Here is a 144,179-nt window from a genome sequence, read left to right on the forward strand (position 1 = left end):
GAAGGCTTATAATAATTTTAATGATCCCTGAATATGTTCTAGGGACAAAACAGTAGAAATCTCTTAACTGAAGGAAAGTGTTTGGAAATCTTTAGTACCAAAAATAACTGTGAAGACTGCTGTATATGATGAGGGAAATAAAATCTTCAATAATGCTTTTGAAACTTAGCTCACTAATCATTTTTAAAATTTTATGCTTTTCCAGAAAGCGATGGTAGGAAAAAAACAACAGGCACAATTTTCATAATACCTTTACAGGCTGATTAGCATGGTATAGGATATTTTCAAAGACTGAAGAAATGAATGAAAATATAAAATGATATACTTATTATAATTGCCATAAAATCATATGTACGTGGCAAAATATATAATTACCCTAGCTCTGACAGTATACTTTTTACACATACAGGCAAACACTGAAAGGGTTGAATCTTAGTAACAAAATGCTTTTTGATGCAAAATATAGAAAAAAATGCAAGAATTATGAATACCTCATTTAGACATAAACTCTTTTACTCAAATAGGCATATTCCATTCACTCTAGGGTCAATATGTCTAGAAATTAGTTATAATAAAAATTGAATCATGAGACTAACATCTACAGAGTTCTCCCTCTATTAGGTATTCTGAATTATAAGCAGGTACAACTGTTCAAGTTCATATAGAAACATGATAGTGGTTTTTCTTGAGTAGCAGTTGTGTTCAAATTGTAATATGGTGCCATTTTTCTCGTTCTTTTTTTGCAGCACTTTTGAAAAACTAGAAAATGATGCAAACTTTCATTGGTGCACTCTGTAGTTCTGCATCTAGCTAAATTTGTTTGTGGTCCCCCAAAAGAGCACATCTTTCCCTCAACGTTGAACATCTTTCAGTTTTCTTATCCAATTGTCCCAAACCCCTTTGCAGTTTTGCATTTCCCAGGTCTGCTCTCACTGTGGCAGGCTCCAGATGCTTGCCTCCTCTAAATTGAAAGTTTAACTATCACGTTGGAAAGTAAATCCCCCAACACTTAACTGAGTAATAATAGCTCAATAGGTGATCTCTGAGGTGTTTACATTAAAAAAAGAAAGAAAGAAAAAAGAAAATAAAGGACACTTTAGGTACAAAGCCTTCATTCAAAGGTAATGAAGTTCTTTCTATGTGTAGAATTTCAGGCAGTGTCAGGTAGGATAGACTTTCTGGTGGATGTTGGACTTCTTTAGTGCCCCTTAACTCAAATGCATTTAGTCCACTCCCTTTCTCTTGTCAAGATAATAAAATAAATATTTTTGTAGGATGGTACATTCGCTAGCTTTAAAAAATGTTTTAAAAGCTGTTCATCACAATTTCCTTCTCATAAGGCATTTAGATCAATCTAACGATAGCTTATTTACTCTTAGTATATTTTTTATTGAAGGTGGCAGAACATTGTGTCGAAAAATTAATGAATATAATACAAAGATTAACACATTGAAAGAAATTAAGGCCAGAAATAATCAAAGCAGTATGAATCCTCTTGGCTAGAACGCCTCATGCCAGTCAGTTACATAAGTCCTTTATTCGTTCACTTTTGGAACCAAGTCTAATACATTTGACTAGAGGGAGTAGTCTTGGAAGAAGTAGCCGGGAAGAAATTGATCAGGAAAAAACAAAAAGATGGAAAAGTAGAATATTTCCAAGAAGGGGTGGGATTTAGGGTGGAGGCCTGGAAAAAATGCGAGCGTTCCTTCATTCACTGAACAAGCATTTATCTTTTGCCTCCCTCATGCCAGGGCCTATTTTGCGTCTTCTCCGGATGGGTGCTGCTAGTCAACAAATTCCGGATTCCGATTATCTCAGGAACTTGAGTTGCCCTCACTTCCGACCTCCCCTCTCAAAAACTGTCTTCAGGCAGGGGGGTAGGGATGGGATAGGGAGGATGGGAGAGGCGATGCCCGCCTCGTGGAGCACAACATCTGCTGTGTTCAGCGACAAGCGTCTGTCAAGCGGTGGGAGGAAAAAGAGCTTGGAGCCTCCAGCCCACTCTTAGACGAAAGTCGCCTGAAACGCTCCCCTCCCCCCCCCACCCCCCGGACTTCTGCTGATTTCTTTAGGCAGGTGGTGCAGAAAGGCAACTTTTGGGAACTTGTAGAAGGGTGTGGGGCGAAGCGGGACGAGCGTGGAAATGCGACTCCACTTGATCTCAGCTTAGGACTCCCACACTGGGATCAAGCGCAGCGGGCGCGGGGGGCCGGGACTGGGGCGGGAGCCCAGTCCGAAGCGGCAGCGGCAGCGGCGAGGCCGGGCGGGGCGGGCGACGACCCCCAGGGCGCAGTTCCCCGTCCGGCCTCGCGGGGGCGCCGGCGCGGCCGATCAGGTGACCGAGCGCTAGTCCTGGGCTGCGGGAAGCGGCCTCGTTCTCAGCCGCCGGAGACGCCGCCGCCGCCGCCACACCTAGTGGAGGAGCCGGGGAAGGCGGCTCGGTGGGGGCTGGGGCGGAGAGCGCCGGGGGTGGGGACGGAAGGGCGGCGGGCGGAAGGCAGGAGGCTGCCGGGACGCGGGCTCCTGCGGGGGAAGGGACCCCCGAGGCGTCTGCCGCGGCTCGCTCAGTCACCGGCGCGGGATTGGGGCGCAAGGGTCATGGGCGCTCTCCCCTGAGACGGAGGTCGCGGGCGGTGGGGGAGGAGGCCCGACAGAGGTTGCGGCGGAGGCCGCGGGCCGGTGACTGGGTGCGAGGCGGCCGGCGGCGGCACCACCACCAGCACCACCATGTCGCGCTCCGTGCTGCAGCCCAGTCAGCAGAAGCTGGCGGAGAAGCTCACCATCCTCAACGACCGGGGCGTCGGTATGCTGACTCGCCTCTACAACATCAAAAAGGTGCGCACGGGCCGGCGAGACCGCGGCGGGGGCAGCGGGCGGGCAGAGGAAGGACGCGCGGCCGGGGAAAACCGGGGGTGGGGGCAGCGGGCGGCGCCCGAGGCAAAAATCACGGCAGTGCCGCGTCAGGCCGGGCCCGGGGTCGCCGAGAAGCGCCGCGGCCTATTGCGGAGTCCCGGCGCCTCCCCCGGTGGCGGGCGGGCCGGCCGGAGGCAGAGAGAAGCCATTTCCCAGCTCCCAGCGGCGGGATCCGGCCGGGCCGGCGCGGGGCCCGGGGCGCCGCTGCCGCCCCCTCCTCGGCGCCCCCGCCCCCGGAGCGGGGTCTACAGGAAAGGGAGGGCAGAGGGTGGGCGAGATTGGGGGAGGGGGGAGGAGATAGGAAAACTTGGGTGTTCATAACTGAGGTTGAATGGTAGGAATCTGTCGGAGGTGGTAGCAATTTTGTCTCAGTTTTTTGGTGTGTAAGTGTGTGGATGTGGGAAGGGAATGGCTAATCGGGATGAACCCCGCATCTCCTCCACTTGCCACTTTATTTTGGATTGCTAAATAACAGTCGTTTGAGAGCATGTTGACAATTTGGAATTATTTCATTTTGAAGGTAGAGAGGAGGGGAAAGTGAGGGTGGAACCAATTTTCTTCTGAAATACTTCTGGGCTGTGAGTCACGAGAACAGGAATAACAACCTTCTCTCCCATCCCTCTTTACTCCTCCTCTTAGTTTTTGCAACCATGTCTATCTAATAGCACCGAAACACCATTTCTTAAAGTTCGGTGTCGGTACAATTAGAACTGTAAATATGTTGCTATTACTGCTGGTTTATAACATGTAAGGAAAATTTGTGTAGTTGTAACTCAAAGGCCCATCGAAAGTCTTTAAATGGCCTCAGTAGAATAAGAAATGGAAGGCTGAGTTGGAGTTAAGAGAAATAGATGTAAAGATAGGACAAATATTGTATTAATTTATCTTGAGAGAAAACAGACCAAAATCGTTTTCCTTTTAAGGCAAGGTTAGTAAGTTTCAAAGAACGTGGTGAAGAGCAAATTAAAGAGATTTTTGGGCACGCTCTACCATTTTTTGAGTTTGCAGTGTGTATTTGATGTCATGTTTTCATAATTATTTTTGTTGGCATTTTAACTATATCATGAACATTCCTAGTAGCTTGACCATAGCAATATAATTATAATGTGTGTAAATTAGGGCTGCTGAAGAAATATTTTTTTGAAATCCATATCATGGAGTTCAAGTTTTAAAGCTGACTTATTCCAACAATTTGATATAGATGTTGTAATTCTAAAGGAGAAGACTATGCTAGCTTAATAGTGATAAATTTTTTATAAGGATGGCTTGTGTTCCTGTTGCTCACCTGAATGCAAGGATTGATTTGCCTCTAAACTCAGTAAAATCTGGAGAGGGCAACTGCAACATGTCTATTCAGTTTGTTACATCTTCTGTGGCAGGAGCTCAGCGTCATCACAAAGAAGCCCTCTGCATTTACCAAAGAGCTTTGGTTATACATTTATGGTAGATGGAAACAACTTAATTTTAGATAGTACTACTTACAGGTTGTATTGACTTGAACTTTTCTTGTGATATTATGCTCCTTAACAAACTTTCAAATTAGTTCCTATGTGAACTTTGTCTTAAAAAACAAGCAAGGCAAACGGTACTAAAAATTACTAGACCTGTGGTATTGTGGTTAAAGGAAATGGTTACGATGGTTTTCAGAAAAGGAAGTGAGAGTAACATCAAAAGTGATTTGGGTATTTGGGCAAAATACCTTTTTAAGCATGCATTTAGACATTTTTATGGTATAAACACAACCAAACTTTACCTATTCTACCTTCATAAATTGCACAAAATTAAAACAAACTTGAAGCGTTTGAACTCCTGTTATTTCAGTTCACTGCCTTAAAAGCTTGTTTTTTTCACTTCCTGTTTTGAGAAGCTTCAGGTTCTTATATTACTGAGCTATTGAAATTTAAAATGATTTGAACGTGATTATTCCATCCAATTGTCAAATATTTGAGTTATTGTTATATTTCAGCACTTACATATTTAGAGTTTATTGAGAAATATTTTGTCTATCTTGCCTTACGTTCCCTCTGGGCACGGACAGTGTTAACTCATTTTTGAATTACTGGTACTTGGGGCCTTACCTGGTCCAGAGTTTTCCATTAAGTCTTGTTGAAATGGATGAATAATACATATATATATGTGCATATATATTGGTGCACATATGTACAATGTATATATTTAACATATATGGCATGTTAAAAAATATATATACGCATTTAACATATATGACATATATAACATATGAGTGTGTGTATAATCTTGCTCTAGTTTTAATAATAGCTTTTGGTTTGCTCTCCTTGTGCAATTTTGCATACAAATGCATCAGATAGCTTTTGCATCTTTTAGCCTATAGAGTTGTCTATAAGACTGGCATATCTTCCTGGCTGGCTAGGGATTGAAACATTTGTTCAAAAATCTTGCCAAAAAAAGTGAGTAAGATTGGTTCACCATGTGTTTATAAGGTTCATGCTGTCTGCATTTTTATGACTGTATAAGCTACATCTTTTTAATCCCAATCTCTTACAGTTCTCAAAAAAACCTTCCACTGCATAATACATGTCTACCAATCAATTATCACATTTTTATTAATGCGTACATGCATTAGATTGTCTATCAGATCTGATTCCTGTTTCAGTTGGAAGTCTACATGGAAATATTTTAGTGAGCATACACAGTGAAAATAGTTAAAGTGACCTGAGTAAAATAACTTCATAAGTTACTGTAATAAAAAATAATATACTGGGGTGCCTGGGTGGGTCAGTTGATGAAGCATCTGACTCTTGATCTCAGCTCAGTCTTGATCTCAGGTTCCTGAGTTCAGGCCTTGCATTGGGCTCCATGCTGGGCATGAAGCCTACTTAAAAAAATCTATTATCGGGGCGCCTGGGTGGCGCAGTCGGTTAAGCGTCTGACTTCAGCCAGGTCACGATCTCGCGGTCCGTGAGTTCGAGCCCCGCGTCGGGCTCTGGGCTGATGGCTCAGAGCCTGGAGCCTGTTTCCGACTCTGTGTCTCCCTCTCTCTCTGCCCCTCCCCCGTTCATGCTCTGTCTCTCTCTGTCCCAAAAATAAATAAACGTTGAAAAAAAAAAATTAAAAAAAAATCTAATATCTATATTTATATATGTATATACATGTATATATATATGTATATATAGTATATATATACACACACTTTAATGCTTATTACAGGAATATAATGTGGTTATTGAAGATGCCTTTTTATTTATTTATTATTATTTATTATTTTTATTTATTAGAGAGAACGCGAGTGGGGGAGAGGGGCAGAGGGAGAGAGAGAATCCCAAGCAGGCTCCATGACCAGCGTGGAGCACGACATGGGGCTTGATCCCAAGACCTTGGGATCATCACCTGAGCCCAAGTCAAGTGTTGGATCCTCAGCCAACTGATCCACCCATTGGTGCCCGTTTTACTTTTTTTTAAGAGAAAATCGATCAGTTGAAAAAATTTTGAGATCTTAATATGTACAGGTTATGGAAATTTTAAGGAACTTGTAGACTAATCACATCCTTACGTGAGGACAGAAGGAGTCGCCGCCTGGGTAGCTGAGTCGGTTAAGTGTCTGACTCTAAATTTCCACTCAGGCCATGATCTCATGGTTTTGAGTTCAAGCCCAGCTTTGGGCTCTGTGCTGGCAGTACGAGGCTGCTTGCTTGGGTTTTTTTCTTGCCGTCTCTGTGCCCCTACCCTGCTTGAGGGCGTGCATTGTCTCAAAATAAACATTTAAAAAAAAAAAAAAAAAGGAAAGAACAGGTGAAGGAGGAGTTTAGGAAAAGACATGAAGGTGGTAGGTAGTTTTATGTTTACATTTATTTGTCTTAATTACTTAAAAATTCTGTTTTTTGTTGAAAAATATGTCTTTTTCCAGACCTGGTAATGCTACTTACCTACGTGTTGATTTTTAACATTTTCCAGTCTACTTTTATATCTGACTGTGGTGTGGTACTCGAAGTACAGTAGTGGGCCAGGGCTTAGGAGACCTGCATTCCAGTCTTCAATCTGTCACTGAGCGTTTTGTAACATCGGAGATGTCTTGACTTCCCTGAGCTTTATTTTTTCTCATCTGTAAAACAGAGGAAAATTAACTGTAAAAGGAATGTTAAAGTCCATTCTAGCTCTCATTATCTTATCTTTATAATGTTTACAGTGGCCCATTTTAAATAGTAACTGAGCTCAGTTTAGTTTCCATAATGCAGAGATAATGCCTGCTCTGCCTACTTCACAGGATTGTTTGTGAAGATAAAAGATAATAACAGTGTTAAAATAGTTTAAAACTTTCATGAATGTAAGTGTTTATTTAGGAGTCTCAGCAACTTTTTGGGGGGCAATGTTTGTTTTTTTCTGAAATTTTGCTGCTGTTAGCAAACACATTCCCAAAAACCAGAACATTTTTGCTGAGTTGAGCAAATATTTCTATTTTGTTTTTTCAAAGTCTCCTTTTTTTTTTTCCTACCTATCACTAATATGAACGATAACTCTTTACTAGAAAGGTCTCAGTTAATATTTGCGTGATTTTTCTAGTTGCCTTAATCATTGCCTTAATTCTAAACGACGGAAAAGAAGAAAAGACCCACCCAACTATTGCAGACTTTTTTTTTGAATGGTGTGTGTTTGCAGATTTCAATGTATTTTCACTTGTTTAAAAAAAATTTTTTTTATTAGAGGCTCTCTTTTTTTTTTCATAGTCTTCTCCCCATGATTTTGGATACATTTATTTTATGAGGAAAAAATGAATAGGAGTATAAAAAAATTGAAAGTCCTTAGCTGGTACCTGCTTATTTAATGGAGAAAAAAAAAAGATGCATGTGAAGGAGGGGTGTAGCGCAAGGTAAAGGGAGGGGAACCAGCTTTAGTTTTCTCTTTCAGTGTTCTCTTTCTCTTCATTTAGGGTATTATTTTCTCCATTCATCAATCAGGAGCAGAAACATGCTCCAAAGATTGGTTTGTGGCAAGTTCTGGAGTAGTTAAGTGTTGTTAGTATGAGATTCCCCCCCCCCCCACCCCCCAGGGAGGTTTCATGAGAGCCTTAAGTATGTTAAGAAGGAAACATCTCTCCATAAACCTGAATTAAATAATATATATTATTTATTTAAACAGATCCTATTATGTCTATTTGTAAGTTTATTTTTTAATGAATGCTGCTTGTAAAAATGAGGATTTGATAATTTTTTTCTTGTTATATTGGATGGTAGGCTGAGGAAATAAAGATCACTGAAAAATACTTACGAAAAATTATTTTTATTTTTTAATTTAATTTTGTTTTTTTATATTTTATTTATTTTGTGAGAGACAGCACGAGCTAGGTAGGGGCAGAGAGAGAGGGGGACATAGGAGCCAAATCCAGCTCCGTGCCCATAGCAGTGAGCCTGATGTGGGGGCTCAGACTTATGAACTGTGAGATCATGACCTGAGCGAAGTCGGATGCTCAACCAACTGAGCGACGCAGGGACCCCATTTTTATTTTTTTTAAGTAGCAATGATAGAGTATCCTTTGTGGACTTGTTAAGTAACTTAAATATTAAGGATTTTTTAATGATTACAAAAGGAATACATTTATTGTATTCCAGTTTATTGTTAGAAATTCAAACATAACAGAATTGTGTCACTTCAGAAATTTCTCTGCTTACCCATTTCCTACTTTTAAAAATAAACCTTGTATACTTACATGCTTTTCTGTGCAAATGCTAACATATGTGCATGCATATTTTATTACCTTTTGATTAAATTAGATTCTTTACAAAAATAAAAATGAATATCATGGATGCAGTTTACATATAAATGAAATTAGGGTCCTTAATCTATTGCTTGTATACTTTGTAAGAAAAATTTAAAGGAATGAACATAGCTACTAGCTAGCTATGTCCAATATGTTAAAAATGAGGAGGCTCAGGTGAAAAACTGTCAGTGTCAGAAGTAATTGTCCTTCTTGACTAGGATGATTGAAAATCTAATCCATGTTATTGTTTGATAATATCCTAGGAATGTTCACATCAGTTAAATTCCAACAGTAATTTTGGGTCAGCTCCAGTAGTTATACACTTTATTTGTTACTAGAATTAAATAGTTTCATCTCTTTATTGTCAAAAAAAAAAGTGTGTAATGAAATTAATGCTAGCTGCCATTGTATGCTGTTTATATTTTTTTTTCTTTGTCTTTAGTTCTGTGATGTACATACTTATTTCTGGATAAAGGAGTTGAATTTGGAGAGGTTAAGTAATCTGTCCAATTTTTTTTTTAGTTTATTAATTTTTTTTTTCAACGTTTTATTTATTTTTGGGACAGAGAGAGACAGAGCATGAACGGGGGAGGGGCAGAGAGAGAGGGAGACACAGAATCGGAAACAGGCTCCAGGCTCTGAGCCATCAGCCCAGAGCCCGACGCGGGGCTCGAACTCACGGACCGCGAGATCGTGACCTGGCTGAAGTCGGACACTTAACCGACTGCGCCACCCAGGCGCCCCTATTAATTTTTTTTTAATAATCTCTATACCCAATGTGGGACTCGAACTCATGACCCCCAGATCAAGAGTTGCATGTTCTTCTGACTGAGCCAGCTGGAATTCAGATTGACACCTTTTTTATTGACCACTAAGTATGGGCTCTTCATTTAATTATTTTGCCATTAGGTTTACAGTCATTGATATATTTTTGGTAGATAGAATTAGATTTTGAACACAGTAACCTTAAAGAAATATGTAATTCTGTTATAGTTTTTGTCTTTACTGTAGATTGCATTTGTATGAACTTTGTATGGATTTGTATGAAAATTGAGATCATACTATCAGTGTACCAGAGTGATTATTATTGGAGACTTCCGTTTAGCTTTGTCATGTGCTAAAATGAGCAGTGGTTTAGAACTAGGAAATTTATTTATGTATGTAAGTATGTATGTATATTTTTGAGAAAGTAAGAGACAGCCTGTTGAGCACAAGAGGGACAGAGAGAGAGGGAGACACAGAATTTGAAGCAGGCTCTAGGCTCTGAGCTGTCAACACAGAGCCCAATGTGGCACTTGAAGTCATGAACCACGAGGTTGTGACTTGAGCTGAAGTCAGAAGCTTAACTGACTGAGCCACCCACGTGCCCCTAGAATTAGGAACTTTAAAATTCAATTCAAATTTTTTTGGGAAACATATTTTGTATTTACTTTTCATGTTCTGTGCAGTTTTTCTTTGTGATTATTTCTAAAATTTAGTCCCTGACCTATTAAAATATACAAACTGAAAGAACTAATCATATAAACAATACTAAAGAAACAGGAACTTGCTTAAATTGGGGGAAGAGTATTTATAAAGCAGAAAGGAAAGTGTAAACTAAAAGATACAATGAAGTAGCATTTATCTTTCCTAATTTTAAGGACACATGGAATCATTTCCTAACTCGATACTCTGTTCCAAATTAAATGGAATTTTAAATGTACTTTTTTCATTTTACATGAAGTCAAATGGTAACATTTTCACATTGAAAGTTCCATAACATGAAATATAAGAAGTGCAGTAAAGAAAGCCCCACCAGCAGGTACCAGGGTGGCTCAGTCAGTTAAGTGTCTGATTTTTATTTCAGCTCAGGTCATGATCTCATGGTTTGTGAGTTCGAGCCCCGTATTGGGCTCTGTGCTGACAGTGCAGAGCCTGCTTGGGATTTTCTCTGTCTCTTCTCTCTCTGCCCCTCCAACATGCACATGTGTTCTCTCTCTCTCTCTCTCTCTCTCTCTCTCTCTCAAAATAAATAAACTTAAAAAAAAAAAGTCTAACCAATAAGTTTGTTTCTGTCTTGGGCAAAAATTAGTAATTAGTAAACTAGTAGTACTCTTCTGTGTTTTGTTGTTGTTGTTGTTGTTTTTACTGTTGCCTTTATCAGTAAATGTAGTAAAATCTTTTTAGTTTTAATGCTGTAGGAATTTGCAGTACCATAATTAGACTTTGGTAAATTTTTTACTTTTGGTAAATTGTGATGAGACAACCTCCTAGTTAATTATTTCTTCAAATAGTGTTACAGTGTAGTGTTTTAGTTAAGTAAGTTAACAGACTTCATAAGTTCTTGAATTGCTAATTTGTAAGTAGGGTTGTACGTGTGCCAATTTTAAAGGTATCTCCTGTTTTAAGTAAAAGCCTATATTGGAAAATACTTTTTTATTGCATAGATACTTGATAGTATCTAAAACTACATTTTAAAAAGTATTTTATATGGGGTGCCTGGGTGGCTCGGTTGGTTGAGCGTCCGAATTCAGCTCAGGTCATGATCTTGCGGTCCGTGAGTTCGAGCCCCGCGTCAGGCTCTGGGCTGATGGCTCAGAGCCTGGAGCCTGTTTCAGATTCTGTGTCTTCCTCTCTCTCTGCCCCTCCCCCATTCATGCTCTGTCTCTCTCTGTCTCAAAAATAAATAAATTAAAAAAAATTCTTTTAAGGTATTTTATAAATCTTACGAACTATTGTTTTAGTCCCAAATTTTGAGGGTTTCCATTTGTTTACTCTTCATTTGTTGAATGTCTTCCTTCATAGACACTGGTAAATTGATATACAGTCTCCAATGTCAAGAAGTTCATATTTTAGTAGGTATGAGAGATTTACAGAGATCTAACTGAAATGTATTATGTAAGTGTGATTATGGGAATCTTCAGAAGAGCGTTGAAGATTCCATTCCGAGGAAGAAGAGATAATGACTTTTGTGCTTGGTTTTGAAGTAGGAATAGAAGCTTCAGGTAGGCAATGTCAAGGAATAGTCAGTCATTATTTAAGGTTCCAAAACTTTTGTTCAGGAGAATATATAAAGATATAAAACATATAAGGTTATAAAATACCTTAGTAATGTCTAATGTCCTTCTTGCTGGCATACAGCTTCTAAACTTGTCTATCATTTTCCACAGTTGTAGTATATTCTGTAGCTTGAGAGAACTAGATTCTAGATAAAGCTCTGGTACTATTTTTTTTTTTTAATTTTTTAATGTTTATTTATTTGTGAGAGAGACAGAGACAGAGTGAGACTGGGGGACAGGCAGAGAGAGAGGGAGACACAATCTGAAGCAGGCTCCAGGCTCTGGGCTGTCAGCACAGAGCCTGATGTGGGTATCGAACCCACAAACCGTGAGATCATGACCTGAGCTGAAGTTGGACGCTTACCTGACTCAGCCACCCAGGTGCCCTTCTATTTTGTTTTTTAAACTTTGGACAAGTTATTTAACCTTTCTGGGTTATAATAGTTTCTTTATTTATAAGCTTCGAAGACTAGTGGTTCTTAGCCAGGGATACATAATATAATCATTTTAAAGGGTTTTTAAAAATACATGTGTATCTTGACACAAACTACTGAGAAGAAAAAGCCCCTGAAGTGATTCTGATGTTAAGAGCCACTAAGATAAGTAAAATAAGTTTTTAATACCTCTGATTTCTTTCTCAGGAAGTTGTTCACTGTAGTGATTTAATTTTGTTTTCTGTGGTATAACTAAATTTCTGGAATGCTAGTAGACTGCATGTAGACTTTCTACCAGCAAAATCATCTACTGAGTATTTGTTCTCAGCTTCTGTTATGCTTCAAGGTACACTTTTTATTTTCTATGCCATGTTAAATCTTCTTTTTTTTTTTCTTTTTTCAATGTTTATTTATTTTTGGGACAGAGAGAGACAGAGCATGAACGGGGGGGGGGGGGGCAGAGAGAGAGGGAGACACAGAATCGGAAACAGGCTCCAGGCTCTGAGCCATCAGCCCAGAGCCCGACGCGGGGCTCGAACTCACGGACCGCGAGATCGTGACCTGGCTGAAGTCGGACGCTTAACCGACTGCGCCACCCAGGCGCCCCAATCTTCTTGATTCTAACTCTTGAAATCTTAAATAGATATGCCGTTTCTCCTACATCTGTGGAATACTCTTTTTATTTTTTATTTTTAAGTAATCTCTGCAACCACCGTGGGGCTTGAACTCACAACTCTGAGATCAAGATTTGCATGCTTCACCAACTGCGCCAGCCAGGCACCCCTGTGGAATACTCTTTAATTAACCTTATAAGGTTGAGAATTCAATGAGTTAATTAATATTAAGTGCTAGTGCAGTGCCTGGCACAAGAGTAAGAAATAAATAAGTTTTGGCTATTGTTATCAAACCTATTCCTGGGCCTTGAAACAAAGTGGACCTTTAATAAGTGTCTATTTTTTTCCCCTGTTAAATCCACCTCAAGACAACTTTGGAAATATTTCTTAATTATCCTTTTTAACTACCTGACATTATAGTTTGATATCTACTTACTGCTAATACAGAGTAAGTATTTATATGTATTTCAGAAATGTGTGCTTCAGTAGTCCTTTAAAGAGTAGCTTCTTTAAAACAGTAAAAATATGATCATATATAATGCTTTTAAAAAAACTATGGAACACCTTTGTTTTATAAATGGAGATGTTTTTCTGTATTGCAAGCTGAAAAATGTTTAATAGCAACAGTGACATAGACATCTTCTTTTGAATTGAGTAGTAATTAGTAATGCATTCGAATCGTTAAAATTTTTTAAATGTTTCTTTTTGAGAGAGAGAGAGAGAGAGAGAGAGAGAGTGAGCAAGTGGGAGAGGGGTAGAGAGAAAGGGAGACAGAAGTTCTGAAGCAAGCTCCATGCTGACAGCAGAGAGCCTCATGTGGGGCTCAAACCCAGAAACCATGAGATCATTACCTCGAGCCAATGTTGGACAGTTAACTGTGCCACCCAACTGCCCCTATATCATTAAAATTTTTAATTAATTTTGAATTATATAAGACATTGAAATATTTCTTAAGTTTGTGATTTTTCCCAGAACTAGTGCTTAGAAAACAATAAGCATAATTTATATACCTTTAAGGTGGATGTTATTAGCTGTAAAAACAGGTAGTTATTGATAAATTTACATTAATTAAAAAAATTATTTTTTTATTAAAATTTTTTTTTTACGTTTATTTATTTTTGAGACAGAGAGAGACAGAGTGCGAGCTGGGGAGGGGCAGAGAGAGAGGGAGACACAGAATCCGAAACAGGCCCTAGGCTCCGAGCTGTCAGCACAGCGCCTGACATGTGGCTCGAACTCATGGACTGCGAGATGATGACCTGAGCTGAAGTCGGATGCTCAACCGACTGAGCCACCCAGGCACCCCTAAAAAACTTTTTTTAATGTTTGTTTATTTTTGAGAGACAGAGCATGAGTTGGGGGGGAGGCGCACATAGAGACAGGGTGACACAGGATCCGAAGCAGTCTCTAGGCCCTGCTGCCAGCAGGATGCTGCTGGATGCGGGGCTCAAACTCACAAATCGTGAGATCATGACCTGAACTGAAGTTGGATGCTCAATCGACTTGAGTCACTCAGGTGCCCCAATTTATATTAATATTAAAGAAAGCATTTCTAATAATTCCAGTTAACTTTCCTGTGAAGCTTCTTAATCTAAATTTTAGCAGTGAATTGCTTTTTTTTTTTTTTTTTTCACCTGCCCAAGCTCAAGGGGAAGTTCAGAGCAGTTTGGTTTGCCAAAATGTAGGTGATATGGACAAGAAAACAAAATAATTGGAAAATTAACCACTAATATGAGAATTTAAGGCTTGTTTTGCTTCTGACAGATTTTCCAGTACTTATTGAAAAATTTCATTGTATTATTTTCATTATTTCTAAAATAAATAAAAGAAGGCTAGGTAAGTTGCTTTACTAGTCCATGATTTTAGGTGATGTTCATTCTTCCTCTAGGCTTTAATGTCAGTTAATTTCCTTGGAGACTCGGGAGAATCTTGGTCCTGTTATGCTTTTAATTGTGCAAAACCTTTAAAAACTCTGACTTTTTTTTATTGAGAAAAAATTAAATTCCTGTTTCTATATAAATTGGTAACATTTTGCATTTTTCTATTCTTCCCTTACATATTCAGATGGGGCTGGTTTCTTTCCTGTACTCTCACAAATAGTACTCTCACTCTGATCTCTGGGATTTTATTCATTTTATTTATTTTTAAGATTTTTTTTTAATGTTTTATTTTTGAGAGAAAGCATGAGTGGGGGAGGGGCAGAGAATCTGAAGCAGCTCTAGGCTGTGAGCTGTCAGCACAGAGCTCGACATGGGGCTTAAACCCACAGACCATGAGATCATGACCTGAGCTGAAGTCAGATGCTTAACCAACTGAGCCACCCAGGCACCCCTGTTCATGTTTTTTAATAAAATTATTGAATTTATTTTATTTTTTTAAAAAGTTCATTTATTTTGAGAGAGAGAGTGGCAGAGGGGCAGAGAGGGAGAGAGAGAATCCTAAGCAGGCTCAGCACTGTCAGCACAGAGCCCCACTCCTCGCTCCATCTCTCATGATTCTGGCTCAGGTCTTGATTTCATGGTTTGTGAAATTGAGCAAGGGGCTCTGGGTGGATAGCAAGAAGCCGGCTTGGGATTCTCTTTCTCTCTGCTCCTCCCTGACTTGTACTTTCCCTGTCTCTCCTAAAATTAATAAACGTTAAGAGTCGGACACTTAACCAGGTGAGCCAGCCAGGTGCCTGTAAGTTACTATATTTAAAAAATTGGTTTGTTCTATAGTTTTTTGGCAAAGGAATGTGTTTTACTGCTGACTTAGATAGACTAGGACTTAAAAAATAAAACTGATCGAACTAAGCAGGTTTTTCCTTTGATAGTAATTACTCCAATGAAAGTTTTGAGCAGCTGAGGTAGTGAAAGAATGGAGCATGTTTTTTTACTTTTTGTGTTTTTAAAAATTTTTTTTAATTAAGCATTTTTAGTGCTTTGGAATCTTTGGGTCCTCAACAGCTAATAGTTGTAAAACCTTAATTTTTCTGAAGCTCCTTTCCTCTCCGTTGAGTGATGGGTTAGCACTTTCTAAAGCATAGATGTTTTACACACAACAGGTGCCCAGTAAATGTTCTCTTTATTCCCTACCCTTGTTGTTGTTTTCTTTTTTCTTTTAAAAATTTTTTTTAATGTTTATTTATATTTGAGAGAAAGACAGAGTGTGAGTGGGGGAGGGGGCAGAGAGAGAGAGAGGGAGACATAGAATTTGAAGCAGGCTTCAGGCTTTGAGCTGTTAGCCCGGAGCCGGACGTGGGGCTTGAACTCACAAATTGCAAGAACACGACCTGAGCCAAAGTCATATGCTTAACTGACTGAGCCACCCAGGCGCCCCTGTTTTCTGCTTTCTTGTCACATAATCTCTTATGAATAGAGGACTATTTCTATCTATATTTGATTTTTTTAACATGATAAGTTCTTGATAAAACATGTAGCACTAATCACGTAAAATTAATCTGTGTTATGTAATCTTATGTTGTGACAGCCTAAGGAAGGGACTTGGAAGGGGTTTTGGTGGTAGATTGGCAGAAATATTTGTTTTAAGGTTTACTTTAAAATCACATAAAGTTTGGTCTTGAGGTTTCCAGTGAAGGATGTTTACTTTTTGGCATGAGTAAAATATTATGTGGTTTTCTAAAACATCTTTGTTCTTTATTTTTGGTGATAAATATTATATTTGTATTTTGTGAAAAAAATGAACTTGGAGATGTCGATTGAAATACTGACCTAGAATTGGTTACATAGAAAATCTTAACTTTGATAATTGGGAACTCACTATAGATATTGATGTGTTTTGGGAAGTTTTATTTTAAAAAATAGAAGATGATTATTTAGAACTTAATTATTAAGTGCTTATGTACCAGGCACTGGAATAAGCACTTTATTTGCATTTTGTCTTTTAAAAATCTGTACAATCTACCCTGTTAAGTAGGTAATATTAGTACCCTTCATTTGTGGATTATAGAACCGAAGTTCAGAGATTAAACAACTTGCCAGGAAGTCATATGGGCTGTGCTCTTTGACTCAGAGACAGATTTCTTAGTTATTATATTTAAGTATTCCCTTTAACACTAGTGCAATTTTATCTGTCACATTATATAGTAATAACTTAAATAAAATATAAAAAAAAAATTCAAAACACCTAAGGGGCACCTGGGTGACTCAGTCGGTTGAGCGTCCGACTTCGGCTCAGGTCATCATCTCGCAATTTGTGAGTTCGAGCCCCGCATCGGGCTCTGTGCTGACAGCTCGGAGCCTGGAGCTCCCTTTGGATTCTGTGTCTCCTTCTCTCTCTGCCCCTCCCCCACTTGTGCTCTGTCTCTATCAAAAATAAATATTTAAAAAAATTTATATAGTCATAACCTTGTTGAATTTAAAGATAAGTAGAATATTCATAGAAAATAAAATTTCAATTGTGAGAACTGGAAGTTTAAGTATATAAATATTTAAATTTGCTTTAGATCTTCTGGAATTTTAAATTACAGTATTTTATGCATTATGAAAGCATGGTAAGTCAAGATAAACAAGATTTTGGAGTGGGTTTTTTTTTTTTTTTTAAATCTGTGGTTCAGATATAGTGTCCTTTTTCTCTAGTGAAGTAGCTCTTTTAGCCAATTAAGCAAAAAAAAAAAAATTTTTTTTTTTCAGTAGGGCTGTAAGTTCAGTTATTTAGATGCAATTTTGCCCTGTACTCACCTTTTCCTTCTTTCTTTTTTCTTTTTTGGTGTGTGTGGCATGGTAGAAGTATTCAAAAGTTTTATTTAATTTAATTGGTAATTTGTTAAATCTTTTGATTCAGTCTTTATGGTAAGCCTTTTTGATATGTATTACTGTAAAATGTGTTAATAACTAAATACAGTAGTATATGTCATTTTCTTAAATGTGCCACTTCAAAGGATGATACTTTTGAGAGTGAAAGATTAATTTTGTGTAATATTGTAGTTGTAGGATGAGGTAGAGTTTCATAGGTACCAACTGCAGACAGTGTTTTTGAAATACAGGTTGTTATTTTATGATATCTTTGTCCTCCATATCCTGAAAATGAAATGTGCTGAGTTAGGGTGGGGAAGAAGAAGATTAATTTTTATAAACTGAGACAGCTGGTTACTTGGAATTTTGCTATACTGTTTTGGTATAGTAGGAAATCCCCCCCCCCTTTTTTTTTAATGTTTATTTATTTTGAGAAAGAGCAGGCAAGCAGGGAGGAGCAGAGAGAGAATCCCAAGCAGGCTTCATGCTGTCAGCACAGAGCCTGATGTGGGACTTGAACCTTAGGAATCACGAGATCATGACTTCAGAAGTACGTCGCTTAACCAACTGAGCCATCCAGGCGCCCAAGTAGGAAATCCTTTTTTAAAAAATCTTCATTTTTGAGAGAGAGAGAGAGTGTGAATGGGGGAGGGAGACAGAGGATCTGAAGCAGGCTCCGTGCTGACAGCAGAGAGCCCAATGCAGGGCTCAAACTTATGAACCGTGAGATCATGACCTGAGCCAAAGTCAGATGCTTAACTGACTGAGCCATCTAGGCACCCCAGTAGGAAATCCTTTTTAACTATTATTAAGTACGGCTTTTTGTTAGATGTATTTATTTACTTAGATGTTAGCTTTTAGTCAGGTCATTGTTTTTTTCTTGTACTTTTTTTTTCTTTGCTTGAGTTTTCCTTACACAGTGTCTCTGTTGGTATTTGAGTAAATCAAGCAGGTTGATTTCAGAAAAAATAAAATAAGGTCTAGTACTTTTGTATAGTACCTATGAACCCTGTATTTTTTATTGGCATTTCTGAGTGCTCGTGGTATGCTAACTATCTGTAAATTGCATGCATGCACACACACATACACACACAGATATTCATGTAATGGGGCTAAAGACTTTATAGGGTAAATTGCATTTATTATCAACCTATGTAACAGATGGAAAAACTGAGGCATAGAGGAGTAAAATCACTTGCTTATGGTTATGCAGCTAGGAAGTGATGGAGCTAGGATTTGAATATCTTGGAAATCATGTTCTTAACTATTAGGTTAAACTGTAAAAGTACAACAAATTTGGTATTTAGACATAGGGCAAATGAAGGAAATATGTGATTAGAAGAGGGAATTGTAGTCATTATTTCTAGTTCCATATACTATGATAAATACGGTTTTGCAATTACTATTCATGAGACTTTTACTTGAGTAATTATAATTATTGTAGCTGTTATTGACAACAATGAGCATTTTTAGAGCATTTTAGAGCACTTATGTGTCAGTCCTTCAGCTAAATATTGTACACAGTTTATCTCTTTTATAATCCTCATAATGAATGTATGAGGTAAGTACTAACTTCCTCATTTAAACATGAAGAAACTGAGACTAGGAGATATTTTGTAATATATTCAAGTCCTATGGATTGTAAGTGGTGAAGATTAAAACCCATTAAGTTTTAGAGTCTGTGTTCTGTCTCCTGCTATTGTATGTTTAGCTATGGCTCATTGAGCAGGGTGGAAAAAGGTAAATCAATTCCAAGGAAAGATTATACAACCATTTATTTGTCCACTGAAATGAAATTCCATTCTTTTAGTTTTTAGAGGGAGAAGGAAGAGTTCCTCTTATATATACATGCTCACCTGAGCACGTATACATGTGAGCATACATATATGTTAGTTTTCAGATACTTGATTAAATTCTTATACAGTAGAATTTGTGCTCATGGGAAATGGGTATAGTAGTCTATCGTATTTTTGTTATTAGATAGTCACTAATATTGTTAGAATGGATAGTTAAATTTTTAAATATTAGAATATGGAGGATAAAACATTTCATTGAAAAACTGAATGTAATAAAAAAATAAACAGTGTAATTTGGAATCACTTTAGGATTCTGCGCCACCTCAGGCAATATTTAGAAAACTTGATTTTCATTGTATCATTGGTGTAAGGAAATGCTAATCTAGGTATTTCTGTTTGGACAGAATTTTAGTATGTGGTTCTTAGTTATTATTATATAGCATAATATTTTTGGGGAGGTGGACTAATTAGCAAATTAGTTTATGTGCAATAAATGATGGTCTACTCTGAAGAAAAGTCAGATATATTTTAGTATTTATGATGTTAAAATAGAATTTGCATAGTTGCCTTGTGTCAATCTCATGAAGGATTATGAAGTTCTAAATTTCTTAAATTAATTTTGCTTTATCTACTTATGTTTGAGAATTAAGAGCATTCTTAATGCATTCCTATTTCCATTTGGAAAATACAGGAATGTTTGCATTGATTTTTATACTTTGACTTGGAAGGGAGTTAGGTGATTTTTGAAAAATAGTTTCAATTTGGGCTGAAGTGCAAAAGTCATCCAATAACAATTTACTTTTATTCTTGGCTACCGTTTCTTTTTAAGGTATGTAAAATTTCACTGACGGTTTTGCTCCTGTTTTTATAGTTGCATGTAGTCTTCATTTTTCCTTCTAGTATTATTTTAAGTTGATTTAGAAACAGCACCAAGAAACTGACATGGTTGTACACTTACACAGTAGTATTTAAATATATATGAATAGTGTAAACTCTATAAAATCTATTGTATACTAAACTCGCTACTTAGAATACCTTTAAAATTGTAGCACCATATAGTTCTAATCTTGTTTTGTTATTCATAGTCTGCGGTGCATAAGTTCTCTACTGAAACGTATGTCATAGTTTGACAATCATTGTTTACACGTAATTTTCTCTCTTTTTATTACAATGCTTCCCCAGCAAGGACAAGTTTGGAAGGTTTGCAAAGCTTTTCACCTTCCCTTTGCCCGCTTGCCCGCTTTCAGATCAGTTTCATGTTTCATAACTTCTCTTTCTGCAATTCACAACATAGCCATAGTAAAGGATGAAAAAAAAACATTAAATTGCAATATATTTCCTCACACATAGTAGAGAGACAAAACTTTTCAAAGGACACATTAAAAAAAATGCAATGAGAAGTTAAATAGCAATGTTATAGTTTAATTCCCTAAGAAATAACATCTCACTAGCAAGCAGTTAGTTAAATGTCGCATAACGAACCACTGAATAGTACTGATTATATTCTGTATTGCTAATAGTTCAGATAAAAAGTTCTTTCTAATGCTTACATTTGTATAATGCTTTACAGTTTACTACAGAGAATGCTATATGGCTGATGTGGTCAAAATGTAAACATTCCCATTTATTCTGTGCTTACGAGATCTAGAACAGATACAGATTCATTGTTTGACGTGCTGCCGGTATGATGGAAAAATACTGTTGTGACTCAGGTGTTCAGAGGAACAGGTTACACACTTGAGTACTATAAAGACAATTTTAGCAGCTTCCAGTTCTTTTGAACTAGGGCTCTTGTATTAAAATGTTTAAAATGAATGAGGAAAACATTTTGGAAAAGACATTTAAACATAAGCTTTTATTTTATAACACTTAGAAAGAAACATTTCCAGTACTCTTCTGAATATTTAATTTTGTAATAATTTATTAGCTTCAGATGAATACAATTCTACCTCAAACCAAGACTTTTTTTTTTCTTTTTCTTTTTTTCTTTAGGTTTGAGCTTTTTTCTTCACTGCTGTTCTGCGCTAACTGCTTTGAAACTTTCCATGCATTTTTTTCAGTAGAAGAACATCTCTGTACTGTCTCCCATTGCATATTTCAGCTGTGACAATCCCTGCACTTTGCCTATTCATTTTATCACCTGCTCACCAAAAACAATAAATATCTCTAATTTCTGATTACAGATTTGCTATTAGTTAGTTGGTTTTAGAACAAGGATGCATTTCACTTTTTTATTACTGTTGTTTTATAGGCATGTGGAGATCCCAAGGCAAAACCATCCTACCTTATTGACAAAAATCTGGAATCTGCTGTGAAATTCATAGTCAGAAAGTTCCCTGCTGTAGAAACTCGCAACAACAATGTAAGTCATAGAAATTTTTGTGCTACTTGATTTTAACCATCAGTAGGGAAAGTAATGGTTAGATTAATACTTGAAATAGTTCTTATTTGTCTAACTCTTTATATTTTGGTATACCAATTATGTACATTGATGAATGACTTTCAGAGACACAGACACTATTCTTATCTTTAAAACTGGGAAAAATGACTGAAATATGTCACCGTTTTATCATACAAAACATAAGATGTTAATTTCTTACACACTTCTTCACTTTCAAGTTGCAACAGAAAGTAAGGTAATAGATATGTTTATGTTCCAGATATTTGCATGACTAGTTGGGGAGTTTTTCCTAATAATCATACACTATTTTGAAATTAGTAAATGTCATAGAGCTTGTATTGTTTTTAGTAATTAGCTATGTTTAGTTATAAAATATATGTTTCTTTAATATTTTTACATTTGAGAAAACTGTTTCTGAAAAATAATATAACGAGGTGATGTTGTAGGATCTTTATTTTTCCATATTTCTTCAGATGGGGTAGTTTTTCTTAGTATATCAAAATATAATCATATTCAGAGTTTACATAATCCTGATATGTTTACATAATCCTTTGGTAGTTCTTTATAATAATTTCTATAAAAACTAATTTTAGAAAATTAGAGCTAATTTTTATTTTACCATGTTCTTTCCATATAAATTTTGTTGACTTGGAATCTTTCTACATGTCTTCTCTTTTTAAATATTTTTCTTTGGTAGTCTTGTGTTATAATCTTTGCTCTCTTTTTCTTTATGAACAAACTTTGTATGGAAATTTCCTCTTACATATGGTCTTCCTACTTTTGAGAAACTGTTTAAAAAACTTTGTCATCTTTTAGTTTCCTTAAATCCTATATTTTTATTGAAGATTCATATTTAACTTACTGATATCACCTTTACTTAAAAATATTTTAATGTAGAGGGAAAATACCAGTCAGAAGTAATAAAGTCTGGTTAAAGTCTCTGTTTCTTGTGAGTACAGGTTAATAGAGGTCTTTCTTTGTTTCATAGAATATGTTTTGTAATTGGTATATTAAGGTATCACAACTAGTTGCTGATTACAAATGGGTGATTCAAAGTACACACTTTTTAAGAACAGTATTATTTGTGTGGAGACTCTTTTTAGTTATTGACATTAATTAGCTGACTTATCTGAGAAATAATATACTCAGAATGAGAGAGGGTTTATGAGAATCGTTTTACATTTAGTTTCATATACACTTCTGTTTCTCCTGGCTTATAAAATCTCTGTGATATGAGCTCTTGAGAGAATCATTTAAGTTTAATTTGTGTGTGTGTGTGTAAATGTCCATGTGAGAATAAGCATAGTTCCTAAATATGAGGTCTTTTCTTAGAAAATTAGCAAGATCTGATTAAATACAGTTTTCATAACAGTAACATATTTTGTTAAAGAGTAAATTAAGAGTCTTTGCTCCTTGATTTGTGGGGTAAACTTTATAATAATGCTGCTGTTTCTTGTTTTTTCTAATATTTGTACTTCCCTTCTCAACTTTTGCAGCACAAAGTTGTTTTTTTTTAAGTAATAGCTTTATTAAGGTACAATTCACATATATACAGTTTACTCATTTAAAGTATACAATTCAGTGAGTTTTTAGTACATCCACAGAGTTGTGTGTCTAGTTCCACAATTTTAGAACATTTTCATCACCCCAAAAAGAAACCCCAGACCCATTAGCATTCACACCTGCTAATCCCCCATCCCTATGCGAACACTAATCTACTTTCTGTATGCCTGTTTTGGAGATTTCATATAAATAGAATCCTATAACATGGTCTTTTGTGACTGGCTTTTCTTTTAGCATAATGTTTTCAAGGTTTATCCAAGTTGTAGCATGTATCAGTACTTCATTTCTTTTTATTGCCAAAAAAATTCCGTTTTGTGGCTATAACATTTTATTTATCCATCCATCAATTGATAGATGATTGGATTGTTTCTACTTTTCTTACTATTATGAATAATGCTGCAATGAACATTTGTGTAAAAGTTTTTGTGTGAACTTATGTATACTTTGAAGTAGAATTACTGGGTCATGTGGTAATTTTTTGTTTAACCTATAAAGTCAGTTGGATATTGTTGGATATTACGCTGCTTGTAGAATTTACTTTGGTTGTTTTGTGCAAAGTCTCAGTTTTGTGATACGGCCTTTACAACTATCTCATGTAATGCTATTGTATTGTTTTTTGCCTACTGAAGTATTATATACTGGGTATTTATGAGGTTTTATGATCTCAGTTTTGATAAATCCTGGTGAGAAGTTCCTAGCCAACTTGGGTTAGGAAATAACAAATGAGTGCCACTTTGTTATTATTTTTTAATTTCATGGAAGTAGTTAATGGAGGTGTCAGGACTGGGAATGGCAGTAGCATCTGGGAATGATGGAAACTTGCAGATTTCTGGGTGCTAAGTAAACTGAAAAAAATATGTTGATACCGTGGTTGGTTTTTTTTTTCCTTCTTATTCCTGGTCTTTGGGTCCCTATATAAATATGTATCACAGAGCATGCTTACTTTATCTCAGAAATCAGGGAGAATTCCTGGTAAGCACTAACTTGTCCCCAGTTTTAGAAAAGGCAGACAAAAATATTGTTTTGGTGAAAAATTAAGCACAAATTTTATTTTGAAGTTTCTGAGAGTAGATTCCTACAAAAAGGCTACCTGTGTGCTGATATATGGTTATCTGGTATTCTAACAAAGGGAGGACACTGCTAACAGATACAGCCAGATTGGTTCCTAACATAGCCTCAGCAATGATGATGTTGGGTTCTGTTGAGTCAGTTTTGCTGTCTTGCTTGGGCCCTTTTGTGACCAGTTAGAAACTTTTGTACTCTTCCAGTTCTGGATTTAAGGAAAGGCTGGGCCAAAGGATGTCTTGTCTTGTCTTGTTTTGTTTTGTTTTGTTTTGTTTTGTTTTGTTTCCCTGAGTCATGATGTTGAACTAAATGGGCCCGTAGGCTTCAAAGTAGGTGATTAAGTAAAATTCAAATGAATAAAAGTTTTGTAACTATAGTAGCACTAAGTGTCTAATATGTGCCAGGCTATTTTAATAGAGTTAATAGATTTTTAAATTTATTTTTAGGTTAAGGAAAGCATTTCTGAGCAGAGAGATTGTCTAATTTATAATATGATAATCTTCTAGTATTTTGAAAGGGTGACTGCAAGTGAATGTAAAATTGGTTTCCCAGAAGTTTCTTCTGAGTATATAGAGGGAAATTTGTTATTTTCCTGGGTAAAGAAAATAGTAGAAATTCCATATTTTAACAGGTAGAAATTGTTTTGTCCAAGAAATTCTAAGGAGCATTTTAAGGAAATGATCATGTTTATGTATGTGAAGACACTTCTTATGAAATGTTTCCTAAAATATTTCAAACTTTATTTACCCCTTTTGTTCTTGTGTTGTATTTCCATCTAAAAGCTAGTTTGTTTTTTAAAACAGTTTAAATATCTGACACAACAATGTCATTATAGGATTTGCCTACTTACCTACATTTTAGTATAAAATTTTGGATTTGATTCCCAAATTAATGACAAAATGATATGTGTATGTTGAATTAAGTCTTAATTCCCTAAGAGTGAAGACCTTGCTAGTGAGGAGAGTGCCACAAGAATAATATAAGGGGTTCTAGACTGAGAAACAGGCCATTATTGAAATAATTTGAAAATTAAGTTTTCAAACTTAGAGGAATATTTTGTGTTATGTGTTAACTTTTTTCTTAAGGAACACAGTATTACAGGATATTATGGAATAAATTAAATATTTTAAGTAGCTTGCAAGGTTACTCAAGTAAAGACAAAATAAAGCAACTCTAATGTTAGTTGTGAGACAGCATTAGAATCTGTTTTTAAATAACTTTTTATCCCTAGTGCTTGGTACATAAGAGACAGTAAATAAATGTTTGAATGAGTGAATAAAATTTATTTTATTCAATCATTATTTAAAATTTATGTCAGAACTCAAACTTACCAATAAATTTTTAACTTCATTATGTTGTTAGCTAAAAATTTACTATCCTTTTTAGTGGAGCTACACAGATACATCTCATTAATGATACTACTGAGAGTAAACTGGAATAAGATGAGTCCCAGCTTCTTAAAAACATAAATGTGTTTTGGGAGTGGGCTGGTGGACTTGAGGACAGATGTAGGGAAACCCTGACACATGCAGTGTGATTTAGTTAGTAGAAGGAAGAGGTGAGGAAATTTACTTGTTTCTAGCTTGTCTTGTCTTGGCTTCCATTATGATGTGGTAGTATACTGGTTACGAGGATGGACTTTAGAGTCAGTGAAACAGAATTTGAGTTCTGGTCTTTCCACTTATTAGCTGAATGATTTGGGGTAAGGTATTTCACATCTTAAAGCCTCTTTGTTATTCTCTCTAAAATGATGATAATACCAATCTCAAGAAGCAGTTTAATATCTCCTACAGTACTTCACAGATTTGTGTGACAAATTGCTTTTGAAAAATGGAAGCTGTTATTTATATTACCCCTCTGACTTTTTGGTCTGCTTCACTGCCTTTTCTTCTAGCTGCCCTTTAAATGTGGGTAATTCTAAATGACTCCTTCCCACCCCACCCCCAGCAGTATATATGTATGAAAACTTTCTCTTCCATTGCTTCAACTAAGTAATCTACTCTCTTCTGTTTTCTGGGTTCTGAAATTCTAGGTCTGATTCCAGCTACCCTTTGGACAGCTGCACAAGTTAAATAATAGCAAACTTTGTATCCAGTATTGAACACATGATTATTCCCCATTTTGTTTCTCTTCTATGTTTTCTGCCTGGAGCCATCATCTTCCACTTGGTTATCTAAACTAGAATTTTTAGATTCCCCTTTGGCTTTTATAAAATGTCAAGTTGGTGATTTAGAGCTCGTCATTTTTAATACTTGTCAGTTTCAATAATGTCTTGAATTTATCCCCTTCAGGTCTGAGTCTCCTGCTGGGACAAATGCTGTGATAATCCAAACACTGCTTTTCTTGCTGTTCCAGTCTCTCCTCCTATTGCCACTCCCCATTCCCCACACTAGAGAGGCCAAACAGAACACTAATCTATTTCTTTGTGGTAACTCCCATCTCTGTTTTCCTGCCCTAAGCACTCATCATTGAATTCTGTTGACTAGGATGTAGTAGGCCAGCAAGAAATACTTTGGTTTTAAAAGGAATTATTATATAATAAGATAATATAACAAGATTTGGAGGATATATTTTGTCATTAGTCAATATGTCTCTCTGTATATCTGTATAAATACCCTAATGTAAACTTAAATATTTGGTTTTGACCAAGTAAACTGTGCCAAAATTGAAAGAATTTTAATACAATGAGAACTAACTAAAGTGTCTATTCTTTTAAAAAGGTATCATCAATATTCATTTAATATCTCTTCTACATGTAATAGTCTTTAATTCTAACTTGAGTAAACAGAATAAATAGAAGAATGAACCCCTCATTAAAGATACAAGTAAGCCATGCTTTGATATATTTGAAAAGTATTTGAAATAGGTTAAGTGCTGGCAGGGAATTGCATTAGCACTAATGACCTACCTAAACTGGTTTAAATTTCCTTTTAGTTTATACCTAAATAACATAAATTCATGGTAATGAGCCAAATAGTTCAGAAGAATTTAAGATGAAAAGTGGGTGTATCTCCTACCCACTATTTCCCACCCTAGTCATATTTCTCAGAAGGAACGTCTTCTAAGGAATATGCTTGTTCTTTTATAAATTCATTTGCCAGTGTTAGTGCCTATTATAAATTCTCTTCTACAGAAGATGATAATTGAGCTCATTCGATTTCTTGCTCCTTACTTACTCTCCCTTCTTCTTGATATTTGATAGTTTTGTTGTTAATATTTTTGGATCATTGGTTACTTCCTGTTTGAACTTCACATAGTACAGTTCTCTGTTTTTATGCCCTCACCCTTGGTCATTTATACTTTAATGCTGTCAAAATTGTTAGTGCTTTCTTTTGTTTATGAAACCATAAAATGTTCTGAGACTGATTTCTGTGCTGATTCCAAAAATTAACTAGTAAAGACCTGAGTGCTTAGTTTGTATTCTTCATTCCATTGTCACATTGGACTTAAAATAATTTATTTATGTTTATATCTATAATATATTTAGCATTAAAGTAAAATGGATTCTTTCATCCAGAATTATTTTGTAGTTAAATTTGTTTCATAGGTATATCATGATTTCTGGACTTACAGTTATGTGCCTTGATAGAATTCTTTTTTTTTTAAATTTTTTTTTTTTTCAACGTTTATTTATTTTTGGGACAGAGAGAGACAGAGCATGAACGGGGGAGGGGCAGAGAGAGAGGGAGACACAGAATCGGAAACAGGCTCCAGGCTCTGAGCCATCAGCCCAGAGCCCGACGCGGGGCTCGAACTCACGGACTGCGAGATCGTGACCTGGCTGAAGTCGGACGCTTAACCGACTGCGCCACCCAGGCGCCCCTTTTTTTTTTTTTTAATTTTTTTTTTTTTTTTTTGTGCCTTGATAGAATTCTTAAAATTTATCCATCCTAATAATCGTATCACCTATGTAAGCTTTCCTTTTTGTATGGAGCCCACTCTTCTATAACCTGCTGTCTTCTAACTCCTCTGTGGACAGTTTGCTTATGTCTGCTGCAAAGCTTTCATCTTGGGACATCTTCTCTTTGTTGTCCCAAGTATAATGGTTTTTACCTGGGCTTTTATATGAAGTTTTCACAGAATTTGGGAATCCCCTGATACTGTGTACAGAATTTGAATGTGAGTGTATTTTTTGGCTTTCATTGTATTCTCAGGGTTGATTCCTATGATCCCAAAACACATGTGCTTTGAAATCACTTTATTTTGTGAATTTTGTGTACTGTATATTCTAATTATACTAAACTCTAATCATAACCTCTTCAGCTCATTGATGCTCTCTGTTTTCCTGCAAATGAGACTGCTAATGAGCATTATACTGGGGTTTTCCCCATGGAGATGCATTCCTGGCATTTGCAATCATCTTTCTATTTTCCTCAAATTTCTTAGTTATATCTTGCCCTTAGTGATAGTTTTTTAGCTATCTTCCAAACTGTCCCTTTGGCTGCAATGTTGGTTATGATGCCCTTCCTAGTAACAAAGGATATTACCAATATGTAATCACTTGTTGATCTTTAATTTTTATTTTCTTGGTTATTTGTTTGAAGGGAGCTTTAGCTACTTTTAGCCTGGTACCCTTTGAGCACCGTTAGTATGGTTTCTTTCTGTTTATCATGGCTGCCTTGGTCTTACCTTTTGTCAGATCAAAACATTTTTGCTAAAATGCAGAGTAAAAGGTGACAAAAGATATAGTGGAGTAAATAAGAGATGTTGCAAAAACACTTACTCTTCTTTATTCTTCTTCCTAGCAGTCATCTTGGGCTAAAAATGTTTTAAATATGTATACTAATGGTCTTTAGCCAAAAATAAATAGGATAGTATACGATGTTAGTCCTCTGTGTAGTGTTAGATAGAATGCAGAACATAGGAAAATATATTTAAGTGCTTTTTAAAATATGTTTATTATTTTAAACAACATTTTTTTAATGTTTGTTTATTTTTGAGACAGAGAATGAGACAGAGTGTGAGTGGGGGAGGGCCAGAGAAAGGGAGACACAGAATCGGAAGCAGGCTCCAGGCTCTGAGCTTTCAGCACAGAGCCTGACGTGGGGCTCAAACCATGAACCATGAGAATATGACCTGAGCCGAAATCGGATGCCCAACCGACTGAGCCACCCAGGCGCCCCAATGTTTATTTTTGAGAGAGAGAGAAAGAGAGAGAGACACCGACTGAGTGCGAGCAGGGAAGGGGCAGACAGAGAGGGAGACACAGAATCTGAAGCAGGCTGCAGGCTCTGAGCTGTCAGCACAGAGCCCAACGTGGGGCTCGAACTCATGGACCGTGGGATCATGACCTGAGCCAAAGTCAGACACTTAACTGACTGAGCCACCCAGACGCCCCTAAGTGCTTATTTTTTAAGGAGTATTTTATTTTGGGAGAGTATGTGTATACTTTCATGGCACAAATTGGCCACGCTTTCCTTAGCCTTGAGGTCTTTGTTTATGCTGTTTTCACTATATGGAAAAATACTTGCCTCCCATATTCTTTCATTAGGCTAACTTCTACTTGTCTTTTGGGTTTATCCTCAGATGTCACCATTTCAGAGAAACTTTCTTTAACCCTTTCAAGTTAGGTTAAGTGCTGCATGTATAGTTCCCTCCATTTATCATTCATTCACTTATTTAAAACATTTGTTGAGAGCTATCTGCATAGTCCTGTTATGGGAGAGGGGATCCAGCAGTGAATAACTAAATCAAATTACAGTTCTTGTAGAGCTTATGTTCTATTGGATAAAGATAGACAAAAAAAGAATATGAATGTAATATCAGGTAGAGATGAGTTTTAAAAAGAACAAAACAGAGTGATAGTGGGGAGATACTTACTTAAGGTGACCAGGGAATGCCATACTGAGGAGAAGGATATTTGCAGTCATTGAGATTAGAGCTAATAGTGGCTTGGGCCAGAATGGTAGAGGTGAGAAATGTTCAGATTCTGAATTACTTTGAAGACAGCCATGAAATGTTCAGATTCTGAAAATGTATTTTGAAGATAGACTCTTCAGTAATTTGCTGATCCATTGGTATGGGGTACATGAGACTATGAGAGATGACCCCAAGATTTTGGCTTGAACAGATCTCAAGATTTACTTGGGTAAGGACCCAAGATGAACAGGTTTGGGGTGGGCACGGGCATACAAGGGGATAGTACTCAACAACTCAATATTAGATATGTTCAATATGTCTAAATATTAGAAATCTGAGTGGAGATTTTGAGTAGCCAAGTATACGTATTAAGTCTAGAGCACAGGCTAACATGAAACAGAAGTTGAAATGGAATTATTGAGTGTTTTAAGAGAGAGGGGGAATGGCATAATCATTGAGAATGAGAGAATGAATTGACAGTAAAAATTGGCAGTGAAAATGGTGTCGTGTTGCTACTCAGTTATGGTTTATGGTCATGAATTCAGGTTGAGATCAAGTCAGCATATGTATATGCTTTCTCTTATTGTGGGTTTTATCAGGCAGTCATGGTGGAGAAAGAGATAAGGGAGTAATCCAGTGATGGGCCACTCAGTCTTAAAATGGTTAAAAAAGGTATTATGGCATAAGAAGGCAAGTGACAGGAAAAAAATGGTAGGGTAAATGGATCAGAGGTGCTTCTGAGTTCCAACAATTGATGAGGATGTAAGGTATTAGGAGGGTATTACAGGTCTTAAGTGGGAGTTATTCATAGATGCCAGTTAACCTTGTTTCCAAATCTCCCAAGAACAACATATAAACAAAAAGGTCAGGAAGAAGCCAAGAGAGTTTAAGCATAAACTTTATTCCTCTTTACAGGCCTGCAAATTGAGGAAATTTAACATGAGCCACCACACTGTCAATATGTAAGAAAAATAATCCCTGGGAGCCCTCTTTATTTTAGGGTATCCTTTAACTTTCCCCATCTTCCTCACCATCCTCACTACCTTTAGAAGCTCTGACCATTCTTGTGGTCTTTCTCAAACTGGGAAGGGGGAGGAATGTGTGTGTGTGCTTTAAACTTCTTTCATGTTATTACTAGTTGGTGAGGATCTTTGTCTTGTATTATAAGCATTATAGTGTTTCACCATTTTTGAACCTTGCACCTAGAAGTTAATTGTGGTGTAACCAGCTTTTAAAACTGGATATTTACCTTAAAAAAAAAAAGGTGAGAGTTACCTGCATACTGACATGTACATCCTTCAGTAGTCTATATATACTCTTTTAGAGGCAAGGTCATCATTTTATTCACAGTTTTATCCCCAGCTCCTCTCATGATGCCTGATAATATAATAGGTTGGGATGTTTGTTGACTAAATGAATAATATATTTATGAATAAGTAAGTAAAATGTGGTATATCCATTTAATGGGATACTATTCAACAATTAAAAGGAACACACTACTGATAGATGTTGTAGTGTTGATGAACTCCAAAACATTGGGCTAAGTGAAAGAAGTCAGATGCAAAAAGCTACATATTGTGTGGTTCTATTTTATAGGAAGTGTCTAGAAAAAGCAAATTTGTTGAGACAGAAAGTAGATCAGTAGTTGCTTGGTTCTGGGGGTAATGGGGTAAGAGTGAAGTTAACTGTAAATAGTATATCTTGGGATAATGGAAATGTTCTAAAACGATAGAGTTGGTGGTTGCACAACTCTAAATTTATGCAAATTATTTAATTGCTCATTTATCATGGATGAGTTTTATGTTATGTAAGCTACCTTTTTTAAGTGATTTATATTTTTATTTTTTAAATGTTTATTTTTGAGAGAGAGAGAGCATGCCACCCAGGCACCCCATAAACTGTATCTTAATAAAGCTATGGAAAACAATTTTCAACAGCCAGAAGGGGTATTTTATTTTTTATTTTTTATTTTTTTTAAGTTTATTTATTTATTTTGAGAGCACGCTTGCGTGAGCTTGAGTGAGAAAGGGGTAGAGAGACGGGGAGAGAAAGAATCCCAAGCAGGCTCTGTGTTGTCAACATGGATCCCCATGTGTGGCTTGAAATCACTAACCACAAGATCATGGCCTTAGCCAAAGTCAGATGCTGAGCCACCCAGGTGGTCCTGGAAGTATTTCAGAAAAAATGAAATGTATTCAGAAACTGTGAGATCATGACCTTAGCTGAAGTTGGGTGATTAACTGACTGAGCCACCCAGGCATCCAGAGAAATAAAAACTTTAAAAAGTAAAAAAAGTATAACCATCAAGGACAGTTTAATGTTGACTTACTACCTTGATATGTCAGTAGCACCTGAGGCCATCTTGACATAAATAGTTCGGCATAATTATTGATTATAATGTTGACATCTAATCTGTAAGAAAAGCTTGATTTTTTTTCAGTGCCCAGGTTATGAAAGCAAGGTAATCACATATTAGAAAAATAAAAATTATTAAAAATGAATGTGAGGAACTAGCTTCATTTATATTGGAAAATGGTGCCATTATACAAAAATTACATTATCATTAACACAGTATACTACCTTTTATATAAATATGTTACACCAACCTCTCTTTACTCTAGGACCTATAATTAGTGATTTTTCTAGTACTAATGATAAAATTACAGTAGTTCACGAGTTTGTATTAATTTGACCATCCTGTAACCAGAAATCTTAAACTTTCAGGATCTTTTCAGGTGCAACTTAGGTGCACAGGTGGTGAAATAGAGATTGTTTTAATTTGTGTTACTTATTAGTCTTTGTTTCAGTTACTTAGTACTGTATAACAGATGACCCCAAATATTAGCTTAAAACAACAACTTATTTCTTATTCTGTGGGTTCACTGGGCAGTTCTTGTGTTTGTCTCACCAGCCTTATGTCACAACTACATGTAGCTGGTGGGTTGGCTGGGGGGTGGGCCTAACTGAGATAGCAAGATACTGAGACTTTTCTTTCCTCATGATATATCTGAGGCCTCTTCACACATGGCACTCAAGGGCAGTGTTCCAAAAAGAGCAAAATCAGAAGCTGCAAGGCCTCACATTAAGAGTGTCGTTGTTTCTGCTTTCTGTTGGTCAAAGCAAGTCACAAGGCCAGCTGAGATTGTAAGGGTGGGAAAAGAGAATGCTATTGATGGGAGGAGCAATAAAGTCCTATTACAAAAGTGGTATGCATAAACCTTTAATTTCTTTGCCTTTCTGTTCTTTAAAATATACAACTCTGTTCTTTGGAATTAATTTAAACAATGACTAGCAATACAAAATTGAAAAAATTTAATATATAAAATGAGGCGGTTGAATTAGAGGAGTTCTTGGAAGCTATAGTCTGATGAGGCTACAAATAAATACAAGTATTTTCTGAAAAGAAAATAGTTATAGCTTGGCTTGTTCCTATACTACTTTTGTATCATTGTATGGACACTTGAATGTTGAAGTATATCGAAGAGGTGTTTTAAACTTTGATGTCTCATTGACTTCATTTGGCATTTTGCCTTCTTTATGGTCTGTTTCTGTATCTGGAAAGTGAGGATAAAAATATACCTGGATTGGGAAGATAAAAGTTCTGGGGGGGGGGGGCGCCTTGGTGGCTCAGTTGGTTAAGCATTGGACTTGACCTCAGCTCAGGTCTTGATCTCAGGGTGGTGAGTTCAGGCCCCACACTGGGCTCTGCTGAGCGTGAAGCCTGCTTAAAAAAATAAGATGTTCTGGACACAGATGGGAGTGATAGTTGTACAACAATGTTTGTATATTTTTAAGTGTGAACTACACATTTCAAAATGGCTGAAATTGTTAAAGTAGATTCTGTGTTATGTATATTTTATTGCTGTAAAAAACATGTACCTTGAAGGGTATTTATGAGGATTAGATTCAGTAACAAATTTTAAATACTCAGTCATGCTTAATTACTAGGCAGGTGTTAAAGATACTTCCCTGAAATTTATTTACTACCCTTTGCTCAGAAAAATGCATTTATGAAATACTGACTACCAGTAGAATCATTTTGTATATGATAGAAGGAGAATCCTACGAAATGTTATGAACCTTTTTTTTTTAAATGAGTACTCTTGGGGCACCTGGCCGGCTCAGTTGGTGGAACCCGCAACTCTTGATCTTGGCATTGTAGGTTTGAGTCCCATGCTGGGTGTAGAGGTTACTTAAAAATAAAATCTTTAAAAAAGTAAAATGAGTACTCTTTGTGCTGATTTGGATTTTCAGGTAATCTTAGATTCGCTTATATTGGATCTAATATGCCATTCTTTTTAGACGCTTCTTGTTTCCTTGTTTTATGCTTTTCTATCCTGGAAGGACATAATAAAATATTTTGCCCAACTTTGGGGATTTATTCCAGGGATTAAATCACCAGTCTGTGTTAGGATACATAAACTCATTTGAGACATGAGTTGATACCTGATATTGCATTCATTTATAATCAGCAATGCAATTTAAAAATTGACTATGATTTTTACATTGAGAATCTTGATGATTGGAAATTAATTGATAGATTAATTGTACATGCTACTATGTGCTGGTATTCTTTCAACGTTTATTTATTTTTGGGACAGAGAGAGACAGACGGGGGAGGGGCAGAGAGAGAGGGAGACACAGAATCGGATACAGGCTCCAGGCTCTGAGCCATCAGCCCAGAGCCTGACGAGGGGCTCGAACTCACGGACCGCGAGATCGTGACCTGGCTGAAGTCGGACGCTTAACCGACTGCGCCACCCAGGCGCCCCTGTGCTGGTATTCTTGATGTTGGAGATATAGCAGAGAGTGTTACAAACCTTCTTGCTCCGTGGATTTAAATTCAAGTTGGGTTTTTAGATAACAAACAGTTAATGGAAATAAACACATACTTTGATTTGGTGATAAGTGGTAGGAAGAAATAAAAAGCAGGATAAGCAGTTAAAGAGCAAGGAGGAAAGGAGACTATTTTATTTTATTTTTATGCTTATTTAAAAAAAATTTTTAAGCTTATTTAGAGAGAGAAAGAACACGAGTGGGGTAGGGACAGAGAGAGAGACAGAGACAGAGAGAGAATTCCAAGCAGGCTCCACGCTGTCAGTGCAGAGCCCAATGTGGGACTCCACTCACGAACTGCGAGATCATGACCTGAGTCAAGATCAAGAGTCAGATGCTTAACCAACTGAGCCACTCATTAGCCCCAAAAGGAGACTTTTTTTTTTTTTTTTTTTTAACCAAAAGGTCTCACATGTTTATTACTGAACCAACCTACAGGTGCAGAAGCATCGTAACAGAAAAGTCAATTTCCTGATAAGACAGATCTACTGGTCAGGCAGTAGGGAGGGATGGAATAGAAACACCTGACTTTCAGGCAGCATAAACGTGTGCCATCTCATGTTCGATCCCTTACAGACCCAGCTTCATTCTTCTCCAATTCTGCCTCTTGGAGTTGTATCTGATTTTATTACCAGTTTTCATCCGAACCCACGGGGCAATGGGACGATTCTGCTTTTGTTTCTTGGCAAGGAATCGCTTGATCCTGAAAGTCTTGTGAGAAGACATGGCGAGAAGTGGCCAGCGGCACACACAAGGATGGCGTAGAAGAGGGAAAAAAAGCAAAAGGAGACTATTTAGATAAGAGTGCTTAACAGTGGCTTCTCTGAAGAGAAGTGAGGGAGTGAGCTATGCAAACAAGTGGCAAAAACATCCCAGACTTGAGAAAGGAAGTGCAGAGGCTCTGAGGTGGGACCAACCTTGATGAATTTGATGAACAGAGGAGAAAGACCTGTATGACAGCTACTGAGTGAGGCTAAAGAAGTCAAAGATGAAGTTTGGAGAGCAGTTTGGAGCCTAGTGTAGTGGTCTAGATGAGAGTTAATGACAAAGGGTGGTAGCTGACAGTTCCTTTCATAAGAGGTTTACCCAAATACCTTCTCAGGACTCATATTTTTAAAAGTGTGGTTTAGAATATCATATTAAGAAACTGAACAAAGCTTTTTCTGAGACCAAACTTCTATACTTGGTTGTTACTGTTTTGTTTTTGAATTTTCATTTTTATTTTTTAAATTTGATTTAAATCCAAGTTAACATATAGTGTAAGAATGATTTCAGGAGTAGAATTCAGTGATTCATCACTTACATATAACACCCAGTGCTCATCCCAACAAGTGCCCTCCTTAATGCCCATCATGCATTTAGCCCATCCCCCACCCAGCACCCCTCCAGCAACCCTGTTCTGTTAAGAGTCTATTATGGTTTGCCTTTCTCTCTCTTTTTATCTTATTTTTCCTTTCCTTCCCCTATGTTCATCTGTTTTATTTCTTAAATTCTACATTTGAGTGAAATATATTTGTCTTTCTCGGACTGACTTATTTCACTTAGCATAATACGCTCTAGTTCCATTCACGCTGTTGCAAATGGCAAGATTTCATTCTTTTTGATCACTAATATTCCATTTGTGTGTGTGTGTGTGTGTGTGCGCGCGCGTGTGCGTGTGTGTGTGTTTATGTGTACACATCTTCTTTATCCATTCATCAGTTGATGGATATTTGGGCTCTTTTCATACTTTGGCTTTTGTTGATAGTGCTGCTATAAACATTGGGATGCATGTGCCCCTATGAATCAGCATTTTTGTATCCTTTGGTAAATACCTAATAGAGCAATTGCTGGGTTGTACAGTAATTGTTTTTAAATTTTTGAGGAACATCCATACTGTTTCCAGAGTGGCTGTCCCAGTTTGCATTTCAACCAGCAATGCAAAAGGGTCCCCTTTCTCCTCATCCTTGTGAATATCTGTTGTTTCCTGTTTTGTCAGTTTTAGCCATTCTGACAGATGTGAGGTGGTATCTCATTGTAGTTTTGATTTGTATTTCCCTGATGATGAGTGATGTTGGGCATCTTTTCACATGTCTGTTAGCCATCTGAATGTATTCTTTGGAAAAGTGCCTGTTCATGTCTTTTGCTCATGTCTTCACTGGATTATTTGTTTTTTGGGTGTTGAGTTTGATAAGTTCTTTATAGATTTTGGATACTAACCCTTTATCTGACATTTTCTCCCATTCCATTCGTTGCCTTTTAGTTTTGTTGATTGTTTCTTTTGCTGTGCAGCAGCTTTTTATCTTGAGGTCCCAATAGTTCATGTTTGCTTTTGTTTCCCTTGCCTCTGGAGATAGGTTGAGTAAGAAGTTGCTGCAGCTGAGGTCAAAGAGGTTGCTGCCTGTTTTCTCCTCTAGGATTTTCATGGTTTCCTGTCTTACATTTAGGTCTTTCATCCATTTTGAGTATACATTTCTGTATGGTATAAGGAAGTTGTCCAGGTTCATTCTTTTGCATTGTTTTCCCACCACCATTTGCTGAAGAGACTTGTCTTTTTTCCATTGGATATTCTTTCCTGCTTTGTCAAAGATTAGTTAACTATATAGTTGTGTGTCCATTTCTTGGTTCTCTATTCTGTTCCATTGATCTATGTTTCTGTTTTTGTGCCAGTACCATACTGTCTTGATGATTGCACCTTTGTAATACAGCTTGAAGTCCGGACTTGTGATGCCTCCAGCTTTGGTTTTCTTTTTCAGGATTGCTTTGGCTATTTGGGTTCCACACTGTACTTGGTTTTTAAAAGGAACAAAATACTAGCATAATTTAGATCAAGAAAAATAGTTTATTATGCATAAGCAGTTTTGACAATGAAAGAACATAATACTTGAAATAGGTGAATAAAGAACTATAGCCACATTTCTTTGAAAATCAGTGAGTTGCCATCTTAGGCATTGGTTCTTTATTGTAATTTGCCAGTAATTTTTGTTTGAAAGAGTAAAAACTAGTAAATACTACATTTCAGTGAATTTTTTAGATACTTACTTTGTGTGTAAAATGCTTCTTTATTTGACAAAGATTGATAACCAACATTTTTCAGTGCAAAGATACGATGTTTTTACGATCTGTGTTGCTAATGTTTTTCCTGTTTGTTTTTGGTTTTTACATATTTTTTACTTTGAATTTTAAGAATAAGGATCCATGGTTTGAAATTTAGTGAAAGCATTGTACAAATATTTTGCTAATGTATATAGTTAATCTAAGTATCCAAAATAATGCTTTTAAAGTATTAATGAATAGAATCAGTTCTCAGAATTACACTTTTCTAATTCTGTTCTGTTACATCAAACAATTTATTATTGATCTGTTGTTTAGCTGTTTTCTGCTTTTTGTTTACTATAAAACAATGAGATGATGAACCTAAAATTAAATACATTTAGTAGTATCTACTCTCTTTCACTTTAAGAACTAAAAGGTACCATTCTTTTTTTGTGGTTGAAGTCTTAAAGTTGTAGACACTTTTGTTCTTTGTTGTTATAATTGATCTCTTTCATACATAACTTTATGGAATTTATTGTCATTAAATAGGAAATATAATTGGGACGACTGAGTGAGATACTTGTAGAGTATTTGGAACAATGCCTGGCAAGGAGTGTGTGCTCATATAATACCAGCTCTTACTAGAAGTACTATGAGTAGTACTACATTATTTAAAATAGCTTTTCTTTTGTTTTGAAGAAATGGTTTGTTTAGCCTCCTTTGCCATTTATCTAATATTGAATGAATAGCTTCTGGGTGCCAGGAACTGTCAGATGTTCTCATGTACATTATTTTGGCTAATGATGAGAGTATTAGGCTCTAATGGTTAAGTCAGTTAGTCTTGGTTGTTCAATAAGAGGTAGGCTTTCTAGCAAAATTTGTCATCTATCATTGACATAAAAACCTTTTAAATTTGTCATAATCTCTCCTCTGATAGATGTTTATGTTGGATACTTTTTTATGTTCAGAGCAATGTGATATAGGCTGTGGAGACTGAAAAAAATGAGTTTGGTACACTGTCTTATAGTGCTGGAGAAAGCTGTGATACAGGGTAGAAAATGATACTGTTAGAAATTATACACATTTAGAAGAGAGCTAATACTTGCATTCAAGGAAGAAGTTTAATCAGGCATGGTTTTTGAAAATAGGTTAACATTTAAACTGAATAGTTTGGGGATAGTAGGATTTGGACATCTCAGTAGAGGAAACAAATATGAGATGTGTATAGAAAATAGGGAATAGTTTGATTTAGGTACTGTGTATGAATGAATGTAGGGGAAATTTTAGATTGGGAAGGTAAATTTTATTTAGAACCAAGTTGTGTAAGGCCTTGAAAACTTGACTGTTTTGAATTCAGACATTTGTTAGTGGAGTGAATGTTTTTAGTCACTTTGAGGCTAGTTACCTATGGTTTGGGGGAAATAAAGTTGAATGAGAAATTTAGACCATAATGAGATTTTATTACTAAAAAGGGAGGTGGTGACCATACAGAATGGTAGAAAGGACAGTTCTTTTACATTCTGTGGGCATTAGGTTCTTAATATGTAAAATAAAATGTGTGTAAAAGATCATTAAGGCCATAATGAGATGGTGACTCTGTCTTTTTTTTTTTTTTTTTTGGTCCAAACTAGGATGCTGAAATTGAAAGGAGGTACTATTAATAATTAAGCCCAGTAGCAACTGAGTTATACTGTTGCTTCTTATGAGTGTACTTTACCTATTACATTTCAAAACTCAAATTTAAAGTACTGAAAAGCAAAAAAAAAAAAGACTAAGTCATCAATCATAAAGGTTTATTGTTGAACTTAAAGGTAAAGGTAATATAATCTGAGGAAATAGAATCTTTTAAAATTTATTAATTTAGTTTTAGTTGAAGTATAGTTGACACAGTGTTACATTAGTTTCAGGTGTGTAACAGTAATTCCACAAGTTTATATGTTAATACTACGTTCACCACAAGTGTAGCTACCACCTGTCACCATACAATGCTGTTGTAACACCACTGACAATATTCCCTATGCTATACTTTTTATTCCCCTAACTTACTCATTCCATAACTGGAAGCCTGTGTCTCCCACTCCCCTTCACCCATTTTGTCCACTTGACACCCCCAGAAAATAGTCATTTTTGTATAAGTATCTGCTTGATGAGTGGTAATGATTAAAAATGTGCATATAAACATGGAAGTGTTTTGAAACAGATACATTGTTGAAAATAAAGTCAGTTACTCATAGATAAAGCTAAAACCAGTTACACATCACTGTAAGTATACACTTTAATATGTCTGGCATTATGAGGAAGTAATGAGGTACTTCATTTACACATTTTCTAGACATAATTCTTTAAATGTCTTCAGGGACTGCAGTCTTTAGGGTAGTTTACCCTATATTAGATGGGTCTACTAGACTGCTATACTTGCTATTTTAAACTGTCTTGTCAGAATTTTTTTTGAATTTTCCCTTGATGTTGCACTCTCTGCTGTAAATTTTCTGGCTTATCATAATGGTTCAGTACAATTATGTAGAGAGGCACCTCTTCCCCCAACTCTCCTGTATAAGTAAGAACCGTATGAGGGCCTCAAAATTATGTGGACTATGACAGCAATTTTGTTACTTCAAACCACTTTTCCGTATTCTAGTTTTCTCACATTCTAGACAAGTGATTCTCAGACATTTAGTGTGCATTCAGATCACCTGGGTATTTTGTTAAAAGGCAAATTCTCATTCAGTAGATCTTCCTTGGGCCTGAGATTCTGCTTTTCTAATCAGCTCCTAAATGATGTGGAGTTGCTCTTCTGTGGACTACACTGAGAATATCAAGGTTCTAGAAGGTTTATTGGAATTCTGTCAGTCTTATGATACAGGATGTTAAATGTGGCTGGATTCTTCCAGAACTTACAGTTTTGAAAAGAAAACCTAGGGCTTTTTAAATTTAATAATGCAGTTGATTGGATAATATTTATCTTTTATATTCACGTTTCCCTCTTTCATGTTTACCAGTGTCTTAACTCTAGTTTTGCTTCTTTCTCATTTCTTTTTTTGTTGTTGTGGTTTTTTGCTTTTGTTTAACGTATTATTGTGTTTTGTGGATCTGGTCAGGGAACCGTTACTGTATTTTATGTTTGTATCTACATTTTATTTTGCATGCTTAACGTGGCTTTGCCTGGATGTTCTTTTTGGTAAGTTCCAAATTTATAAAGCATATTGTTTTTTTGTAGTGTAAGTCACAGTGTTTATCATCCTTTTTTTTCCTCTCACTTCTGGTAATGTGATCATGCTCTCATGAGTTGTTTTTAATTTTTTTTTAAAGAGTTCATTTGATACCTTTCCCTAACATTTTCCAGTTTTCCTTAATAGTAGTGCAGTTTGGTACTAATCTGCTTTGATTGGTTTTATAGCCTCACACTGTCAGTTGCTGATCACTATTAGCAGTTGCTATGTCAAGTATTTTGGTTTTTTTTAAAAAGCCTTAATCATCTAGAGATACTGTTCTAAGAGCTTGTGCTTCCATATAGCAATCATAAAAGAAGATAGTTTGTAGTAAAATTAAATATTTTTGTTCTGAATGAAAAATGCATTCTAATTTTGTTTTTTTACAGCAACAGCTTGCACAGCTACAGAAAGAAAAATCAGAGATTCTGAAAAATCTGGCATTATACTACTTTACATTTGTAGATGTTATGGAATTTAAGGTATGTATTTTAATATATAAAGTTTAATATTTCAGAAGTAGATTGATGTTTATTAATTGTATAAATTGCTTTGTCACTTGTAGATAATAAAATAAATTCTTTTGCAACTACAATTTAAAATATATTTTATTTTTGTGTTTTCTAAATTTAGTATTATTTACCTAGGTAGAAAATTAACATAAGCTTTTATTTTCAGGACCATGTTTGTGAATTGCTGAACACTATTGATGTTTGCCAAGTCTTCTTTGATATCGTAAGTATTATTTTCAGAAAAACTCCTGATTCTCTCCTGGTAGTTTCTTTTTTTTTTTTCTTTTAACGTTTTTATTCATTTTTGAGAGACACAGAGAGACTGGGCATGAGTGGGGGAGGGGCAGAGAGAGAGGGAGATACAGAATCTGAAGCAGGCTCCAGGCTCTGAGCTGTCAGCATGGAGCCTGACGCAGGGCTGGAACCCATGAACTGTGAGGTCATCACCTGAGCCAAAGTTGGACGCTGAACTGAAGGAGCCACCCAGGTGCTCCTCTGTTAGTTTCTAATATAACTAAGGTGACTAAATGTTTTTCTTTAGAGAAAATTTACATGACTAGTATGTCGAGTTTTAGCATTGTTAATTTGATGTATTTTGTAGCACTTTTTAAAGGTAAGGAGTTACGTATTTTCTATTTTTACTTATTTCATTGTCACTGAGTATAAATCTTGAGTGTATTGGAAAATAGTTGTTAATTTTAGTATTTTATTTTAGTAATTGCAATTTAAAAAAGTTAAGTGAATAATACTTTTCTCTGTAAAAGGCATACTTGATAGAATCTTAGGTACGACAATTTCTAGATACAGGAAGTCAGAGTGAAAAATGCCTCCATTGACAATTTACTACTAAATGACTTCCGTTACTTTTTTATTTAGTACTCCTTTTTCTTGCTTAGTGAGATTGGCTCCATATTTCTTCTTATTCTGGTTTTATTTATCCTTTTAAACTATTTACCCGTTAAATAAAGCAATAACAAGCTTTTTGTCATCCATAAAATTGTGTCACCAACATGAAACTGTTACCTGTAACTTCTAAATTTTAGGTATGTTTTTGGTGAAAGGAATTAGAATTTTAGAAGTAGGCATAAAATAAATAACTAAAGAAAATTATTGACTTTTAGTAGCTGCCATGAAGATTGTGTGTGTGCGTGTGTGTGTCTTAAAGTTTACAAAATAAGAGGTTAAACTTGATTTTTGTTTTCTAGACTGTAAACTTTGATTTAACAAAGAACTACTTAGATTTGATTATAACCTATACAACACTAATGATACTACTGTCTCGAATTGAAGAAAGGAAGGCAATCATTGGATTATACAACTATGCTCATGAAATGACCCATGGAGCCAGGTAGACCTGCATTATACAGATCTTTGTGAAATTCTCAGTTTGATGGCTAACAACTCACTGAAATTTGATATGTCTATTTTAAGTGACCGAGAATACCCGCGCCTTGGTCAGATGATTGTGGATTATGAAAACCCTTTAAAAAAAATGATGGAAGAATTTGTACCCCATAGCAAGGTAGGACCTGGTTTTTAGATTGCTTTTAATAGGCAAATGAAATAGTATAAGGGTGGATAGTTAGATAAACTTCTTTATGAAAAACATAATGGGATGCGAATAATAGCTGTGTATGGTATTATCTAATTGTGAACCAGAGAACTCATTAGTTAGATTCCAAATAGTACATGGAAACTCAGGAATATATTGATCCAGTATAATTTTTATTTTTATTATTATTTTTTAGTTTATTTTTATTTGTTTTGAGAGACAGAGAGCAAGCAGGGTAGGGGCAGAAAGAGAGGGGGACAGAATCCCAAACAGGCTCTGCGATGTCAGTACAGAGCCTGACATGGGGCTCAGATTCACAAATCGTGAAATCATGACCTGAGCTGAAATCGGGAGTCGGATGCTTAACTGAGCCACCCAGTCACCTCCATTATAGATTTTAGATTCAGTATAGGGTATAGAGGTAGTGAAGTTTAGTATTTGGGAATGTCTGCTCTGATACCAGACTACCTGGGTTCTAATCCCAACTCTGCCAATTACTGAGTGTGTAATATTGGGCACATTCCTTAACCATCTTCCCTGTATCCATTTTCTTATCTGTAAAAATAGAGAAATAATATCTCCCTCATATGGTTGTTATGAGGATTAAATGAATTACTTCATAAAAAGTATTTAGATACATAGTGTTTGATAAATTTTAACTAGGTTATTAATAAATCTTAAGAAAAACTATAAGAGCTTTGTGAAAATAATTTTGAATGTCTTTTACAATATATAAAAAAGTAGTTTTAGTGAAACAATTTTGGTTCAAGGGAGTCTTGCCATTATGGTTTCTTTGCAGTAGGGCTGATTCAAAGAACCATAGTTCATATGCACATCAAGGAAATTTAGAGGTATCTCATACATCCTATTACAGATAAAAATTGAGAACTGGAGAAGTGACACAATAAGTCATTTAGCAGCAATTGGTGCAAAACCAGAGCTAAATCCCAAGATTTTAGAATCTTGGTTCATTCTCTTTGAGTCATGAGAGTTAAACATTTTTTTTTCAACGTTTTTTTATTTTTGGGACAGAGAGAGACAGAGCATGAACGGGGGAGGGGCAGAGAGAGAGGGAGACACAGAATCGGAAACAGGCTCCAGGCTCTGAGCCATCAGCCCAGAGCCTGACGCGGGGCTCGAACTCACGGACCGCGAGATCGTGACCGGGCTGAAGTCGGACGCTTAACCGACTGCGCCACCCAGGTGCCCCAGAGAGTTAAACATTTTAATAATACACTATTTTCTCTAAATCTGTGCTTTTTTTTTTGACCCACAGTTAACACCAAGAATTTTCCTTCCATTTTTTTACTCCAGTAAAAATTCTGAAGATGTGTTTACAGAAGATGTGTTTGTAGTTTAATTTCTTTGTTTAGCTGTATTATACCCACAAATTTATATAGGTTATTGTTTTGAAGTTAGTTGGATCATTAGTTTGAAAGAGGCCAGTGGATGGCATCAGTTTTGAAGTAAAAATCAGCATTGCAGATGGAGATGTCAGGATTCCTCGGAGTGCTGAGCATACCACAGTCATTTGTCTCTGATTTGGGTATTGCTTTTTCCTCACCTGGAACTGTCTTCCCTACTCCTCTCTGTTTTCTCTATACATTCATTTCTGACTTTTTGCCAATCACATACGGCCAAGTTTTTATTTACCCAATTCAGATTTGGTTCTTTTCCCACTTAAGTGATGCAAATTTCCTTAAGACTCTTGCATGTCTTTTTAAGTTCTCCATAGTCATTTGCATATACTAGACTATTAATAATTGCTTCAAGAGAATTATCCATTTGGATTAGACCCTTTATTTCCTAATCACAATTTTTCTGATGTTCCATGATATCTCAGGTTTAGATACAAAGTCTATCCTGTATTTGCTAGGATTTGTTAAAATTAATTTTAAAAACATTCATAATCACTTGGTAGAGTATAATAAAAATACAGATTCCTGGGGTCTACTCCCAGAGGTTCTGGTTTACTAAGTTTCAGGTAGAACTCTGGATTCTGATTTTTGAACAAATTCCATGGTAATTCATGTGCACTCAGATGTTCACTCTTACACAGAGATTCTAGGAAGCAAAGATGAATAGCAAAGGACAGTTAAAAGCAAGTAAGAAGCAGATGAGAAGAAACATTAAATACCTTGATGATAAAGCTATAATTAACAGACCAAATGACAAATAGAAGTTAAGTAATTTGTTAAGATAGAGCACATTTTTTTTTTGTAAAGAAATCTTTGGAGAAATATGAAATATGTTGAGCTCTATTAACAGTCCTATAACCCTAATGTGTTTTTTCAAAGAACTATTAGAGTAGAAAATGATGCACAAAAGAATGTGCCTACTACCCCTTTTGAAATAAAGATCCCAAGATTTCCAAACATTGTAACTTTTAAGGAACTAACATGATTTCCTGAGCTGAGCTCTTGCCCAGGAATACAGAATCTATGTAGTTTTTATGAAATTTAAAAAAAATTCTAGAGGTGGTAGCCAGACCCACCTTAGATACTATTATGGAGCATAGTTGTAATTAGGCTTTGTTGTTTTAGGATGGTACAGTTAGAAACACACAGCACTTGTAGCTGAAATTTAAATGGAAAAATAAAAAAAAGTCTTTGTTCCTCAACTTCCTTTTTTCCTATTTTAATTAGTCTCTTTCAGATGCACTAATTTCTCTTCAGATGGTGTATCCTCGAAGGAATCTTTCAGCTGACCAGTGGAGAAATGCCCAACTATTGAGTCTCATCAGTGCACCCAGTACAATGCTTAATCCTGCACAGTCTGACACCGTATGGTCCTGTTTTTCCCTTTTTGAATAAAAATAGTAAAGTTGATTTTTAAAAAAATATCAGCAATGCAGTACTGTTGTGATTTTTCTTCTGATTGATGTTAGCCTGTCAGTGAAGTTTATTGTAAAATGTCCAGTAATTAAGTTGTACTATTGAGTTTTTTTATTTCTAAAATCTGATGCTAAGTTAATACAATTAGTAATGTAAGTATTTTCTCTTAAAATTTAAATGTCTGTTTTGTTCTGTTATAGTAGAAAATTTGGAAAATGCAGAAAATTGTAAAGAAGGAAATACAAATCATCTTAAATCCTCACCAAAATCATTATATTGTTTTATATAGTTGACCCTTAAACAACATTGGTTTGAACTGTGTGAGTTCACTTACACGTGTATTTTTTGATAAATACGTATTGTACTGTAAATGTATTTTCTCTTAAGATTTTCTTAATATTTTCTCTAGCTTTATTGTAAGAATACATTATATAATATGTGTAACTTACAAAATATATATTAATTGACTTTGTCATTGGTAAGGCTTCTGGTCAACAGTAAGCTATTAGTATTTAAATTTTTGGAAGTCAGGAGTGTTAGGCAAATTTTCAGCTGCATGGGGAGCAGGGTGTTGGCATTCCTAATCCTCCTGTTGTTCAAGGGTCAACTGTGTTTTCAATCTGTTCTCTGTATGTATAAAAATATATGTTATGCAGATGGAGAATACACACACAAAATTACTGATTGGGGTGAGATAGTAAGTACCCATGTACCTAAATCTTTTTTAAATTGATTAAATATTATCTCTTGGAATACTACAAGCTCTGAAATAGACTTGGGAAATTTGAAGTTGTCCTTTATCAGATTGAAGACAATTTAGCAACAGTATTATTTTAAGGGAGGTTTCAGGGAGTGTAAATGTGAAAGGGGCACAGCTCTTACTGTCCTTTATGGACTGCAAGTTTAAATCATAAGTTATAAAACTTTTATCCAGCCTTTTAAATACGTCATGGTGGTATTTGAGCCAAGAATTGAGCAGTAAGAGTTTTTAGGAGGAAGAGAAAGAGAGTGACTTAGCATAGGATTTGTTTTTTTAGAATTTCTTCTAATCACAGGTATATATTTTCTCTTTTTAAGATGCCTTGTGAATATCTCTCTTTGGATGCAATGGAAAAATGGATTATCTGTAAGTAAAATCAATTAGTTTTGTAACTATCTCTCAGGTTTTAAGTTTTAGAGAAAAATAACAGGTAATATGGATTACTTCTGTGCCAAGCACTGTCCTAAGCCATTTCTGTGTATTACCTCATTCAGTTCTCGTACTGACCCTGTCAAGATAGTCTGTTTTATAGTCGAGGAATCTAAAGCTTAGTCTATGTAGCTAATAAGTGACAAAGACAAAATGAGAACCTAGGCTAATGCCAAGGCTCATGGTACATTATATTGCCTCTCAGTATGACTGTCAAAACTACATTTTTATTTTGTTTTTAATGATTTTTTAAAATGTCATGTTTATTCAGCTAAGGTTTTTGGTTTTAGTTTACTTCTGTACATATAATAATGACTCATCGTTGGCAGTTAAATGCATTGGAAGATGAAATTACTAGTTGTGCCCCTGGGACTTTCACAAACCATAGGGGAAATAGACACAGTAACATACAGATACAATATAGAATGAGAGTTACTATAATTACTTCTACCGCCCCCAGGTCCAGTAGCATATGGGAATAATTTTGAGCAGTTTTTGTTTCTTAGTTCTTATAGGTCTTGTTTCTTGGTTTATTAACCTTTAAGATTTATTTATTGTTTTTTTTTTATTATAGTATATCTCAAACTATAGTGAAGGACCAGTTTTTAAAAATTTTTTTTTTGCATTGATACTTCTGTAAAATTCAAAAAAATTGAATTATTAGAATTACCAGAAATTAATACAGATGCAAAAGCCCACATTTTAAATTATTAAATTCAGTTTAATCTAACATTGTTTTTAGCTTTCTACTCATAAATCAATGTCAGATTTTTATGAGAGTTTCTAAATACTGTTAGTTTCTTTACTCAATCTCATTATGCCCTGGCACTTTGAATAGCACTGTTACTAGTATGAAAGAGGAGGAATTTAGCACATAACTCCCTGTCCCTGGCCATTTTTATTAATTATATATTTTACATTGATCATTTTTGTGATACTCTATTTTCTTCTGTAACGATAGTTAAGATTTTCATCCTTTAGTCTCTTACTTGATCAAAACACAGTTTTCAAAGTATTAATTTTGCTTAAATGTATCGTGATCCTTGGTTGTTCATGTTTATGGAAGTTTGGCTGTAGAACAGAGGTGATTAGTAGAGTTAGGTAGCATGATGACCTAGAGTTAATAGCACTAGTGCCCCTAGTCTTTAGGAATGCTGATTACAGGGCCCTGTATGATGAGAGGGAGGTAGGTCAGAAGGCAGGCTACCCTAAGAAGGAATGTAGGGACATAGAGGCAGATTTGGGATAATCACAGTTGCCCAAGTAAGGAAGGTTTACTCTGAAGTTTGCTGCCTTCATGTGTTTGAGCCTTGAGTAGAGTTAATATAGAAGTTAAGAATTACCTTAAACTCTGCACTTGTCATTTTAACCCTAAAACTCATAGTAGGACTTTTCTGTAGACTGTGGTCTACTTTCTTTAGTGCTTTGCTCTAGATTAGTTTCAAGTGTGGTCCCTGGATCAGCAGCATCACCTAGGAACTTATTAGATATGTAGAATCTTGATCTTCACCCTAGACCTACTCAATTGGAAACAGTGAATGGATCCTAGCAATCTGATTTAATAAGTCTTCCTAGTAGCTCTGATGCAAGCTAAAGTTGGAGAATCATTGGTCTAGATTATAGCCTGGGGCCGAGAGTTGAGAGTCTGGAATGTTGAAGACCCAGCTATTTGGAATGCAATTATAAAATAACTTATCCTGATGTTCTTTTCAGGGTCTATTCTTGCTCTGTTGGTTGGACTCAGAGGACTCCTTGGGAAAGATCTCTTTTCATCTCTGGAGTTTTGGATTACTAATTCCTGACTCTCTTTAAATTGATAGTCGAGTTCTGTCTACTTTCGATCTTAAAAGATTTTTCCCAACTTTCTTGTCTAGTATTGGTATTTATTTATTTATTTATTTATTTATTTATTTATTTATTTATTAACATCCACATTAGTTAGCATATAGTGCAATAATGGTTTCAGGAGTAGAGTCCCATGATTCATCCCCTACATATAACACCCAGCGTTCATCCCAACAAGTGTCCTCCTTAATGCCTCTTGCCCATTTAGCCCATCTCCCCACCCAGAACCCCTCCAGCAACCCTCAGTTTGTTCTCTGTATTTAAGAGTCTCTTATGTTTTATCCCCCTCCATGTTTTTGTATTATTTTTGCTTCTCTTCCCTTATGTTCATCTGTTTTGTATCTTAAATTCCACATCAGTAAAGTCACATGATATTTGTCTTCCTCTAATTTCCCTTAGCATAATACACTCTAGTTCCATCCACATAGTTGCAGATGGCAAGATTGCATTCTTAGTATTGGTCTTCTTTCTTGTTTTCTAACATTTTTGTGGCTTAAAATAACTAAATTTTTTTTATGTCCTTTTATTGGAACCTTGGTGGGTAAAGGAAATTAATATGTGATTTAATTAATAAATCATCCTAATCTTGGGCAGTCTATTTTAAATTAATTTGCCTTTTTTGATTCTGTCATAAACAAATGAAGATATTTTAATTCATAAGGTAATCCATATCTTAAAAAAATAAAATATATGGTAACCCATAATAACTGCTAACATCTTTAGAGAAACCTTTTATTATCTGCAGCAATTTTGTGACTCTAAGTATTCAACGAGGTATAAAACACTAAGCGAAATCACTTTTTACTCAGAGGTTTAGGGTAAAAAAACATTATATAGGACAAGAATCTTTTACAAACAGTTTCTCATGAGGACTTAAGTTTCCATGCGTATATTCTGTTTCTTTGGTTGTGTACCAGACCATGTAATTGGCTGTGTTTAGGGGTCCTGTTGCATGAAAAACTTTTTTATGTTTCAGGGTATTTAAAGAAGTTTAATATGCTTCTGTATATGATTCCACAGTATATGCCTACTTACCTTAAAAAGTTAACTTGCTTGCATAGTGTCCTGTTAAAGGAAGGTTGAGCTAAGAATAAAAAGATGAATGACAAGTTATATGTTAATGATTCAGGAGTTTAAAGCGGGGAGTGACCACTGAGAATCCTAGGGAAATCTCACAGAAAAAGGATTGGTTAGTAACTGACCCAGTAACTTGTGTATAGCAGGTACTGAGTAAATGTTGAATGACTGACAGATGAGATTTTGTGGCGTAGTGGAGAGGGCTACAGAGGGCATCAACAAACATACATAGGATTTTAAATTTGTATAGGATTTCCAAAGTAGATAACAAAAGATGAAAGAGATATATGAATTCATGTAAGAAAGCAGCATAATATATTGAAAGAATCTTAGACTTTAAGGGTAAATACTTGAGGCTAAATATAGCTCTAATAGTTAATAGTATAACTTTAGGCAAGTCATTGAACCTTCATTTCTTCAACTATAAAAGAGAAGGATACCATCTATTTTATCTACTCCAGAGAATCATGTGAGATAATATAAGTGAAAGCTTATTTAGTAATCTATATATTGCTGTGAAAATGTGAGATGCATTTCTTCTGGTGATTTAAAAAAGTAGATTAGCCTTATTTTTCAGTTACTGTAATAGTTATGATTACTGTATTTGTTGGTTAGTTTAACTTCTGATATCTAGGTTAAAATATTTTATAAAGATTTTGAAAATGTCTTTTACTCATTTATTAAAATGACTTTTTTCACGGGCCAGAAGCAACATTTTTTCTCATCAGTGTGGGTTCAAAGGACTGATTTTGCAGAATACAGAAAATTATTGACAATTGTTGCCATCTTGTGTGTATGAGTTATTACCTGTCACTTAAAAAGCCTCAATAAAAAGCCTCAATTTTGTGTTTCTGAAATTTTTGGAAGCTACTTTGTAATGGAAAGAATTTAATTTTGGAATACTTTTATATTCGTATTTACTTTTTTTTTTTAAGTTGGCTTCATTTTGTGCCATGGGATTCTAAATACTGATGCGACAGCCCTGAACCTTTGGAAGCTAGCTCTTCAAAGTAGCTCTTGCCTCTCTCTCTTTCGGGATGAAGTTTTCCACATTCACAAAGCTGCAGAAGACTTATTTGTAAACATACGAGGGTATGGCATTTTCATTTATCTTGTCTTTTTTTTTGGAGAAGGGTAGTGAGTGAATGATTTTTGTTGAAGTCTGGGGATAGAGAAGGGTCCTGTATGCAAGAAGATGTCACCTGTACCCTCTTACTGGTCACAGTAAGTTTTTTTCTTAACAGTCACCCTGATACGGTATTTTCATATATTTTATAGGTAACTTCACAGACTGAAGTATCTAGTGTTTCTCCCCTTTTAAAACTTGTATTCTATGATAAAGAAGATGTGCTCTCTTTTGCAAATTATGATATGGGTTTAGACGTAAATATTGCTAAAAGCACCATATACATTTTAGAGTTTTGAAATTTGTAGAAGTGCTATTGAGAAGTATGTGGGTCAGTCAGAAGAACTTCATTAAATTATAACAATTATACAAGTCAGACTGCTGCACGTAAGAAATCATGTTTCCTTTTAATAAGGTGTTCCAAGTGACTCATTTATATTCATTCCCTGGAAAGCAAATAGTTCTTACAAATTTGTTTCTTTGAAATTTTTAGTGCCTGCGTTTCTTTCTATATGAGGTTCTGTAGGCAGTATACAGTAAACAGGTTGGCCTCAGACTTGGTAGTAGTTTTGAAGTCTTTTGAAATTAGGAGCATCTAAAATATTCTAAAATACCTGAAAGTGTCAAATAGTTATGTTCAGCTTGTTAGTTTCAGATACAAATGAAGTTTACCAACATTTGATTCATATCCAATTTAGAAATGTCTTCATGCAGGGTGCCTGGGTGGCTCAGTTGGTTAAGTGTCCTAACTATTGATCTCAGCTCAGGTCTTGATCTCAGGGTTGTGAGTTCAAGTCCCATGCTGGACTCCATACTGGGCATGAAACCTACTTAAAAAACAAACAGACAAACAAAAAAAACAATGTCTTGAAGAAATTGAGATAAAGCATCTGTTAGTTATTAAAAAGTAAATATACCAACTAAGCCTCAAATTTTAGTGTGCATAAAAATTACTCTGGGATGCATATTAATCCAGATTACTGGGCATGATCCCTAATTTGTATTTCCTATATCTGTATCTTGGAGAGTTAAAAGAATCTGCTCTTTTTCTCCCTAGTAATTTTTGAAGTAGAATTTACAGACAGAAGAATGCATAAATTTTACATGTATGTCTCAATAACTTTATATATGAATACTCTAGGTGACCACCTAGATCAAGATATAGAACATTTCCATTATCCCCAGAAAATTGTCTTGTGTCTCTTTTTTGGTCAGTACTGCCACCCTTGGTCTCCCACCTTTCAGTTCCCTTCTCTGGTGACCACTGTTCTGGTTTCTGTCACCATGGATGGTTCTGACATTCTCATGTTGGTAGATTCTCAGGTATAATATGAGAACTAGTGCCCTATGTACTTTCCAGCTCTTGGCTTTTATTTTAGATGCTGGAGTACTTGGAAATATCCTATGTCAGATGGGATACTTCCTAATTTATTTTCATTTTCTAATTGGTTCAGATTGAAAATTAAGAAACTTGTATTATGTCTTAGCATATTGATAGCTTCTCTGTGGAATCATATTTAAATATATGTAAGCATTTAGAACCAGGTAGTCTATATATTGAGCGAGCTTATGTTATATATGGTACACATAAGTTGAATGACACCATGAGACCAGTTATCTTTAAAAAAAATTTTTTTAATGTGTATTTATTTTTGAGAGAGAGACAGATTGTTGGTGGGGTAGGAGCAGAGAGTGAGGGAGATGCTGAATCTGAAGCAGGCTTCAGGCTCTGAGCTGTCAGCAAAGAGCCTGACGTGGGCTTGAACCCACGAACTGCAAGATCATGCCCTGAGCTGAAGTCAGATGCTTAACTGACTGAGCCACCCAGGCACCCCACCAATTGTCTTTTTGTTACGCTTTTTTTTCTTTATGTTAATACTTTCCTAACAATGAATTTACCATTTAAGAATCTTCATGATTAAAGTTGTAAAGTTTTAATTTATTAAGTCATGAGTGATCACTTGAAAATATGATTTACAGTACTTACAGGTTAGATTGTAAGTATAAAAGCTTATTAATTATGAAAGAGAATGATTACAGATTTAGTATATTTTAGACATTTGCTCAAAGATCACATAAATCTTAGAGTACTTAATTTAGAAGCTGGGACTTCTTGGTTTAAGTGGTCTTAGCCAGGTTGTCAAGAAGATAATTTTTCTTTAACATTTTAGGAATTTTGAGTTTTTGCATGTAGTATTAATGAAAATAACATTTATTAGCTCTTTTTTTCACATGTTACCTTTAAATTTTTTTATGTTGGTTCCTATTTTTTGTTTTTGTTTTTGAAATTTTTTTAATGTTTATTTATTTTGTGAGAGAGAGAGAGGAGGGGGCAGAGAGAGGGAGACAGAGGCTTCAGAGCGGGCTCCATACTGACATCAAAGAGCCTGATGGGAATCAAACTCATGAACCATGAGATTATGACCTGAGCTGAAGTTGGATGCTTATCTGACTGACCTACCCAGGCACCTGGTGTCCTATTTCTTTTAATTTAGTCTTAGGCTTTCCTGCCCCAGTTTTTTCTACCATAAAACCCCTATCTCCAGACATTCAGTAGTGTTACTCCCTAGTATATATCCTTTCAGAATTTTTTTTAATCAGATAGCATAAAATGAGAAGTAGTAGCTTTGTTATTACTTTAGATTTTGGAGACCACTGTTAATTACATTGGAGGTACAATTTTAGTGTCTCTGTGGGTTCTTTACGAGGTGTATATAATCAAAGATCTACATTGTGAGCTTCAATTTTATTGTTAGATTTAATATAATATGAGATCTGTTTTTCTAAGAAGACTTGACCGGGTACTTAGGAAAGGAGGTAGGTGGACTTGTTCCATGCATTTCTAGTTTGAGCACCATTTTTTTCTTATTGCTAATAGTCGTTTTTAATTGACTTTTAGTATTTGGCTAACTCGTTTTGACTGTTACTGATGAAATTAGGATTAACAAGGATCTAATTTTTTTTTTTTTTTTTTGCACATAGCTATAATAAGCGTATTAATGACATAAGAGAATGCAAAGAGGCAGCTGTGTCACATGCGTAAGTAGTTCTGTTTTCTCTGTGGAACTTGTAATCAACAAGAATTTCTGTCTTAAAGCATAATTTTGTTCACATACTGCAGATTAATGGTGTGCAATATGGGATAGAAGTGGGGCAATCAATGAGAAGTATATATCCTCAGTATTTAGTAAGCTTCAGGTTAGTACAGACAGATCTGGAATATTTTTGAAGTGTTGATAAAAATGCTCTAAGCAAGTACCATACAAAGGTCTTTTATTTTAGGTATCATTCAGATCTTTTGCCATCACTATGCTTTCATATCAATACTTTTCAAGGTGTGATGATTTTTGTACCACTTCATGAACATAGATATATCTTTATACTCTCCCAAATAGTATTTACTTTTCAAAGTATGTTATCGTCATGCCCTTACCTAATTGTAGTAAATATTTTATATTAGTAAGTATATAGAATAACTTAAAAATTATCATATTTAAGATCTTTGAACAACTTTTTGATTTTCTCATGAAATAATTATAAATAATTTGATAATTCAGTGTTACATATATACTTCTATAAAATATTTTCTCCACTGAGCCTAGGTAATGTTATCTGATCCATCCGTATTTCTGTAAAGCAGAGTATAAAGCACCACTGCCATCAATGAAACTATAAAAACCACAAGAAGTTTCAGAATTTAGGTTTCGGCTATACGATGGATTTTGGGAATTTAAACCATCTTTTATTCATTGCTGTCAGTGACCTATTTCCTCATGCATATTTTTTCACTTGAATGAAATGCTTATATTTAAAAAGTTATTTTCTAGTACTAATATATTTTGGAGTGTGTTAGCATTCCTTTCTTGACATACAGAAATACAAATGATTATCACTTCTTCATGGGATAGACTCTATTGTAGGCACATATATGATTCTTAGCTATCTTTTATGAAACTCTTTTAAAGGTAAGGCATTTTCCCCCTTTATTATATAAAGTAGTTGTAGGTAGTAAGCAGTAAGAATTCCTCATAGGAATTCCTCATTACCTTGTGCCAAGCATGGTACTTTATAGACATTTTCTCTCAGTATTAATAACACCACAGACTCCTTGCCACAACTCGGTGTAATAAAAAAGTCAAAATAACATTGCCTCTTTTCTTAGAAATTGTATTGGATGACTTTATTATTGTAAGATAAAAAAGAGCTTGTCATTGGAATTAGCCTAATGTAATAATACTATGTATCAGACATCATGAAAGATGTATCTTTTCAGGGAGGTGTCATCATCCCTGTTTTATAGATGACAGGGTGAAACTAGGAGGGGTGTGTGTGTGTGTGTGTGTGTGTGTGTGTGTGTGTGAGGGGGTGGGCAGAGGGTGCTGTTTTTTGCACCTATCAAAATCTTAAAACTTTGTTGGGACAGTGTGTATTTTGCATAGTGTGAGGAGTTGGAATACTTAGAACATTCTGTGATATTTTTTTCCACATTAATATGTAAGAGTAATTCTTTTAAATTTGCATTTTATTTTAAAAATACCTAGTAGTGAATATTTATGATTATCTTTTCCTTTCCTCATCTTTCTGTTTTTGAAGATTACCAAATGATCTCATCCTAATATCTTTATTATATATAGCTCTTGTTTATTAGTCTTACCTATTTAATAAGAATATACTTAATAAAGTAGGATATAATCAGATATTTAATAAGTTGTGTTCATTGATTTTCTTTGTGGGGGTGACAGAAAATGTATGTAGTAGAACATTGCTTGTTTTCAAGGATTTCACAGTCCACTTTTATAAAGTGCTAGGCTAAGTGGTATTAAAGTTGCAGACATTATTCAAAAATGGGCATCTGGATATTGGGAAATGCTTCTTGAAGGGTTGGTCTTGAAGTTTGGGTAGGATTTTGATAGGTGGAGAGTAACAGAATAAACATGGTTATAAAAACACTGCAAGGAAGGCAAGGATAAACATAAGTTTGGAAAGTCATTTAATGATATGACATACATATAGAAGATATTTGTAGGAGCTTGTGCTTCCTAAAAAATGTTTGTAAATTGACCTGAAATGGTAAGTTATTTAATTGCCAATAATGATTTTAGTAGAAACAGATAAGTTATATTGATGTCTTTCCCTATAGTGGTTCAATGCACAGAGAAAGACGCAAATTTTTAAGATCTGCATTGAAAGAATTGGCTACTGTCCTCTCTGATCAACCTGGCTTGCTAGGTCCAAAGGTAATTGATTTAATTCTTATTTCAACTACAGGTGTACCGTATTAAAATGAAAAAAATTCGGGGCGCTTGGGTGGCTCAGTCAGTTAAGCGGCCGACTTCGGCTCAGGTCGTGATCTCACGGTCCGTGAGTTTGAGCCCCGTGTCGGGCTCTGTGCTGACAGCTCAGAGCCTGGAGACTGTTTGAGATTCTGTGTCTCCCTCTCTCTGCCCCTCCCCCGTTCATGCTCTGTCTCTCTCTGTCTCAAAAATAAATGTTAAAAAAAAATTATAAATAAAATGAAAAAAATTCTATGAAATTTTACTAAAATTTGAATTCTTATTTAACTGTAGGTGTGCCAATTAAAATTTTTAAAAAATTCTCTATGGAAAACTACTAAAATTTATATTTAACTGAGAATGAATTTGCTTACTTGACATTCATACATCACACCTTCCTGCATTTTTCTCACTTCATGTTTGAATGTGTACTCCCCTTGATACCTGTCTCTAGGTTTTCTTCTGTGTTCTCATTTTTGTCTTTGAACTTCATATTATCAGTTCTTGCCAGTGGCTCTCACTTAGACAAAGATTATGAATAGGTTTTGTTAATAATCTTGGCATGAGAATAAGCAAATGTTCTTTTTTTTTTTTTTTTTTTATTAGGCACTTTTTGTTTTTATGGCATTATCCTTTGCCCGTGATGAAATTATCTGGCTACTTCGTCATGCAGATAACATGCCAAAGAAGAGTGCAGATGACTTTATAGATAAGTAAGTTAGCAACATTTAAAGAGTTATTTTTTGAATGTTTTGATGCATGGATGTGGAATTTGGGGACATTGAAGTTAAATTATTTTGAAAACCTTTTTTAGAGCTTTTCACATTTCATAATAAAGGGATATTTGTAATACACCATTAGATGATATGAATTAAAATGCAGAGTCAGTGTTAGCTTAATATTAGGGCTTGTAATGTTTCCTAAACCTAGATGGTCATAAAGTTCTTATTTTCTTGCTATAACCAGTCATATTTTCTTTGGAATTCATTTTTTAAATGATTCACTACACAAAAATTTAAATAAGAACCTTAATGAACCAAGTGTGTTATTTGAAATGTCTTTATCATTTTAGTACACGGTCCTTCAATAGGAATTAGATAAATGAAACAGAAATAAGAGCTTACAGAAAAATCTTAATTCTTCTAATCCTCTAATCCTCTTCCGTTTGTGATTTTTTTTTAATGATGTAATTTATGAGATACTCTAATTTTATTTTCATTTTGGGTTTTCCTTTATCAACTTTTTAGTCATAGCTCTTTTTTAATTTTTGCTTTCCATCATGGAAATGTCTTTAGGAAGGAATTGACATAAAATTATATTTAATAATGCTTTTTCTAAGAAAAAAACTCTTGTAGTAATATCAGATACATTTTATATTTTCCTTAATGATGAATTTATTTTTTGAAATACTTTTCTTGGATTTTTTAAAAAGGCACATTGCTGAATTAATATTTTACATGGAAGAGCTTAGAGCACATGTAAGGAAATATGGACCTGTAATGCAGAGGTATTATGTGCAGTACCTCTCTGGCTTTGATGCTGTTGTTCTCAATGAACTTGTGCAGGTAAAAACTGTCTCATGTTACTCTCCCTGTTGTTCCTTCCTTCCCTCCTTTCTAGTAACTGATTTGTTTGCTCAGTATAATCTAGTGCCAAGTGATAGATACAAATGTAAACAAGTCATTGTCCTATCTTGTTAAGGGGGATCATCACCTAGAGGGGAGAAAACATTTAGTTGTAGTCAAGTGTTGTAGCATAGTGTTACGCTTAAGTGTGTACAAAGCTCAGACTGAGCACAATTCAGGGAATTATTCTTTACCCGGCAGGTGGAGGTTGGTATACAGTGACCAAATTATAGAGGGCCTTTCAGTAGAGGAGGTTAGTCATAAATCTGATTTATTACTTAGATTACTGTGGCTCAGTATGGATGATGGATTGCTGGGGGCCAAGGGAGGAAACAGAGAGATTAGAAGAGAGCTGATGAGAGCCTGAACTTGGACATTGGCTCTGGCAATAAAGAAGAGATGATGGAGACTTTATAATTGATAACCAAGTATTAGATAAAACACAGAAGATAAATCTTTTAGCATAGTATATTAGAAATGACCAGACTTTTAAAACAAAATTCATCTAGATGTCCTAATAAGATTAAATGTCCTGATTTTATTTTCAATTTGAATTTTCCTCTATTGATTTTTAGTCTTTTTTTTTTGCTTTCCATAATTTAGTCTTTTTCATCTTAATATAGATTTATTTTTATTCCAAATAAGCTAACTGTAAGGAAAATTGTGTTTTTTTTTTTTACTTCATTTATAAAATCAAGATGTCTAAAAAAGTTCTGTAAGCTAATATACAGTATAAAGGAAGAACAACACAAATTCTCTTCGTATTAAGATTATTCTAGGGGTGCCTGAGTGGCTCAGTCAGTTAAGCATCTGAGACTCTTTACTTCGGCTCAGGTCATGATCTCGTATTCATGAGTTGGAGCCCCACATAGGACTCTGTGCTGACGGAGTGGAGCCTGCTTGGAATTCTGTCTCCTTCCCTCTCTCTCAAAATAAATAAAAATAAACTTTAAAAAAAAAAAAAGAAGACTATTCTAAAGCTACTGGTTTTCCAGAGAAATAACCATACTTTGAAATCCTGATTTTTCTTTTTCAAATCTACCTAAAAAATGTAAATGAGAAAAGAAAATGTCTTTCATGTCATTGTTTACCTTGAATTAAATAACTCCTTATAGGTTACTATCCTGAATTGGTGTATTTTTTCCTTTATCCGCTAGGTGGAGCTCAGATGCTTCCTGTTTACAATGTCCATTAAAAAAGGTCTAGAAAAGCTGATTTTATCTCTAGAATGTTATTGCTTTGCTGTACTTCTATTTTAATAGTTACTACTTAACAGATAAACCAGAGGCTTTTGTGCTATCAGAATGTAAACCAGTCTCCTGGTTTCATGTCAGTTTGAAACTTGCTGTGGCTGGTTGGATATTTTATTAATTTTATAGGTTTATGTTAGAGCATTAAAAAATTTTAAAGTCATTCCGTATCTTTTGGTGTCTTTTTCATCAACTGTATTTTAACAACACTAGGGAGATTAATGTCTTTTTTTCCTAGAATTATAGTACTATAAGTAGCAGTAATACTAATATTAATAATTGTCAGATTTATTGATATTTTATTACATCTATACAACAATCCTCTGAGGATAGGTATGGTTATCATTATTTGTTGAAGAAAATAGACTTTGTGTAACTTGCTCCGTATCACACAGTTCATAAGTAGTAGAGCCAGTATTTGAATTTAGGCTTTAATTACAATGCATGAGCTTTTTATACCCTCTTCTGTTGTGAAGTACCTGCATAGTGTTTCTAACCATTTGGTAGGATTTAAATTTAGAACTAAGATTAACCTGTTAATATAGTTGATGAAATAGCTGTCAAATTTGTTTTTTGTGGTAAAATATACATTTTCTGCGTTCACTATTTTTAAGTGTACAGTTCAGTGAAATTATGTATGTTCACATTGTGCACGTTTTGAAAATTATGCTGTTAGTGAGCTAAGCACTTATTAAAAAATGTATTATTTATTTTCAACTTCAGATGTACTTTATATGCTATTCATTTTTTTAGCTGGCTTGAAAGGGATGTTTTTGGTCCTAATCTTACTGAAGTATAATACACACAAAGTCACCTATTTTCAGTGTATAGTTTGAATTTTAGCAACTGTCTGTGTTCGTTCACATTACAGCCACTACAGTCAAGACATAGAAAGTTTCCAACACTTAAAAGTTTTCTTGTGTATCTTTTTCTTGTGTACTGATGCTCTCTCTAAATCCCCGCCAACCATTCATCTCCTTTTGGTCACTTTTGCCTTTTTTTAACAAAAAATTTTGTATAAATGGAATCATATACTATATAATCTTTGTTTTTTATTTCTTTCGGTTAGTATGTTTTTGAGATTCATCCATGTTAATGTATGTATCAACATTTCATTCCTGTTTAAGGCTGAAAAATATTCCTTAGTATGGATATACCATCTTGTGTATCCGCCCACCACTTAGTGGACCTATGAATTGTTTCCCCTGTTATATGTTCTTAACATTATTTTTTGTTTCTTCTTTTAGAATCTTTCTGTTTGCCCTGAAGATGAATCAATCATCATGTCCTCTTTTGTTAACACTATGACTTCCCTGAGTGTAAAACAAGGTAAGTCTTTTAAATAAAAGCATATTTTCTTCTAATTAGGTTTTCAAATTTGATTTTCAAGGAGAGGATTTCACAGTTAATTTTTATAGACTCACTTATTTTTGGACCAATTTAATCTGTTCTCTTTTGTCTTAGCTTTGTTCTCTGTGAAACAAAAGTTTCCAAAATGGGTGTGTGACATTTATAAAAATAATGAGAATTATAGCTTGAAATATTTTATTATTCAGCAGGTGAAAAAAGGCATTTTGTAATTAAAAAAAAACAACGACAACAAAGAAACATAATGAAGTGTATATGTGGTCCAAGCATCACCTGTGACAATAGTATGTACCGTTGATAAAACATTTTAAAAATTGCCAGGCACTTATATTATCCTATTTAATCCACATCAATTTTAAAAAGTTCCTTATGCTTTTATTTGGTAGGTTTGGAAACTTAAGGTTTGAGAGTTAACCTCTCCATTATTTAACATGATTTTCCCAAGCTCTAACAGGTATTAAGTGCTACTATAGGAATTTTAAGTTCCGGTCTGTCAATCCCAAAAGTTAATGTCATATACTAGATTGCTTCTTCATTATTTGAAAACTTCATTCCAACAGATTGGTGTTATATTTTAGTTTTGTAACCTTTTAAGTAAAAGGTATCCAAATCCTTGAAAATTTGAGTAATAAATACATTTTAGTTTAATCAATATCACACTTAAGTAGTGAAACTGTTGTAAAGTTGGTTGGTGATAATTTGGTTTGTAAAGAGTTATTTTGAAGAACTTCACTATGCTGTCCAAAGCTTTTGTTTACAGAATTCCTCAAGCTCTAGTCTAGCTTCTTCAAAATTGACATGTAAGCACACTTAGGAACAGTTTAGGAGAGAAGTCTGTACTTAACACTTCTCTTAGCATAACTCCCTCCTTCTATCAACATTTTATAGGATTTGAGAATTACTGCCTTGTCTTAGCTATTAAATTATTTTTGTTTTTTTTAAGTGTACAGTTTAATAGGGTTAAGTGTATTCACATAATTGCTCAACCAATCTCCAGAATGTTTTCATCTTGAAAACTGAATCTCCATAGCTATTAAATATCAACTTCTCAATTTCCCTCGCCCCTGATATCCGCCATTCTACTTTCTGTTTCTATGAGTTTGATTACTCTAGGTACCTCATAAGTGGAATCATGCAGTATTTTTCTTTTTGTCACTGACTTATTTCACAACATATGTCCTCAAGATTCAGCCACACTATAGCATGTGTCAGAATTTCCTTCCTTTTCAAGGCTGAATAATGTACCACATTTTGTTCATCTATTCCACTGTTGGTGGACATTTGGGTTGCTTCTGTCTTTTAGCTATTATGAATAATGCTGCTATTGTGAATAACGTTGAACATGGGTTTACAACGATCTCTTTAAGACCCTGCTTTTAATTCTTTTGTGTATATGGCCATAGTTGAATTATCTTGATCTTAAATTTAAAACTGTGATTATATATTTGTTGAAACATTAATTTGCTTTGTAATCTTTTTTCTACTGTTGTAGTTGAAGATGGGGAAGTATTTGATTTCAGAGGAATGAGATTAGATTGGTTTAGGTTACAGGTAAGAATAACTTAATTTTCATTGGCTTTCTGTTTGGATATTGACTATTTTAGCTAATATGGAAACATTACTTAGAAAAAAGTTCATTGTTGTATACCTGTTGAAAAAAGTAACCATAGCCTTGTATAACTGACCATAGTCTTTACCTCAGAAGAAACAGTTTTTTCATTAAGATGTAATTGACATAGAACATTATACTAGTTTCAGGTTTGCAACATCATTGCATTAGTACTTATTGCAAAATGGTCGCCATAATGTATGTAATTAACATCCATCACTGCACATAGTTAGAAATTTGTTTTTTTATGGTGAGAACTTTTTTTTTTAATTTAATTTTTTATTTTATAAAATTTACATCCAAATTAGTTAGCATATAGTGAAACAATGATTTTAGGAGTAGATTCCTCAGTGCCCCTTACCCATTTAGCCCATCCCCCTCCCACAACCCCTCCAGTAACCCTCAGTTTGTTCTCCATATTTGTGAGTCTCTTCTGTTTTGTCCCCCTCCCTGTTTTTATATTATTTTTGTTTCCCTTCCCTTATGTTCATCTGTTCTGTCTCTTAAAGTCCTCATATGAGTGAAGTCATATGATTTTTGTCTTTCTCTGACTAATTTCACTTAGCATAACACCCTCCAGTTCCATCCACATAGTGGCAAATGGCAAGATTTCATTTTGTTTGATTGCTGAGTAATACTCCATTGTGTGTGTGTGTGTGTGTGTGTGTGTGTGTGTGTGTGTGTATACATACACCACATTTTCTTTATCCATTCATCCATCAATGGACATTTGGGCTCTTTCCATACTTTGGCTATTGTTGATGGTGCTGCTATAAACATGGGGTTGCATGTGTCCTTTTGAAACAGCACATCTGTATCATGTGGATAAATGCCTAGTAGTGTAATTGCTGGGTCATAGGGTAGTTCTATTTTTAGTTTTTTGAGGAACCTCCGTACTGTTTTCCAGAGTGGCTGCACCAGCTTGCATTCCCTACAACAATGCAAAAGAGATCCTCTTTCTCCGTATCCTCGCCAACATCTGTTGTTGCCTGAGTTGTTAATGTTAGCCATTCTGACAGGTGTGAGGTGGTATCTCATTGTGGTTTTGATTTGTATTTCCCTAATGATGAGTGATGTTGAGCATTTTTTCATGTGTCGGTTGGCCATCTGGATGTCTTCTTTGGAGAAACATCTATTCATGTCTTTTGCCCATTTCTTCACTGGATGATTTGTTTTTTGGGTGTTGAGTTTGATAAGTTCTTTATAGATTTTGTATACTAACCCTTTATCTGATATGTTATTTGCAAATATCTTCTCCCATTCTGTCAGTTGCCTTTTAGTTTTGCTGATTGTTTCCTTCGCTGTGCAGAAGCTTTTCATTTTGATGAGGTCCCAGTCTTTCATTTTTGCTTTTGTTTCCCTTGCCTCCAGAGACGTGTTGAGTAAAAAGTTGCTGCAGCCAAGATCCAAGAGGTTTTTGCCTGCTTTCTCCTCGAGGATTTTGATGGCTTCCTGTCTTACATTTAGGTCTTTCATCCATTTTGAGTTTATTTTTGTGTATGGTGTAAGAAAGTGGTCCAGGTTCATTCTTCTGCATGTCGCTGTCCAGTTTTCCCAGCACCACTTGCTGAAGAGACTGTCTTTATTCCATTGGATATTCTTTCCTGCTTTGTTAAAGATTAGTTGGCCATACGTTTGTGGGTCCATTTCTGGGTTCTCTATTCTGTTCCATTGATCTGAGTGTCTGTTCTTGTGCCAAGATGAGAACTTTTAAGATGTATTTTATTAGCAACTTTTAAATATGCAATACAGTATTGCTGATACAGTCATCATCCTTTACATGACATCTCCAGGACTTATTTGTTTTATAACTGGAAGTTTGTACCTTTTGGTTACTTTCACCCATATTCCCCAACTCCAGCTCCCCATCTCTGGCAGCCAGCAGTCCATTGTCTACATCTATGAGTTCAGTTTTAAGGGGTTATTTTGTTGTTGTTATTTTTTCAAATTCCATATATAAGTGAGTTCATTGGGTCTTTGCCTTTCTCTGGCTTACGTCACTTAGCACATTGCCTTTGGGGTCCGTGCATGTTGTTGCAAGTGGCAAGATTGACCCCATTTTTTTGGCTGACTAATATTCTTGTATACACACACACACGACACACACACACGCACACATTTTTTTTTTCACCACAATTTATTTATCCATCAGTTGCCACTTAGGCTATTTCCATGTCTTGGCTGTTGCAGGTAGTGCTGCAGTGAACAAGCGTTTGTAGATATCTTTTTGAGTTAGTGTTTTCATTTACTTCAGATAAATACCTAGAAATGGAATTAATTGGATCCTATGGTAGTTCGTTATATTTCTAATTTTTTGAGGAATTTCCATACTGTTTTCCAGAGTGACCGCACCCGTTTGCCTTCTCACCAAGAGTGCATGCAGGTTCCCGCTTTTTCCACATTTTTGCCTTGTTACCTCTTGTGTTTTTGATAATAACTTTTCTAACAGGTGTGAGGTGATATCTCATTGTGGTTTTTATTTGCATTTCCCTGATGAGTAATGAGGTTTGAGCACCTCTTCATGTGCTTGTTAACTATCTGGATTTCTTCTTTGGCAAAGAATAACAAGCAGCCACCTCACAGGCCATAGTTTACCATCCCCTGATGTAGTGCCAAAAGCTGTATTTCTGAAATGCAGAAATAAATGGTATTAGACTTTAAAATTTTTCATTTAATATATAACTCACTTAAATAGTTTTTAAGGGCTTTAAAATTCAAGCTTAAAGTCTTTGTATATACTGTAAATTTAATGATGGCATTTAATTGCCCCTTAAATACTTCCAGTAATTATGTGGAAACTGTGGCTCAGTTTTTTTAATAACTGCATATCTTAAAAATACGTATATTTTAAAGTAATACTAATGTGTTCTCATTATAAAATGTCAGAAAACCCAGAGGTAAAGTAGTAGAAAATGAAAGTTTGTACTTTTCCCAGTGTTATGCCCTAGAAATACTAACTTCTAATAAGTGGTTTATATCTTTTTAGGTGTTAAAACAGTAAATGGGATTATACTATATATACATATGGTTCAGCACCACAGATTAATTTTTCATTTAATTAAAAAATGAAAATATAAGCAATATATGTTTGTGGAAGAAATTTTTAGATCAACTCAGTCTGGCGAAGGACTCCAAGAGCATAATTTTCTGGCAGTCTTCTTTATTTCCTGTGGTACTTTTGCTCTTAGGTTCTTTCCTTTCAACCTCAAAATACATAGGCACTTTTCTTGCTCTTGTTCTTTGTTCTATGATCACATATTTTTAGAGATGATTTTATAAATGAGACCACAGGTATTAAGTAACTTGCCTGAGATTGCAGAGTTAGGTAATGGTAGATCCGGAAAGAAGACTTGAAATAGCACCATCGCAAATATTAAATGTGCATATATAATACGTTGTTTTCTTCCTATTAAAAATGAAGTTTAGAGATTAACATTTCTTTGTTTTAACTAAAGTTGTGAAAAGTACAGAAGTAGAGCATATGAGGTAAAAATAGAAGTGAAAATTGCTCTGCTAAAGGATATACACATTTAAAATTTTGAAAGTCACTCATTTTCAAAAAATTGAACTATTTAGTATTAAGTCTCTTGCTGTCCGTTTGTGAGAGTACCTAAACCAACATTTGGGTTCAGAAAATCTTAAGAGATTTAGGTACATTTCAAATTTACTCCTTATTAAATACTTTCAGGATTATTAAGCTTACTCATCTGAAGGATTCACTTGAGAATTTAGCTTGGTTTGGTCATATGGCAGAGTATAAAGCATTTGTTGTAAGCATTAAGAATGTAGAATTGATACATCCCTGTGTGATTTTTTTTTTTTTAATTTTTATGAGATAATTATAAGAATATCACCTGCTGGGGCACCTGGGTGACTCAGTTGGTTAAGCGTTCAACTTCGGCTCAGGTCATGATCTCACGGTTTGTGGGTTCAAGCTCTGTGTCAGGCTCTGTGCTGACAGCTCAGAACATGGAGCCTGCTTCGGATTCTGTATCTCCCTCTCTGTCTGCCCCTCTCATGCTCATGCTCTCTGTCTCTCAATAATAAATAAACGTTAAGGAAAATTAAAAAAAAAAAAAAGAATACCACCTGCTATTTGATTCTTTCACGCATTGTAGTCTTGCTTTTATCAGTTTGCTAGGGCTGCCGTAACGGAGTCCCAAAGTTGGGTGGCTTAAACAACAGGAATTTATTGTTTTATAGTTTTGGAGGCTAGAAATCCAAAATTAAGGTGTTAGCTGGATTGACTCTGACAGCAGTGAGGGAAAATCTGTTTCGTTCTTTTTCCCCAGCTTCTGGTGACTTGCTAGCAATCTTTGATGTTTCTTGGCTTGTAGATGAGTCACTCTAATGGCATTTGCTGTGTCTCTTTTCATATAATCTGTGCATATTTCTGGGTCCAAATTTTTCCTTTCTACAAGGACACCAGTCATATTGGATTATGACCCACTCTAATGACCTCATTTTTAAAAACTTGATTATCTCTGTGAAGGCCCTATTTCCAAATCAGGTCACCTTCTGAGGTACTGGGGACTATGACTTCAATATATGTATTTTGTGGACACAATTCAGCCCATAGTGTTTCTCATAATCATGACTAGGACATGAGTCATTTTCTACTGTATAACTCTTACGTTTTAGGGACAGTAGGTAGGGCAGAGCATACCAAGGAAGGAAACTGGTATATACAACTTAGCCAGCGAAGTCTTCTCCATGGAAAGAGGGCAAAAGTGCAAGTTGGGAGGCAGTGGCCAGAATCCAGAAGTTTTGCATAGACGATGAAGAACAGGTTAACAGCGAAGGTTCCACTCCTTCATACTCGACCATACGATACAGGAGATAAAATATTGAGCAGTATTATATAATCTGTAGAGGAGTACAGATCCTCTTTTGATGATGTTATTAATCTGGCTGTGGAGACAGGCATAACAGATACGGAAAAATTAAATAGTAGTTGAAAATCTAAAAGATTAACTTAAAAGAAGCTGCCGATAGGGTATGATTATTATTAAGTACAGTTTTCTTAAAAGGGAGAAAGCGTTTTCCAAGTGGGAATTGGTAGTAATGACTTCATAGAGAAAGCATCATTTTGTCCAGACATTGAAAGATGGGTAGAAATTGAATAGGACAATAGTTTACACAGGAAAAGGGCAACCAGTGAGGAAAGGGCAAGTAAAGAGACTTCTTAGTGTTAAGTATTACTACAAGAAGGAACAGATCTTCACAAGAGATCTGAATGATCTGACTGATCAATGATCAGGTAGAAGGATAAGGGTTAACTATAAGCATATGACCAGAGAGGTGTAGCATTCTGTAGATATCAGTAATTTTTTTTTTTAATGTTTATTTTTGAGAGACAGAGCATGAGTCGGGGCAGGGCAGAGAGAGGGAGACAGAATCTGAAGCAGGTGTGGGGGCTCGAACTCACGGGCTGCGAGATCATGACCTGAGCCGAAGTCAGACCTTGACCAACTGAGCTACCCAGGCGCCCCAATATCAGTAATTGTTGAGTAGAGCAGGGCCTGAAGGATAAGCAGTTGGGAGAATTTTATAGTTTTATGCCTTCACTGGAGTCCTATGCAATTTTGATTCTAAGGTCATTGGTCTCTTACAGGTCATTTTGATTTCTCTTTTTTTCTAATCTTTAAAGAAGAGTACTTTCCCTCTCCATGTATTCTTTGTCATTTTTTTCCTGTTTCCTAAGGCAAAATCTTGTTCCCCTGTGTATTCAGTAGTCTCTTAAAGCATCTTCAGTTATTTTCTCATTTGTCTTCTTCCCTCTGTCTTCAAATTTACTTGGGTTGTTCATATCTTATTTAAGCCTTTTTTTTTTTTAATAACCTTCTCCTTTCGTTGTTGGCAAGTATTTCATTTTTTTTTAATATGTGAAATTTATTGTCAAATTGGTTTCCATACAACACCCAGTGTTCATCCCAAAAGATGCCCTCTTCAATACCCATCACCGACCCTCCCCTCCCTCCTACCCCCCCCCCCCCATCAACCCTCAGTCCTCAAGAGTCTCTTATGCTTTGGCTCTCTCCCACTCTAACCTCTTTTTTTTTTTTTTTTTTCCTTCCCCTCCCACCATGGGTTTCTGTTAAGTTTCTCAGGATCCACATAAGAGTGAAAACATATGGTATCTGTCTTTCTCTGTATGGCTTATTTCACTTAGCATCACACTCTCCAGTTCCATCCACATTGCTACAAAGGGCCATATTTCGTTCTTTCTCATTGCCACATAGTACTCCATTGTGTATATAAACCACAATTTCTTTATCCATTCATCAGTTGATGGACATTTAGGCTCTTTCCACAATTTGGCTATTGTTGAGAGTGCTGCTATAAACATTGGGGTACAAGTGCCCCTATGCATCAGTACTCCTGTATCCCTTGTTGGCAAGTATTTCAAATGAGTCTTTTTTTTTTTTAATTTTTTTTTCAAATGTCTTTTAAATTATCATTTTGTCACCATCCATTTCCTCTGAAATTATTTTCACAGTGATGCTTTAGTTCAGAATTTTTAAATGAGTGTCAATTAATGGAAGTCTTTAGTGACCTCATGGCCACAACAGTGGTTCCTCTTTTTACTCTAAAGCTGATTAAAGGTAATTAAACTTCATTTAAACTTAGTTTATAATAAATATCTGAGTATACTTTGCCATCAGAATATTGCTCTTATTATTCTTTATCCATTCAAAAATGACAAAATATAAAACTGCTTTCTTAGTGAACGGTAACCATCCTTGATGGACCCCTTGCCGTTGTAGGGGCTGAGATTTGATTTTTATCTGATTTACAAGGAAAAGAATTATTTAGTCTCTTAATGTTTCATGGAAACATTAAGACATGGGTCCCCTGGGTCAGAGACAAAGGACTTAGCTATTCATTGCACAGGAAGCACCATGAGCATCAACAAATATATATCATTTTTCTCACTTGCTTTCATGACCCACGCTGGGGGGACCAGACTAACACAGATGAATACTATGTATACAGTATGTTTGTGTTACAGTTAAGGAACACTGAGTTTGATGAACCCTCCATTTTATTAACAGTAAGCATACTTACTCTTTGATTCAGAGGGAGATATTACCATTCCTCAAATTTGGCAGCTGCAGATACAGTCTTGAGAAATGGCCTGAGTAATGAGTGCTCTGGGTCTTTCATTCTTGGCATATCCAACATGTGTAGGTACATATGAGATCCTTGAAGGAGTATCTCCCCAAAGCAAGCACCCTGGCCATCATTCATAATTTTTCTGTTGCCCACATCTAGTCATTTCCCAGACTTAACTCTTTTAAATTGCCACCATTGTGGATCAGAGCATCATAATCCTGTCTGGATTATTGTACCACTGCCTCCTGATAGATCTCTGCCTCCTCTCCTGGTCCTTTTCTGTCCACCTCTCCCCCAGTTCTTCTCTCGACTCCCCCACTACATAGAGCAATCTTTCTGAAATAGTAATTGACCACCACACAGAACCTTTGGTTCACCAAAAGGTTTAAATTCTTTAACATGGTATACAGGGGTCTGCAAGATATGATTGAATCTCTTCTGACACCATTTTCTTTTTCCTCTTTTCATTTTAACTGTAGCCATAGTGAACAGTGTTTATTCTGTAGACACCCCTTCTATTCTTGTCCTATGCCTTTCTGGAATGCCCACTATCCACTGACAGGATTTTGTTCTTTGATTTGGTACCTTTATAGTCGAGTTTCTTTCCCTATAAACCTATACTGATGGATTTGGTTAAGTTATATCACCTTATTAGCCAACCTACACTAATTTTTACTATCTTCAGTTTTTTTCTAGAATCCATCAATTAGTACAATGTCTTATCTGGTTTTTAATGATTCAGTATAGTCTAAAACCTCAATGAATCAACATGTACCATACTTATTTTCATCTGAATGTTTCCCATGTATGCTTTCTTTCAAGCTGGACTGAAAATACCTTTTGGTAGGGTTAACTTGACAATTCACTGTTTTATACTTTTGATATTATAATTGCAGTTCCTTTGGGGTTCAAGATGAATGACGCATATATTAGGTTTTGTTTTATTGGCAGTAGTATTTGAGTTTATCTGAAGAAATTTTTAATAGGGATTTCAAGTGTGAGTCACTGTTGACAATTTTAAAAAAGTGATATTATTAATATAGTGTCAAAATAAACATTAAAAAATTTTTCAATAGTGTTTTTATCCCCCCTGTAGAATGTCAAGGTTAAAATCATTGGTCCATGCTTAAACGACTTTGTTTTTTGCTGTATTTTCACAGGCATATACTAGTGTTTCCAAGGCTTCACTTAGCCTTGCAGATCACAGAGAACTTGGAAAGATGATGAATACGATAATTTTTCATACAAAAATGGTAGATTCCTTGGTGGAAATGTTGGTGGAAACATCAGATCTCTCCATATTTTGGTATGTGGTAATTTTTTTTCAAATCAGAATTTGAAATTTTTAGTATCCAAATATATCTTTGTTGATTATTTTTATATTAGTGTAGTCCTTGAGACTATTCAGTAATAAACTCTTAAGAATAAAGGGAATAGGGGTGCCTGGCTGGCTCAGTTGGAGCATGCGAATCTTGATCTTGAGGTTGTGTATTTGAGCCCCACGTTAGGTGTAGAGATAACTTAAAAATAAAATCTTTAAAAAAAGAGATTATAAAGGGAATAGTTGACAACTTGTTAACAAAAGGAAGTTTACAAAGTAGAGATTTTATGTCTTTTTTTTTTATTCTCTATAAGAGGAACTCTTACTGTTGTAAATTTATTTTTATATATTTTTTGAGGTTGTAAGAAACTGTCATGTCAGATTGCCTTAAGGCCCTCTTTTGCATCATTAGATTAAGGAAAAAAAAACTTGTGATTCAAGGTCAAATAGAGCAAATGTTGGGAAGTAAATAGCAAGTAATTTCGCTCTGCTGTATTAAATTAGATATTAATATAATGATGATGTAGTGACTATTACTCCCTCCATTGTTCTCTGTTCTCCTTTGCTCCTATCGTAGCCTCTTTAGTTAAATTTAGCAGTTTACATTTTTTTCCCCCTTTCTCCCCACATAAAAGTGATTCTTGAAGTAAGGTCATATTTTTATTTTCTTAATGTCTAACATAGTAAGTACTTAATAAATGCTTGAATGAATAAGGGGACTTCATTATGATCAAACTAATAAACAGTGGGATCAGGATTTAAACTCAAGTATTCTGGCACCAAAGGTGTGCAGTATCAACTCTATATCTGCTTCTTGGCCTTTTTTCCTGTAGGGAAGCTGATTGGAATAACCCAGTATTATGTCCCTTTATTTCTACAATGCTGAGATAATCTCAGTGGATAGTGATAGCTATTTCTATGTATTGAAAAGCTGTCATTATGAATAGCTTCTCATTGGTTTTAATTTGGAAGAAAACTCAGTCCACACTGATTTTGGCAGTTTGTTAGGATAGCTTTAATTAGCAGGATTGCAGAAGAAGTAGAAATCACCAGATGGAAGGCATGAGAGATCTCTTAAAGGAACTCTAGAAACACAGTATATCACTGAAACACAATATATCATATGTTAGATATGCAAAAATTTTAAGATTATTTGGAACCCTGTACTATTGTTGGGCTTGAAAAGAAAATGGAGCATTTTATGTTTACATATATTTGAACTACAGAAAAGTTCCTATCGTAAAAGAAGCTACTGCAATTAAAAAGTCCTTTTCCCTTTTCTTGGAAGTAAAAGTACTTTGAGTAGTATTTACAATTTGTGATTTGTAGTCATATTTAATTAATTGTTATGCATCTTTTCTTATCACATTCTTATTTTGTCTGTTATATCCAAAATAAAGACATGTTCACTACTTCTGGTTGTCTTACTATTCCAAGATGTACTATATTTTACGGACTCATATTCTTTTATGTTTAATATCTCCTAAATCTGGAAGTAATTTAAAATTGATGGGTGTGTCATTGTTTAATTGACAGTGTTTTTCTTTCCTAGTCGTACATAAAATAATGGTGTTTCTTGCAATTGATAATGACTTAGCTTGGATAAAAATTTGGCAAGGTGAGATTTGAATGTCGTATTCATATGTCATAGATATGGTTTATTTTCTGTTTGAGTTTATTTTAAAATTTGTTAATATTCTACAAATAATATTTTTATTACTCTGTAATGATTGTTAGTGTATGAAAGATACTCTTTGGAAAAATAACTACTCCTCTTATGGTAATAAAGGTTACCAGTTGATAACTTTCACTTACTTGAATCCAATTAAATAAAGTACTATATCATTAAAGTTTTTAACTACAAAAATTGTGATCTAATTTTTGTTTCCTTGTATAGTTTTTATAGTCGTGCTTTTGAGAAGATGTTTCAACAGTGTTTGGAGTTACCCTCTCAGTCAAGATACTCAATTGCGTTTCCACTGCTTTGCACTCATTTTATGAGTTGCACACATGAACTATGTCCAGAAGAGGTAATTTCAGAGTACTGTGATTTGTATGGCATGCAGAGTAAACTAGAACAAATATGTAGCTGGCTGGGTTTCACAAAGTCACAATTACCTAATCTAGCTTCCTACCTACTTTATCTCTGCAAAATCAGAAGAATGTTCGAATAGATTAAAAAAGCTGTTAATGTTTATTTGCATAGATGGATAAATACACATACATATTTCTAAGAACATGTTATAAAGTCACTTGGAATTACATTTATTAAATGGTGGGTCAGGTATTAATATTTATTGCAAAGTTATATATAGCTATCAATTTTATATGCCTACTTTTCCTGTCAAACTGTTATTGAAAAGACTTGAAAATTGAATGTACACATTACTGACTAAACATAAACATGTCAAAGAAGAATTTCACTGACTTGTTAATATGATAGATGTAGTACACAAAATTAATATTTGCTAGTATTTGTAAGACATTCACGCAGGCACACATAGTTATTGAATAATTGAATTACTCCATAGTTTATTGACAACAAGTATCTATCAAAAATGTATTCAGTATTTCTTCTAATCTTTAGAGAAGAAATGTCACTTTGTAAATGTGGTAAGAATCTATATTAAACTTAAATGGTCCATTTCTTTATAGTTTAACTTAGTGTTGAGTCCCTTTACTTAGAACTACAAAACTTGGAGAAGAGAAACCGACAAATTGCAGTAGCGTTATTAATGTCTCTAAGCATTAGGTTGCAGATTGTATTCCAGCAATGCATTGGAAACTGACTCTGAGAAAGGTTAGCCTGAGGGAAATTCAGTAGGGACACCTTTTAGGATTATTACCTGCAGGGATACCAACACCACCAAATTTAATAGTTTTATAGAGTTTTTAGATTTAATAGATATTTTCTTCAAGCTTTATACCTAAAATACATTATTAATTTTCCTCACCATCATCCCTCCCATTAAATTAGCCATGAAGTCCTCTTAGTTTTATTTGTCTGGTATAAAACAAGAATTTGAATCCGTCTTCTACTTTCCATTGCTTTTGTCACTGTTGTAGCTCAAATTTGCAATATTCTTCATATATACTCCTAAATAGTTTTCCTGTTTTCAGTATTTCTGCCTTTAAGATCACCTGATACAATGCCACCAGAGTACTTCTTTCCTTCTTGAAAAATCCTCAGTGGTTCTCCATTGCATGTAGAGAAAGTAAAAATTTCTCAGCCAGGCATTTAGATTTAACTTCAACAATTTGGACTCTATACCCATTCTTTTTTTTTTCTTTTGCCTTTTAAAAAATTGTGATAAAAATATTTTTTTAATAAACATTTAACTTTATAATATAAGCATGTACCATTTAAATTATTTTCAAATGTGCAACTCATTGGCATTAATTACTTTCACTGTGTTGTGCAACCGTCACCACTACCTATTTGCAAAACTTTTATCACTCCAAGCAGAAACTTGGTGTCATTAAGTAGTAATTTCTCATCCCTCAACCCTTGGTATCCTCTAGTCTACTTTCTGTCTCTAAGAATTTACCTATTCTAGGTAGTTTATAAAGGTGGAACCATGTAGTATTTGTCTTTTTGTGTTGGGCTAATTTCACTTAGCATATTGCTGATGCCTCCCAAATTTTTATCTCCAGCCCAGACCTTTGCCTTTAGTTCTAGATTCTCTGTATATTCTGCTGCAGTTTAGGTATTTGTGACCATCTGAAATGTAACATGTCCAGAATAGAACTGTTGATTCTCCACATGTTACCCCATTGCCATCATTCAAAGCCTTTTCTGCCTTTGGCTCTACCTTTATATATATCCAGACGCCTACTTCTTCTCATCTTTGTCAAAGCCATACCTTTTTTCCTGGATTATTGTTACAGTGTCCTTACGTGGTTTCTCTGCTTCTGACATTGTTCTCCTAAAGTCTTTCTCAGCACTGTAGCAATAGGGTGAGAGCAGATCATGGAGAGACTGTGACATGTTAAGAGACTTTAGTTGTTTTGTTTTCCATCCAGTCTCAGCATTTCTGAGCCACTTGAAGAAAGTAGTGATACCAGATTTGTATTTTAAATTAAGGCTAGTGAATTTGAAGTAGTGCTAATTTAATGTTCTTTTTTCAGGAGTAAATGATAGCAAGGGGTATCCTTAAGTAAAGTGAACTAACATTTAATTTTATCTGGCCTGGAGATGCAAACCGTTCAGTTTGGCTTCCTGTTAAAGTTTTAAAGGGCATTTAGAATAAAATACATTAAGGTATCATGAGAGAACTAGGAACAGTTACATTATGTGTTTAAGTATTTTTATATTCTTGTATATTACATTATTTTAGCATAGAAGTATATGTAAATTATACATTCGTTATGTAATTATGGAAGATCTGTAAGGTAAACTTTCAAAAATTTATCTCTTTGTAAAGTGCTACAAACGTGTAGTGCAAAATTTTATAGCATTATATACTCAACATTCCAGTTACCGTTGACAAGAAAACCCTATTAAATTATTGCGACATCCACCAAAACTAAAAAGATACAGAATCCTGTAGAGAGAGATGGATGGATTTGAGTGAGTGTATGTTTACATATACATATCTAATCTCCTAAAAAGTAAATACAATGTTCTTTTTTTCCCCTGTTGTGTTTAGAAAATGCACAGTTTTTTTTTTTTTTTCTCTTCTGGGTTGATGGGTTTGATTTTAGAGAGTTGAATGCCTTGTGAATTTCTGTTTTACTGACTTGATTTCTAACAATTTTAATTAAATACTTAAGCTTTTCTTTTCTGTTGGTACACTACAAAGTTATTCATTGTGTTGAGATATGTATATATATATGTGTGTGTGTATATATATATATCATTTAAGATTAGAAATATTACTCTAAATCTCTTTCACATCCTTTCTTTGATAGTTTAATATTTAAGAACTGGATGCATAGGACCTTGTGAAACTTGGAAATTACATTAAATTTTTTGTGTTAAGGAAAATATTGGTCCTCTAAGATCCCTCCAATCATTGTAGTTGTATAATCACCAAATACTTTATGTCAACTGTGTAAATACAGTATGGTAGGTTAGTTGTCCCCCCCCCCCCAGTCTGTAACATTCCCTACTCCCACTCCTTACTATACAGACTTTATTTTCCATGTTTATTTAAAAAGTATTTTAATTCAAACCACTTTCTTATAACTTTTATTATTGTTGTTATGATTCTGCGTTGACAGCGACATCATATTGGAGATCGCAGTCTTTCCTTATGTAATATGTTCTTGGATGAAATGGCCAAACAAGCTCGAAATCTCATCACTGATATTTGCACAGAACAGTGTACTCTCAGTGACCAGGTAAAAATTCACATGTTTCCGTAAGGACAGGATGTTTGTGTATGAAGGCAAGAAAATAAGCTGTTAGTTTTGTGTGTGTGTGTGTGTGTGTTAAACTCTTAGTAAATCTCATTACCTCTTCTTGTAAAACTCCATTTTTAGGTTTTTAAAAATTAGCCCATCTTTAGGATTACTTACTGTTTAAAATCCAACTTTTAGCTTTGTATTCAAGTCCCTTCCTGCTAGCTCAGACTGTCTACTTCACCCTGCACTTGATGCTTTACCAGCTAGTAGTTCTCATTAAATTCTGAACACATCATGTCTTCGTGCAGTTTATTTTTCATAGACCTTTTTCCTTCTAGTAATACATTCTCATTCTTTACTTGCCTACTTTGTTTTTACTTATCCTTTAAACTGTAGCCTTTATAGAACCTCTGTGAAGTTTTCTTCACACAAGATTCATCTATTTCTGTTTTCTACCAAGTTGTGCGAGCTCCTTTAGCTAGCTAGGTAATCTACATCTCACTTACACCTCTGTTCTTAGTGCTACATAGTCTGGATTCAGCTAAGGTTTGCTTAAATAGTTAATATGTTTTCAAAATAATTGTTGTCATGTAAATTTTCATTTCTTTTTAAATTTAGTTGCTACCCAAGCATTGTGCCAAAACCATTAGTCAAGCAGTGAATAAAAAGTCAAAAAAACAGACTGGTAAGAAAGGGGAACCTGAAAGGGAAAAACCAGGAGTTGAGAGTATGAGGAAAAACAGACTGGTAGTGACCAAGTAAGCCATCCATTTTTATTATATCTTTTTGTTATGAGTAGGAGAATTTTTTCATTTTTTTGTATGGTATTAGTACTGAAGGAATGCTAGTAATTGTAAATTCTTCATTTTTCAGCCATTGGTTGTTGTTGTTATTTTACCTTTGTGAACTTGAGTAGGTAGTGCTAATTTCCAAAATACAGATTTTAGATTTTTAAAGAAAATTCATGTAATAGGTAATATTTGTCTTTATACAGTGAATACTAAAGGCCAAGAATCTGTCTAGAAATCTGTCTAGTAATTTTACATTTATTTAAAATCAGATAATCTGAGACTTTATTTTGGCATGTTGTCATATTAGAACATATATCATTTTTAAAGTGGGTATATCAGACTAGATATTATTAAGGGCCATGTGTTTGTCTAGAGGGTAGGCATTGGTGGGCAATAATGGATCAACATTTGTTTAAAGTAGATTTCCTACTACTTTGCTTTTTTATGTTGAACAAGCTATTTGCCATTTTGTAGACTATTTTCTTCCTCCAATACCGAAAATATAGCAAGATTTGGAAATGATTGTCTTTATGAGCATGTAATAAACTTTCTTGTCTATAAAATCAGTAAAGTCATTATTATCTGAATGTAGAAACAGATGAATGATGCTCTTTAGAAAATTGCTCTCATATGTTAGTAATATTTTTAAAGATTTTGAACTTGTCAGTTTAGGGAAGAAAAATACTGAATTCTGCAATTGTAATTCTCAAATAAGGTCTGATATATTTATAAATTAATTTTGTATTGCTGTGATGAAATGTTTAACATTTTATTTACTGTCTATTAATATTTTTTCAGCCTTGATAAATTGCACACTGCACTTTCTGAGTTGTGTTTCTCTATAAATTATGTACCAAACATGGTAGTTTGGGAACATACCTTTACCCCACGAGAATATTTGACGTCTCATCTGGAAATCCGCTTTACTAAGTAAGAGAGAATATGAACTTTTTGTTGGTTCAGCTAATAGGTTTGTTATAGTCTTCATATGTATATGGTGTTTCCTTTTATGAGGAAAAGTATTAGAACTGATGTAGTATCAAGAATAACGAATGGGGAAGTATAAAGAATAGTGAACTGGGAATTATGTTATGCAGATTCTTGTCTCATACTTGTTATTAACTAGTTGTAACATTGGACAAAGCAGTTAATCTCTGTGAGCCTTAGCTTTTGTATAAACAAAATGAGAAGACTGAAGCAAATCTGTATTTCAGCTGGTAGGTAGCAACCAAGTAGGGTCATGAAATCAGTGTAGAAGGTTGTTGTAGTCAACATTTAAAGAAAGAAGAGGGAGGGGAAGGAAAAGAAACAAGGAAGAATAAACAAACGAACAATAAAGAACCAGTGCACTGTATGTAGTAAATATAAATATTGGTTCATGAAACTCTTCGCTATGTATATGTATATATGTACTGAGTTGTGATGCTAACTACATATCTTATAGTTGGTCCAAATGTTTGAAAATATCAGGACTAGATAAACACTTGTTTTTTTCTTTTTTTTTTTTTAATCTTTTTTAAAGATTTCTTTTAACATTTGTTTATTTTTGAGACAGAGAAATAGAGACAGAACATGAGTGGGGGAGGGGCAGAGAGAGAGGGAGACACAGAATCCGAAGCAGGCTCTAGGCTCTGAGCTGTTAGTACAGAGCCCCATGCGGGGCTTGAACTTACAAATTGCAAGATCATGACCTGAGCCGAAGTCAGACACTTAACTGACTGAGCTACCCAGGCGCCCCAACTCTTGTTTTTTCTGAATTCAAATGTATGCTGTTAGGCCAGTAGAATTCTAGACTCTTGAGGCACTCAATCTTAATTAGAGTTTTATAAGTCTTATATATGTTTCTAAAGTTACATACTTGTTAAAGAAAATATTGATTAATTTGAGAAGTTTTTCCTGAAGGCCTTAAAACACTTTATAAACCAAAATTTAGCCAAAGATTTTTTTCAAAGGTTTGTAGTCATTAACAAGTAGTATCTGCGCCATGTGCTTGACAGTGTGTTAAGTTCTGTGAGTAGTAATAAAACAGTATAAAGCTGAGAGCTATAGTTTGTGAGAAGACTTTAACAATTAGAGAACAAAATAGGAGAATGTATAAGTGGGCACTAAATTGTGTGTTAAGTCATCACTTGCCTAGTCAGGTGTTAAACAAAGACTGTCTTTTGCTATCCTAAATTAGTAAGGTAGGCAGCCTCACAGTGAAACCCAGAATAGTATTTAGACGAAAGGGACATTACAGCTTCTGGTATTTATTATTCTCTAGTCAGCGGGGTGGTAGAGTTGTGGGTGGAAGATAGAGCTCACTTTTCAGCTCCCTTGTTTTCCTTCTGTAAGTATGTTCTCCACAGAGAAACATGTTCTTGTAACAAAACATCCACTTAGTGATCAGGATCAAGGCAAAGCTGTAAACTTGTTTACGGGGAAAGATTTTTTTTGCCAAAACAAATAGCTGTGTTAGTTGGTTGGGTTTTACTGATCACTTGAGCACAATCTTAGAACTTTAGGGGTTATATACAAGGATAGCAATTATTGCCTTGAATCCTTGTTTTCTGGGATTGTTTTCTATCGATGGGGTTTGTCATTGTCTTTAAGGATTTATCCTTACAAATGTAAGTCTAAGATCTTTATAAATCCAATGCTCAAGGAGTTTTAAAGATGGTAAAATAGGGGTGGCCAATGTAGGAAAAGATCAGAAGGGAAAGTATTTTCAAAATCTGTGTTTCTTTTTAGGCTTTTATAGTTTATTGGGATATAAACCTAACAGAACTGTGTTTCACGTGCTGTGAACGATTAAAGAACAATAAAGTTTTTTGTTTGTTGCTTTGTTTTAACTGTCATGCATTTTGTTGAAGGGCAGCACTAAGGCAGTTGTGGGTTCAAAGCCTAGGCACACTACTTCCAAACAAAATGACTGTATTCAGTTGACTTCAGTTCTGAGCCTTAGTTTCTTTTTATCTGTGAAGTGGTGGTGGTAGTAACTACATTGCAGGGTTTTATTTTTTTATTTTTTTATTTTTTAAAAATTTTTAAATGTTTTTATTTATTTTTGATACATTGCAAGGTTTTAAACATGAAGGGTGATTGATATAAAGCCTAAGAAAATACTAGCACATAACTGTGCCAGATGAGTTTGAGCTATGGATTAAATAGTCCAGTGTGCTTGCTAGAGACAGTGAGTCCTATTAAAGGAATTTTTTAAGACCCTCTTTATCCTTAATTCATTGTTATTATTGATGTCCTTAGAATTTTTAAAATGCTAATTCTACCTTATTGTAGCTTTTGGGTGTTCATTCTTTTTTAAGATGGTTTCTTGGGGAGATAATAATTTCATTACTTTGTAACAATTAGTATGTTAAAATTAATTTTATTGCATACTTAATATTAGAGATCAGTAGGTTGAATGGCCTATGTACATAAATGGAAAAGTTCATTTCTTATTCCCTCCCTTACCTAGGTCAATTGTTGGAATGACTATGTATAATCAAGCCACACAGGAAATTGCAAAACCATCAGAGCTTCTAACAAGTGTAAGAGCATACATGACTGTACTACAGTCGATAGAAAACTATGTGCAAATTGATATTACAAGAGTGTTTAATAATGTTCTTCTTCAGCAAACACAACATTTAGACAGTCATGGAGAACCAACCATTACAAGTCTATACACAAATTGGTAAGGAGCACATTTAGAAATTTGGATTGATACAAAGTTTCTTTGTGGTGAAATGCTTAGGAAAGTTATTTTTTATCAGTAAGTGCTCATTTGTGTCATCAGTCATCTTAATGCAGGAATGTATACCATAATTTGAATAATACCATAAACTTTGAATTAATTTCTCCCGGTTATAAATTTACTTTTTCTTCCTAGGTATTTGGAAACTTTGTTAAGACAAGTCAGCAATGGTCATATAGCTTATTTCCCTGCAATGAAAGCATTTGTGAACTTACCTACAGAAAATGAATTAACATTCAATGCAGAGGAATATTCTGACATATCAGGTGAATAAAACCTATGACATGTTTAATGGAGTGAAGAAACCTTGATTCTTTTGGCTTTTCATTGTTACAACTATTTTCATTCAGTTACGTTCATTCAATGCATAATCATACATTATATCTTAGACTTACCTTTGCATTTGTGTTCCTTTTTATTCTAGAGACTAGAGATTTTTGCATTAATAATTTGCTTCTATGATGGAACATTTCAAAATGTTAATATTCATTTTCTTAAAGTATTTGCTCTATCAGAGTGTAAAATTAATTACATTTCCTTTCAGAAATGAGGTCGTTATCAGAACTACTAGGCCCATACGGTATGAAGTTCCTAAGTGAGAGCCTTATGTGGCATATCTCATCACAAGTTGCTGAACTTAAGGTAATACAGTCTTTATCAGTTTTAGCTTTGAAACATTGATTCCTGAAAAAACATTTCAAGAATATGAACAAGTCTATTTTGTTAATTACCTTAACCCAACATGAAAATTCTCATGTAAATGAAATTATAGAGCTACAATGGCCTTTCAATTGCATTGTCATTTAATACTCTCTCTTTTATGGATGAAAAAACTGAAAGCCTAGAGAGGTGAAATGACTTGCTAAAGGAGATTGAAAGTCAGATTTCTTGATGTTTGGTCAGGTCTTGATTCTATAGTACCATAATGCTTTTCTTTGAAGGACTGTTCAAAATTCCAGCCAAAGTCATTTGTTTAAATTTGTAGTTTGAATGTATTATTTCCCACAGTTTATGTTGCAAACATTATTAGGCTCACTGGGTTGTTGTTGGTTTTTTTTAAAGTAATCTCTATGCCACGTGTGGGGCTGGAATTCAACAGACTCTGAGATCAAGATTTGCATGCTCTGCCAACTGCGCCAGCCAGGTGCCCCTGGGCTCATTGTTTTTTTATTACTAAGTAATCTTTTAAATTATCTTACACCCTTTAAGGTAGATAAAAAATTTCTTTAGAATGCTTAACATTTTGTTAAGATGTAAAAGGGCTGAAGCAACAGCCTTTTAAATGACTTTTTTAAAGTCTTTTAGAAATATCCCAGCTCTAAGGTGATTTATATTGAATAAGTCTGTATATAATAACTATCTAGTTTTTGAAAGAATTTGAATTTGAACCACCAAAACTTTATAACTTAACAGAATACAAGAGGCATATTTTAAATTGTGCCCTCTGTGAAATTTTTTGGTGATTACTTGCGCCTTGCATTTTTAATTTAAGAATATGGTAGGTAGCATTGATAAGTAGCTTGCATTTACATAGAGCACTGAAGTCTAAATGTGGTAATCCAATTTACTGAAAACTTAGCAGTTATATAGGATAAGCCAGTTCCTGCAAGGTAAAAAATATTTTGCTGAATGAATAAAATATGTAAGAGTCTGTGACTAAAAGGAGACGTGGTATTACCCAGTGGTTAAGAACTCAAGCTTTTAAGACCTGAATTTCAGTCCTCTCACTTATGAGCTTTGACTTTGGGCAAAGTTTAAACTCACTAAGCTTTTACTTTGAAAGAGTTATATGATACACATCAAATGCTTAGGTACTGAGCATAGTTCTTCATCCACAATAAGCACTGAGTAATTATTACTTGGTATTTTTCATGTTCATTATCCTCTAAGAACATTCTGCAATTCTTTTATAAAAGTCAACTTTTATATGTGGGTTTTAAATACACACACTGTATACTTTATATAGTTTTAAATGCTAAACCTTGCAATGACAGTTTTAGTTCTTCACAAGTAATATCGTTCTTGTTTATTAGATTTGTTCCCCTGTAAATACATGATCTCTTTTCTATTCTGTTATTTTTTAGGTAACAGATTTCTCATCTTCAGTTCACTTTCTTGTATTCTTTTCAGTATGAGATAATAGAAGAATTATGGCAAGATATTCTTTTCCTTGAATTCAAGAAAATTTCACTTTTGCCAGCTATTTTTTATTTCAGACTAAATAATAGGTACTTCTGGAATTACTAAGTATTTTGGGTGCTTCTTTGCTATTTAATGTGATGGATAGAATATTGTCATGTAGTGGTACAGATTGGCTTATTTAGGTCTCTGCATCTGTATTTATGAGAGTTCAAGGGGATTTGATGTCCTTAACAGTACTGGAAGGCCCCTATAGGATCTGGCCTTTTGCTTTTCTTACCTCCTTAACTCTTCCAGCCTGGTTGGCCTGCTTGTTGTTACCTCAAAATACTTTTCACTGAAGTATTGTCTTCTCATAATATTCGTGTGTTTTTCAAATGTTGCCTTATCAGAATATCCTTTCTTGACCACACTTTTAAAAACAGCAAGCATCACTTTTTATTCTTTTTATTCACCTTTTTGTGTATCTTATTGTGACCTTTCATGTCATGTATTTATGTCACTGTCACAAGAATAAAAACTTAGTTATAAACCCTCTTAAAACTTTGCTAAATCAGTGTCCACACATAGAAGGTACTTGCTAAGTGTCTGTTGGATGCAAAAATAAAAATAGGTAGCTTTTTTGACCCTTTGCTTTGTTCCAGGACTTTTCTAAGCTCCTTACATAAAACTGGTGGTATTACCCCTATTTTACAAATTAAAAAAGTAAGATCAAGAACTACTAAGTACCTTCTCTGGGCTCACATGCTTGAAAATGGTGAAACTAAACTTTGAACTTTGAACCTACATAGTCAGTCTAGCCCTAGACCTTATACTAGTCCTGTGCTATGCTGTTTTTAGAAATGAAAGCGATCTAAGCAGTCCTCTAACCCACACTTATCTAATGCAGGAAGGTACACTACATTTCTCTAGGAGGATGATCTGGTGTTTTTGAAAATGAGGCAGTCTCTTCAGTTACTGCATATCTCTAGTTATGTTGAGTAAATATCTGAGTAGTGATTTTTTGATGTGTCTTCATTCTTTTTTTTTTTTTTATGCTTATTTATTTTTGAGAGAGGAAAAGAGCAGGGGAGAGGCAGAGAGGGAGGGAGGGAGGGAAAGAGAGAGAGAGAGAGAATGAATATGAATCCCAAGCAGGTTCTATGCTGTCAGCACAGAGCCTGACACGGGGCTCAAACCCATGAACCATAAGATCATGACCTGAGCCAAAATCAAGAGTGGGACAGTCCACCAACTGAGCCACTCAGGCACCCCTGATTGGTCTTCATTCTAATGTCAAGAGGCAGAGATTGCGTTTAACAAGATCACCCTTCACATATTTAAAAACTTTAGTAGTGTATTGCCTTTCTCTTCTCCATGTGAAATATATTCATGTTTAATCTCTCTGTCTTTTATACAAATTCTATCTTAATTGTTTGTGTCATTCTTAGAAAATAGTGCCTTGAACTGAGAATAAACTTCAGCTAGAGATCTGATTAGTAAAGGTACACTTATCCATTGTGGACACTACACTTACTAGTACAATTTAAGATTGCTTTGACACATTTGGTACCTATAACATAATATTTTCATGTTAACTTACAATCATAAATTTTCTTTTTTTCACATGTTGACCTTGAACCACGGCTCTGCACATCCTTGATTTTGTATTTTTTTCTTTAGACTTAAGTGTTGCTTTATTGTTTGTCTTTTAAAAATTTATCTTGTTAGATACTATTATTTCTATATCTTTTTTTAAAATGTTTATTTATTTTGAGAGAGAGAACATGTGTGCAAGCAGGGGAGGAGCAGAAAGATGGAGAGCCTCCGTGTACTGTCAGCACAGAGCCCCTATGAGGGGATTGATGTCACGAACCATAATATCATGACCTGAGCCGAGACCAAGAGTCAGAGGCTTATCCGACTCAGCCACCCAGGTGCCCCCAGATCTTTTTTGAGTGCAGATTTTGTCATAATCTTTTACTAATACTTTATTTATGAACATAACTCTCTCAGCTCTGTCCTTAGGTATTAATATTGTCAAGTACATCCTGTATTCTTAAAAAAGAAATGAGAGGAGCTTATGTTTTAACATTTCTGTTGTATTCTGGGTGACTATTTCTTTTTTTGAATATTATTAAAATTTAAAGTTTTGATGAGAGTGTAAATAGTGTTGATTTCTTTTTTAATGCTGTTGAATTTTCTGACTCAAGAGTGTTGTTTCTTGGCTGACTTCTCATTTAAATATTTGACAATATTCAGCTTAAGTCACAAACCTAGACAAAAGAAACTTTTTGTGTAAGAACTAAGGTTCATAATAATTGAGAAGCATGAGTGTGAATTAGCTTGGGTTTCTCATTAAATACTATACGCTCCAAAACAAAGATGGTTTAGGATACTAACCATTGTATTTCTAAAACTTTTGATTTTAACATTTTATTTTTGTGATTTTAAGTTTTTATTTAAATTGGGTTTCTCATTAAATACTATACGCTCCAAAACAAAGATGGTTTAGGATACTAACCATTGTATTTCTAAAACTTTTGATTTTAACATTTTATTTTTGTGATTTTAAGTTTTTATTTAAATTCCAGTTAACATACAGTGTAATACTAGTTCAGGTATACAATTTAGTGATTCAACACTTAACATACAACACCCTGTGCTCATCACAAGTGCACTCATTAATGCCCATTACCCATTTAACCCTATCCTCCCACCCACCTCCCCTCTGATAACCATCAGTTTGTTCTCTATAGTTAAGAGTCTGTTTCTTTCTTTGTCTCTCTCTTTTTTTCCCCATCCCCATTTGTTTTGTGTCTTAAATTCTACGTATAAGTGAAATCATATGGTATTTGTCTTTCTCTCACTGACATATTTCACTTAACATAATACTCTCTAGTTCCATCCATATTGTTACATATGGCAAGATTTCATTCTTTTTTATGGTTGACTAATATTCCGTGTGTGTGTGTGTGTGTGTGTATCCATTCATCATTCGATGGATATTTGGGCTGTTTCCATAATTTGACTATTGTAGAAAATGCTGCTGTAAGCTTTGGGGTGCATGTATCCCTTTAAATTAGTATTTTTGTATTCTTTGGGTAAATGCTTAGTAGCGTGATTGCTAGATTGTAGGTATTTCTATTTTTAGGTAGCTTCTATTTTTGAGGAACCTCCATAGTGTTTTACACAGTGGCTGCACTAGTTTACCTTCCCACAAACAGTGCAACAGGGTTCCTTTTTCTTCACATCCTCACCAACACCTGTTGTTTCTTGTGTTTTTGATTTTAGCCATTCGGACAGGTATACAGTGATATCTGATTGTAGTTTTGGTTTGCATTTCCCTGATGATAAGTGATGATGAGCATCTTTTCATGTGTCTGTTGCCCATCTGTATGTGTTTTTTGGAAAAATGTCTGTTCTTCACATTTTTAATTGGATTATTTGTTTTTTGGGTGTTGAGTTTTGTAAGTTCTATATATTTTAGATACTAACTCTTTATAGGATGTGTCATTTGCAGATATCTTCTCTCATTCGGTAGGTTGCTGTTTAATTTTGTTGATTGTTTCTTTTGTGGTGCGGAAGCTTTTTCTTTTGATGTAGTCCCAGTAATTTATGTTTGCTTTTGTTTCCCTTGCCTCAGGAGGCATATCTAGAAAACAATTGCTACAGCCGATGACAAAGAGGTTATTGTCTGTGTTCTTCTGTAGGATTTTAATGGTTTCATGTCTAATATTTATGTCTTTAATGCATTTTTTTAACGTTTATTTTTGAAGGAGAGAGAGAGAGAGCGCGAGCGAGCGAGCGGGGGAGGGGCAGAGAGTGAGGGAGACCCAGAATCCGAAGCAGGCTCTGGGCTCCAGGCTCTGAGCCATCAGCACAGAGCCTAATGTGGGGCTTGAACCCACAAACTGTGAGATCGTGACCTGGGCCGAAGTCGGACGCTCAACCAACTGAGCCACCCAGGCGCCCCTGTAGTCTATTTTGAATTTAGGGTATGGTGTAAGAAATTAGTCCAGTTTCGTTTGTGTGTTGCTATCCAATTTTCCCAACACCATTTGTTGAAGAGACTGTCTTTTTCCCATTGGATATTCTTTCCTACTGTTTTAAGATTAATCGACCATATAGTTGTGGGTTCATTTCTGGGTTTTCTATTCTTTTTCTTTGATCTTTGTGTCTATTTTTGTGCCAATACCATACTGTTTTGGCCACAGCTCTATGATATAACTTGAAGTCTGGAATTGTGATGCCTTAGCTTTGCTTTTCTTTTTCAAGGTTGCTTTGGCTATTCGGGGTCTTTTGTGGTTCCATACAAATTTTAGGATTGTTTGTTCTAGCTCTGAAATGCTGGTATATTTTGATAGGGATTGTGTTAAATGTGTAGATTGCTTTGGGTAGTATAGACATTTTATTTGTTCATGAGCATGGAATGTCTTTCTGTTTCTTTGTGTCTTCAGTTTCTTTCATCAGTGTTTTATAGTTTTCAGAGTACAGCTCTTTCACCTCTTTGGTTAGGTTTATTCCTAGGTATCTTACTGTTTTTGGTGCAATTGTAAATGCCATTGATTCATTAATTCCTCTTTCTGTTGCTTCATTATTGGTGTATAGAAATGCAACAGATTTCTGTACTTTGATTTTGTATCCTGTCAGTTTACTGAATTTGTGTTATCGGTTCTAGCACTTCTTCTGTGCAGTCTTTTGGGTTTTCTATATAGAGTATCATATTGTCTGCAAATAGTAAAGGTGTTACTTCTTCCTTGCTCATTTGCATGCCTTTTATTCCTTTTTGTTGTCTGATTGTTATGGCTCAGACCTACAGTACTATGTTAATTAACAGTAGTGGGAGTAGACATTCTTATCTTGCACCTGACCGCAGAGGAAAAGCTCTCAGTTTTTCCCCATTGAGGATGACATTAGCTGTGGGGTTTTTGTATATGGTCTTTATTGTGTTGAAGTATATTCCCTCTATCCCTACTTTACTGAGGGTTTTTGTTATGAGTGGTGGATGTGGTACTTTGTCAAATGCTTTTTCTGCATCTATTGAAAGGATCATATAGTTCTTATCCTTTCTTTTATTAATGTGGTGTATCACATTCATTTATGAATATTGAACCACCCTTGTAACCCAGGAGTAAATCCCACGTGATCATGGTGAATGATTCTTTTAATGTATTGTTGGATTCGGTTTGCTAGTATTTTATTGAGAATTTTTATGTCCATTTTCATTAGGGATGTTAGCCTGTAGTTTTCTTTTTTAGTGGAATCTTTATCTGGTTTTGGTATCAGAGTGCTGGCCTTACAGAATGCATTTGGAAGTTTTCCTTCCTTGTCTGTTTTTTGGAATAGTTTGAGAAGAATAGGTATTAACTCTTCCTTAAATGTTTGGTAGAATTTGCCTGTGAAGCCATCTGTCCCTGGACTTTATTTTGTGGGAGTTTTTTTTTTTTTTTTTTTTTTTATTGTTGGTGCAGTTTCTTTTCAGGTTTTCTATTTTTTCCTGTTTCAGTTTTGGTAGTTTATATGTTTTTAGGCATTTATCCATTTCTTCCAGGTTGTCCAATTTGTAGGCATATAGTCTTTCCTTGATTTTAGCATTTTAGAAATCTTCTATGTGAGTTCTCTTACTTGGCCTGACTTTTTATTTATCTTCATAAAAACTTGTATATTTTATTAATGATAGGAGGTTGTATTTGTAGGAAGACTTTTTAACAATCACAAGATTATGTTTTGGTATTTAGGGACTTCGTATTTTTATCTTTTTACTTCTCAAGTTTAAATCCTGATTTGATTAACTATTTTTCAAAAGACTTCTTCAGATGGTCAACCATAAGTATGAAAGGTTTACATTTCTAGCATTGTGCCTTTACCATTGAAATTTCTTCAAAACAAAGCTAGTTCTGGGGCACCTGGGTGGCTCAGTCGGTTAAGCGTCCGACTTCAGTTCAGGTCATGATCTCACAGTTTGTGAGTTTGAGCCCTGCATCAGCCTCTGTGCTGACAGCTCAGAGCCTGGAGCCTGCTTTGGATTCCGTGTCTCAATTCTCTCTCTGCCCCTACCCCACTTGTGCTCTGTCTCTGTCTCTCAAAAAAAATAAATAAATAAAAACAACAACAACAACAACAAAGCTAGTCCTAATGATTCAGTTTTCTGGAATTGCACAGTACTTTACAATGATTTTCTAAGAGATCCCTTTTAACAAATTTACATAGTCCAAATTTATCGGATTTCAGCTACTTGTGTATTATTAAGAACTAGAGAAGGTGTTATTTATGACTTTATTTCTGGCCTCTGTGTACTGAGGCATACTTCCATGTGTATTCTTGTATTTTATTACATAAGAAATCTTACGATCATAATATAATGATGTTTCATATAGACAAGTTCAGTGTGTTGTATATCATTCTCTCACATTGAGATCAATCTCCAAAAGTAGTCAGTCTGCCAGTGGTGATTATAATTGTTTTGCATTTTTTAGTGTCCTATAAAGTTACTGCCCTTAGAATGACCTAATTTATGAAATTACAAGAAGAAATAACATTTAGTGTTTCGCTTCAAGTATTGGTAGGCTAGGTTATTTAGACCATTTTTTTTCCTCCAAAAGACAACTTAAAAAGTTAGAGAGCTATATAAAGAAAGATTCTTCTTTCAAAGAAGCTAAAAAAAAAGGTAGGTAGGTTAAAATCGAGGAGAAAGTGGGAAGTCAGAGACAAGCCTAGCACTGGAAGCCACTTTTGACCTGAAGACATTTGCTAATCAAGAAGCAACATTTGTAAGATTAAGACACAGTTTTTGTGGTCTTGTGGAGCAAGGGGGTCTGTAATAAAACCCAAAGCCTACCTGCAATGGAGAGTGGGAAATCTGCTTAAATTCCCCTCCACTCTCTTTATACAGATACCTCAAAGGGTTATTATATAAGCCTTCCAATGCTAGGCTTATGTCTCTGAGTTCCCACTTTCTCCTTGATTGTAGCTTACTTATCTTTTTAGCTTCTTTGAAAGAAGACTCTTTCTTTATATAGCTCTCCAACTTTTTAAGTTGTCTTTTGGAGAAAAGATGGTCTAAATTAGCCTACCAAGGGCAGTTGTGAACTGGATATGATCTGCCCCTCCCAGGTTCTCCAGCCCTTTTGGTGTTACTCTCTTTGTTCAAGGAATATATAGTCTTAAATATGGATTAAGATGGTCCTGGATGAGTTGTGCCCCAAAGTACTTGGCAGAAGATAACAAATATTCTTTGGAGAAAAGTTTCAAGTAATTCTTACAAACTGTTTTTCAAAAACCGTAACCTCTAGCTGGAGAGTGGAAGTCTGTTGGAGATCATTGGAGTGTGGAATAGGAGATTCAGTACTCTAGTTGGCTGTCTCAGGTCATTTTCTCTCCTGCTACACCCTCCACCCCCACCACCAACTTTTGCTCCTGAATTTAGAGTTGTCCTTGTTGGCATCACTTCTTAAGATGGTGAGAGGTTGGATGTGCAACAGTCCCCTATACAGACATGTAATAACCCTCTTGTTTAGGTTTAAGTCTTTCTATGTCACTGCCTACAACTTCTGAGCCCTGCTTGGGTCCTAAAAAGCATGCATCAACTTGCCTTCTATACTATGTCTTGAGGACCCTTTTATTTCAAAGAGTAAATTTGTCAGTGAAAAAAAGGAGAGCTGCTTTATATTTAATGGTCGTGAATAAATTGTGTGTCAGACATAGTCAGCACTGTGCATGCATATTCGTGGTAAAATATGTTCATTGCTCTCTGAAGAAGAAAACAGCCAGTCTTCTTTCCTATTAAAATTCTTGGAGTGTTTCATTTGGTGGTGTGCCCATTGAGTCAATATCTCCTTCTAATCCTGCCAAAAGAATCGTTTTTGGCATTTTATAGATCAGTTCCTCCAGTTCTTCATGGAAGACTTTTTTTTTTTTTTTCAAATGAAGTAGGAAATTTAAATATATATTGTGCCAAGAATTTAACACTTTCTTATTAACTGAAAACCGAGTTTATTTTTAGTACTCTTGATATGTTTCATTTGATTTGTATTCACTGATGTTACTTCCAGCTTGCAGCCCATTTGCCAATGATATTAATCAATGGCTTTAAGTGTGTAGAGAGCTCTCTTTCAGGATGCAATTGAGGGAGAAAAGAAAAACATTTAAAAATGTATAAACTTTTTAAGTAGAGACATCATTAAATTTTTTTTTTTGGGGGCAGGGGAATAATGTGCAAACCACTTTGGGGTAATGGTTCTTAAAGTATGGTCCTTGTAGCAGCAGCAGCATTACCTTGGAACTTGTTAACAATGCACAGTTGTTTTTTTTTTAAGTTTTATTTATGTAAGCTCCATACCCAACATGGGGCTTGAACCTCAACCCTAAGATCAAGAGTCGCACTCTCCTCCAACTGAGCCAGTCAAAATCTGTTGTGGGACTAAGACCCAGCAATGTATATTTTAATTAATAAGTCCTCTAGATTGTTCTGATACATATAAAAAATTGGGAACCGTTTCTTTAGAGATTGAGATCATGGATTTTTAAATCAGACATACCTGAATTTAGATTGCATAATCCACTGTTTAGTATCTCTCTAACTTTGGACAGATTATTTAATTTCTCCAAACCTTAGCTTCTTCAGTTGAAATTAGAATGTCACCTCTCATGTGGATAGGTAAATGGGGTTATTTGTAAATTGCCGGGTACAGGAGCTTAAAAGTGATTACAGTGTCTTTACTATTAAACATATGCTACTGTCTCTCCTCTTTCTGCCTTTCTCCCCTGCCCCCCATGCGCTTGCACTCTTTCTCTCTAAATAAACTTAAAAAACCATATACCGTAATTTATTGATTCTAAAACACAGTTATTCCATATTAGTATTTCTGAAATTATAGATGTCTTAAAGTTGTATATTAGAAACACTGTGTCAATTGAATTAGTGAAGGTTGTTTTTTTTTTTTTTTTTTTTTTTTTCCGTAATGGCCCATAAGATAATGGTGCACTTAAAATTCAGTGGTGTATGATTCAGTGATATGTGGTATTATGTTCAGAGTGCAGGAAGACTTTTAGGGTTGAGCATATACTTTGAGTGTGTATTGATTGAACCAAGTTTGAGCATGGAACAGTATTGGATTAGCCCCAGAAAGAGTAGGCATTTTCATCAGAGATTGTAGAAGTTGAGTTTAGCAAACAAATATGACTACAGGTGGGAACATAAAGAGAAATAATCTGAAGTACAGGAATACCTCGTTTTATTGCACTTTGCAGATACTGCAATTTTACAAGTTGTAGGTTTGTGGCCAACCTTGTGTCAAATATATTGGCATCATTTTTCCAACAGCATTTGCTCATGTTTGTATCACATTTTGGTAATTCTCCCAATATTTCAAGCTTTTTCATTATTACTATATTTGTTAAAATGACTTGTGATTACAACTCACTGAAGGCTCAGATGATGGTTAGCACTTTTAGTAATAAAATATTTTTTAATGTTTATTTTTAAGAGACAGTGTGTGAGTGGGGGAGGGGAAGAGAGAGAGGGAGACACAGAATCTGAAGCAGTCTCCAGGCTCTGAGCTATCAGCCAGAGCCTGACATAGGGCTTAAACCCACAAACCGTGAGATCATGACCTGAGCCGAAGTTCGATGCTCAACCAACTGAGCCATCCTAAGAATAAAGTATTTTTTAATTAAAGTATGGACATTGTTTTTTTAGATATAATGCTGTTGCACACTTTATAGACTACAGTGTAGTGTCAACATAACTTTTTGTATCCACTGGGACGCCAAAAAGTTATTTGACGTGCTTCATTGTGGTATTTGCTTAATTATAGTGGTCCGGAACCAAATCTGCAATATCTCCTAGGTATGCCTGTGATATCAAGTAATGTAAACAAAATTCATACTAGTATAGGAAAAATGATTTTTATAAACATTCTGTATAGGTTTTCATATTCCCCTTGAATCAGTTATCATCAGCCTTTGACAGACCCTCATGGCACTTTAACAATACGCTTGCTGTTAAATCTTTGCAGCCAGGCCTGCTGAATTGAAATATCCAAGGATGAAGCTTGGATTTGTATGTACTTTGAAATATGCCCAGGCTTCATCCCTGGATATTTAAATATTACATCCAGACTTTCCACATACATAAAGCCATTATCTCTTACAGAATCCAATTGACTATATTTAATTATAATTTCTAAACTAAATTACTTTTCCAAAACACCTTTTAAGACAAACCTTCTTTAAAGAGTTATGCTTTCTTTAATAGCTGTCTGTACTCCCTTCCCTTATTTTTATCCCTCCATTCTCTTCTCTTCCTTTTTCTCAGTGGTCTCTGAAAGAAGGTAGAGAGTTTTAACACTTCCATTTTATAATTTGTGTGGGAAACCTTGGTCAATTAATAATCCCCATGAAGTGGTACATACCCCAGAAATTACTCTCCCTCTGATTGTATACATCTAGTGGTGAACTGTAGGCTGTCCTTGGCTGCCTTTAACTTTAGCAAGTTTTTTGTTTTTTGGGTTTTTTTTTTAGTTGGAATTTATTGCTCTCTATATACACTTCAGTGTCTGTTTTTTATTATTGATGCTGTTCTGTGCCTAAGCATTAGATAATCCTTTATCCTCCTGTTTATCTTTATTGCTTTTTCTTGAACCATCCTCCCTTCTTGAATTTCAAACGGAATAAAAACATTAATCCTATATAAATAATTTTAAGATTCTTTTTTTAAACCAACAACAAAAGTATATAGCATAGAGCATCTGGATTTCATGAATTGTATTTCTACTTGCTGGATTGTGATTTCAAACATGCTCTTGTCTCATTAATGCAAGGAGGTCTATGCCTAAGCTAGAATCTTTCTTACTTTTTTTTTTGTTTGTTTTAGAAACTTGTGGTAGAGAATGTTGATGTGCTAACACAAATGAGGACCAGCTTTGACAAACCAGATCAGATGGCTGCACTCTTTAAAAGATTATCATGTGAGTAACTCATGATACTTTCTGTAAGTATTAAGACCTTGAATTAAGCCTTTATTCAAACATAAATATAAGCACTCCTTAGCTTATGAAGAGAACCAGAAAATTCTTGCAGTCAGAGGATATTTTAAGTACATGACTTATGTATGTCAAGTTGGTTTTTTGGTTTTTTTTTTTTGTGTTTTTTTTTACCATACTCTTAGTCCCATGATCAAATATTTAGCGAGTATTATCGATTAGTTATAAACTCATTTAATACAAAGTAAGGCTATGTTAATTTAGACTAAAGGAGAATTAACTTTTGAGTTAACTTTCTAAAAATCAACTTTATTGTGGTGTAGTTTACATACAATGAAATCTGTGCATGTAAATGAGCAGTTTGATGGATTTTGACAAATGTATACATCCAAGTAACCTTTACCACAGTCAAGACACAGAGCACTTCCATCACCTCAGAAAGTTCCCTCTCCCTTTGTAGTCAGTTTCTCACCATCCCCAAACCCAGACAAAAACTAATCTGATTTCTATCACTATAGATTAAATTTGCCTGTTCTAGAACTCCATATAAATGGAATCACACTGCATATACTGTTGTGTCTGCCTTTTTTCATTCAATATGTTTTTGAGATTTACCCAGCTATGTTAAGTGAATCAGTAATCTGTTTCTTTTTATTGCTAACTAGTATTCATTGCATGAAAACCTGAGCCCTACAACTGAAAAAAAAATTGTTTTTAATGTCTTCTTGACATTGATTTTTTTTTTTTTTTTTGACATTGATTTTTTGTGGGACGTATGTTGTGAAACAACAGTGAATCTTAAATATATATTAAAGTATATTTAGACAGGTAACTTTTAGATCCACTTGAATTTATTTTCATTTGCTTTGTACTTGAACTTATAATTAAAAATTATTCTAAAGTCATACTTTATGATTCATTTAAAAGCCTTTCCGGGGTGCCTGGGTTGGCTCTGTCAATTAAATGTTCAACTCTTGTTCTCAGCTCAGGTCATAATCTCATGGTTTGTGACTTTGAACCCTGTATCCGGCTCTGTGCTAACAGTGCAGAGCCTGCTTGGGATTCTCTGTCTTTCCCTCCCTCTCTCTCTGCCCCTCCCTGCTTGCTCGCTTTCTCTCAAAATAAATAAATAAGCTTGAAAAAATAAAGGCCATTCCAACAGTAGAAAATTAATCAAATACCAAATAAAATATTCTTTGTATTTGAGAAAACCAGAGTTTATTCTCCCAAATAAAAAATTGTCCTGAGGAAAATTAAAGCCATGCATGTATTTTACATAATACTTCTCCTTTGATAATTTTATTTACTTTTTAAATTTTTAAAAAATGTTTGTTTTTGAGAGAGAGAGAGCACGGACAAGCAGGGGAGGGGCAGAGAGAGAGACACACAGAATCCAAAGCAGGCTCCAGGCTCTGAGCTGTCAGCATAAGAGGCCAACACAGGGTTCAGAGCTGAATTCCGATGGTCAACTGATTGAGTCACCCAGGTGCCCCAATAATCTTCTTTAATTTTATTTATTAATTTAATTTAATTTATTTTATTTAATTTTTTAATTTTTATTTTTGAGAGAGAGACAGAGTGTGAGTGGGGTAGGGGCAGAGAGAGAGAGAGAGACAGACAGACAGACAGAATCCAAAGCAGGCTCCAGGCTCTGAGCTTATTATTAGCACAGAGCCTGATGCAGGGCTCAGCCTCAGCACACTGTGAGATCACGATCTGAGCCAAAGTCGGACACTTAACCAACTGAGCTACCCAGGCACCCCATGATAATCTTCTTTTGAATGTTAGGCAGCTATATAAAACTTTATAAAAGTGTAAAATGATTTAGAGAATTACTTTATTAGGCTGTCTTCAAAAATGCTTAAAAAAATGCAAGCTTATTTAATAAAAATTAATATAAAATTAAACTATATGATATGTTGCCTTGTAGAGCAGGTCAGTTGTTGCCAGAACTGGGAAAAGCAAACAAGGAAGTTTTTTGGGGTGATGAAACTGTTACCACAGTGGCGAGGTGGTTACACAAATCTATACATTAAATTTTTTTTCCTAGAGCTATATACCAAAAGAAGGAAAGAAGGTCAGGTTTACTGTATGGTACTTAAAAAATGAAATTAAAAAGCTAAAAATGAAAGTACTGAGTTGGTAGTATTAGAGGGAGGTAGAGTGTGAATAAATATTTAGTAGGAAATTATTTTTAAATCTCTACCTGATCTTTTTTGTTCATTGTTTTACTATGTACTTACATTTTCTAGTCTTGTTTTCTTTATTCTTAATTATTTATTGTGTGTTTCTCCCGTTTTTTAATAGTAGATCGCCCAACCAGCCTAACTACTTAACTTTTTACTAGTAAATAATGTTTTGACAATATCATCTGGTTAGAAGCATTTAATCCACTCCAATGTTCAGTGCCTGTTTACTGTTAACTTTAACTCTCTTGTTTGTAGAATCGAAACAAAATGAAATTTGTCAAAACTCCAAACAGTTTGCAGATTTTCAAAGTAAAATTCATAATCCTTTATGTAGATTTTATTTACTTGAATTTTTGTATGTGGTAGTGGTGATTCATGACTTAACAGAATTGGCCAAAATCTAAATTGCTGAGTCTTAATGACCCATGTATGTCAAATTTGCCTTTAAATAGAATTTATTAAATCTTTTTGGGGATTTGAAAAAAGAAAAGATCTGCTTGCGAATGGCTTATTTAGTGGAGTAGAGAAAGCTCTTCTTTCAGTTGAACTATTTTCCAAAATTCTTTTGTCTTAGATCCCTATCTTTGTGCTTCCTTTACCCTACATCCAGAAGTTGATGTACTTTTGTAGCAGTTTGACTTTCATAGCTGACAACCACATTCTTTTAATACCTTTAAAAAGCAGTATAATTTATTAAAAGTAGCTTTGAATTGGGAGGTAATCTGGAATTAATCTTCAGTTTTAGGACTTTCTAGCTATGTGACTTGAGCAAATTTAATAATGTCTCTCTGTTTTCTCACAGTGTGTCTCATGGGGCTAGGTTAATAACTTTATTGACTTTCTTATTATAAATCTTTATTTCCTAATTTTGCCCTGACTTTGCCACCATCTGCAAACCTACAAGTTGCCTCCAAAGACCTTTACTTTAGCAGTACTTTGAATGTTTTTATCACCTGAAAAGCCAAAAATCTTATGGCTTTCCCACTCCTCACTCCTTTGCCCCTATTAAATTTTTTGTCCTGGCTTATTGAAACTTTGACCTCTCTCTATTTTCTAATCAGCCACTTCCTGGTTTTACTTCCTTATCCATTCTGGACTATAAAGTTTAGTGATTTTAATTGCATTCTCCTCTGTGCTGTCATACTCTGACTTTGCTACACTTATTGCAAGCAGTTTCCCTGATCCCAGAAAAACCTCCTACCCCCTGGAAGTCAGATACTGCTTGTAAAATAACACTTGTTATTGTTTTTTGTTAAGCTTGCCTCTTATTCATCCCTACCATTCTTCACGTTGCTAAATTTTACTAGCTTGAATTTGCTCTTTTGTCTTCCAAATTTTCTATTTACTCTTGTACATCATAATGTGGTTAATTTCCTGAAACCTTTCTGGAACAGGTCATTAGTGACTATCCATTTTCAAAATCTGGTCCTTTTTCTTATTCTACTTGATTTCTCTGTAGTATTACCTCTTTTGCTCTCCTTTTTATTGAAACTTCATTTTCTTCATTTGCCAATACTTTTGTCTCTTACCTTTTGCAAGCCAGCATTTTACACTCCTATTGGGAAAATGTATCCAGTCTTATGTATCAGTGTTTCTTTAAATATTCATCTCTAGCCTTGATTCTCTGTCTGGAGCTCCAGGCATTTAATACCAAGTGCTAGTTTGACAAGGGTGTGGTCCATGGACTGGAGTTTGTTAAGAATGTAAATTGTTGGCGTTCCACCCCAGACCTACTAAATCAATTTGCTGGGACCCAACAAGTGATTCTGATTCGCACTGAAGTTTGAGAAACACGGTTAGATATCTACAGCTATATGACCCACAGGTACTTGGCAACATCTCTGGAATAGGAAGGATATTCCCCTCATGGGAGGTATAAGTGGGTGGGGAGAAAGCCTGATACACTTTTATTGCCATTTTATTACCTCCCATGCCATTCAGCCAGTGATTCTCACAGGGAAATTTGGGTATGCTCTCTGACTCTTCTTGTCATCACATTCCACATCCAGTAGCTGTATCTTCCAGATTAGAGTCTGCAAATTGGTGGGTCATGTTTGGCCCAAGGATAGAATTTGCTTGGCTCTATCCTGCATTAAATTAAAAAACAAAACAAAACAAAACACAGTCTCTTTGATCATTATTTTAAAAATGAAAGCTTTTTGCATAAATATCCAAACTTCTGGCTTCCTTCCTGAATTCTAGGACATATTTCCCCACATGGCAGTGATTGGCTGGAGCTAATAAGCAGTTGCCCCCTTTAGAATTTTTTTTCTCCAGTTCCTTCCTCTCATTATTCTTTCCCCATTCTACTTAACTATTTTATGTTACCTGCCATAGATTTGAACTTTTAACTCCTTCAGACTCCACCTCTTAAATGTGATGCCTGAATCTATTCCTTTTATTCTCATGGTTCCCATTTAAGGCTCTGTCATTATTTTGTGAACTACAGTTGTGGCTTCCTAATGAATCCAGTCTTCCCTTTCTAACCCATCTTCCACATTTAGAGTCATATTTCTAAAGGTTTCTTTTCCTGTCACTCTTTATATTAAAAAACAAACAAACAAACCTGAACTACTAACCTTTCCTTGCTGGAGCATAGTCTCAAACTCCTTAGCATGGCATTAGAAAGCCATTATTTGGATCAGCCTCCTATCCAGACATTCTTTCTAGAAACGTTATTTTCCCCACTGCTTTTTCTTGCCTGGCCTGAGATCCACATAGCCTCTGCTCTTAGTCTTGGGATATGCCTTAGCCTGTTTGGGCCGCTACAATAAAATATCAAAGATTGGGTAGTTTGTATGCAACAGAAATTTGTTTCTTACGGTTCTGGAGTCTGGAAGTCCAAATTCATGCTGCTGGCATGGTTGGGTGAGGCCCCTCTTAAGCGTCACAGACTTGTCATTGTATTTTCACATAACTGAAAGGGATAAGGTTCTCTCTGAAGCCTCTCTTACTGAAGGCAGTAATCAAATTATTGAGAGTTCCACCCTCATGGCTTGAGTACCTTCAAAAGGCCACACCTCCTAATACCATCAGCTTTTTGGGCTTAAGATTTTAATATATGAATTTTGTGGAGACTTAAACATTCAAAGCATAGCAAGATATTAATAAATTATGGAGGCTAAGAGGAAGTGCCAGTGGTTAAAAAGGTATGGCAAATAATTCATTAACAATAAGTTAAACACATTTCTTACCATGAAGTTTCTCAGAACTTGAAAAAAAAATTTTTTTAATGTTTATTTTTGAGAGAGGGAGAGAGAGATAGAGTGTGAGGGGGAGGGGCAGAGAGAGGGAGACACAGATCCGAAGCAGGCTCCAGACTCTGAGCTTTCAGCACAGAGCCTGGTGCAGGGCTTGAACACACGAACAGCGAGATCATGACTGAGCCAAAGTTGGATGCTTAACCAACTGAGCCACTCAGGCGCCCCTCAGAACTTTTAATGTGTCATTATTGTTCAAGGGGAGGTTGTGGGATATAGTTTTGGCAAAATTATTTGATTAAGTTCTGGGTATCATCACTTGGAAAATATATGATTATACCACACTACTTATTTTCTGATACACTCTCTGCCTTTCCTTTTTCTGGATTCCCTTTTTTTGTTGTTTGCTGATGTGGAATGCTTTTGTCTTCTTAATGTTCTTTTATGACCATCTTGGGTGATATTTTCTTAAATAGTTCCTTTCGCCCTTTTTCTTCTCTCCTTTTCTGGCTCGTAACAATTTCCTAGTCTTCTTTCTTGAATAACCGTGTCATTAAACATCTTCTAGTCTGAGTTTCACTCCACTGAGTGTTAGAGAAAGATTAAAAATACTGATTGATTAGACTAGTTCCTGCTCATGTGGATTGTATAACATATTTGTGCCTCACCTCATTTTATTAACACTACTGTTTTAATTCTCATCACGTTTTGGCTTCTGTTATGGCTGTTAGTATGTTTTAATAAAGATGCTATGGTCAAGTTTTAAACAATCCACACAGGACGTAGAAAGTCAAAACAGTTCTCTGCAATCCTACTCCTCAAAGGCAACTATAGTTAACAGTTTTCTATATGTTTTTCTAGAAATATGTTATCAAATATATGTGTATATATATGTGTGTGTGTATATATATATGTATGTATATATATACATATATATATTATATACTGTTGACTCTGAACAACATGGGGTTTAAGGGCATTGACCCCCACCCCCGTAGTCAGAAATCTGCATAGAAATTTTGACTCCCCCCAAATTTAACGACGAATAGCCTACTGTTGACCAGAAGACTGATAAACGGTTGATTAACATATTTTATATGGTATATGTATTATATACTGTATTCTTACAATAAAGTAAGCAAGAGAAAAAAATGTTACTAAAATCGTAAGAGAAAATAAATTTATAGTACTGTACTTCATTTACCTGTGGAAAAAAATCCACATGTAAGTGGATCTGCACAGTTCAAACCTGTGTTGTTCAAGGGTCAACTGTATATCTTTTATCTCATAAATAGGATCATATTTTCTTAGTTTTCTTGGCAGTCCGTTTAGACTGTTACTTAATGTCTAGATTATTATTCTGTTTATATTTGTGTTCTTATTATACAGTATTATGCCTTATATATCAGGAATAATTCAGTAAATGTTTGTTGGCTTTTTAAAATATGAAAGTATTGATCCTTCCAGTTCTAATTGCCTTGAGTTTGTTAAGTTTTAATACTGAATATATAATAATAATTTTCAGAATAATGCTTTCTAACGAAATGTAAATTATCAAATCTGTTTATAGTCTTTAGCACCCTGGTCTTACCAAAACTGCTTGTGATCTCAGTAGTCATTTTTTGTTTCTTGACTCTCCACACCTCAACAATTTAAGAATTTATCATCTCCATGTTCTGGGACCTCTGGGCATTTAACTCCTGTCCACTCTGACAACTTCCTCTTTCTCCCCGAGTCTCTCTCTCCACCCTCCTACTTCTACCATTTCTGAGAGGATTATCTGGGTGGCTGCTTATGTGATTATTTCAAGATTCTGGTGAACTATCTAAATCATTTTATTTTATTTTATTTTTTTTTTTTTTCAACGTTTATTTATTTTTGGGACAGAGAGAGACAGAGCATGAACGGGGAAGGGGCAGAGAGAGGGAGACACAGAATTGGAAACAGGCTCCAGGCTCTGAGCCATCAGCCCAGAGCCCGACGCGGGGCTCGAACTCACGGACCGTGAGATCGTGACCTGGCTGAAGTCGGACGTTTAACCGACTGCGCCACCCAGGCGCCCCTCTAAATCATTTTGAAGAATAGTGTGTACTCCATATGAAGTAAACTATAATTTCCTTAGTTTTAATATCAGCTTTCAGTACCTTTGCCTCTTTAATCACTTATTCTAATCAAACTGCTATTGTGCCTTTTATCATGGGAATTTTATAACTAAAAGTTTTCTCCAAAGTTAAGAAAGACTCTAATTCCTGTTCTTCTCCTCTCCTTTCTTCCAATTTAGCTGTTGACAGTGTCTTGAAGAGGATGACAATAATTGGTGTAATTTTGTCCTTCCGATCATTGGCACAAGAAGCACTTAGAGATGTAAGAAACCATTATAAGTACATATCCAGTCAAATAATCCCTGTTAATTTCCCAGAAATTAAAAGTTACTTAAAATTCCAGTTTTCATAGTTATATGTAATCAAATATGTAGAAATTAGGGTTATTAAATTTATTTTTTATTTTGGTATTGAAATTGGGGGTGGGAGGTATAGTTTGCCTAGATACTTTACTACATTTTCAACTTCACTCTTCATTGAAGCATTTTCCACTTTGGCTTTACTCAGCTTGGCATCAAACATATTTCATTTCTCCGTGTCTTAGTACTTTAGAAAATCATGTGAAAATAGAAAAAGTAAAATAATTTTTATGAAAACTAGAAATAATTGAATGGTAATATTTAATAAATTTAGGATTTGCCATTTAAAAATAAGTCTACATTTTTATTTGTTGTCCTGCCTAGGTCTTATCTTACCACATTCCTTTTCTTGTAAGTTCAATTGAAGATTTCAAGGATCACATTCCAAGAGAAACTGATATGAAGGTAATAAAACTTCTATTTGGATTTTAACATTTTCTAAAATGAAATATGAGTTACATATGAAATAAAATTTAATAAACTCAAAACAATTGTAAAGTTTCTGTTTTAGAGTGATTAATTAGCATGCTGGCCTTTGAAAATACATCTTTGAGAGCTTAGCACTAAAATGCTGTGTGGGCATTTTGAAAGTTCATCTTCCTTGGTCACCTATAGCAATGTAAAGTGGGTTGGTATTGGTCTTTTTTCCTTAAGCTTATAGCTTTTTATACATGGTCATTATTAGCAGAATAAGAAAAACAAGCCATTGAGATAGGAGTTGTTTTGTTTTAAATAAAGTTCAATCTGTTTTTTTTAATTGATGTTTAAAAAGTCTTATAAAAGGATGTTAATTATAGGGTATAATAAAATTTTAATATCCTGTTTTTATGCATATAAGAGAAGATTAGTAACCACATGTGAGTTTATGATTTGTGTTTTGAAAATTTTTTGATCATGAAATCCAGCTCACTTATTTACTCCCAGCATTAATTAACCAGTAGTTACACATCCAGTAAGTGACCTCATGTATATGTTTTCTAAACTTTCATGTGTCTTGGAAAGATTATTTTCTGTTTCATATTTTGAAATGCAGTGACTGAAAAAGTTACGCTAAAGTCTTTTTATGACACTCAAGTCTTCTCAGGTTGAAGCCTCTCACTTTCTGAGGCTTATCTTTCATCGCTTGTCCATCCTTGTCCTGTGCTCTTCCCTTTCCTTTTCTTCCTCTGCCCCTCTCTTCATATATGTATCCTGTGAGGTAACTAGTTCTTCCCAATGTGCATGCTCACATCTGTCTGTGTCATCCTCTCATTTATTCTACCTGCAAATCTTGCCCTTTTCTGTTTCTGCCTTTTGAAATCCTGCTTATCTTTTAAGGCGTGATTGAATTGCCATCTTCTAAGAAACATTCCTTGATCCCCAGGCAATAAAGGATTTCTTTTTTCTTATTATTATCAGACAACTTTTTGTTTATCCATTGTAGAGTTAAATAAGTTCTGCCTTGGGGCGCCTGGGTGGCGCAGTCGGTTAAGCGTCCGACTTCAGCCAGGTCACGATCTCGCGGTCCGTGAGTTCGAGCCCCGCGTCAGGCTCTGGGCTGATGGCTCGGAGCCTGGAGCCTGTTTCCGATTCTGTGTCTCCCTCTCTCTCTGCCCCTCCCCCGTTCATGCTCTGTCTCTCTCTGTCCCAAAAATAAATAAACGTTGAAAAAAAAAATTTAAAAAAAAAAAAAAAATAAATAAATAAGTTCTGCCTTGCATTATAATTGTGTTTTTCCTTTTAAATTTATACTAAGTTGTAAACATTTTGAAGACCGTGTTTTCTATATTTTTGTTTCTCCCACAGTGCTTTGCATAAACATTTGAGATCAATGATTGTCCTACGATTTTATAATTGAAAACCATGTATGATGATTAGTGCAAAATTGTTAAGTGGAAACAACTGTAGAAAAAAAAGTTAAAACATTAAAGAATCCTTCCTTGAGAATACACTGGTGTGTGGATTATGAGAATACTAATTAATATTCTGGGCAACTATTTAATTCTCTTAGCACCAACATAATTATGTTTAGTTTTTAGCAAACTTTCAATAGAACTTCATATTTAAAAAAAAAACCAAACATGTATTTTTTTAAATTAATCTATTTTTAATTGAAGTATAGTTGTCATACAATACATTAGTTTCAGATGTACAATGAAATGATTCAACATTTATACCCATTATGAAGTGCTTGCCTTGATAAGTATAGCTACCATCTGTCACCATACAAAGTTACTATAACATTATTGACTATATTCCCTATGCTGTACTTTTCATTCATGTGACTTATTTTATATCTGAAAGTTTGTACCTCTTACTTCCCTTCACCCATCTGCCCAGTCCCCCTCCCTTCTGGCAACCACCAGTCCTCCAGATACATATTTAAAAAACATTTTTTTTTACATTTATTTATTTTTGATAGAGACAGAGCACAAGTGGGGGAGTGGCAAAGAGAGAAGGAGACACAGAATCCGGAGCAGGCTCCAGGCTCCGAGCTGTCAGCACAGAGCCCGACTCAGGGCTCAAACTCACAAACTGCGAGATCATGACCTGAGCCGAAGTCGGATGCTTAACCGACTGATACATATTTTTAATAGCTTTATTTATAGTCACAGAGTTGTGTAACTATCACCACAGCCAATTTAGAGCATTCCAGAAAGAAACCTTATGCCCATTAGCAGTAATTCCCTAATTGTTCCTAGTCCCAGCCTTAGGCAACCACTAATCTACCTTCTGTTTCTGTAAGTTTGCCTATTCTTGACACTTCATATAAATCATACAATATGTAGTCTTTTGGTACTGGCTTTTACTTAGCATAATGCTTTCAAGGTTTATTGATGTAGCGTGTATCAATACTTCATTTCTAATTGCTGAATAATATTCCATTATATGGATATACAACATTTTATTTATCCTTTCATCAGTTGATGGTCATTTATGTTCTTTTCACTTTTTGGCTATTATAAATAATACTTCTGTGACTATCCATATACAGGTTTTTGTGTGGACATATGCTTCCCTTTCTCTTAAGTATATGCCAGGAATTGAATTGCTAGGTCATATGGAAACTCTATGTTTAACCTTTTGAGAAACTGCCAAATTGTTTTCAAAATGGTTGTGCCATTTTTCATTCTCAGCAGCAGTGTATGAAAGTTTCACTTTCTCTATACCCTTGTCAATACTTGTTGCTGTCTGTCTTCTTAATTATAACCATGCTAGTGTGTATGAAATGGTGTCTCCTTGTTTTGCTAAACATTTTCCTGAAATGATGGATGTTGAACATCTTTTCATCTACTTATTGGCTGTTTGTGTATCTTCTTTGGAAAAATATCTGTTCATATCATTTGCTCATTTTTTCACTTGGATTGTTTGCCCTTTTAATTCTGAGATAGAAACTTCATTATATGTTTGGATACAAGTCCAGTAACAGATAATATGCTTTGCAAATCTCTTGTTCTGTGGGCTGTTTTTTTCATTTTCTTAATAATATCTTCTGCAGCACAAAAGTTTTTAATTTTGATGAAGCCTAATTTGTCTTTTTTTGTCTTTGATTACCTCTGCTTTTGGTTCCCTAAGAAACCATTGCCTAACCCACAGTTGAAAAATTTATACCTTTATTACTTCTAAGAATTTTGTGGTTTTAGCTCTTATGTTTAAGTTTATAATCCATTTTGAGTTATTTTTTTGTGTGTAGAGTGAGTGGAGTAATTTTTTTTGTGGATCACAAAAAAAAAAAAAATGTTTTCCTAGAACTTAATCCATGGCAATTTCTATTTATTTTCCAACGTTTTTATTTATTTTTGGGACAGAGAGAGACAGAGCATGAACGGGGGAGGGGCAGAGAGAGAGGGAGACACAGAATCGGAAACAGGCTCCAGGCTCCGAGCCATCAGCCTAGAGCCTGACGCGGGGCTCGAACTCCCGGACCGCGAGATCGTGACCTGGCTGAAGTCGGACGCTTAACCGACTGCGCCACCCAGGCTCCCCTATTTATTTTAAGATACATAGTTTTACTTCATATTTTATACTGAATTTTTTTGTAGCACTATCAGAGGTAACAAATTATGTAGGTGGTTTTATATATATATATCTCCTAAATACATGAAATCCATATGTGACACCAAAAAGAATTACTTTAGTCATTAGAAATTCCTTTATGGGGTTTTAAGTCATTACTCCTTAAAAATCTATGATGGGCCATCTGGCTGGCTCAGTTGGTAGAGCATGCAGCTCTTGATTTCTGGGTCGTGAGTTCAAGGACCACGTTGGGCATGGAGCTTACTTAAAAAAAAAAAATCTATTATGGGGGCTCCTGGGTGCATTGATCAGTTAAGCATCTGACACTTAATTTCGGCTCAGGTAAATGATCTCACAGTTTTGAGTTTGAGCCCTGTGTCAGGCTCTACACTGACAGTGTAGAGCTTGCCTGGGATTCCCTCTCTCCTCTCTGTGCCCCTCCCCTGCTCACTTGCTCTCTCTCTCTCAAAATAAATTTTTAAAAAATTCTATTATGGTAAGTAATTTACCATATTTATGGCTATGGTATGATGAGTCATTGAACCACCACAGTTTTTCATTAAATAAGTATGAGTGTAAATATAAGTTCAGTGATTTTGATTTGCTTTTGTTCATTTATTTATCTTTTGACTTGATACATTATATCCATACTTCCAAAAAAAATAATGTTAGGCTGATTTTGTTGGCATTTTATACAGAAAGTATACAAATTTTCTTTGGCCTTAACAACAGGAAGTTCTAACAAGCAGTACATCATGAACTAATTACAGTTGTTCATTATAGGTTAGTTGTGCTGTTGTTCCTGTTTCACCTAAGCTTTGAAATCTAGTGTTGTTGTAGGTAGACTCTAATATAAACAGTATTATCTTTTCTTACTAAAGTGAGATTTCTTACTCTGTAATTCTTACATATTTCATCAGGTTGCAATGAATGTATATGAGTTATCATCAGCTGCTGGATTACCTTGTGAGATTGATCCTGCCTTGGTGGTAGCTCTCTCCTCACAAAAATCAGGTAAAATGCATTAGTAAGTACATATTAGTCTTAGTTAAAATTATCAGGGCAACACAGATATAGATGTGGTACTTATTTACTCAAATGCCTGCTGAATGTCAAACTTGCATTTTATTTTATTTTATTTTATTTTATTTTATTTTATTTTATTTTATTATTTATTTATTTATTTATTTATTTATTTATTTTTATTTATTTTTGGTGTTTGGAACATAGTCCTCATACAGGTTGATATTTAAACCATAAGACTAGATGAGATTACTGAGATCAGTTACCTGAGGAGGATCAGGGTCTGAGCCCTGGGACACTTGCAACTGTAAGAACTCCAGGAGAAGAGGAGGAACTACCAACAAAGAAACTGAGAAAGAAGGATGGATGAAGGAGAAGAAAAACTAGGAAAGAGTAGCTTCCAGCAAAGTGGAGAGGAAATGATCAACTATGTAGAATTAATATGGGCAATAGGTAATGTTGCCAAGAGCAGTGGAATTTTTGGAGCAAAAGGCTGTTAGGGCTTTCAGGCGAATTGGAAAAAGGAATAGGAAATAATCAGTATAAAACAACTCTATCAAGAACTTTACTGTAAAAGGGAGCAAAGAAATGAAATTACAGTAGTTAGAGGCAGGAATAAAATCAAGAGAAGGGCTGGAGTACCTGGGTGGCTCAGTTGGTTAAGCGTCCAACTCTTAATTTCAGCTCAGGTCATGATCTTTGTGGTTCATGAGTTTGAGCCCTGCGTCGGTCTCTGTGCTGTTTGGAATTCTGTGTCTCCTTCCCTCTCTGCCCCAACTCCACTCGTTTGCATGCATGCTCGCATTTTCTCTCTCTCTCTCTCTCAAAAATAAACATTTTTTTTAAAAAAATCAAGAGAAGAATTCTTTTCAGGAAAGAAACTAGCAACATTTGTATACTAATGGAGATGGCCCAGTAGGTAGCATAATTGATAACTGGAAAAGGGTGTCCTATTTTCATTGAACTAGAGCTATTTACCATAGAGTCTGTACATTGTTATATTGTATTAAACATTTAAAAGATTGTAAGTCCAGCTCTTTGAAATGTAATACCCAGAATGCTGTAGATATTTCTAGATTTTTCTACAAAGTAAGTAACATTTTATCTGTTTCTGATACTTAAGTGCCCATCCCTGTCCTCTTGCACCTAGCATGTTTGGCTGGGTTCATCTGTTCTTTTTTTATTTAACATTGATTTTTGTCTCATTCTCCATGCAATATGTTAATTTATAGTCACATGAGTGCCTCGATTACTCATTTTGCCACAGTTACATTTTTCATAACTAAATTTTAAAAAGTTTTTTTTAATGTTTATTTTTGAGAGAGAGAGAGAGGGAGGGAGGGAGGGAGGGAGGAAGGGAGAGGGAGAGAGAGAGAGGGAGGACCAAAGAGAGGGAGACACAGAATCCAAAGCAGGCTCCAGGCTCCGAGCTGTCAGCACAGAGCCTGATGTGGGGCTCAACCCACGAACCGTGAGATCATGACCTGAACCGAAGTCAGATGCTTAACCGACTAAGCCAGGTGCTCCCATAACTAAATTTTAAGAACACATTCTGGCTCTTTCAATTCTTACGTATAAGTGGTGGGATGAATAGTAGGGTAACTAGAATTACCCAGGTACCAGATTCAAGTGCCTAGGTAACGTGCAATTTTAGTACACATTATAATAAATGTTTTAGAAAGGATTAGGTCTTAAAAGACTTAGGGCGGTGCTAGTTATTTTTATTTATGACTGGTTCCTTCTGTCTTCTAAAATGGAGAGGTTGGAAATCTCCACTTTCCACATTTATGTCTTTTAAATAGTAATAGTAAACTTCAAATCACTTTTATATCAATTCTAGAAAAAAAGTAAGGATTTTTTAAATGACATTACAGAGTATTTATGATATAATAAATTTTCTAAACAACAATAAACAATTTTTTAATACAGTAACATCAGTTTTCGGGGTGCCTGCGTTGCTCAGTTGGTTAAGTGTCTGACTCTTGATTTTGGCTCAGGTCATCATCTCGTGCTTGTGAGATCAGGCTCTGCATCCGGCTCTGGACTCCACGCTGAGTGTGGAGAATGCTTGGGTTTCTGTCTCTGCCTCTCCCCCTGCTTGTCTGTCTGTCTGTCTGTCTGTCTGTCTCTCTCTCTCTCTTTCAAAATAAACATTTGAAAAAAAATTACTTACCAGTTTACACTTAAGAAATTTTAGGGGGTGTCTGGATGGCTCAGTCAGTTGAGCATCCTCTTGATTTCAGCTCAGTCATGATCCCAGAGTTGTGGGATCCAGCCCCGTGTTGGGCTCCACGCTGAACGTGGAACCTGCTTAGTATTCTTCCCCCTCCCCTACACCCCTGTCTCCTGCTAGTGCGTGCGTGCGGTCTCTCTCTCTGTCTCTCTCTAAAATAATAAATAAAAATTAAGAAATTTTAGGATTCCACTTATCCTAATCACAGTTTTTACCCTATAATCTTACAATTTTTATTTATTTATTTTATTTTTTTTTTTTTTTATGTTTTTTAATTTATTTTTGAGACAGAGAGAGACAGAGCATGAGCAGGGGAGGGGCAGAGAGAGGGAGACACAGAAGCTGAAGCAGGCTCCAGGCTGTCAGCACAGAGCCCGATGTGGGGCTCAAACTCACCGACTGTGAGATCATGACCTAAGCCAAAGTCAGAAGTGAACTGACTGAGCCACCCAGGCGCCCCTAATTTTACAATTTTTTAAAAAATTGTCTTTTTGTTAGAGGTTCTCGAAATATGCTTGAGTAGTGATAATAACCAATGATGTATATTATTTCTGTTCTATATTTCTTATAACAGTTCTGATTAGTTCTGTAGAAGCTCAGTAATGTACTTTATACAAAAATTAAAATTACTTTTTCTGGTTTAATTATTAACTCAAGTAATTTTAAAGAAGTACCTTGGTTTTATTTTTAATTTTCTCTCTTAGAAAACATAAGTCCAGAAGAAGAATATAAAATTGCCTGCCTCCTTATGGTCTTTGTGGCAGTTTCTTTGCCGACACTGGCTAGTAATGTGATGTCTCAGTATAGCCCGGCTATAGAAGGTAATAGTGGTTTAAGATTATTTTGGCAATGAAAAAGTCAGGAGTTTTGATATAATAGATACTCTTCAAGTAATTAATGTTCATTTATGATAGAATGTAGGGTAACTTACTAGCCACTTAAGTAGCTTTGTAGCCTTGAGTAGTTGATTTTCTTTTTCTAAGCTTTCCATATCTTGATATATGAAATGTGTGTGTGTGAACCTTTGGGTGCTTGACTGTGTGTGACAGGGGATGGTGAGGGAGTATCCAACTCTTAAGATTGTTTTGAAGATTGCCAAAATGTAAAGCAGCTGAGAACTTCTTTTTTAGGTTTCGGAGAGAATATAAAACTAATGTATAATTTCTTTTAGGGATTTTTTTGAAAATATGCCTGTTCAACACAGGCATAATCATTTGTTGCTTTTTTTTTGCTATAGTATTTTTGAAAGCACTAGTCCTCATAACAGTGAAAGGAGAGCAAGGCAGGCTGTGTCCCAACTCTTTTTAATAACTCTTTTGAATCACTATGTAGATTGTGAAGTCATTCATTAAAGACTTGCCTTTTATGTATTATTTGAAATTTCGGGGTCTCGCAAAAACCACAAACCCTATTTGCACTTTCTCAGGGCACTGCAACAACATACATTGCTTGGCTAAAGCCATCAACCAGATCGCTGCAGCTTTGTTTACAATTCACAAAGGAAGCATTGAAGACCGACTGAAAGAATTTCTGGCGGTATGTATAATCTAATAGCAGAACTCATGACATTTTATGAGGAAAATGATAACTGTCAGATACAACAGAATAAATTCTCTTTATTTATTTATTTTTTCTGGAAGGAGGACCAGGTGAAGGCAGGCATTAAAATCAAGGAGCCATTTGACATTTTTTCCCTTAACAGATCTCTCCTAGAGCTCTGCAATATGATCTTCTTTTTTTCTAAGCTGATGTTTGGACTGCCTTAGAATTTTGCCCATTATCTTATATGTAGCTGTATGATAAGTTGAAGCATACTGAAAATAAACAAGTAACTTGTGAACATTAAAACTTACTTAAAATGTCTGTATACTTTAAGCTTGCATCCTCCAGTCTACTGAAAATTGGCCAGGAGACAGATAAAACAACAACAAGAAATAGAGAATCTGTTTATTTACTGCTAGATATGGTAAGTCTCGTTTTATTTTTTATTAACAACAACAAAGTTTCTGTTATTCCTGATAGTCTTTTCTTGGGATTTAGTAATTAAATATCAGTAAGAGCTGAAGTACCTTTTTGATCCCTTCTGTTCAGTTCACTCTTTCTAAATATTGCTGGAAAGACTGACATCACTTGTATTTTACCAAATGGCAACCATATCAGAAGACAACAAAATAAAAGATTTGCATTCTTGGATTCTCTATGCCTAGTCAGTGCTGTCTCTTCACCATCCAAACCAGCTATGCTTGTTTCTACCATGTGACTCTTCCCTCACTTGAAATAGTTTCCTTTTCCTGCAGAGATCTGTATCTGTCTTATGATTTAGCATACGCCATAGCTATACTCTTTGTCTAGGTAGACTTTCCTCATTACTCTGGCCCACATTAATCTTTCATCCCTTTTGAACTCCTGGCTTTCCACTTCATTACAGCTGGTCTTATGTTTATTTGGCTTTTTTACTTAGTCTTGGGAACCCAGTGGGACTTGATGATATGGACCATATTTTGAATATGTTTGTATTGTCTTGCATGTCTAGTGTACTGTTGAGGGCAAATGTGAAAGTGCTCAATATATTCCTGTTGATTAATAGACTTCATTGAAAAGTGGTGATTTTAGACATTTTGCTAGCAAAACATTGTGACACATTTATATTTCAGGTTTTAAAGTAAAAGGAAAATAATTTTCTATCAATTTCTAATAAGAACACTATAGAAATTATGATTTACTGGCTATGAGTAAATGTTCCCATTATAAATAACTTCAATTCTTTGATGAATTTTTGCAACTTTTCAGATTGTGCAGGAATCCCCATTCCTGACAATGGATCTTTTGGAATCTTGTTTTCCTTATGTCTTGCTGAGAAATGCATACCATGCTGTCTACAAGCAAAGCGTTACATCTTCCGCATAAAATATCTACTTATTGAAGACAAGCACGCATTTTTGTTGCTTTGGTTTTACCTGTAAACTGTGGAACTGTTTTACCTTGAGGCCTGAAAAGCAGTTTTGTGGATTATAAATTTCTTTCCTACGATTGTATTTTCTGATCATTGGTTTCATTTAATATGGTTGTACTACAGTATACTTGGTTGATTTAGCTTTTCCCTTCACTGAATTCACTAAAATTATTCCTATAATTTTAGAATATCATTGTTTGGAAAGCATACATTATCTCTATGTTTTTGATATTTGAAAATGAAAAAAACCCTTTGCTTGTTTATTTCTGAAAAAGAATTGTATTTAGTGATTATTTTAGATAGTGATATTATAGCATTCATCTGTGTGTAAATTATTTCATATAGGGAAGAGTTCTGATCTGTACCTATGGTTCTTATTGAAAACAAAACTGGATGTGCATTTCTGTGATGTTATGAATACATTTCTACTTTATTTTGAAACATTTGCCAAACTAAATACTGTAACACTATATAACATTAAAAATGTTAAAGGACTGCTTAGCATTAGAAGCAGACTATGTCGGAAATTCTAAAACAGCAGCATATGTTGTTGCTTGTATAAAGCCTGGTGATAATTTTTAGACTAACTTCCATGGTGCCCTATTGGCATTAGCACTACCATTGTACCCTGCTGTATAATAAACAATCTTAGACATTTATCAATTGTTGATACAAATGTTAGTCCCTAACCACTTTTTATATGTTTTAAATTTTTGAAATTCAAGTGTACCTGCCATAACATAAAATAAACACTAGACTGTACCCCATTTTGAATTATTTCCTTAATTATGTATCTCTAGAAATGTATTCAATAATATGAGAGTTTTAGTTTCAACTTAGTTTAAAATAAACTTTAGGAATGTCTAAGTATAGCATTTGATGCCAGGTCAGCTGTCACAAACGTTGCTTAAATATTTTGAAAAAACACTCCACAGGAAAAAAAAAATTTAAACAAAATTTGAAAATAAAATCATAACATTTTTTAAAAATTAAGAACTAGGGGCGCCTGGGTGGCGCAGTCGGTTAAGCGTCCGAGTTCAGCCAGGTCACGATCTCACGGTCCGTGAGTTCGAGCCCCGCGTCAGGCTCTGGGCTGATGGCTCGGAGCCTGGAGCCTGTTTCCGATTCTGTGTCTCCCTCTCTCTCTGCCCCTCCCCCGTTCATGCTCTGTCTCTCTCTGTCCCAAAAATAAATAAACGTTGAAAAAAAAAATTTAAAAAAAAATTAAGAACTAAAAGGAAATTTGTGCCATCACATTACTAATTGTTTATGTGACCAAATGGACAGTTAGATGAAAGAATGGGAATAGAATGATTATGGAACTAGTGTACATGTTGCTGAGAACTACTACATCAATCATGAATAAATGGGAAAGACCTGCTTAGTGGTTGGCATGGAGGGCAGAGGAGCTCATTTTGTTTAAAAACTAACCTGTTTCTCAGCAGCTTCCTATCTGGATAGCAAATAGAGCTTTTTTCACAACTTTTTTTTTTTTTTTAAACGTTTATTTATTTTTGAGACAGAGAGAGACAGAGCATGAATGGGGGAGGGTCAGAGAGAGAGGGAGACACAGAACCCGAAACAGGCTCCAGGCTCTGAGCTGTCAGCACAGAGCCCGACGCGGGGCTCGAACTCACGGACCGCGAGATCATGACCTGAGCCGAAGTCGGCCGCTTAACCGACTGAGCCACCCAGGCACCCCTCACAACTTCTTATAGTATACACTGGTAACATGTGAAGAGGAAAGAAAGCTACCATGAACTCAGTTATAGAACGTTCTTCTTTGTTCAGATACAGAGAGTAGAATGACATTGAGGTGCCACAAGATTATCATTTTGCTATTTTGTGTATGATTTTTCCACTTTATATTTAAAGCAGGGAATAGTTGTCACTGTTGAAAATTTTCAGTGGTTCAGTGAGGATTTTTTAATAGAATACTTTTAGACTTGAAAATAGGCTGATGATGCAGCGAGCAGTTAAAATTAAGACTAAATGTTGTTTATTTTGAAATATTAGTATCCTAGAGTGGTGGTAACTTGTTGGTAATCGATATCCTGAGAGGGAATAGGCATTTTAATATGTGCACTTGGTTAAAATGAGGTAGGGGGGCGCCTGGGTGGCGCAGTCGGTTAAGCGTCCGACTTCAGCCAGGTCACGATCTCGCGGTCCGTGAGTTCGCGTCTGGCTCTGGGCTGATGGCTCGGAGCCTGGAGCCTGTTTCTGATTCTGTGTCTCCCTCTCTCTCTGCCCCTCCCCCGTTCATGCTCTGTCTCTCTCTGTCCCAAAAATAAATAAACGTTGAAAAAAAAAAATTAAAAAAAAAAATGAGGTAGGGAGCACATACATACACCATTATTTACCCCTGTTCAGGCCAAGAAAATAGCACTCCTTCATAGTCTTGTGAAGTTTTTCTTGCCTGGGCCTTTTTCCTCATATACCCAAACTGACTGACTGACTGACTAACTAGTGTCTGATTATTCTTAATAATCTATCAAAAAAAAAAAAAAAAGACAGAGGTAACTTGGAAAATTTAAGGTAAAAGTAAATTGACAGTACTATTTCTGACATTTTGTTTGTTTGTTTTTTTGTCTTAACTTTTCTTACTCTAAACTTAAACCACAACATACTGTTTTTGTTGTTTTTTATACAATCCTGCAATGGTACCATGTATGCTAGCCCTATATTCTGCTTATTTCACTCAACAGTTGAAAAGTTCTTTGCTTTTTTTTTTTAATGCCTCCACATATACTGTGACTAATTTAATAATTTCATTTGGATGAACATTTAGGCAACTTCTTGTTTTTCATTATAAATATCTTGTATCTATATCTTGGTGAACTTGTCTCCTTAGGATAATTTCTCGCAAGATTGCTTGGTGGAAGCATGTACACATTTTAAACTTTGACACATAATATTAGATTTCCTTCTAGTACGACTGTATCAGTTTTACTCCTGCAATTGTGTGAATATATTTTTCTCTATTATTGCCAACACACCTTTGCCTCTTCAAAAGGTGAAACACACCTCTTGCTTTAATTTGCATATCCTTGTTTATTAAGGAGGTAGAATCTCTGTTAATTGGTTACTTTTATTTCTTTACTCACTTTCATTCTCATTTTTTTTTTAAATGTTTGAGAAAGAGAGGAAAGTGGGGGGGAGAGAGAGAGAATCCCAAGCAGTCTGTGCACCGTCAGCGCAGAGCCCAGTGCGGGGCTTGATGTGAGATCATGACCTGAGACTAAATTAAGAGTCAGACGTTTAACTGACTGAGCCACCCAGGCTCCCCCTTTTTGTTACTTTCAAAAGCTTTTACTTTAAAATACTAGTTGAACACTTATTTGCATATCTAAACATTTTTAGTACATATAGTTAGGGTTGAAAACAGCTCCCCGTTCAGTCTTGAGTGTAGTGATATGGCTATTAAAATATACTAATAGTGCATAGTAATTAATGTTAGGGCGCAACTGCTTTGATAACTGAATTTTAATTGAGTTTTAGAAGTAGAGGACATTTATTTCCAACATGCAAGTTAAGAAGAGCATGGCTACCAAAAGAGTATATATACCTGTTAAAGAATGAAAAGATGTACAGTTTAAATGTATGAATGTAAGAATCAATTGAAATTACACCAAGATTGTAATTCCCTTATTTTATTATAGTATGATAGTAAGGAGAATCCGATGCAGTTGAGCAAATATTGGCTGGATGAGATAAATTTCATCTAAGCTTGCAGTACCCCTACGCAGTCTTCAGTAAGTGAAACTGGGGAATAAGCTTAGGAATTCCATGAGCTTGCACGGATGGGTTAACAAGGCATAAAGAGTTAGCCATAGGATGTACACCCACGTTTGGGTAAACAAGGTAAATAAGATTAGGTATGGGGCAAAGGCCCCCAATATTGGACAAAGGCATAGGAATAGGAAATCCCAGGATGAAAACATCCAAGATGAGGTAAACAAGATTAGGTATTCAGGGCAAAAATGCCCCCCAATTTAGTACAATAGCAGAAAGCTGCTTTCACGGGAAGGAAGGACCAAAATAGGTAAACAGGTCTATAGACCTCAGAGCAGAGCTAATTAGCAGAAGAAAGGTGCCTTGTTGACCCTGAGGTAGCATCCTCTGTCTTTCTTGTCCACTGTAAACAACCTTCTGCCCAGCGCCAGAATTTTGTTTTATATTGACTCAAACCCCTAACACCACGTATCTTTAAAACCCCCATTCCCCCATGCCCATAAGTTAATGTTCAAGATTTCATTGTCTCTTTGTTCACACCCATCACGTTTGTAAGCCTTCTGATCTTAGTTAAAATGGAGCAAGGACCCTTACTCAGGGCTCTTGTTTCCTCCCGGACATTAGCCTCTCTTGGCATTTTAATCCTGAGTCCTGCTCTCCTGCTGGACAAGAGAGAACTCCAGACCCAGAGTCTACAACATGAAACAGTGCCTTAGATTTGAAATGGGGCTTTTTTCCTTCTCTATTAGACTCTTACTTATTCCTTTTTTCTTTTTTCCAACTTTGCTCTTAATTTCCCCTTCTCTTTTCAAGGTAATCATGGAACTTGGCACAAGTGATTCCCATGACTTCCCATTTTGGATCCTCTCCAAAGTCACTGGCACTCTCCTAATAATTTCCTACCTGTTTTCCATTCATGTATTCAGCAAATATTTCTAGATGCCTGGATATAGTGGTGAACAAAATAGAGAAGTTCCCCTTTTTCAGTTAAGTTTGCATGTTAATGGTAGGTAGTAAAAGAGCAAACTTCTGACAGTGACAGGGAAATACACAGGATGATGGGCTGGGGAGTTAGGGAGAGAGTTGCTTGAGGCACTGCTTAGGAAGTGTCATCAGGGAAGGCCTCTGTGTGGGAATCATTTGGGCTGGTACATGAAAGATGAGAAGGAGCCAGAAATGGGCAGAGAGAACAGTGAAGGTAAAAGTCCAAAGGCAAGAACAAACTTAACATATATGAGGAATAAAAGGAAGTATACCAATTAGTGTTTCTGTTGTAGGAGCCTCATTGGGTGGGCTAACTCTTTTACTTTTTTGGTCTGTCTTACTTCTTTTTCTTTCTTTGTTCTTTGCTTATATATTCAAAGTTCACAAATCCAGTCTAAGGTAAGTTGGTCAGAAAGAAAGAAAGTAAATTCACTGATAGGCTGTGGCATTAATCTGAGAATGGTGAAGTCTACTATATACCTATCACTAGACCTTCTAAATCAAGCTCAAGTTCCTTTCAGGAATGCATCATAATCTACTAATTATTTTGCATATAATCAGGCCCAGCAATCTTACAGTGACTTGCCTTTGGGTGACTTCAGCTGTGTTGTTCATAAAAACGTTTATGAATGAGTAATCCTTAAAGTAGTAACTCCGCATCTGTCCTTCATCTCTTCTTTATGGCCACTTGAGCACAAACCACCATTTCATTTGAAGGCATTGGCCTTAATTTTCTTTTTTTTTTTTTTTTCCCAACGTTTATTTATTTTTGGGACAGAGAGAGACAGAGCATGAACGGGGAAGGGGCAGAGAGAGAGGGAGACACAGAATCGGAAACAGGCTCCAGGCTCTGAGCCATCAGCCCAGAGCCTGACGCGGGGCTCGAACTCCCGGACCGCGAGATCGTGACCTGGCTGAAGTCGGACGCTTAACCGACTGCGCCACCCAGGCGCCCCTGGCCTTAATTTTCAAGTAGACAACACGCCTCTCTTTCTAAAGATTTGCTGTGACCTTTGTCCTTTGGGAATACAATTGTTTGAAATTTTAAATGTTGTAATCTTTAGTGAAAAATGATTATCTGGTCCTGTTGGATTGAAAGGAAAATTAATATATGTTTTTTAAATAAGTAAATTTTTAAAAAATAAAATGAAATATGTTTTTGGGAGAGAGGGAGAGAGAGAATCCCAAACAGGCTTCACTCTGTCAGCACAGAGCCCGGCATGGGACTCGATCCCATGAACTGAGCTGAAATCAAGAGTCAGATGCTTAATGGACTGAGCCACCCAGACACCCTGGAAAATTAGTATTTATTGACCCTACTTGATGTTATTTTCAGAGGGGAAAGTTGCTTTAAGTATATTAAGGTTTGGATGCTTGTATGAATCAAACTTCCCATACATATTACTGTCATTAACATTTCAGATCAAGCATGCCTAACTCTAATATGGTTCATTTCCAAGAAAAGTTTTCAGCTGTCATTTTGACCTAAAAATAACAAAATAGGATAAATTAGCAAATTAAAGTGAGGAACCTAGCCAGAGAGGGCCATGTCTCATTTCCAATTAAGTGCAACCACCTTAACCTTTACCTGACTACTTTCTTTTAGCGTTAAGAGTTAGATGGATGGGGGCGCCTGGGTGGCGCAGTCGGTTAAGCGTCCGACTTCAGCTCAGGTCACGATCTCGCGGTCCGTGAGTTTGAGCCCCGCGTCAGGCTCTGGGCTGATGGCTCAGAGCCTGGAGCCTGTTTCCGATTCTGTGTCTCCCTCTCTCTCTGCCCCTCCCCCATTCATGCTCTGTCTCTCTCTGTCCCCCCCCCCCCAAAAAAAGAAAATAAATAAATAAACGTTGAAAAAAAAAAAAGAGTTAGATGGATGGAGGTACCTTGTGGATCAGTAGGTTGAGCATCTGACTCTTGATTTCTGCTCAGGTCATGATCTCACACTTCTTGGGTTACAGTTCTTTGCAGGGCTCTGTGCTGACAGGTGGAGAGCCTGCTTGGGATTCTTTCTCCCTCTCTCTCTGCTCCTTACCTGCTTTCTTTCTCAAAATAAATATAAGTGAACTTTAAAAAAATTAGTTAGTTGGGGTCCAGTTCTGTGCAGGACTCTGTGCTGACAGGTGCGGAGCCTGCTTGGGATTCTTTCTCCTTCTCTCTCTGCTCCTTACCTGCTCTCTTTCTCAAAATAAATATAAATGAACTTTAAAAACAGTATAAGAAAAAAGAGTTAGATGGATGGACAGATTCTGGTCAACTTCTTGCACAAGGTCCATAAACCTGGGAAATGAGTGACCCGAAGATGGGGCTATACTGGATAAGCAACCTGGTGATTGCCCTATCTTAACTGTGGCATATGGTTAAGTCATGTTCACAGTGTATGTACTGACCAAATGCTCAATGGTCTAGTCTTGCAATTAGTATTTGGCCAAGGCCTATGTTGAAAATCACTATTATAAAATATAAGTTTCTAAAATACATGAACAAATTTTATTCAAACATTATTATAATTTTATCACATCAGTTATATTTTTAAAGTTTAATATAGTTCAGAAGCATTCATTTCTCACCTTTGTCAATTGCTAAATTGCTCCTGTGCTTATGTTAACCCACTCATTTAAAATACTAAATAGTTACTTGCAAGTATAGAGTGGAGAGCAACTCATGAAGTTAATGTCAAATTAAATTGTGTGTGTGTGTGTGTGTGTGTGTGTGTGTGCTTTTTTGCTCTCAAATTATTAAGATTTACCTTTTCTCCACCAGTAACTAAGTTAAAGGCATTTCCTTTTTTAACTCCTGGATATGAAGTTTTGGGGGTCAGTAGTAATGATAAAATTTCATTAAAGCATTCTCACAAACTGAAACTTCATGCATTTTTGGATGATATTTCCAGAAACAAACCTAAAGTATGTTGCCCTTATTCAGTTTTTTTTTTAATACTTTTGCATATATTTACTGCCTCACAATTACTTGAGAAGAAATTTTTTCGTAAGCTTTGCTTCTAAAAATCTGACAGTGGAACAATGTAACTGAATTTCCATTTGCATATTGTCTGTAACAGCATGTACACCAATTTCAACATCTTCCTTGCAGCAGAAAGAGAATCTTTATAGCAAGTATCATGTAAGAAATACTTGCATTCTAGGGGCGCCTGGGTGGCGCAGTCGGTTAAGCGTCCGACTTCAGCCAGGTCACGATCTCACGGTCCGTGAGTTCGAGCCCCGCGTCAGGCTCTGGGCTGATGGCTCAGAGCCTGGAGCCTGTTTCCGATTCTGTGTCTCCCTCTCTCTCTGCCCCTCCCCCGTTCATGCTCTGTCTCTCTCTGTCCCAAAAATAAATAAACGTTGAAAAAAAAATTTTTAAAAAAAGAAATACTTGCATTCTAAAGGCACATTCATACTTAAACTGACAGAATTCAATTTAGGGAGATCTCCACTGCAAGTTACATCTAAAACGTGTATCTTTATTTGAAAGTGGATATTCAATTATTAATCTTAAATCAAGATGCCATACTAACTAAGTATGACCATAACCCATATAATTACATGGTCATTGATCACATACGAGTTGTGGGTGCCAGAAAGCAGGTTGGAGCAGGCATTCGGTTGTTAGATCTTGCAAAAACGAGCTGAATCTGAGGGGCAGATAATGCACAACTTCCTAGGCTGAAGCTGAACTTCAGCTCACTCCTAATTTTTACCTTCAGCCAAAATGTACAAGGAAGGGTCTTTGTGTGTAACCTGAAGCAAGGCCCAGCTGGCAGAACTTGAGATGGGCATAAAGGTCAAATTTGACCTTGGTTGTTAATAAGAGTTTTGTCCAAGTTGAAAATGCTGGCTAAGTAATAGAGCTAACGTTTACTGACACCAGACACTGTGCTAAATTTTATCTGATTTGATCCTCTAAGTGTTGCTCATTTAGCCTTCACACTAACCCTATGTGATGATTATCCTCATTTACTGATGTGAAACCAAAGCTCAGAGAAGATAAGTAATTTGCATAAACTCCTATTGCAGGGAAGTAGCAGAGCCATGATGTAAATCTGGCCCAGAACTATATACTTCTCATTACATTGTCTCAGATCTCTCAGATATAAATGTGGGCTTTTTTACACACTAGCATTTGAAGCTGCTTCGCACTAACTTAACTGCAGCTTAAGGGTCAGGAAACACTTCCTCAGTGTTTATTGCATTATGCCACTCTTGATACGAGGCATTTTCATGCCCATGACCTCATTTAATCTCCACAACCAAATTGCTCAGTAGGGATTATTTTTTCATGAAGAAAAATGAATGAAGAAACTATCACAAGAGCTTTAAACCCCTTGTCATAAAAATACTGAGTGACAGTTAATAATGGAGCACTTTAGTCTTGTAAAGCTGGATAGAGTCTTAGAAATTAACTAGTTTAACATACTCAAGGGTAAGTAATTTATCCAATGTCACATAGTAGAGATCACAAGGTTTCTTCTTAGAATTCTGTCTTCTTGATTCTTGGTACAGTAGGTCTAGTGTTCTTTCTCCTGTGCCATGTTGCTACATATATGTGTATAGTTAGTTATACGGTCAAAATCTTCATCCTAATGAGCATTTGCTGGTTCCTGCTAGGGCTTTAGGGGTATATGAGAGGTAGGATTCCATAGCATGAAACAATTCTGGGATTTCAATCTCAGCTCTGTCATTTATGTCATGATGAATTGCTTTTCTGAGTTTGTTTCTATAGTGTAGAATGGGGATATCTACCTCAGAGGGCTATTGTGGGGATAGAGTAAGTGACATCATGTATATAAATTGGTGAGATTCAGCAAATGGTTGCTTTTCTGATACAATTACGCTATTTGTCTTATCATCTTCAGAGTTCATGGTTTTTATGAATAATATAACCTCACAACTTCCATTCATGAGAATGGGACGTTTTTGTATCAGTCTGTATTCCAGCTCTGGTCTGAAAGTTTTTATGTTATCATAAGTGGGGAAGAGTTATTTATCTCATGTAGCTTTAATATAAAGCGATGCCCAAGTTAATTTAAGATTGCTCTTTCCTGTATATACTTTATACTATATTTGTGTGTATTATACACAACAGATGTAAAAGATACAAAACTTACATTTTCAGATGTCATTGTAGTACCCAGAACAATTTCAGCAATTGCTCACTGGAAGCCTCCATGCTTTTCCTTATGTTGTTTCCTACCTCTGGAATGGAATGTTTGCTGATATTCTCACTTATATATAAGATATATATAGTTTTATATATGACTCCTGGTCATATTGTCAACCGTGAGTTCAAACATTACCTTCTTTTTCATAATGCACCATCCTCTATTTCTTCTGAACCTTGTAGATGCCTTTATTATAGTACTTACTGAGTCATAGTGTAGTTGTTACGTATCTGTGTCTCCTTTGATTCTGGGAATGCCTTGGGGCATGGAATGCTGGAAAATGCTGATGGCTAGACAGATGCTATAGAAAAAATGCCCTTTGCTTCATGTTGGGGGCAAGAAGTTATTTTTCTTTTTGTTCTTGTGGAGGAACAGGGCATTATGAAGTACAGGTAGGTGGGGCTTTCCAGTGCCCGGAAATGAGGTAGCTCAGTGGTGAAACAAAGTGGTATCTGTGATTTCTCCCATCAAGATGATTCACATGTGTGGAGTCTTTAGGGGAGATGTGGAATCTGAACTTCTTACATAAATAGGCGAAGGATGAGAGGATTAGTGAGAGAGATCAAGAGTTACAGGAAAGTGATTTTAAAAAAGAAAAAATCTGGAAATGTAAGTGAAATGCCAAGAGCAAAGAAGAGGAACTCTCAGAGAAATTACAAAGTGACAGTTGAGGTCATTGTCCTGAAATAGAGAAATAATCCTTTCAATCTGGTGACTCACCTCTAACTAAAGTCAGTACTTCTTTAAAAAGGCAGGACCTTTGAGACACTTAACCGTAATCTTATCCCTTTGTAGAAATACCTCCCATACTTGGGCTGGTCTGGTGATCTTCTCATGTAATCAGGCACAAGGATTAGGAGACCTTGAAATGTTATCCTGTCAGTATAACTTCTCATCTATCCTCAAGATTGCACTGGCAGTTACCTTGGCAGCTGATCACACAGTGAGGACCGACAAGGCTCATAGGCTTTCAAGATGGCAGAATACTCTTGGAGAATAAATGCCTCTGCTGCTGGAGGTCACAGCACCCAGAAAGTGATTAGGGGAAGCAGCTGATGACCTCTCTAGTGAGTTCTGCTATTCTTATCGTATCCGAGCCCATCTCCAATGGTTGCTAACAAGTGAAATAATACCATGACTTCAGTTTGAAGGAGACACCACACATTTCAATTCTACTCTCCTTACCTATAAGTCATAGAGCCTTCTTCAGCTACAGTCTGAATAGTTGCATTCTATACAAAGTATTACAGTTGGAAGATAGGTGTGGTCTTTCAAGAACAGCTTCTGAATCCTCCAAGCCTTCCTATATAAAATGTATCATAGGAATTCTGCTTTGCTTCATGTATGCATGCCATTGTACCTTTTGAAATTGAGGTTCCTTAAAGAGTGTACTGATGTTAATTCTTCAGGTTGAGTTTCACTGCATCTCTGTGTGAGAGGGAGGAGACCTTGGTAGTACCTGTATTCCTGGGGGGAACACCCAGGTAGAGGTGCTCACAGCATTCTCTAATGACTGGCATGCTTGAATTCCTGGCTTAAATGATCACATCTGGTCTTGGTTTTATCACTCTTTACAAAATTTGATTTATTTGAAGGGGAGGGAGGGAAAGGCTAATAAACGCTTCTCTGGGCACTAGAGGGGCCCTTCAAAAAGAACAAAGAGAAAAATAATTGCTTGCTCCTAACATGAAGCAAAGGGCATCTCTGCCAACATTTCTGTAACATTTGTCTAGCCATCAGGCTTTTCCACCTCACACCATGCTTTCTAAGGGGAAATTTATTAGAGAGGGTTTGTTTCCTTGATTATTTAGTGTTGAAATTAATACAATTCTTCATGTCATTCTAAATAACTTAAGTTCTAAAGGGAATCAGAAAAGGAGAAAATACAATCTTGTGGCATTTTTACAATGTGACACATCTTCAAGGATAGTTAGAGTGGGCAGTGAGTTTCTGAGATGTTATGTAGTAGAGTCTTTCTGGTTTCCGTTTTAACTGATTTTTGAAAGATTGATTTGATAAAAGGTTTTGTTTTAAAGGAGATGCTTGAGTAAGAAAGTTAAATATAACTCTCCAGCTTTAACTCTACTCATCCTGGGAGCATTACGTATCTTTCCAGAGTCTAAAACCTCAGCACCTGTTACTTGATTTCCCCCCACTTTCCTTCCCCATCCCATATAATTATGAATCTTAAAAGAAATACAGTAGTCCCTCCTTTATCAGTAGGGGCCACATTCCAGGACTCCCAGTGGATGTATGAAACTGGACAGTGTGAAACTCTGTATATACTATGTTTTTTTCCTATACATACATACCTATGAAAAAATTTAATTTATAAATTAGGTACAGTAAGGGATTAACAACAATAATAAAATAGAAAAATTATAACAATATGCTGTAATGAAAGTTATATGAATGTAGTCTCTCTCAAAATATCTTCTTGTACTAGACTTACCCTTCTTGTGATACTGTGAGATGATAAAATGCCTATGTGACGAGAGAAAGTGAGGTGAAGGCTGTAGGTGTTGTGACTCAGGCTCAGTCTAACATTGACCTTCTGACCACGTGTCAGAAGGAGGATGAGATGCCTATGGACCACAGAAGTTGACCAAATGTAACTGAAACCATGGAAAGTAAAACCATAGATAAGGGAGGACTACTGTAATATATCACAACCTAGCATCTGTTCAACAAATATTTTTTTAAGTTTGTTTATTTTTAAGTAATCTCTACACCCAACATGGGGCTTGAACTCACAACCCTGTGATCAAGAGTCCTCCAACTGAGCCAGCCAGGCACCCCTCAACAATTTTTTTTTTTTAATGTTTTATTTTAGTTTTGAGAGAGAGAGAGACAGAGAGAGTGAAGAGGCAGAGAGAGAGAGAGACAGAATCTGAAGTGGGCTCCAGGCTCCAAGCTGACAGCACAGAGCCTGGCATGGGGCTCGAACCAACAAACCGCGAGATCATGACCTGAACCGAAGCCAGATGCCCAACTGATGGAGCCACCCAGGCGCCCCAACAAATATTTTTTAATACTACTATGTGCCAGATATTTGTGACAGAACAGTAAAAAATAAAACTATCTTAACTAAAGACACAGTTTAACTAGATTTATCTGGGTTATCTGCCCTATGCACAGCTTCATCTAAAGGGAAAGACTCCTAATGGAATCTCCTTCTGCAATTATACACCTTGATCCTAATATGTGTCTTCTTGCTGGCTACAACTGGTTACATGAGAGAGGAAATTTAATTCACAGGAAATTAGTTCAATGACTTGAAAATGGTGGGCTATTTTTACCGGACTCTTCTCATAAATTAAAACCAAAGCTGAAGGTTGTAGTGGCTACTTGAGCTGCAAGTCTCATGGAGGAGGGACTGGGGCAGCCAGTTCTGGGGTTCCTGTACTCCCAGATTATGCAGGAAGAGAGTATTAGAGAAAGCTGACCAGGTGAAGAGAATGGCATGGTTGCAAAGAAACATGACAGGATGAAAATGAGAAAGCATCCAGACTCTTTTTTTTTTCCACTTAATTTGACTAGATTTGTATTTCTTACAACTTACCCAGTGCAGAGAAGCTCCTCAATAACTATTTGTTGAATGAATAAATGTTTAGATATTGTGTCCTAAATGCTTGGTGTGTATACGAAGCAGATATAGTCCTTGACATTCCAGAGTTTAAAGTATAGAGGAGGAGACAGATTTTATATATTTGATCTTGACCATGGCACAAGTGTTATCTCTCATCATCTCTCTCATCATCTGATGCAGAAGACAGATGTTAAACAAATAATGACTATTCGACATTGTAGTGTCAAAACTAAACAGAGTCTCAGGTAAAGGTTTCAGTGTGATTAATCATGACCAATGTATATGTGAATGCATTAGAAAATTGGTATGATATCGTTAGCAAATATATAAATAAATAAATTGCACTTAACTAGAATTCAACTTTGGCTGGATTTTTTTCCTCCCTAACTTTCCCTCCCCTTCTTCCTTATTTCCTCTCTCTCTCTCTCTCTCTCTCGCTCACTCTCTTTTTTAATCTGGCTACAATATTGTGCTAGTGTACATATTTTAGCTTGGTCCAGGCCACGCATAATAAAATAAGTGAAAAACCGTAAATATTAGAGCATATATAGTAGTTATTTCAATGACAAAGGGGTAATAAATCATTTTGTCAACTTGCACTGTGTCATTCAAGTTCTGTCTCTGTTGTGTCTAATTGGCCAAGCATTTGCAATTCTGAACTTTACAAAATGGGGAAAAAGCATATTAACTAATAACAATAGATCATTGACTTGTTAAATGTACCTAATTTATACTTTCACTCTTTAACTGAAAAAAAAATGCCTTTCTCAAATATGTAATATTTACAGGTCATTGGTCACAATTGGATTATTATAATGTGTGCACTTTGATCTCATTGGCATGTAGAGATCACATGTGAAAACTTTTTGATCTTTGCTGACTTTTTAGCCAAAAAGATTTCTAAATCTTTTTGTCATTGGCAAAAACAGAACTATGGTAGCTGCTTTATAGTTGGTTGATTTTTAACAATGGACAAAAAAAGTTTTGGTGAAGCCAATTTCTTAATACATAACAGGCAACATGTTACCTTAAAGACAAATGCATATTTTTCTCATATCAAAAGACTCCCCCAATTTTTGCCAGCTTCCAAAGTTACTTAAAAGAGACCTACATCCCCCAACCTCCACCCAGTCTGTCCTATGCTGGGAAATAGTACTGCAACCCTCTGAGCTCTAGCAGTTTTTTAGGTAAAAGGAATTTTTCATGATGTAATTGATATCATAACTACTCAGCTGGACATAAGCTTTCAAGGGCTAAGTCCACTTGCTGATTTGTTTGCATTCCTACTCCAACTAAAAGAACTCAAAGACATGAAGAGGCTATTGTAAAAAAATGCATGAATAATGCAAAAGCATCTTCAAGTAGGACATCAGTAAGGTTCCAATGCAATTATGGCTTTGTGTAAAATCATGAAAAACTTAAATCGAAAAAACTAAAATCATCTCAAACTTGTTGAGGCAGCTATAGGAGAGTGCATGAGGGAAATTTCCTCCTGAGATGTGCGGGGTTTTTTTTTTGTTTGTTTGTTTGTTTTGTTTTTCTGTGAATTCTCTCCCCCCACACCCCCACTACAACTTTGTTGAGATATAGTTGGCATATAACATGATGTGAGTTTAAGGTGTATGGTGTGTAGTTTTGATACACATACATTTTGCAAAATGATTACTACCATAGCATTAGCTAACGTCATCAAGTCACATGACTACCGTTTACTTTTTGTGGTGAGAACATTTAAGATCTACTTTCTTTTTTTTTTTTTTAAGATCTACTTTCATAGCAACTTTCAAGTATCTAACACAGTAGTGTTAACTAAAATCACCATGCTGTACATTAGACCCCCAGAACTTACTCATCTTGTGACTGGAAGTTTGTGCCCTTTGACCAACCTCTCCCCATTTCCCCCTCCCTCCCTTGGTAACCATCACTCTATCCTGTTTCTATGAGTTTGGCGTTTTTATGATTCCACATGTAAGTCATATCATAGTGTATTTCTTTCTTTGTCTGATATATTTCACTTAGCATAATGCCCTCAAGTTTCATCTATGTTGACATAAAGGGCAGGATTTCCTTTCTCAGGGCTGAATAATATTCCTTGTGTGTGTACACCCCCACCCCCTACCCCCATGCACATGCCACATGTAAAGTGATGATTTTCCATAGTGGTATGCATTGATTCCCTTCTCTTTATCTTCTGTGAATCTCCTGTAGGTTATGTTTTATGGTTACTGTGTGGCTTACATAAAACATCTTATAGATACAACAGTCTATTTTACACTGATAATTTAACTTTGACTGCCTACCTTTTTACTCTCTTTGTTGTTGTCATAATTGTCATATTTTTTTTTATTTAAAAAAAATTTTTTTAACGTTTATTTATTTTTGAGACAGAGACAGAGCATGAACGGGGGAGGGTCAGAGAGAGGGAGACACAGAATCTGAAACAGGCTCCAGGCTCTGAGCTGTCAGCACAGAGCCTGACGCGGGGCTCGAACTCACGGACCGCGAGATCATGACCTGAGCCGAAGTCGGCCGCTTAACCGACTGAGCCACCCAGCCGCCCATAATCGTCATATTTTTATATTGTGTATCCATTGGCAAATTATTGTAACCATAGTTTTTTTTAACGCATTGGCCCTTTAACCTTTATACTAGAATACATACCACAGTATTACAGTGTTAGAGTATTCTGAACCTGTCTATGCTAACTTAAACCAGCGTGTTGTAGATTTTCATATGTGACTATGTTACTAATGAGTAGCCTTTTATTTCAACTTGAAGAACTTTCAAGGGTTACTTAGAAGGCAGATCTGGTAATGAACTCCCTCAGCTTTTGTTTGCTAGGGAAAAACTTTATTTCATCTTCATTTCTTAAGTACAACTTTGCTGGGTAGAGTATTCCTGGTTAGTTTCCTTCAGCACTGTGATTATATCATTCTGTTCCCTCCCGGACTGCGAGGTCTCTGCTCAGAAACCTGCTGTTAGCCTTATGGGGGTTCCTTGTGTGAGAGAAAAATTTTCCCTCTTGCTGCTTTTATTTATTTTTTAATGTTTATTTATTTTGAGAAAGAGAGAGCATGAGCGTGAGCAGGAGAGGGGCAGAGACAGAGGGAGAAAGATAATCCCAAGCAGGCTCCGCACTGATAGCATGGAGCCCAAAGTGGGACTCGATCCCACGAATTGTGAGATCATGACCTGATCCAAAATCAAGAGTCAGAGGCTTAACCAACTGAGCTACCCAGGTGCCCTTCCTCTTGCTGCTTTTCAAACTCTTTTTGTCTTTAATTTTAGACAATTTTATGATAATGTGCCTTGAAATTTTAGGGTGCCTATTAGCTTCATGAACTTGAATGTCCAAATCTGTCTGTAGACTGGGAAACTTCTCAGCTATTATTTCTTTAAATAAGTTTTCTACTGTATTCTCTCTCTCTTCCCCTTCTGAGACTCCAGTCATATATGTTGTTTCTCTTAGTGGTGTCCCATAAGTGTTCTGGGCTTTCTTCATTCCTTTCTGTTTTTGCTTTTCTGACTGGATAGTTTCACTTGGTCAGTCTTCTGGCTCACCATTTCTTCTACATGGTCAAGTCTATTATTGAAGCTCTCTATTTAATGCTTCAGTTCAATCAATATGTTATTCTTCAGCCCCACATTTGTTTGGTTTGTTTTTTATGTTTTCTATTTCTTTGTTAACCTTGTTTTGTTCTTATGTTTGTTTTCCTGATATTATTATATTGCTTATTTGTGTTCTCGTGTAGATCTCTGAGCATCTTTACAACAATTATTTTAAATTCTTGTCAGATAATTCCTAGATCTCCATTTCTTTGAAGATAGATACTTGAGGTTTACTATATTTCTTTGGTGTAATCATGATTCACTGATTCTTCACAAGCCCTGTAGCCTTGAGTAGGTGTCTGTGCATTTGAAGAGCAGTCACCTCTTCTGGACTTTATGGATTGATGTTAGTCGTGGAACACAGTGTGCCGTGACCCTGGTACAGGGCACCAAGTGTGACAGTATTGGGTACAGGGATGCATGATGTTTCTTTGGCTTGGGCTGCTGGAGTAGACAGCATCAACACCCATGTGGTTCTTGATAAGTACTGTACGGGGAATACAGTGGCTATAAGGGCTGTTGGGATCCTTAGTGGTGCCTCCAGGCCCTGTGGCTAGTGACCAGGGCAGGCAGTGATGGTGGCTGGAACCAGTGGCTTGCACACACTCGGCTGTGGAGCCAGCTGGAGGTGCCTGTGTAGTGGCTGGGACCAGAAGCAGACACACATGTGGTGGTGGTAACCGGGCAGCCAGCAAGGGCCAGGCCAACTAGGGGCTTTTGGTGTGCTCTACTGTGGCTCCACAGTCTTCCCTGAGGTGTGTACCCCACAGTGAAAGCCAGTAATGGGGGTCAGGCCAGGGCATTGCAGGTGCACACAGTTGGAGGAATTAGCTGCAGGCCAGTGACAGAAGATTAAGCCTAAGTTGAGCCACAAGCAGCCGCAGGGTCCTGGCTGCTGGTGTGCTCTCCCATGGGTACCTATATGTCCCAGGTGTACAGACTGCAGTGGAGGCTTGTGACAGGCGTCAGGCCAGCAGCTGGAAGAGCTGGCTCCAGTGCATGCTAAGTGATGGAGGACAGCCTCAGGAACCTATGCTGCTGTCTTGCACTCATGCAGCCACCGAAGTCTGGACTGGCTGCCAATGAAGTTCCTGGGCTCTGGCGTGGGTGAGGGATGAGGCAGCAGGGATGGACTCAGGAGGCTGGTGTCCGCAAATGCAAGTATCTGTGGGGAAAAACCTGGTGGAATCAGGAGGGGTTCTGTAGCAGCTGTGCTGGCATCAGTTTCATCAAAATCTTCTCGATTTGTGTACAGAGCAGGTCACTGTGAACCATGATTGCTCCTGCTGTGTGGCTGCTGTTGGTACCCCCTACTCTTCTTCCTGGTTCCTCGCGGTCTCTATCCATCTCAGCTTTGCCATTTTCTGGGTGGAGTGAAGCTGAAGTACGACCTTCATGGGGTGCCCCAAGGCTGGGGAAGCTGGTCACTCACCCCACTCTTTCTTTCCTGGTGAGGGAACTCTTTCTAAGAGTTGGAGGATGGGTTGATACAGGCAAAATGAAGCTGTCTTCTTTCTCTTCTTCAGTGGTTATTCTCAGATTTTGTTGTTGTTTCACTGTGCTGCCTAACTTTTAAGTGGACTCCAAGGCGCTCTCAGCATGGTTTTAGTTCTTAGGTAGCTAACTGTTGCTCTCTTTGCGGGGAATCAGGCTGGGGTTTCATATATCACCATTTTCATGATGTCAGTCCTGCCATTAAAAAAAAAAAAAAAATCTCCATCAACGGTAGTCCATTCTCCAAATGAAAAAGCAGGTGTTATTCAGCATAAATGTCAAAATACCTGAGGGGAAGGAAAAAAAATATTAAAACTGATGACTTTGCTAGTTCAAAATCATGATGATGGTCACTCCATTGATGACTTAACATTTTGATGTTTAAAGTGTCAGAATAGTGATTTCACTTATGTTTTTATGGTTTAAGATTTTAGGTTTCAATTTTTTTAGATAGTCTGTTTATAAGAGATTGTGTAAAATATATTAATTAATGAAGTCATGCATTTATTGCCATTTTTTAGTTTTATTTAGATATTTTAGACTGTCCTATTGAAAGAGCGGACCTAGGCCAGCCGACTCCATTTTGTTCTGTGTCCTCCATCTTGAGTGACTACGTCCCCGACAGATGGCCCCCTTTCCAGGAAAACCACAGAAAGAAATTCCCGCTCAAACCTCAGACCACGCCTCCTCCCCTTGAGTAACTTCCCGTTCAAACCACGCCTGGCAACCTGCGCAACGGGACTCTGACCCTTCCCCAGCCAATCGGCTAAGGCCATGACCATCACCCCACCAACTGCCCCTAGATTCCTATAAAACCTTTGTGCTTTTGAAACTCGCTCTCTCTCCGGCATCTCACTGCTGCGTTGGTGCAGGTAGGGGATTGAGCTCGAGCTAGCTCGAATAAAGGCTCTTTGCTTTTGCATCGGACTCGGCTCCCTGGTGGTCTTTGGGGATCACGAATTCTGGGCATAACACTATGAATTAATCCTTCCTATGTATTTGAATTCTTCATTGCATAAGGCTTGGTGGGGTGCAAAAGCTACTTCAAACCCTAAAGGTCTACTTTCCTAGCTTCCCTTGTGTGTTTTGTGGGGTACATGACTTAGGCTCATCTAGTCAGATGAAACTACCCTGGATACAAAGTGATGCAAGAAGGTAAGGATAGATAAGATAAGATAGATAAGACAAGATAAGGATAGATAAGGACTCTTGCTGGCAGCAGAGAAGGGCATATCCTCACCCTATTTCCAGGGCAGTAGAGACAACATTCTTAACAGTGGTGTCCAGAGTTCAGCTGTAGCAAGCTGTATTTTTTAATATTCTGGGTGGTGTCAATAAGGTTCTCTCTGGATCATTTCTATGGCTTGATTTTGACACTTCTGGTTGCCCAGTTTTCAACTCTGGTTTTCTAGCCGTCCCGGCTATTCAGTGACATGCTATTCAATATCCTTTCATTAAACCCCCCTTTTACTTAAATCAAAGTTGTCCTTTTTTGTTCTTGCAACCTGGAGGATTATGACTGCTAACCCCATAGATTGGTCAGATAAGCTCTCTTTGTACATTTATAATCCCTGGGAGTTTATGATCCACTACAGTGGGTTCATTTGTACAAGTTATGCTGCTGCAGTGTCGATGTAACAAAGCTGTATACTTGCTGTAGTGAAGTCGACAGGAAGAGGTTATACAGCTAATATGTGGGAAGGGAATCATTTGAACTCCAAATGTACATTTTCCAATATACAACATAAAACTATATATAAAATTCCTTTGAACATGGTTAATTATGACACAAATATAGTGGATGATGGTATATCATAGTGAAAAAATGGTCAACTTTCACATATTGCCTAATTTACTTATTTTGGGAAAATTATCATTCACAAACACCACCAATTTTACTTATAGAAATATTGCAAAGTGGATGAATATAAAGCAAGTATTCAATACATTTGAGTAATTTTCAATGTAACGCTATCAATATATTCCTTCTTGCAGTGGAGTTCTGCCTGAACCAAATTAAAGGTGTCTTCCTTGGCCTGACAATGTTGGATTAACTTTGGGCCTTTAGGACATAAATTCAGATTAAGTCTTAAATTTATAAATACTTAGCAATACTTACAATTATGCAATACTTATAAATACTTACACCTCCAATCTTCTTTGAAGATTGATAACAATTCAGATGCTCTCAATGTCTGGCCACCCACCTCTTCAAAATGAGGAATGAGAAAATGGGATTGGATTGCCAAAGATGTCTTTGAAAAATAGGTGCTTGAGGATGTGTTGCCTCTGAGGATGCAAGGATCCTTTCCCACAAAATGAAGACCAAATTTATAGTTGTTCTTTTACACTCATTGTCTCGTTTGAGGCTCACAGCAGTGCTATAAAGAAGGTGAGCAGGAATTATTCTGACTTTTCAGTGAGAATCCTGAAGGTCGTTATATTAGATACCCGGCTAACGTGTGCTGCAGCAGGGACTCAAACCTATCCTTCTGACTCCTGGCCCTGTCTTCTGGCCACCATGAAGGAATCTGACAAAAGATTCTTCTCATTGCAGTCTAGGTATGTTTAAGTTTCTCTCTCTCGGGGTGCCTGGGTGGCTTAGTTGGTTAAACATCCTACTCTTGATTTTGGCTCAGGCCATGATCTCACTGTTTGTGAGATCAAGCCCCACATCAGACTCTGTGCTGACAGTGCAGAACCTTCTTGGGATTCTCTCTCTCTCCCTCTCTCCCTATCTCTTTGTGCCTCCCCTCCTCATGTGCTCACACTCTCTCTCAAAATAAATAAATTAAAAAAAAAAAAAGATTCTGTCTGTCTCCCTCTGCCCCTCTCCCCCACTAGTACTTTCTCTGTCTCAAATAAAAAATTAAAAAACTAGGGGCGCCTGGGTGGCTCAGTCAGTTGGGCGTCCGGCTTCGGCTCAGGTCATGATCTCGCGGTTCATGAGTTTGAGCCCCGAGTTGGGCTCTGTGCTGACAGCTCGGAGCCTGGAGCCTGCTTTGGATTCTGTGTCTCCCTCTCTCTCTGCCCCTCCCCACTCACACTCTGTCTCTCAAAACTAAATAAACATTAAAAAAAAAATTAAAAACTAAATAAAAAAAGATTCTTCTCACTAGGTTTCTTCACTTTAGAAATCCAGGGTTTTTATCTGAAACATTGATTTATCTATACATTTCCACTGAAACTACTCACAAAACGTTTTCTGCTTACTGTTTAAATTTTGTGAAATGCAGTGGTGCTTTGATATGATGGAAAAGACCAAGGCCACTGGCATTCCTAGGTTACCGCAGAACACAGTCTCAGTCCTCACAACACAGCCTATCTAGTTCTGAATCCTCACTGGTCCAGAGCTCTCCTGGAGCTGAGATTTTGCTTTGCAGGTCAAGTGAGAGAAAGCATCTTTTTTGCCAAGGAACCATAACCCACATGTTGCCAACACTCCAAATGTGTGTATATATGAGGACACATCAACATCCATGCCCAAATTCTAATCACCATTTCCCCTCATATACTTACCCTGATGTCTAAACCTCTGAAAAATACTTCCTTCCACCTTCTGAAATTATGGGATGTTCATCCAAGTATGACACATGTCATACTGGCTGTCTCACGCAAAAACTGCAGCTAGAATGGGCCACTCTGAGTTGCCTGCCCCCCTCACCACTGAGCTACAGACCTGTACCACCCACCCTCACTAGTGTTAGCATGGTGGGCTAGTCTCCCATGTAAGGAGGAGAACTTCATCCTTCCTCTGGATGATGCTTGGGTCAGGATGGGGCTGGAGCAGAAGGGGATTGTCCTCCAGGAGGGTTACTTGGACCCCAAATGTAGCAGTTAGTAAGATAGCTCTTTGAGTTTGCATTCAGTCTTTTTGGCTTCCAGGGCACCTCTGGACCACGAGGGTAGTTGAATCTGGACCTGGTTAAAGAACTATCTACCACATCTTTGCATAAACCATCATTTCTCCTTAACTCTAGGGCCCAGTGGCTGAATTCCTTAGAACAAACTTTCTCTTTGGAAGTCTACAGTTTCCTTTTGTATTGTGGTCTTCACTGAGTCCCTTCTCTCAGTCCACCTCTATTCCAACAGGCATGTTTAGATGTGTCTGAACACCAAATGTGACAGAATTTGTGGTCTTTGACCAAAAGGCTGTTTTGCCTTTATATAAATCAGATGATGGAAATGGAACTGAGGGAAGGGTTTTCTTAGGAGTAACCAAGAACCTCACTTTTTTTTGTTGTTAAATCCAATATTTATGTATGTATGTATGTATGTATGTATGTATTTATTATTTAAATGTTTATTTTTGAGAGAGACAAAGTATGAGCAGGGAGGGGCAGAGAGAGTGGAAAACCCAGAATCCGAAGAAGGCTCCAGAGCCCAATGCAGGGCTCGACCCCATGAACTGTGAGATCACAACCTGAGCGGAAGTCAGACACTCAACTGACTGAGCCACCCAGGTGCCCCAAGAAGCTCATTTTGAACTTCATCTCAGGTTGGGCTCTCTCCTTTACTCTTAATACCTTCAATCAAATTCAAAATGGAGCATCAAAAACTCTGTTTCTGGTCAAATTATTTGTATATGTGCTGCCGAAGTGAGCACTCTAGTCAAATTATTTATATTTTGATGCTCTGTGCCAAAAATATCTTCTCAGGGAAAATTTTGCCTTAAAAGTTATTTGTTACTTGAACAGATAAACAAAACAACAACACATAAGGCAATAAACCCAAGTGTTTATCAACAGAAGAACAAATAAACAAAATGTAGCGTATACATACAATGGAATATTATTCAGCCTTAAAAAGAAAGAAAGATTTGACACCTGCTACAGCATGGGTGGATCTTGAAGACATTATGCTAAGTGAAACAAGCCAGTCACCAAGGAATAGATATTGTAGGATTTCTCTGACATGAGATTCCTAGAGTTGTGAAACTCATAGAAACAGAAAGTAAAATGGTGATTGCCAGGGGCTGGCAGGGAAAGGGGAATGGGGAGTAAGTGCCTAACGGGGACAGAGTTTCAGATAGGGAAGATGAAACTTTCTGGAAATGGATGATGATGACTGCCATACAGCAAAATGAATGTAATCAAGGCCACAGAAATATACACAAAAATTGTTAAAATAGTAAATTTTTATTACATATATTTTACCATGATTTTAAAAAAAAGAGTAGTAAAAAATACTCTCCAGAAGTTACCATTTTTATTTTTCCGGTGTATTCCTCCAAATATTTTCCTATGCATATATGTATGTATGTATGTATATATGTATGTATACCTAGAATTGTGTTTGTATATTCAACATAAAGTATTCTATATGCAGCTTTCTTTTTTTTACTTATTCCATCTAGGACCCAATTCCAGAATTCCAGATCAACATATAGATCTACTCTGTTCCTTTAGGTGGTGTCAAAATATACACTTATCTTGAAATAATCTAAGTTGGCTTTTATGTTTTTTGTTTTTTTTTAGAGGGAGAGGGTGCAAGTGAGCGAGGCTCAGAGAGAGAAAGAGAACCCCATGAGGGGCAGAGGGAGAGAGAGAGAAGCAGGGCTCACCTGAAGCAAAGCTCAAACTCACCCAATGCAGGACTCAAACTCACAAACCATGAAATCATGACCTGAGCCAAAGTCAGATGCTTAACCGACTGAGCCACCCATGCACCCTAAATAACCTACGTTTTTTATTAGTGTCCTACTGCTGGACATTCAGATTATATTCTTCTTTTTTTTAAATCAAACAGGGATACTTGGCTGGATCTCAGGGTCATAAGTTCAAGCACCACATTGTGTGTGGAGCCTGATAAGATAAGATGATAAGATAAGATGATGAGACGAGATGAGATGAGATGAGATAAAAATGGGTGAATGCTATCTGTAAAAAAATAAATAAAAATAAAAATAAAAAACTGGGGCGCCTGGGTGGCGCAGTCGGTTAAGCGTCCGACTTCAGCCAGGTCACGATCTCGCGGTCTGTGAGTTCGAGCCCCGCGTCAGGCTCTGGGCTGATGGCTCAGAGCCTGGAGCCTGTTTCCGATTCTGTGTCTCCCTCTCTCTCTGCCCCTCCCCCGTTCATGCTCTGTCTCTCTCTGTCCCAAAAAAAATAAATAAACGTTGAAAAAAAATTAAAAAAAAAAAAATTAAGAGCACCTGGGTGGCTCATTCAGTTAAGCTTTTGACTCTTGATTTCGACTCAGGTCATGATCTCATGGCCTGTGAGATCTAGCCCCCAGTCCGGGCTCTGCTGACAGAGCCTGCTTTGGATTCTCTCTCTCCCTCTTTCTCTTTACCCCTCCCCTACTCTCTCTCTCTCTTTCAAAAATAAATAAACATTTTGAAAAAATTTAAAAAATTAAAAAATCAGGAGTGCCTGGGTGGCTCAGTTGGTTGAGTGTCCCTCCGACTTTGGCTCAGGTCATGATCTTGTGGTTCATGGGTTCAAGCCCCATGTCGGGCTCTGTGTTCACAGCTTGGATTCTGTGTCTCCTTCTCTCCCTGCTTGTGCTCATGCTCTCTCTCTGTCTCAAAAATAAATAAACGTTAGAAAAAAGTTCTTTTAAATTAAAAAAATCAAACAATACAAAAGTGAACATCTAAATATATGTCTTTGAGCACTTGGGTCAATATGTGTGCTTGACAAATTTCTGGAAAAATGGCCTGTAGCTGAAAAAATATCTGTTTTAGTAATATGCTAGATATTGTCAAATTTATCCCTAAGATGTTTGTACAAATTTACACTGTCACGTACAGTGTATAAACATCTATTCACCACTCTCCAGTAATGGATATTATCAAATTTTTAAAACTCTGTCAATTTAGTGAGTGAAAACTAACCTCTGAGTGAGGTTGAGCGTCTTTCCTAAGTTAGTTGATTTGTAAGAGCTTTTTATGCCTATTAACAAAATTAACTTTTTTGTCTATCAAATATTTGGCAAATTTTTTTAAAGTTTATCATTTGTCTTTATGCTTTTTAAGAGTTATACAAAACTTCTAGATCATCATGTAGACACAAAGGTATCCACTTTCCAAGATGAAAAAAATTCTTCCTGTCATTTCTAGTACTTTTATGGCTTCTTTCTTTACTTTTAAATCATTGCTATATTATTTTGGTGCAATATTGAGGGCAAGAAACTTGGCTCTTTCATAAAAATAGTAGCTACTCATTAAACACTTCGTGAAGCATTATGCTACTGCCTTCTCTTCATCGCAATCTAAGCTGTATAGCACACAGGGAATGAGGCAGGCTCAGCAAATTCCGATGGCCTACTTGGTAACACAGCTGGCAAATGGTAGAGACAAGCCTTGTGCCCTAGCAATGGTCTCAATACCGAATCTGTTTGCAGAATGTATGACTCTAGAGGGGAGCTCTGCTTTCATACTGTGCCACTTTCTTCATTTTACGTAAGATCTGAGCTCTAGAGACATTACACGAATAGAAGCAGCAATTTTAAAAACCTGTCAGAACTCCTGAGTCCCAGCCCAGTGTAAGGCTTCTCTTCCAAAAACACCCTTTATTCTCAGACTTTCATGGGTCAGCACAAAAGGATATGCAAGACGTTTCTCCATGATGCTGCCTGGCAATTTTACCTACAGGGACTGTGAGCCTTCCTAGGTGCTCCTTTGGCGCTGTGGGAGGCAGTGAAAGTCTGTAGGTGCAGTGGTGAGGAGCAGACCCAAGCACTCTCACAGGATTGAAATCCGGGCTCTTAACCCGGGATGGGGGGGCGCGGGGAACTTGGGGATATACTGCGGGACGTGTGTGACCTAGGCTTTGTTTTTATGCGTGTGTATTCTTTCTCCTGGGGACATAGTTCATACCAGTCATAAGGTTTTCAGAGAAGGTGGGGAAAAAGGTGAAGAATTTTGGCACTGTACATATATAAAATATTACTTGAATGAAAGCTTGCATTGGACTGTATTTCTTCTTGAAAGATTTCTCGATAGAAATTCCTTGACTAACAAAGGCAAGAGTCTGTTATTTTACCATCAGCAGACGTGTAAACATTTAAAAAATTGTTTCCTTTTCCAGAGCTCCCTGCTCCCTTTTTCTGGAATCTTTCAAGTTTGAGGGGCAAAGTACTCCTGAAGGTCAGAGATGCTACCCAGATGGTTGTGATCCGAACACTTCAAGGGCCATGTGTTCCCTTAAACATAGAGTCCTGGCTGTGCTGTGGCCAGAAACACAGCCATCCATGTCTTCAATTAGTGCAGGGCCCTGGCTCCCATGAGGACACCGCGTCCCATTCAGCCTCAAGCGGAGACGTGATTTCCGCTAAGCGGGAGAGAGAGGAGGGATGAGATGGCAGAGCCTGACACCCGGCAAGTGAGATAACCTTTGGATTGATCTAGAATGAAGCCTTTTTTCCCTCCTAAGCTGCAAGTCTTTGAAATGCTCGCTGGTGTCTTTGGGGTGGGAAATTAGCATAACTTCCTTCTCTCACAGTCCGGTCTTCCAGCCTCCCAGTGGGGGCTCTCTTTGAAATACGAGGAGTGTGTGTGGAAAGGATTCAGGAGCAAGGCTTGCGGGCCAAGAAGAAAAGCAACCGGCCTATTTCCCATCCAAAGAGTAACCAAATACAGCTGTAACTTTAGACTAAGGTGCTTGGGAAAGTGATTTTTATTATTATTTATTATTTTGTAAGAAGCAAGTGTCCATTGCTTAAGGAAAGGATACAAAACGTGGTTGAGAAAACCTAGCTTTGATGATGTAGTCTAATATATTATGTAAAATTTTAACAAGTTAGCTGATTTTTTTCTTAGGAAGAAAAACCTCACAAGTGCAAATTTTTTTAAGAGACAAAATGACTAAATATCGACTTAGAAATACAGATAGGAGATTCCCAAATACCCTGAGGGTACAAAATGCTTACAGCCTGTTCCTATTTCCTTCCGCATCAGTTACATCCAAGTCTGAGCAATTATTAAAGGAAGTTAACATTCTCTTGTGTTTTGTCTACCTGTGGGAGCTATCACAAGATCTTAGCTGAAACAGGAAATATACAATAAATCCCCCTTTTATGACTGGAAGTGAACATATTTTATGGTGTCTGCAAGTCGTGTAACTTTGTGGGGGAAACAAGTAAATTACATTGTAACTTATGGATCACTAACTAGTTTCTGCTGAATAATAACGTATTTTGTAGATTTGCCACCTCTTTGTAATTGTAGCTTGCCGTCTGCATTGCAGGTAGCACATAATCAACTGTGATACTGAAATAAAGAGAAAAGACATATTTGACATTGGGTTTGTGAAAGGTTATGTGTAATGAGATTTCCTATGAGCAAATAAGAGCAACAATGATATATTGGGTCTTATTAGATTGAATAGACAAAAGTTAGGTGACTTAAAAACTAGTAGATGTTTCAAGAATATGATTTATTGCCTCAACATTTTTTCTTAAGGAGTCTTTAACTTATGAGTCTTTCTGTCATTTCAAGAGAAATTCGGAGAAGCTATTCTTTAATTACTGTTACTTAAAGTTAAGTTTTAAAAGAAAAAGGACACAAGACACAATCTTATTTTTTACATATTTTTATTTTTATTTTTTATTTTGAGAGAGAGACAGTGCAGGAGAGGGGCAGAGGGAGAGAGCGAATCTTAAGCAGGCTCTACACTCGCTCAGCGTGGAGCCCAGTGCAGGCTCAATCCCACGCCCCTGGGATCGTGACCTGAGCTGAAATCGAGAGTTGGACAGTCAACTGATTAGTCACCCAGGCACCCCTCAATCTTAATTTTTTAAATCCAGTTTATTTGGAAATCCTATACTGGCAATCACCATATCATGTGCATCTGAGCCTCCTCTTGCTCAAGTCAGTCTACCCACCTCAGATCCAAATGTGGTGGTGTCTCTTGATTCCTGCAGCACTTCTCCCATGGCTGACTTTGCATCTCCAGTCTACCACCTGGTCAGGAGCAGATGTAATCAAGATAAGACTCGTAAAGCTTATCCCTTGTTTGGACCCTATGGAAGGTTCCAGTTTCATGCCTTTAAAGTCTTGAGAGACCTGGGCTCTGCACATCTTCAGTGTCAGGTTTTGATATGTGATAGTTAGTGACCATGAGTCCCGCTGCAACCAAGGCCGTGTCTCTAGAAGGAAAGGCAACATTTCTTCAAACAAATGGAAGACTAATTCATCATAGAACTCATTCAATCCCAAAAGAGACTGAACTGCAAGTGGAGTAACGGGATTTCAGTATCAAATACATGCAGAAAAATCTCGGAATCAACCTGCCAACAGTCCTTGCTCTGAGTGTTGTGATTGGCTACATTCATAGTGAGGCATTTTGTGAATCAGAGAATAGACTGCAAATACCAGAAACTGCTGGACTATTAGCTAGAGGATTCAGTCTTGAGTGAGACACGGTTCGCATGAATGCCAAAGGAAATACTTCCTTGTGGCTGCATGCATTATGAGTAAATTAGGGAGGGCCTCATAAAATTGGGGGGGTGGGGGGAAGCACACAAACCAAATTCAAGAAAATGAAAGAATAAAAAAGAATCTCTTTCCGTGAGACTAATGCACCGAACCTTTTAACACATATACATTTCTGCTCTATGTGCTGTTCACTAGAATACACTGTAACTTAATAATACAAGAATGGATTCAGTGATTGTTCCTTCCTATATTTTTTGTGCACAACATCTAGGCCTTTTGTCATGTACCAAGTTGAATCCCAATCTTCCATCATTGACAAAGAACACTTCTTCTTCTTTAAGAAAATTTTTAATGTTTTATTTATTTTTGAGAGAGAGAGAGAGACCGCATGAACGGGGAAGGGGCAGAGAGACAGGGAGACACAGACTCGGAAGCAGCTCCAGGCTCTGAGCTGTCAGCACAGCTCACAGACCGTGAGATCATGACCTGAGCCAAAGTCAGACACTGAACAGGCAGAGCCACCCAGGCACCCTGACAAAGAGCATTTCTACATTTGTTTCTTTAAAGCAATCCTCCTAAAAGCCAGAATTCTGCAGAGGATATTATACCAGAAATATTTGACATAAGGTGATATTCCCTTAGTGGAGGTGACCACATTTCCTCCTTTGTTATTAAACTGGCGAGGCAGTCCTTGATGAATAAAACAAGAAAGAATTGGATGCCGAAACACATTTTCCGATTCACTGTACTACCCAGCATTAGTACTTGGTTTGACAGATTGGCTCCCTTTTTGCTTGCTATCTAAAGGTACAGTGTGGAATTAGGTTCATCTTCACTTCAAAAATCCAAAGATGTTTCCCAGATGAATTTAGAGTTCATTAAAGCAACCATTAAATGCCTTTTTGTCATATTTCATATGAGAGGTAGTTCAGTGTCCTCGAATTTGCGTGAAAAGCCAGATATACCTCAAAGGATCCTAGAAATCAAAAGGAACCAGTGCAGTTGTCCCTGGCCTGATGCCTGGGGTGATGGCTGTGACTCTGTTTCCATGTAGCCTGGCCATGTGTCACAGGAGATACAGCTCTGCCTGCAACAAAGTCCAAAGGGCATGAGACAACATGGGTAGAATTTGAACTTAAGTATAAACACATAAAGATACACATGATAATATTTTTCTTCTAGAGTGAAGGTAGTATAGTCTCTAATTGGTCTATATATGTAGTTTTCTCATCTAATCCACTTGAATACATATTATAAAGTAATACATGTTTATTGAAGAAAACATGTATTTATTGCAGAAAATACATGTTTATTCAGGAAAAATAAAGACAAGCAATAAACACAATGTTATTAGATCACCTCAAATCCCACCTTTATGAACATTTTATCTAGGTATAAAGAGGTATCTTTACAGATATCCAGATACATACATATATACATTCTAGAGTTATATGTATTCCTTTTTAAAATGTTTTTTAAAGTTCATTTATTTTTGAGAGAGGCAGAGCATGAATAGGGGAGGGGCAGAGAGAGGGGGGGACACAGAATCTGAAGCAGGCTCCAGGCTCGGAGCTGTCAGCACAGACCCTGACACAGAGCTGGAACCCACCAACTGCCAGATAATGACCTGAGCCAAAGTCAGATGCTTAACCAAATAAGCCACCCAGGCACCCCCATTTTATAATATCCAGAATTTTCTTCAGTTTAGGGTTTCAAACAAATCCTAATATACAGGAGTTTAGTGCAGGGTACCTTCCCAGTACGAAGACAAAAAAGATTTTAAAGAGACATGTAAGAATAAACTAAAACAAATTCCTAGATATCGAAATATCCTTTAAAAATAATTGGGAGGTAAAGTATAAATTAATAAAAAACATAAAGATTAAGTGTTCTGACAATACTCACTGATATAAGGGAATTATTCTGGTTGGAAAATGCATTTTGCTAAACACAAACTATTTCAAAAATAGCTTACAGCTTTTGCTAAGTCTGCAATATGCTAGAATTTACTGAACCTTAATTATTGTTACATTTTCAAGTAATAACCTCTGGTATTTAATAGCATCTTCACAAAATATCTGTGTGTAAATGGATCTTGCTATGTAAACTGTGTAACACCAATGTTGCACACTTCAGGATAGATTTGCTCCAGAAGTTACTGCAAAAATAGAATAATCTGCATTGGATTGATGTACTCTATCAACAAAAACATGTAAGAATGCATTATGGAAAGAAAGCACTTAATGACAGAGGTAGGCATGGTCTGGGCAGAAATAGACATCCTATGAGTCTACTGACCATGAGTGGTGCCTGCCATTTTGCATACACATTTGCCTGCATTCATTTTGTTGTCTTTCATGCTCATCTCTGCATTTCTTCTTTTACTTCCTCTTTTCTTAAAATTTTTTATTTATTTAATGTTTTTAATTACTTTGAGAGAGAGATAGAGCACAAGCAGGGGAGGGCAGAAAGAGAGGGAGACAGAATCGGAAGCAGGCTCCAGGCTCTGAGCCGTCAGCACAGAGCCCCATGTGGACCTTGACCTCATGAGCTGCGAGATCATGACCTGAGCCGAAGTCGGACGCTCAACCGACTGAGCCACCCAGGTGCCCCTATTTCCTCTTTTCTATATATTTCAATTTTTTCTTGTCTTTTTATCCTCTCCCGTAATTTATTTTAGGTTCATGGAGGTTTCCATAGCCTTGTTCAAATGGAGGAGAACAAGAGAATCTGGTTCTAATTGTAATTCCTCATATTGACTCACTTTATCTCCAGTGAAACATTGATATGTTTCTCTAATACTAAAGAGGTAAACATACAATGGAAGGGAACCTTAGTACCATTAGCCTGCAATGTTATCTTTTAGCCATATGTAGGTGGTAAAAGGAGAATACTGCCCTTGGAGTTGATGATATTAAATGGATTGGGTCAGGAGTCTGAAAGCCCTGGGTTCAAATCTAACTCTATTACTAATCAGCTCTTTGCTATTGGGCTGACCTAAAACTTACTGTGTTTTAGTGAGAATTAAATAAGAGAATGTATTTCAAGTACTTAGCATTGAGCTTAGCATACAGGAAAAAAAAAACTTTTTAGATTGGCATGCAGAAAAAAAAATGTTTTAGGATGTGGAATAGACAATTGTTTGGGACTCCATTAATTAAGTTGACTCCACCAAGTGTTACTGGGGGTTACTTTGCCTCCATAAGATTAAAATACCTTTCCAGTTAGTGTGAAAAATCCAGTGCTTTCCCACCAATGACCATGAATACCTGAGAAGCATTTGGTCATGGCTGCCTATGG

At 36.1% G+C, this 144,179-nt stretch overlaps 2 protein-coding genes across 3 annotated transcripts; one reads left to right on the top strand and one right to left on the bottom strand.

Annotated features, from left to right (window-relative positions):
* Window positions 1-2,631: 2,631 nt before the first annotated feature.
* On the top strand, window positions 2,632-112,694 carry NCKAP1 (NCK associated protein 1). Of its 2 annotated transcripts, XM_047084286.1 has the most exons (32): window positions 2,632-2,835; window positions 21,511-21,621; window positions 41,597-41,689; window positions 41,886-41,942; window positions 42,925-43,067; window positions 43,151-43,241; window positions 45,917-46,054; window positions 47,183-47,231; window positions 51,152-51,308; window positions 54,325-54,381; window positions 56,483-56,579; window positions 57,222-57,328; window positions 58,048-58,180; window positions 60,738-60,819; window positions 61,047-61,142; window positions 62,351-62,409; window positions 70,744-70,889; window positions 72,802-72,934; window positions 76,128-76,247; window positions 76,869-77,008; window positions 77,840-77,971; window positions 80,496-80,714; window positions 80,910-81,040; window positions 81,319-81,416; window positions 93,769-93,862; window positions 101,548-101,630; window positions 102,052-102,132; window positions 106,644-106,737; window positions 109,684-109,800; window positions 110,406-110,515; window positions 110,856-110,945; window positions 111,770-112,694. In XM_047084286.1, exons 1-32 carry the CDS (start codon window positions 2,728-2,730, stop codon window positions 111,884-111,886), a joined length of 3,483 nt encoding a protein of 1,160 aa, XP_046940242.1. In that variant the 5' UTR covers window positions 2,632-2,727; the 3' UTR covers window positions 111,887-112,694. The 2 variants fall into 2 exon arrangements, with proteins under 2 accessions (XP_046940242.1, XP_046940243.1); XM_047084287.1 differs by lacking the exon at window positions 61,047-61,142.
* On the bottom strand, window positions 35,554-35,709 carry LOC124515417 (60S ribosomal protein L39-like). Its single transcript, XM_047084288.1, has one exon. It carries the CDS (start codon window positions 35,707-35,709, stop codon window positions 35,554-35,556), a length of 156 nt encoding a protein of 51 aa, XP_046940244.1.
* Window positions 112,695-144,179: the final 31,485 nt, after the last annotated feature.

This window comes from Lynx rufus, unplaced genomic scaffold (assembly GCF_022079265.1).
Source record: "Lynx rufus isolate CCGP_SWC_20201006 ecotype Redwood Valley unplaced genomic scaffold, mLynRuf1.p SCAF_2, whole genome shotgun sequence".
NCBI classification, from domain to species: domain Eukaryota; kingdom Metazoa; phylum Chordata; class Mammalia; order Carnivora; family Felidae; genus Lynx; species Lynx rufus.

What these genes read in the sequence shown, in the direction of transcription:
- NCKAP1 (XM_047084286.1), top strand. Translation starts at nt 2,728, where the DNA reads ATGTCGCGCTCCGTGCTGCAGCCCAGTCAGCAGAAGCTGGCGGAGAAG. An exon ending in GCCAAGTCTTCTTTGATATC is followed by an intron (nt 41,943 to 42,924) that starts GTAAGTATTATT and finishes TTTGTTTTCTAG; the next exon opens with ACTGTAAACTTTGATTTAAC. An exon ending in GGAATATTCTGACATATCAG is followed by an intron (nt 81,041 to 81,318) that starts GTGAATAAAACC and finishes ATTTCCTTTCAG; the next exon opens with AAATGAGGTCGTTATCAGAA.
- LOC124515417 (XM_047084288.1), bottom strand. Translation starts at nt 35,709, where the DNA reads ATGTCTTCTCACAAGACTTTCAGGATCAAGCGATTCCTTGCCAAGAAA.